Source organism: Leptidea sinapis, chromosome 21 (assembly GCF_905404315.1).
Source record: "Leptidea sinapis chromosome 21, ilLepSina1.1, whole genome shotgun sequence".
In the NCBI taxonomy this organism is placed as follows: domain Eukaryota; kingdom Metazoa; phylum Arthropoda; class Insecta; order Lepidoptera; family Pieridae; genus Leptidea; species Leptidea sinapis.
The window spans coordinates 9057071-9201249 of NC_066285.1; the positions used below are offsets into that span (position 1 = coordinate 9057071).

The following is a 144179-nucleotide window of genomic DNA, read 5'->3' on the forward strand; positions in this document are numbered from 1 at the left end:
AATATGTAGACGGACAGTATTTTATTGAAAATTTATTCAAGAAATTGCGGAAATCCATAATTATTCAAAAACCACACACAGTTTGGCGAGTTAAAATCTCCTGAGGATGCCTCGTATAGAGGCGAAACACGTGTCGAATTGTTTAAGCGGTATTGGCGGAGTTAACACTAAAGAAGGCTCAAAACATTTGGATAGTTAAAGTCACTGCGAATTGGACTTCAAATTTAAACTTTTTGAAAAATGTAAGAGAAAAATCTTAAGCTGTTATTACTAAGTATTTTGAGTGAACTCTAAACAAGCAAATTAACTTCGACTTCCGGATTGATTATTCGATATAAGCTTTAACTTTAAAACAATTCCAAATCTTCTTCTTTGCAATGCATCTTTGTACAATGACGAAGCTGTAAGTATTGATCAAAAATGAGTTTCTTGCCACTTCTTCTCAATGATAAATGTATAGGTTTAACTTTCATAAGTGTAATCTTTGATTTGCAATACGCAATATTAATTTTAGAAATCATATTACTTTAAAAAAATCTATCTAGTCCACCCCATTTGTCATATTTTGTTCATCGTTTTCAAACCTACTAAGTTGATTCAAAAAAAAAATCAACATATAATGCGCAATTAAATAAATTACAACGTAATCCGTCGTAAAGTTCTTAGATCTATGGTAGGGTATGGGGCACCCCGCCAAATGCTTTGTCGGCCGGCCAAAATCTTTACAAATGTACGGCGTTATCGTGCCGCCCGATTGACCGTTCCTTCGGCCGCACATTTCTCAGCCTGAAAAATAACGGATTTATTTAATTTTATGGCCTCGCCGCGTGCTGAATGGACGATTGGTCTTAGTTGATGCAGGGGTTACCTTATGTTCACTATTCTATTACCTACTTATATATCTGGTTGTCATTATATTTTTTTATTAAATGGACTATTTAATTCAATAAAAATCTAACAAAAAATAGACAAATAGGTTTATTTACAATCACTTACAATAATACACAGAAATATCAAAATTAGAACTAAGGACTAGGAACTAAATGTAGTGATTACTTACAAATAAACACAGCATGCACAGAAATTATTTATTTAAAGTATTATACAAAATAAATTAAGAATTAAACAGTTTCTTTAATTGATAAATGAGTAGGTTATACAGCTATACACAGTAACATTAATTTACCGATTATAACATTAGTAAAGATTACCAATGTTGGTGCAAATGGTCTTGCGGAATTTGGCCAGGGGAACAGCAAATATGTCAGTATCAGCTGCGCTTTATTCTATTATCAACTTAATACTTATTAAAATAAAAGTAAATATCAGTTAGCGATCGTAAGATATGGTGCTTATGAATCTGGCAACGTTATCTTTATGGATGGCCAAACATATTCTCTGACAGAGGTACGTGTCAGGTTTCGGGCCACCTGTCAAATCTGTCAGGCTCTTGGACAACTATCTCCAACCCAAACGGAATAAATGTTTCCAACATCAAGGGATCCATATTAGCCCCGCTTTTTAAATTTAAAAATAAAAGGCATAAAGGCATTTATTTTCTTTATATACAAATGGCGCTCTGAGTGAAAAGAAGAGGAGCAGGAAACTCTCCCAGCATTCTTTTGTAAAATACTGTATTGTACTGTCTTTGTTGCTATGTTATTGCTATAAAATAATCATTATCTAGTCCCAGGCTGTCCGATCACTTAGATATTCAGCTGTGGAGTAGTAGGATTTACGACAGAGCCATTTTTAATCATTGCTGGATAAAGGCCTCCCCCAAAGATTTCTTCGACGATGTGTGTGTGGTGTCGCTCCAGAATAGCACCACCCCATCTCCTCCAGTGGGTGTCGTGAGAGGCGACTAAGGGATACAAACAACGGAGGATGAGCAACAGCATCTTTCGTAAGAACACACCATCTACTGCACAGAACAGGTTAATGAGATTAGAATGGCCTTGTGGGCGGGGCAGGCGCGCCGAGAATATGATCGACGGATCATATGTCACCGAAATAAGCTTCACCAGCTGACAATCGCTCTCTTACTGTAATAACGTACGAAACTCCGCGAAAACAATGAATTGTGCCGTCTTGCACTATAAGAACGTGTCAAAAATGAAGAGCAATTTACAGATGCGTTAGTGGATCTGTATGTGTGCGAATGATTGTGTTTATTTGACTAGGGCGTGTAGTAATAACATCAACCATCAAGTGGTGACAGTGGTTCCCAAACAAATAACGCGTGATGGCCATTCTAATGTCTTTTACCTGTTCAGTGGTCTACTGCGATCGCCAATCCGCCTGCCAAACTTGATAGACTTTTAATAAAACAATTCAATTTATAATTTGAACCTTCAAAAATCCGAATGACTGTCAATATTGTTATTTTTATGGTGCCTCCGTGCTTAATACGGGCACATTTTTATTTCCCTATAATTTAGAAATTCAGTGAGACAAAATTGCAGGCAGAAGCTAGTCCAGTATAAAATTGCAATAATATCAACCTTACAATATGGAACTATGTCAAGTCGCATTTAGTTTTATCGCTAGTACACGTTTACATCATTAATATAATTTTATGTAACCCAATGCCAAATTCAATTACCTTGAATATTATGTTTCAGTTTATTTAATTTTATCGGTAAGTTAGCTATAGTCCTGTTAACCCGACGGGTGTTAACCGCGACGCCAATCATCGGATAGCCGGTCGATCTTATCCCGGTATATTCAGTTCTCAAGTTGGATGCCGGCTAGATTATGGGTACCACAACGGCACCTATTTGCAGCAGCAGTCGTGAAGCATTACTGTTTCACGGCATAAGTAGACGGCTATCATTAGACAAAAAAACTATCGCAGAGGCTATGGCAGAGGCAATGGCAGAGCCATCGTCAAAAGATTTGCAAAAGTGTTCCGATAAGCTGTTTCACCTGATTCCTGCGGCAGACTTACACCTTCGCATGACACGCCACAAATTAGGATATCATTCCCACCATCTGGATGTGTGGCGGTCCTCCACAGTGCGGTTTTCAAACGTACTACAAAGCTGTGGAATGAGCTTAATTGTGCGCTGTTTCCGGGACAATACGACATGGGTACCTTCAGAAAAAGGGCGTTCACCTTCCTTAAAGGCCGGCAACGCTCCTGTGATTCCTTTGGTGTTGTGTGACCCTGTGTTGTACGCCTGATTGTCCTCCTCTTTCAATAAAAAAAATTCATTTCGGAAACTTTAATTGCAAAATTTTAACTACTTTTTTTTATCTTTCTCATAGATGTTGTATAAAACACTATTATAGTATTTCTCAGGACGATTCCGATTTCAAAGAAGGTAAGAAGTACGAGTAGATTAGAATATTTGAATATAAAAAAAAAACAAAATGATATTGAAAGTTTTACCTCGATGTTTGTTAGTTAATTGTGGATCAGTAATCAGTCAACATCATATCCTGTTCTCCCCGTGTTTACTTTTCCCATGCCATGCCTCGGTAGGGTTCAGATCTCATTATTTTAATCCCCGTAGATAATTTTATACCGATTTGTCACGTTCGAGCGAATTTGGTTTGCACGAATTCAGAAGTAACCGTTACAATTATTATTCGAGTTTAATTTAGAATAATTCTAATTTGGAACACTTTTCAAAATAATAGAGTTAGTTAATTGGTTTCTGGTTGTTTTTGTCGGACTTAGTTTTTACTGCTTTTGACTAATGAAACAATCTCTTATTTGGTGTGTTACAAATTAAACAGATTTTTTTTGGATAAACAAAATTGATTAAGTTATTGATAAACCTTAACCTTAGATAATTTATACGCCTATAATATATATATGACAGGTGTTATTTTAAGCAATTCACGCACACTAGCACAAAGTGTCATACAAATCGCGCGTGTAAGACATAGCGTGTCACGCACACTAAACAAATATTCCTGGCCTGTTTTTATCGGTTGTCTAACAGCGACTCTTTCTAGACGTTTAAATTATTTAAGACCTTAACCTGTAAGTTGCCGTTATATAATAATAGCTATAATCAATACTTAAATAAGTGGCACAGAATGTTAACTCTCAGATCACATTCAAATTATTGTTTCATACTATGCTAGGTCGAATAAAATGATTTGCGAAGCGGCACTTTTATTTTTCTTTACGGTTTGATAAATTGGGTCCTCTTCAGAAGATAAGACGATAAAACCACTACCAGTGGGAGGCTCCCCTGATGCCTGCTAGATTATGGGTACCACCACGGCGCCTATTTCTGCCGTGAAGCAGTAATGTGTTTTGGTCTGAAGGGCGCTGTAGCTAGTGAAATTACTGGGCAAATGAGACTCGACAACTTATGTTTCAAGGTGACGAGCGCAGTTGTAGTGCCGCTCAGAATTTTTAGATATTTCGAGAATCCTGAGCGGCACTGCATTGTAATGGGCAGGGCGTATCAAATACCATCAGCTGAACCTCCTGCTCGTCTCGTGCCTTATTTTCATAAAGAAACTGATGTCGCTTCTTAGTTCAAGTGTTGTTGCAATATGTTATGTTATTGTCACTCCCTATGATAAATAAATATATTTCTATTTCTATTTATTAAAGATTTTCATTTAAATATAACTCAAATAACAAACAACTAATTTATTACTATAACATAATTAGTAAAACCACGTTTTTGTATTGTCGCTCGATTCTTCTAACAAAAAACGGATCAATTCGAGAGTTACTTTTTGTTTATATCGCAATCAGAAATCAGTTTTATTCGGCGATTAAGGTGACCGTATTATCACCTTAAGGCTATTTCTGTTCGAATTATTGCTGACCTTATTTTTTAAAACACTTTGTGTTTTATAAACTTGATTATCTATCCTACAAAACTTATAAATAGCAAAAAATCTGTGCTGTTGTTAAAACGAGCATTTGAGGTATAATTTCGAAAGAGCGAAATTTATTCAACGAATTAAAATCAGTTTAATTTTCACTTGGGCGGAATGTTATTAAAACAAGTGGAGTAAACAAAATTTAAATAAGTTAAACTTGGCAACACAGACTGCTTTACATGCCATCGTTTGGATATTACGTTCTCCCTGAGCGATCTACATTAAGACTAATTATTTGTATCGCGGTGAAAAGCATCAGCTGTTGCATCTTTGTAACTTTGCATGAAATAGAAAAGTAAACTCTACGAGACTCATATAATCTATATTATTATATAAATAATAATATATAAAATATAAAATGTTCCCTTGTCTGTAATTTCTTTTTGTGTGTCATAATTGAAAGTTTTACGACTAAATGACGACCTATATAGCCCAGTGTTTAGTGACTCTGCCTACTGCGCTAGAGGTCCCGGGTTCGAATCTTTATATGATGAATATAATATTAATAATAATAATATTGACATACTTTTTACACAAATTATCTTGCCCCAAGTTAAGCATATATAGCCTGTGTTATGGGTTACAAGACAATGATATATTTAATACAATATACTTACTTAAACATACATAAATTCATATAAACATACATAAATACATTTAAACATCCATGACTCGGAAACAAACAACCATATTCATCATATAAATGCTTGCACCTACCGGGATTCGAACCCGGGACCTCTAGCTTAGTAGGTAGGATCGCTAACCACTCGGCTATACAGAATATAGATGATGTTTTTGAGTCATGGATGTTTATATGTATTTATGTACGTTTAAGTAAGTATATTGTATTCAATATATCGTTGTCTTGTTCCCATAGTACAGGCTATGTCTAGTTTAGGGCAAGGTAATTTGTCTGTCTGTCTACTTTTGATAACTCAAGAACGGCTTGTAGGATCTTGATGTAAATAGGCGTGTAGTAAGATCATGTGTGAGCCTAATAGATAGTATATATAATTACGATACCTAACTATATTCTGCAAGCGACTTTGTGCGCACGCGCATCTTTAGGAAATCAGTAAAATTTGGTTATAATAATATAGGGTTTTATTTATACCAAAATTCCATTTATGAATGCAAGAGGTCGCGTGTTCGAGTACCGTATTGTTCATAAATTTTGTTTTAAAAAAAATTTCAAATTCAAATTCAAATATTTTTATTCAAAATAGGATGTGAAATCACTTATTGAAAGTCAAAAAACTACCACCCATTCCAAAATGAATGCCTCAGGCCTGAGAAGAATGGGCGCAACAAACTCAGCGGGCTTTTTTTTTCAAGAAAAATATGTTTTACAATTAAAGTAACATTTACAAAATAACATTGTACAATTAAACTTATTATTTAATAGCCTGAGGGCGGTCGCTCCATTCCCAATCTGTGGTATCATTAAGAAAGTCATTTATGTTATAGTAACCTTTACCACACAAACGTTTTTTAACAATTCTTTTGAATAACGTAATACTTTTGCTTTGAACGTTTTCTGGGATCCTGTTGTAAAAGCATATACATCACCCCACAATTTTATTGTGTCATTCATCCGAGAAGTGAGGGTTATCACTTTGAAAACTAACAAAATGTTTAAAATATTTTTAATTAGAGTCTAGAAAGAAGGCTTTTAAATGTGCAAGCTAACGTCACGTGATACGCAGGTTCGCGTGAGAGCCTCCTAAGCTGTCATTAACACACTTTGTAAACTGACGAAAGGTTTAAGCTCCGTTTAATTTATGTAAAATTCGAATACGTTTTCTTAGCGACGACTTTATAAAAGCGTCAACGAATTTCGCGGATTATACAAATTGTTCATTTACGCTTATTACAATTACTAATTAAATAAAAATATTTGCAGTGGCTTTTCACTAAATTCTACTCATTAAAAGATATTCTTGAGGATAAAACAGTAAATAATAAAAATTAACTTCGACTGAACTCAATATCCTTGTGATGCTAATAAAATAAAATAAAATAGCCTTTATTGCTGCTTTTCCTTACAATTATTAGTATATACATGCCTACTTTCTAAACACTTAATTGATTTAATCTATTCTATTATTTGAACTATCGGCAACTGGATGTTTGTGTAGGACAGCTTGTCTGTCGACAAAGGCCTCCCTTTAGGGGAGGAGGGATTTCCACGTATTCCTCTATTTCGCTAAACGGGTCCATATCGGACCAGCCACTTTCTTGAAGTCATCTTCCCATCTTTTTCTTTGTCTGCCTCTATTTCTTTTGCCATCTCTTGGGTACCATTCTGTTATTAACTTAGTCCATTTTTCTTTACTCTCTTGTAACATATGTCCCGTCCAACGCCATTTTACAGACTGTATGCAGTGTGTTTTATTACCACACTGCATTGTGAAGCTAATGACATTATATTATAAATTAAAATGAAAGCCTATGAAATAATAACTATTGTATCATTGACGTTAATTCAAGTTTGCTTGGGATTTATATATTTTTTAGTATATTATAATTGTTACAGAAATAAAAACGTGAACTGACTTTTGTATTCCACTGTAAGTTTGCATGCCTTATGGGTTAGGATAAGAGCACCTGTTAACTATAAACCAACAACACCTTATTATTATCTTATCTTGCAAATAAAAATGATTTGATTTGATTTGAAAAAAATATAAAACTTTGTTTAATTTCATTACATTATTTTAATTAAACTAAAATTTTAAAACGAATGATGAAAATTAATGCTATTTCTTTATTGAAGTTCTTCTACGGCTTAAGGGAAAAAGTATCAGAGTGAATTTTTAAGATGGACGCGCACCGTCACGTAATTTCGACAACCTGACGTTAGCGGGTCAACTAGACTATTTATTGTATCATAGTTTAACAACCAAGCATATTGTTACTAATATGTCTACTGAACCCCAACCAATGGACGAGAATTAAATAAATTTCAATTTATATACAAGTTTTAAATTACAAATATTATTTCTCTCGACTTGTAGAAAAATAATTTTATGATATTTAATTACATGTTATTTAACTAAATTATGCCTTACTATCTTTATTACAATATTGTTTTTTCTACAAACGTAAAATAGCTCAAGGAATACAATTTTCTAAGGATTTTTTTTTATTACGCCAAAGATATCTTGCGTGCGTACAAAACACACAAACTTTTTTTTTATTAAATCAAATCAAAATTACTTTATTCATGTAGGCCATGGAAATAATACTTATGAATGTAATAAAATTATTTCTTTTAACTTTCTCGCCAAAGAAGAATAACTTCAGGCCAGCGTACTTTTTTTTTCTGTTGTTGTATGTTTAAAATAAGTCCATGACCGTCATAATATAAGATACTTGATTCATCATCATCTTCATCATTATCAGCCAGAAGACGTCCACTGCAGGACAAAGGCCTCAAAGGCCAAAGGACAAAGTGTTTAGACAATTTTGTAACATATTTTGCATGTCAATTGACGAAACATATTGGATTATCCATTACATTGTTAACACCTTAAGTACAATGTTTCCTGCAAATAAAATTTCATTTCATTTCATTTCATTTCATTTCATTTCATTTCATTTCATTTCATTTCATTTCATTTCATTTCATTTCATTTCATTTCATTTCATTTCATTTCATTTCATTTCATTTCATTTCATTTCATTTCATTTCATTTCAAAGATTTACACGGTGATCGGTCCTGCGCTGCCCTCATCCAACGTATTCCGGCGATTTTGACCAGATCGTCGGTCCATCTTGTGGGGGGCCTACCAACATTGCGTCTTGCGTTACGTCGTCGACATTCGAGGACTTTTCTGCCCCAACAGCCATCTGTCCGTCGAACTATGTGCCTTGCCCACTGCCACTTCAGTTTCGCACACTTGATCAACAGAAGATAATTCAATAGAAGAAACTACTTTATCTTTATATACATAATTCTTGTGTGCGTGTGTATGTCACTGTACTCCTCCTAGACGGCTGGACCGATTCTAATGAAACTTTCTGTGTGTATTCAGGTGGATTCGAGAATGGTTTAGATTGAACAATTGAACTACCTCCTAAACGGCTGGACCGATTTTGATGATATTTTTGTGTGTTCCAGTGGATTTGAGATTGGTGTGTGTCTTCAGGTGGATTCGAAAATGGTTTAGATTCACAATTAAACTACCTCCTAAACGGCTGGACTGATTTTGATGACTTTTTTGTTTGTTTCAGTGAATTTGAGATTGGTTTAGATTCTCAATTCCGCCCATATAATATAATTCTCCTGCTCATGTGTAGGTTAGTGAACTGCTCCTAACGGCTGGACCGATTTTTCAAATTTAAAACATGTGTACAGGACGTCTGTTGGGTCCACTAGTTCTTTATAAATATCAAAAAATACATTTAAAAGTGCAGACGTTTCACGGTTATTACATAGCGAAGAGGAACCTAAAATCCGTAACGCAAAGTTAGAAAGTTGGTAACTATGCACAGACAGCATCATTTTCGTGATTGTTCAGCATAAGGCTTCAATATTTAAAGAAATACTCAAACGGTTCGACTTACTAAAGTAAATTAATAAAAAAAAAACACCTAAAAATCGATCCATGGTGAGATTCTAAGGTGTGTGTTTATTTGGATTTTTTATTAATTATCTTAACGCCTCCTCAATTGTCTTTTATATATATCGATAACCTGCTCAACCCCTTAAACCTCAACTGTAAAGTAGATCCTGTAGATCAAGCCACAACCTGAGAGTTGAACGAAGCATACAAGATTTTATGACGATACGTCACTCGAACGGTTAGCTCAGTTGGCAGAGCACTGGCACGGAACGCCAGAGGTCGTGGGTTTGAGTCCCGCATCGTTCATAAAATTTTATTTTCAAATTTTATTTCTTTATTAATCCTAGAAGTGAGGATTTTTTTAAATATAACAATTTGTTTAAATTGAATTGTATAAATTTTGTTAATATATTCTATGATCATTTATATTACATCTAGATAGACTATGACGGTTGTGAAAAATTATGCTTGTCACGCACACTAAACTAATATTCCTGGCCTGTTTTTATCGGTTGTCTAACAGCAAGAGACTCTATCTAGACGCATAAATTATCTAAGAATAAATTATATTGTATTAATCATGAAAACTCTAGGTTTGTCTGTGCTTTTGTTTTTTTTTTATTAATTTGAAATACACACGCGAATTCCCTTAATCAAAGAATATAAAACGTTACTCCTTGAGCGTTTTCGAAGACAAATCGTGAAGTTAATCCCCGCGGTCGACGCCTCCATCAGTTTCCGACACAATGCTCGACCACAATGGGCCAAACGTCTCACAATGCTGCCATTTACCCCTACAATACAGCCGACGGTCAGCCGTCGATCCCGCAGACGAAAAACTCGAGGAAACAACCAGATAAGAGTGATTAATTGGTTTAAGTCGAATTCAATGAAAGCGGACGGCGCTGTTGAGCCAATTTTTCACAGAGGGATAAGCTTATTAACTTACCCTTTTAAACTTGACTTTTTTCTTTTGCAATATTTAATGCAATATTTATACATAGTTATATTTATACATGGATGATGATTAGCGATTTAAGCGCATCGAATTTTTTTTTAAATCTCTGTCTTCGAAGTAAAAGAAACGCTGATAACAGTCTAACAACTGCTGTTTGCAGTCTTTGAATTCAATTTGGAGTTAAATGATTTAAATAAAACACTTTTACAAGATTAAAACGCGTGTAATTGTAACGGTTTTACATTAGATGTTTGCGTTAAAGTTACATTTTTATTTTAGTTAACCCGACGTTTCAAGACCTTCCCCTGCCCAAGTCCCCTGAAAACGAAATCTGGTTAACTAAAATAAAAATGTAACTTTAACGCAAACATCTAATGTAAAAACAGTTATCACACACGCGTTATAATCCTTTTAAAGTGTTTTATTTAAATGTGTTAAGTTTAATTTTTAATTATTTATAATTAACAAATGTTTTAATAAATAAAAAAAATTAAATAAATTTAAACACTCGCTTTAATTAAAGAAAATACTATGAGTTAAATGAATAAACACTTATTTATATCTCTTTATAATTATGTTGCTGATACTCGCGATTTCGTCCGAGTACACACATAACGGAACACGTAATTAATGCTTATAAAAATAGTTGTCTCTTAAAACCTTAATAACTTTATATTAAATGAAAAAAACTCAGAAGATTTAATTGAAATCTGTCCAGTAGATTTCCTTGATGCGCACAGAAATGAAAACCTCTATCATTTTATCTATATAGATTTTGATTAAAATTATTGAAACATATTTTGATGTAATACTCTGTTATGTGAAACTTTAACTTAAGATACATAATAGCTTTAAGGGTAAATGTACACATTTCTACAATAAAGTCCCAGCCACTGTTCAGGCATTATCTATAAATAAATTTAAATGTTTTATAAAAAAAATCTCTGTCGTAAATCCTATTACTCCACTGCTGAATATCTAAATGATCGGACAGCCTGGGACTAGATTGTGATTATTTTATAGCGATAGAAATGACTGTACAATATTGTATATTTTTATTGAAAAGAGCGCAAAAAAAAGAATGCTGGGAGAGTTGCTTGGGCCGCTTCTTCTCTCTCAGAGCGCCATTTGTTTCCGAAGCTTTAGTAGTATCTAGTAGTATAAGAAATGACATCAAAAAGAATTCTAAAGGAATCAATTTTGAGAAAATAAATGCCTTTTATGCCTTTATGCCTTTTTAAAGCAAATAATATATTGTACGGTATTTGATGCTCATGTCTGCTGCATACGGGATGGTCAGCAAAAGATATGCAAACATTTAATATTAATAAAATACTTGTATTTTTGTATGTGCTACCTATTGATTTGTTTGACGTCGGTGCCAAGCCAAATGTAATAGCAGGTACCTACACCCGCCACGCGTGATTTAAGCGGGAGAGCTTCCTCAAGATTCTAGACACAGCTATACCGCTTGGGTTGCTTTGTTCTAGAGTTAGAACAAAATATCCCAAGGCAGGCGTCGTTGATAGTTACAGTAAGTAAGCTGTTTATAATATTAAGTTTTATTTTGTTTAAGGTTTGGTACCGACTTAAACCCTATCACTAGGTTTGCATAAGAGGTGTATTAAATTAAATCTTTATTAAGTTATTTTAAACTTTTTAGTTTTTAAGGTCGGTTTTTTTAACTTAATTAAATATATATATCTACTGTCAAAAGCGTCTCTTATTTCATATTTGGAATAGACAGTCTAATCTTTATAATAAAAGTCTTCAGCCTTTTGCAGTAAAAATACTTCCTCTATTATACTTATAAAATGGTAACTTTGAATACTTTAAAATAAAGTGCCAGTTTCAAAATGTATACGATAAAAAGACGATAACAGTGATTGCTAATACTCTCGTTAGAAAACGTACATGTTTCTTGTTGCGAACTTACACGGCAATAAATTAAACGAATGTATAAGAAATAAATGTGTCAATGTGAGCTGTCGTGCCCCCAGAGTGGGTTGACGACTTTCTAGTGATGGACTAATGTCGCTATCGATAATTCTTCAAATATTCAACAATCAAGATAATAATTTTTAACACCTATTTATCACCCTATCTAGGTCTGTGAGGAACACATGTTAAATTCTTATAATCATGTCCTTTCAATTCCAATCTATTTAAAAATTTGAAGGACCAAGATGACGATAATATTTTGTTTAATTTGCAATTTATTGCAAGAACCATAATTATCACACTTTCAGAAATAATATATTGTGAAACCGATTTAATATTAAATCGATAAAACAAAATTAAACAAAAAAGCCTTACATTATAGTTAAGCAAATATAATTGCATATGCAAATGAAAACCAATCAAAGCCGCTCTTTAAAAGTTATTTTCACAATTATGCATTAGTATAATCTTTTATGGACAAAAAAATGTATTAGTAAATATTACGTCGCTCTGACGTAATATTTACTAATACATTTTTCTAACATAAAACATAAAATATTATTTATTACAATGACATTATTTGTTGTAAGATTATTAAGTGCAATATATACATTAATCACAGAACAAAATTAGAGCATGTCATCAATTATTTTGCTATTCAACTGTATTGCTGTTATATTTATCTTTCAAAACTGCTTCTGTCTGATTTTATTTGCATTAGGAAATATTGAAATAGATATATAAATAATTTATAATAGTAACAATATCAAGCACAATATAATATTGGTAACTATTTATACAAAAGAAGATAAAAGAGCTTATAGGTCATTTGTCGGTAGGTGGTCACACACGGTAGGTATCACAAAAATATTGAAGGCTTTGGTGTGTCTAAATGTGAACAATTATGTATTATTTTGAGTGCATAGGGTACCTATGGACTCAAAATAATATAAAATTACCCCATAATATCACTACCGATATTTCGAACCAGGTACATCATATGCTGTTTTAAGTAGCAAAATGAATTTAATGTTAAATGGACATACTAATACATCATTAGTATCAAGTATGTAATGTAAAGAGTTCTCTGCCACTACAGTTCTGTAATAACATATACATAATATTCAGTCGTTTATACCACATGTTACAGATCGTTAGTAAAGTTAAAAATATTATATACTAAAATATTTGTATCGATATGTACCTACGCACATCACTATTGATGGGGTTGTGCGTTGAATGGATCACAAATTGATACAGAAACGAAAGCATTTCCCTTCGATTTATTTAGCGATTTGGAAATTCATGTCACATTTATGTAAATATTGATGACAAATTTATATTTCATTGTTTGCTCATTTTTTTTGCAAATATACCACTGAACGTTAAGCATCGAGATTTATTATTTGTTTTTTGTATTTTTTCAACTTTTTATCATATCTGTTTTTTTTATTACATTGCTGTGTATTTTGCAAATTATATTAAATTAATTCCATATACTTTACATCAATTAACTCTGATCAATTTGCTCCAAGAAGGGTTAGAACATTAAACAAAAACGTAGAATCTGCACTTGACAATATTGGATGTAGGTATAATGCACCTCCAAATTTGGGTCTTGGAAACACTCCATTTTTAATTAAGCAAAAAATATTATTCTTTCTACATTGGGACTTCTACCAGTGGGAGGCTCCTTTGCACAGGATGCCGGCTAGATTACGGGTACCACAACGGCGCCTACTTCTGCAGTAATGTATAAGCATTACTGTGTTTCGGTCTGAAGGGCGCCGTAGCTAGTGAAATTACTGGGCCAATGAGACTTAACCTCTTATGTCTCAAGGGGGTCTGTTTTTTGGGGTTTTTCAGTTATCCTGAGCGGCACTGCATTGTAATGGGCAGGGCGTATCTATTACCTTGAAAAAAAATTTGATTATTTTAGTCATGTACAATACACTTATATCCTACTTATAATTAGCCGGCAACGCTCATGTGATTTCTATGGTGTTTTAAGATAATGGGGCGGATTTATCAAATGTCAATAAAGTGTTTTCTTTTATTGACGCGAGTGTTACACATTTAAATAATCCACTTTTTACTTTGTTTTTACATTAAATATTGTCCCCCTGTCTCCAGTCCCCCTGAAAACAAGATCTTAAAAGGTCTTGAAACGTCGGGATAACTAAAATAATAATTTCTTTCTTTATTTTGTGAAAATAAGGGACGAGACGAACAGGACGTTCAGCTGATGGTAATTGATACGCCCTACCTATTACAATGCAGTGCCGCTCAGTATTCTTGAAAAACCGAAAAATTCTGAGCAACACCACAATTGCGCTCGTCACCTTGAGACAAAAGATGTTAATTCTCATATGCCCAGTAATTTTACTAGCTACGGCGCCCTCCAGATCGAAACACAGTAATGTTTACATATTACTGCTTCACGGCAGAAATAGGCGCCGTTGTGGTACCCATAATCTAGCCGGCTTCCTGTGCAAAGGAGGTAATAAAAATTTAACTTTTAAACAAAATCTTACGTAAAAACACAGTTACAATTACACGGGTTTTAATCCTTTAAAAAATGTTATATTTAAACGTAAATATATCAGTTATATTCGTAAAACTATAACTATTTTCTCAAATAGGTACCGGTTATATCCAATTTTTTGCTATATTGTTTATTGTAAATCCAGGTTATTGCAATTAAAATCCTTTCTGGAATGAATTCTTTCAACTCCATCACAGTATACACTTGGAATACCAGTCCAACCTTAGAATTATGAATTAAAAATGATTACGGCGTAGTGAAGTATAAATCATTCTGCCTTGTCACCCCTCCTCGGTAACTTAATTGATTTAATACAGGACTGCTTGTGTGAAGACGGATAACAACTTGGACAAAGGGGTTATCCATTACTTGTACTTATTCAAGTATTCCATTTCTTGTACTTATTGTAAACGTATTATGTAGTACGCATGACTAATTGTTATTTTGAATAGGTCCTATTGTAGTTTATAACTTTTAATATTTCAAAGGTTTATTGATAAATATTTTAGCTGTGAGCTTGTTACACGTCTTTGCATAACTAGAATCAGTGTGAAGTCAAAAATAAGCACCAATAAAGATTTAAAGATTGATAGACATACATATTTTCAAAAAGTGAGATCGTAAGTAGCTGCATATCTTTAAACCATAGTTTCTCAACCTTATTTTGCTCACCGTCCACTTTGAGAATATATTTTTTTCTAGAGTATTTTCGTGTATTTTTTTGCCTTTTTAGACTATATTTTTTAATCTACCCACGCCCCATCTGCGCCATCTCAATGCCCCCTTATTTTCTCTGGGTCTTTTACTTTCTTTTTATCGCCCACGTTGAGAACCTATGCTTTAAACTGTGTCGGTGTGTCTGTGTCACCATAAATACAAGGCTATATTAGTAGAATTAAGGGTCTTCACACAGAGCAGCTATAATATAAAGATGTAGAATTATAGCACGATATATCTCATTACATCTTTCCATAGAAATCAACAGAAGACCACACACGACAGCTATAATGTACATTTTCACAAATTCAAATATTTATATTCAAAATCACTTATTGAACGTCAAAAACTACCACCCATTCAAAATAGACTGCCTCAGACCTGAGAAGAACGGGCGCTAGATACTCAGCGGGCTTTTTTATATAAATATGGATAACAATGTAATATCGTACAATAATTATTTATAATTAAAGAGCTTGAGGGTGTTCGCTTCATTCCCAGTCTGTGGTATCATTAACTGTGGTCGTCATTTTGACGACCTGTAATAGCCGAGTGGTTAGCGATCCTACCTACTAAGCTAGAGGTCCCGGATTCGAATCCCGTAAGGTGCAATCATTTATAAGATGAATATGGATATTTGTTTCCAAGTCATGGATGTTTATATGTATTTATGTATCTTTAAGTAAGTATATTGTATTAAATATATCGTTGTCTTGCATCCCATAACACAGGCTATATATGTCTAATTTGGGACAGGATAATTTGTGTCAAAAGTGTTTCAATATTATTATTATTAAGAAAATCGTTTATGCTATAGTAACCTTTCCCACACAAACGTTTTTTAACAATTCTTTTAAATTTCGTAACACATTTGTTTTATACATTTTTTGGGATCATATTGTAGAAGCATACACATCGCCCAATCGATATAATCATCTTTAAAAATCTCAATACAAAGTCGGGTCGGATACCAATGTAATGAAGGGAAAGATTCTTTATGTTACCTGTTGTGTGTGTGATACATTAAGCTAATTGAAACCTATACATCCCGGAATGTAATATACAATATAGCTGCTGTGTGTGAAGCCCTTATTTACTAATTTATAATGAATCTAGGATTGACTGCTCTGAGAAGAATCGGGAAACTCTGCTAAAATGAAAGATTTAATGAGCGGACCTTTTCGATCGAATGCATGACACCGGAGTAGTTAAAATAAGTTCAAGTAGATTCTTAAACAAATATTCTTGGAGGTATTACAGGTTTTTAATATCTGATAAGGGAATTGAGACTGTCATAAAAATGACCGACGGTTCCATACTCACTTTGTGTATAGCAATTAATTATATAAATCATCTCAATTCTGTTTTCTTTAACATTTCTTTCCATTAAAGGCATTAAAAGGCATTTATTTTCTCAAAATTGATTCCTTTAGCATTCTTTTTGATGTCATTTCTAATAAATACTAGATACTACTGCCGCTTTGGAAACAAATGGCGCTCTGAGAGAGAGGAAGCGGCGCAAGAAACTCTCCCAGCATTCTTTTTTTGCGCTCTTTTCAATAAAAATATACAATATTGTACAGTCATTTCTATCGCTATAAAATAAACACAATTTATATATTCAGCAGTGGAGTAATAGGATTTACGGCAGAGCCATTTTTTTTATAAAACATTTAAATTTATTTATAGATAATGCCTGAACAGTGGCTGGGACTTTATTATAGAAGTGTATACATTTACCCTTAAAGCTATTATGTATGTTATGAAGCCTACTAGAATTACAGTTACAAGCAATCCGTTATTTCTAGTGTTATAATAATGACAATCACTGTTAAGAGCAAAAATAACAAAAAGGTATTATGGCATTATTGTAATTTAATATCAATCTCAAAACAAATATTGGAAATGGCGTGCAATTATCGATGTTTCTAAATGTGAATTGAATAAAAAAAAATAAAAGTTTTAAATTGTAACAATATGACATATGTTAGTATTCAAATATATAATATGTCAAAAAATCAGCTGTCTAACTATTGCGGTATATCGCGTTGACAGACGGAATGACAAATGGACGAACAGATGGACAAAGAGCGCTGTTAGTAACCCTAAAGTAACTGTATATCCGGTTAAATTAAGGATATATCCACTACATTCATATAGTTGGCAATGTGACACTAAATTAAATAGAATAACAAAATACCTATTACCATATAAGCAAGGTAGTGTAAACAAGAAAGTAAGCGTTTTTTTATGAAAATAAGGGACGAGACGAGCAGGAAGTTCAGCTGATGGCAATTGATGCGGCCTGCTCATTACAATGCACTGCATTGTAATGAGCAGGATTATTGAAAAACCCTAATGTCTGAGCGGCACTACAACTGCGCTCGTCACCTTGAGACATAAGATGTCAAGTCTCATTTGCCCAGTAATTTCACTAGCTACGACGCCCTTTTTGACCGAAATACAGTAATGCTTACATATTACTGTTTCAAGGCAGAAATAGGCGCTGTTGTGGTACCCATAATCTAGCCGTCATCTAAAGGAGCCTCCCACTGGCGTGTATAATATATTGAATTATGAGTGCAGTAGCGATGCATTAGGATACAATTACGAGCAAATGTCATGTAATTATTTTACGAAACAAGCAACCCATCATCATCATCATATCAGCCGGAAGTCGTCCACTTTTGGATAAAGGCCTCATCCAACGTATACCGGCTATCTTGACCAGATCATCGGTCCATCTTACCAGAAGACTTAATGTTGGTAAATCCCCCACATCCCTATCCAGAACCGTCTTATTTTAAAACACATATGAGAAATGCAGTAAATAATAATAAAAAATAATCTCTAAACAGAAACCCGCGGACATTCGTTTTTTCTTCAGTTTCAATCCACCAAATTAATTTATCAAAATATAAGCTTAAATTATCAGCTTTTGAATTGTCATTGTAAATATTTATTTTATATAACTGACTCTACAATATGTGGAGAGGAGTGGCAGGCTCCTTTGCACAGGATGCCGGCTACATTATGGGTACCACAACGGCGCCTATTTCGGTCTGAAGGGCGCCGTAGCTAGTGAAATTACTGGGCAAATGAGACAGAAGAGACATAAAATACATTAAATTACTGTAGTTGATCTCATAACCATTATTGTTATATAAAATCTCGTGTTAAACTTTGAACTCCTTCGAAACGGCTTGACCGATTCTCATGAAATTTTGAGTGCATATTGGGTAGATCTGAGAATCGGACAACATCTATTTTTCATACTCCTAAATGTTAAGGGAGGTCCACATGAATTTTTTTGAAATTTTTTTTTAATATGTTTGATTATGAGTCAGCATTAAAAAATACATACAACTTCAAATTTTCACCCATCTACGATCAACAGTTACTTTTGTATCGCGATTTTAATATCGGCAATACAACGTTTGCTGGGTCAGCTAGTTTCGTTATATGTTTTCGGAATTAAATTATACTATTAAACCAAACTCAGTGATGAGTACATCTATTATAGTTATGTGTAACAGTGTTTGTTTTTCTATTAAGTAAGACTTTTGATGTTGAGATGTTGATTTTTTTTTATTTATTTTACACACAAAAAAATTATTTTACAATTTACTTAAATTTAAGTACAAATATAAACCCATTCGGATTTTACCGTGTACTACACTCGTCGCACGTTATAAATAACTAAGAGAAAACTAAGAATATACTATAGGACATAATATCAGTACTTCAAACTAATTACAATATGACTTCAAAGCATTTTATTACAATTAATAACATTAAACACTTATTCTAATATTTATTTTTATTCATTTATAATACATAAATAAATAAATAGACCCTATGCTTATCCATTATGGGTTCACTGACATAAAAGTAACTTCAAAGCCTAGTTCCTGTCGCGAATGGTGCGCGGTGGTGGCAACTTGTTTTATCTGTGATGAATGGATTGTCATTTACAATCTTCAATCTTTGCATAATATTTGCACTTGAGTTACATTGTTATATGGATTTAATAATAATTCCTATTCACTTGTTAACTGTTATTGTCAGGTAATAGAAGATGGTAATACTTCTACTGCTAAAAATCTACCGAGGATCTATTTGACTTGAATTTGCTACCTAATACCATAAAAAAAAAAGCGCGTTCACCTTCCTTAAAGGCCGGAAACGCTCCTGTCATTCTTTTGGTGTTGCAAGAGAATGTGGGCGGCGGTGATCACTTAACACCAGGTGATCCGTTTGTCCTCCTTTTCCATAAAAAAAAACTTACAATGAAGCTATAATGATAATGATGAGCAGCTATAATATAAAGATGTAGAATTATAGCACGATATATCTCATTACATCTTTCCATAGAAATCAACAGAAGACCACACACGACAGCTATAATGTACATTTTCACAAATTCAAATATTTATATTCAAAATCACTTATTGAACGTCAAAAACTACCACCCATTCAAAATAGACTGCCTCAGACCTGAGAAGAACGGGCGCTAGATACTCAGCGGGCTTTTTTATATAAATATGGATAACAATGTAATATCGTACAATAATTATTTATAATTAAAGAGCTTGAGGGTGTTCGCTTCATTCCCAGTCTGTGGTATCATTAACTGTGGTCGTCATTTTGACGACCTGTAATAGCCGAGTGGTTAGCGATCCTACCTACTAAGCTAGAGGTCCCGGATTCGAATCCCGTAAGGTGCAATCATTTATAAGATGAATATGGATATTTGTTTCCAAGTCATGGATGTTTATATGTATTTATGTATCTTTAAGTAAGTATATTGTATTAAATATATCGTTGTCTTGCAACCCATAACACAGGCTATATATGTCTAATTTGGGACAGGATAATTTGTGTCAAAAGTGTTTCAATATTATTATTATTAAGAAAATCGTTTATGCTATAGTAACCTTTCCCACACAAACGTTTTTTAACAATTCTTTTAAATTTCGTAACACATTTGTTTTATGCTTTTTTTGGGATCATATTGTAGAAGCATACACATCGCCCAATCGATATAATCATCTTTAAAAATCTCAATACAAAGTCGGGTCGGATACCAATGTAATGAAGGGAAAGATTCTTTATGTTACCTGTTGTGTGTGTGATACATTAAGCTAATTGAAACCTATACATCCCGGAATGTAATATACAATATAGCTGCTGTGTGTGAAGCCCTTATTTACTAATTTATAATGAATCTAGGATTGACTGCTCTGAGAAGAATCGGGAAACTCTGCTAAAATGAAAGATTTAATGAGCGGACCTTTTCGATCGAATGCATGACACCGGAGTAGTTAAAATAAGTTCAAGTAGATTCTTAAACAAATATTCTTGGAGGTATTACAGGTTTTTAATATCTGATAAGGGAATCGAGACTGTCATAAAAATGACCGACGGTTGCATACTCACTTTGTGTATAGCAATTAATTATATAAATCATCTCAATTCTGTTTTCTTTAACATTTCTTTCCATTAAAGGCATTAAAAGGCATTTATTTTCTCAAAATTGATTCCTTTAGCATTCTTTTTGATGTCATTTCTAATAAATACTAGATACTACTGCCGCTTTGGAAACAAATGGCGCTCTGAGAGAGAAGAAGCGGCGCAAGAAACTCTCCCAGCATTCTTTTTTTGCGCTCTTTTCAATAAAAATATACAATATTGTACAGTCATTTCTATCGCTATAAAATAATCACAATCTAGTCCCAGGCTGTCCGATCATTTAGATATTCAGCAGTGGAGTAATAGGATTTACGGCAGAGCCATTTTTTTTATAAAACATTTAAATTTATTTATAGATAATGCCTGAACAGTGGCTGGGACTTTATTATAGAAGTGTATACATTTACTCTTAAAGCTATTATGTATGTTATGAAGCCTACTAGAATTAGTTACAAGCAATCCCTTATTTCTAGTGTTATAATAATGAAAATCACTATTAAGAGCAAAAAGAACAAAAAGGTATTATGGCATTATTGTAATTTAATATCAATCTCAAAACAAATATTGGAAATGGCGTGCAATTATCGATGTTTCTAAATGTGAATTGAATAAAAAAAAATAAAAGTTTTAAATTGTAACAATATGACATATGTTAGTATTCAAATATACAATATGTCAAAAAATCAGCTGTCTAACTATTGCGGTATATCGCGTTGACAGACGGAATGACAAATGGACGAACAGATGGACAAAGAGCGATGGTAGTAACCCTAAAGTAACTGTATATCCGGTTAAATTAAGGATATATCCGCTACATTTATATAGTTTGCAATGAGACACTAAATTAAATAGAATAACAAAACATCTATTGCCATATAAGCGGTGTAATGTAAACTAGAAAGTACGCGTTTTTTTTTATGAAAATAAGGGACGAGACGAGCAGGAAGTTCAGCTGATGGCAATTGATGCGGCCTGCTCATTACAATGCAGTGCCGCTCAAGATTATTGAAAAACCCTAATGTCTGAGCGGCACTACAACTGCGCTCGTCACCTTGAGACATAAGATGTCAAGTCTCATTTGCCCAGTAATTTCACTAGCTACGACGCCCTTTTTGACCGAAATACAGTAATGCTTACATATTACTGTTTCAAGGCAGAAATAGGCGCTGTTGTGGTACCCATAATCTAGCCGTCATCTAAAGGAGCCTCCCACTGGCGTGTATAATATATTGAATTATGAGTGCAGTAGCGATGCATTAGGATACAATTACGAGCAAATGTCATGTAATTATTTTACGAAACAAGCAACCCATCATCATCATCATATCAGCCGGAAGTCGTCCACTTTTGGATAAAGGCCTCATCCAACGTATACCGGCTATCTTGACCAGATCATCGGTCCATCTTACCAGAAGACTTAATGTTGGTAAATCCCCCACATCCCTATCCAGAACCGTCTTATTTTAAAACACATATGAGAAATGCAGTAAATAATAATAAAAAATAATCTCTAAACAGAAACCCGCGGACATTCGTTTTTTCTTCAGTTTCAATCCACCAAATTAATTTATCAAAATATAAGCTTAAATTATCAGCTTTTGAATTGTCATTGTAAATATTTATTTTATATAACTGACTCTACAATATGTGGAGAGGAGTGGCAGGCTCCTTTGCACAGGATGCCGGCTACATTATGGGTACCACAACGGCGCCTATTTCGGTCTGAAGGGCGCCGTAGCTAGTGAAATTACTGGGCAAATGAGACAGAAGAGACATAAAATACATTAAATTACTGTAGTTGATCTCATAACCATTATTGTTATATAAAATCTCGTGTTAAACTTTGAACTCCTTCGAAACGGCTTGACCGATTCTCATGAAATTTTGAGTGCATATTGGGTAGATCTGAGAATCGGACAACATCTATTTTTCATACTCCTAAATGTTAAGGGAGGTCCACATGAATTTTTTTGAAATTTTTTTTTAATATGTTTGATTATGAGTCAGCATTAAAAAATACATACAACTTCAAATTTTCACCCATCTACGATCAACAGTTACTTTTGTATCGCGATTTTAATATCGGCAATACAACGTTTGCTGGGTCAGCTAGTTTCGTTATATGTTTTCGGAATTAAATTATACTATTAAACCAAACTCAGTGATGAGTACATCTATTATAGTTATGTGTAACAGTGTTTGTTTTTCTATTAAGTAAGACTTTTGATGTTGAGATGTTGATTTTTTTTTATTTATTTTACACACAAAAAAATTATTTTACAATTTACTTAAATTTAAGTACAAATATAAACCCATTCGGATTTTACCGTGTACTACACTCGTCGCACGTTATAAATAACTAAGAGAAAACTATGAATATACTATAGGACATAATATCAGTACTTCAAACTAATTACAATATGACTTCAAAGCATTTATTACAATTAATAACATTAAACACTCATTCTAATTTTTATTTTTATTCATTTATTATACATAAATAAATAAATAGACCCTATGCTTATCCATTATGGGTTCACTGACATAAAAGTAACTTCAAAGCCTAGTTCCTGTCGCGAATGGTGCGCGGTGGTGGCAACTTGTTTTATCTGTGATGAATGGATTGTCATTTACAATCTTCAATCTTTGCATAATATTTGCATTTGAGTTACATTGTTATATGGATTTAATAATAATTCCTATTCACTTGTTAACTGTTATTGTCAGGTAATAGAAGATGGTAATACTTCTACTGCTAAAAGTCTACCGAGGATCTATTTGACTTGAATTCTGACACAGAATAGCAGAATTTGCTACCTAATACCATAGCGCGTAAAAAAAGCGCGTTCAGCTTCCTTAAAGGCCGGAAACGCTCCTGTCATTAATCTGGTGTTGCAAGAGAATGTGGGCGGCGGTGATCACTTAACATCAGGTGATACGTTTGTCCTCCTTTTCCATAAAAAAAACTTACAATAAACAACCGTTTTATTTTTCTTCTTCATGAATATATTTTTTCAACCTCTTTTAATCCCCGAACATACAGTTTTAACTAGTTTCGGGGTCACAGGTCAACCTCTTTTTATATCACTGCAAAACCGTTTTTCAATGTTAGTATTATTACAATTAGTGATAAAAAGATGTAAATAATTGGTATTATGTAATAAATATTGTACATTTAATAATTTAAGTTATTTGCAGTGAGTGTAAAAGAAAATGAAATGAAATAAAGTATTATTTCGTCAATGTACCGCTCATATTCTGTATATAGATAAAATTTTAATTAACTTAAAGATATGCAAGTTTAGTTCCATAATTGAGTTGTGTCTGGAAAATTCCACCGATTATTATTTAATTAATTGCTTTTTTATTTAATAGAAAACCATAATGGCTTACATGCGGGCCTTATCGCCGTAATGACTAATAAAACTATCTTTATTAGCTAATTTCTAAGTACTATCCACTAATCGCACCAGTATATGTAATGTACTTGTTGTTTCCATACAGTCTACATATATAGGACTTTGAATCTAAAGCCACATTGATGCGTACCGCTTAAAATAGTTAAAAGCTATCAACCGGTCGTAATTCAATTGAGTATCGTTTTTATTTAGGCCTAAATGCAATACCGCACAATCTGCCCACTTACGGCGCTAAGCGGTACCACAAATGAATAAAGCAGTAAGTGCCATCATAAGCTTCGAGCGAAAAGCTCCGCAATAGAGCTTTCGCGTAGAAAAGGATAGGAACACCCCCGGTAAGGGTAATATAGCTAGCTCATTCGCTTCCCGGCGCTCGTAGCGAACGCACGTCTCGCGGTTCGATCTAACTGTACGTGACCGATCGCGGAAAACTTTTCAGTGCAGTGTCGACTTCGCGACAGTTCTTGAATATGAACACGATTGTATTACTGTGTACTGAGTGAATAGACTCATAGACGACTTGAGTGTTTTGAAGAGGCTAATTAAGAGCTAGGCTAATTGGCGGGCCGGCGTTTCATGAAGGTGAGCCGACTTTTATTTCCGTTTAGCAATCCCTCTAATTGCCTCAATTAGTGTATTGCGGCGACAGCTTTGAAGAGTGCGACTAATGATCTCTGTGTGTTGTAGCCTTTGAAACGCTGTTTGCAGGGTTTTTGACTTTTAAACTTAATTTAAATTAAACGTTAAACATAACAAACTTAGAATACAATTGCGCATATCAATGCAATTTAAGTTATTTACATACTTGTACATGAGTTACTTACATTTAGATAATAAGACATAAAATTTTGATATACGCAATTAATGATAACAGATAATACTGACCTAAGTAAATGAACTAATATTATTTGAAATATATGTTAAGTTGGTATAGTTTAATATAATATATATATGATGTTTAAATACGTATTTAAACTGAATAAATATTTAAATTAAGAAATAACAAGTAATTAAATTAAGAAGTAACTATTTTTTGAAATTTTCGTATTCAAATCAATACAGTTACCGTTTTTTATGATCCATTTATTATATTAGCAAAATAATAAATATTTATTATAGATATGATTACTCAATAATAATAATATTGACTTACTTTTACACAAATTATCTTACATTGAGCTAGGCTATGGGTGCAGCAGATATGCATGCGTAAACACACATAAATACATATAAACGCCCATAACTAAGAAACATATATCCATATTCATGATATTATAAATGTTTTCACTTCCCGGGATCGAACTGGGAACCTCTAGTTAGTGTCACGACCCACTGAACTAAATGAGTCGATAAATCAAGACAATTTAAGGAAAATACATTGAATGTCTACGCAGTAATGTATTTAATATAATTACCGGGAAACACGCATATAAACAAGAGAATAAATAGTGCGTTAAGTTGTCAGTGAGTTTCTGAATAAGCGGCAGTAAATTATTCTTCTGAGAAATGTCCATTTCAACAAGATCAGATGTATGTGATCTAAAATTAAACCTATAACTATGTATGTGACAATATAAGTTACAGAACTGGTCGAAACTAGTTAAAATTACACAGACTCTCAACAAAAATTTTGTAGACTAAAATTATAATTATTCAACATGCGGTAAATATTGGGGTAACATCTTGCAATTTAATGTAACTAAAATGATTAAAAAAATATGGCAGAAAATGTATCTTCTTCAAAAAAACCGGATTTTGTTTGTTGTGTCAAAATAACTTTCATTGATTAAATACAGCAAACTGAGTACGAGATAAAATAAAAAGAATTAATGAAAATGATGTTAACTATCAATATTTATCTCTCCATCTACAATCAAATATTTAAGAAACAAACATGGTATCTATGGTATGGCATAAACTTTAGTTAAAGCAACAAAGAAATTCAAATAAGAATATTTAAAATATCAAAATTCACATTAAATATCTTTCTTAGTATTTTCAGTTACCGAATTTATTTCGTCTGGTGTTATTACAAGAATGTTTAGGCCACGTTGATCAAATAATATCAGATAATCTATATATTTTACCATAAAACGACTATGAATTTAACAAATGGCCTGAAAGGTTTCTGGTCTTATTACAAGATTTTTTAATATCAGATGAACTATATAGTCATCATCATCAGCCGCAAGACGTCCACTGCTGGACAAAGGCCTCCCCCAAAGATTTCCACGATGATCGGTCCTGCGCTACCCTCATAATACGTATTCCGACGATCTTGACCAGTTCGATGGTACATCTTGTGGGGGGCCTACCAAAACTTCGTCTTTCGGTACGTGGTCGCCATTCGAGGACTTTACTGTCCCAACGGCCATCCGTCCGTCGATCTATGTGCCTTTCCCACTGCCACTATAGTTTCGCAATCAATTGGCCTATGTCGGTCACTTTGGTTCTCCTACGGATCTCCTCAATTCTATATATTTTTCCATAAAAAGACTATGAATTTAACAAATCGCCTTAAAGGTCTTCGGTCTTATTACAATATTCTTTAGGCCGCGGAGATTAAATAACATCAGATGATCTATATATTTTTCTATAAAAAGAATCTAATAATGAATTAAACGAAGCAAAAACATATAAAAACGCGAGCTTCATTTGTTAAATTCTCCTAAAATCGTAGAAGTCCGACTTTGTCGAGTCGAGAGTAGGTAGGTAACTGGTAACACGACTGTTCCAAGCCAATTAGAATAGCGTATCCTGTTTGTTTATTCTCTAATTAGCGAGCAGCTCATTAGAGGTACATCAGTAGACCGAACAGTGTTACGTCGCTTCATTCGTTTTAATTATAAACAATGTTTCTTATGCTCGTGTAATTACTGGGCACAATTAAGGGTCCCCATTTTATTGCTTATCTTGGAAATAATGGATGTTTATAAAGTTGGCTCGTATGACTGATTTTATTGGTGCGCTTAATTAGTTTATGAACGTTTCATATTATTTTATTACCTATGCATTATAAAGGAAATTTAATACTTTACTATAATATAGAGTGTCAGGTCAATGTATCGATGATGTGAGTTGTCATTGGTATTCTTTATTTGAAAATTTATGGGCGTTACGTTGCGGAAATTCATAGTTCTGAAATAATGTTAACATTTTTTTTTATTATTTATCAGTAAAAGCAAACATCTACTACTTGCAGAGGACAATATAAAGAAATTACTTAGAAGTCTAATAAAATTGTAGTCAGATACGCTATCCACAACATACTATGTATTACTTCGAGGTATACAATGTTAAGTACCTACATAGAAAAAGTGTTCATACAAAACTATAACACACAACAACAATTAATAAACAATTATTAAAACACAAAAAAAGGAAAAGAAATTATTAACTACACAAATGCACACTAAATTATGAATCTATTTACAATGATATTAGTCTAAAGTACTTATGATATTTAGTAATATAATAGGTACCCATTTGAAAGTATGTATACAATCTAAATTCCCCGATAAAATCAAAATCCCGGCTTCTATGTTAGGTACCAGCATTTTGCTAAGTGCAGAGCCACCACTCAGTACAAATAACCTACAATGTACTCAAATATTCACATTAAATGTGTCATATAAATTTTAATTAACTTGTATGTATCTTAGTTTTGGTAATAAATTTATTATAATTATTATAATATGGTCCGCTACCTGACCGCGCTCGATTGTTCCGCCGTATCATGTCCGATTATGTGTTTAGGTTATTACCGAATAACCGGTCCTCCAGTGAAGCGTTCACCGGGAGCCGATTCTTCCGTGAAGGACGAGTATAAACCCTAACCCCCTTATTCATAATGGTCCGCTAACTTTAAACAGCCGCTTAGGAGTGTTTTTTCTCATTCTGATTTAGGTCAATAGAAGAAGACAGTGTGAGAATTAGCAATGCTTTAAGTTAGCAGACTATTATGAATAAGGGAGTAAGTGTATAATGTAAATTTTAATTAACTTGTATGTATTTTAGTTTTGGTAATAAATTTATTATAATTATTATTGTAATATGGTTCGCTACCTGACCGCGCTCGATTGTTCCGCCGTATCATATACGATCATGTGTTTAGGTTATTACCGAATAACCGGTCCTCCAGTGAAGCGTTCACCGGGAGCCGATTCTTCGGTGAAGGACGAGTATAAACCCTAAATCTAGGCCTAGGCAGGCGGAAACTTAGCAGAATTAACACTTTAGGCCTAAATTTACTTTCTCTTAATAAATATTAGTAGAAGTATTAAAAAATAAAATATTATTTTGTAGACACAATACATCGGATGGTTGTTGTACTTTTTATTTTATCAAATCACACGTTATAACTTTTTTTTTATGATAATAAGGGGCAAGATAAGCAGGACGTTAGCTAGTTCGCATATCTCTGTTTTGTCTCTGTCCACTTGAGCGGAGAGGCTTTTTTTTTGTGAAAATAAGGGACGAGACGAGCAGGACGGTCAGCTGATGGTAATTGATATGCCCCACCCAGTACAATGCAGTGCCGCTCAGGATTCTTTGAAAAACCCTAAAAATTCTGAGCGGCACTACAACTGCGCTCGTCACCTTGAGACATAAGATGTCAAGTCTCATTTGCCCAGTAATTTCGCTAGCTACGGCGCCCTTCAGACCGAAACACAGTAATGCTTACACATTACTGATTCACGGCAGAAATAGGCGCCGTTGTGGTACCGGTAATCTAGACGGCATCCTGTGCAAAGGAGCCTCCCACTGGTTCAAGTGCTTGGCAGCTTGGCAGCGTGTACTTTATACCTGTGATCACATACCATCAGGCTATATGCCAAAGTTCAATCGTCTCCCTGCTAGTGAATTAAATTAAATATTAAACTAAGTACTACTAATTCATCTTGGCACAAATTTATATCTGAGAATAAACCAAGAATAAGCAAAATGTTTACAAATAGGTGTTTTTAACCGATTTCAAAGAGGAGGAGGTTCTCAATTCGTCGGTATGTTTTTTTTATGTTTGTTAACTCAAAACTTTCGACTGGGTGAACCGATTTTGACAATTATTATATTTTATTTGAAAGCTGGTGTTTTCCGTGTGGTCCCATTGTAATTTGGACCAGATCTAACAATGACATCCATTAGAAAACGATGTCTTAAATTTGCTATACGACGACAAATTTACGAATAACTCAATATCGCGCCAACCGATGTCGATGATTCTTTTTTTATTGGAAAGGATATACTTCAAAGGTAGTTTGGTGAGAGTTTGATTGGGTTCTGATTATGGAATCCATGACAAAGTAACGGAACTCTTCAATTCTTAGGAGCAAATGAACGATACTCGGCCGAATCTTTTTCATGCTATTAGGATGTTTAAGTCATCTACCGTAACGTTGTTATGGTCAAGTAATTGTCGTAGTCGAATATGATGATCAATGATATCATAATGGAACTCATTAATGACTTACAGTAAGGGTGCGATTTGTGGCAGAATTTCTGTCTGTAATCAAATTGCAAAGCGCTTATGTTCATTGCTGCATTGAAAATTTTAGAATATCTACACATATTTAGACAAATTGTTAGTAAGTTGTACTTCAAATTAACTAAAAATCAAAAAATTAACAAAAAAACAACCGACTTCAAAAACAATAGATATAATATGCACTAAAAAGTATAAAAAAATATTGCGTATTTTTATACAATCTAATTAATTAATCTAATTCTAGTTATGATCATTGTAATTTTTGCAGTTGGTGTCATCCAAGATAGGTTAGTATACATACATAGTTACTATAGGTGAGATGTGGTGAGTCGTGAGGAGGCGAGAGAGATACCGTAAATAACAATAATCGTAACTAGAATTAGATTAATTAATTAGATTGTATAAAAATACGCAATTATTTCTATTCTTTTTTGGTGCATATTATATCTATTGTTTTGGAATAGTGTTTTTGAAGCCGGCTGTTTTTTTGTAATTTTTTATTATAATTGGTTTATTTGAACGTAAGTATAACGTATCCTGCGTTTATTTGCAAGGCTGCTTGAAAACTTCAGGATTCTCATTCTCTTGACAGTATTGTCAACGATATAGACAAAATTTAGCACATTGTTGGTTAAATCTCAGGTGTAAAATTATACCAAGTTTATTTGTAAGGCCATTAAAGTCTTGTAAAATATGTTCTAAGTACTTTTTTTCTTAAAATTGCAATGGATTCTATATTCTACAATGTTTTTCCATTATCAATGTTTATATTACTGCCAATTTTAATTACCAAGAGTTATGGCCAGAATTAAAATTAAAAATGAAATCAATAAAACTAATTACAACTTCTCTGTAACATAACTATCTTGTGAAGTAAATAATTATCACTGATATGATCCAATTTTGTGCACAGAAATTAATTTCAGTCAATTAATAAACCCGTTTTAATTAACGAGGCTGTTAGGGCAAATTAATCAGTAGTGATTGGTTGGTTTGTGATGACCGCGTTTCTAATATTAATTACAGAATATGTCATTCACCTATACCGTGGCTTGCTTAATTATTTACTAGCTGATACCCCGCGACGTCGTTCGCGTACGTAATTTTACACCTTGGGTTACATTACTGGACTTTTAGTAGGAATCCCAAATTTTTTGAAAATGCTATAACACCCGGGGATAATGTAGCTTCCCAACAGTGAAAGAATTATTCAAATCGGTTCAGTAGTTTCGGAGCCAATTCAATGCAAACAAACTAACAATCGAATCTTTCCTCTTTATAATATTAGTATAGATTAGATTTCATTTTAGTGGAAATCTGACAGTAACATTGGATTTAAATTTTTATGCACTTAAACCTACCTTACTGTTGTGAATTACTACTTCTTGAATCATAATCTATGTGTAAAGAAAAATTAATTATAATAATAATAACATTGACTAACTTTAACACAATATAATATTATCTTGCCCCAAACTAGACAACGACACAAGATAACGATATATTTAATACAATATACTTACTTACCTATAGGAATAAAAAGAAAAGTCTATAACACGTGTATACTCCCATGTCTAACATATGGATGTCAAACTTGGGCTCTAACAGACCATCTCTCGGAAAAATAAAAGTGTGCCAAAACTCCATAGAAAGAAGCGTAATTGGAGTTCGGAGACAAGACAAAGTTACGTTAGAAAACATAAAGAGTCAGACAAAATTCAAAAACGCACACAAGCTCTGTCAAAAGCAAAAGTGGAAATGGACTGGACGCATTCTGAGGGAAGAGAAAGAGAAATGGACAAAAACCGTTACAGAATGGTATCCAAGAGACGGGAAACGAAGGAAAGGTAGACAGATTAGAAGGTGGGAGGACGATTTTAAAAGAATAGCAGGACCGGACTGGATGAGAGTAGCCAGAGACCGAATAAGGTGGAAGTCTTTGGAGGAGGCCTTTGTCGAGAGACAAATTACTAGTTAAGATAATTTAAGTTTTATTTATAAGAAAAAAAAAATAAGTCACTAGTAATAATAAAGGCTATTTTATTTATTTATTTTACTTACTTAAACATACATAAACATCCAAGACTCGGAAAAAAACATCTATAATGATCATATAAATTATTGCACCGACCGGGATTCGAAACCGGGACCTTTAGCTTAGTAGTCAGGGTCACCAACCATTCGGCTATATCGGTCGTCATAAAAATAATACAATTATTATAATAATATATTTACAATTCAATTATAAACACACATAAATAAATACAAGTTTAAAAAACAACTGTTGCAGCTAATTCAACTCAATCGCGTCTATATGTAGTGTGAACCATGTAGCTTACTATAATTCACAAACGATATATGTTTTTTTTTTATGAAAATTAGGGGCGAGACGAGCAGGACACTCAGCTGATGGTAATTGATATGCCCCACCCAGTACAATGCAGTGCCGCTCAGGATTCTTGAAAAACCCTTATATTGTGAGCGGCACTACAATTGCGGTCGTCACCTTGAGACATAAGATGTTAAGTCTCATTTGCCCAGTAATTTCACTAGCTTTGGCGCCCTTCAGACCGAAACACAGTAATGTTTACACATTACACCTTCACGGCAGAAATAGGCGCCGTCGTGGTACCCATAATCCAGCCGGCTTCCCGTGCAAAGGAGCCTCCAACTGCCTTATGGTTGTATCATAATATGATGTACTAGCTGATGCCCGCGACTTCGTCTGTGTAGATCTTGGTTCTTAAAAATAATAACCAAGTTTGGTATTGAAGATTATGTCATGTTCTATTCCAGTTCGGGTTCCCGTTTTCGCTTCCGATCCAAACATTTTATATGAATCTGATTTCAAGGAAGATTGCTATGGCAAACTATACCTACAATTGCTATAGTTATAGCTAATCCCGCGGAACCATGGAATTTTCCGAGATAAAATGTATCCTATGTCCTTTCGCAAGCTCTAGTCTATCGCTGTACCAAATTTCATCAAGATCGGTTTACCAGCTCCGGCGTAAAAGCGTAAAAAACAAACTTACATTCACATTTATAAAATTACTAGCCTTTCCCGCCAGCTTCGCTGGGTTAATTTTAAAAGGAAGGAACGTTGGAATTCGAAAAATAAGTAGCCATAAACCATCTAGGATAAATTTCGCATCGAATGCTGGTAGTTATATTTCGATACGATCAGTGGTTTAGGCGTGAAAGAGCCTCAAACAAAGACTATTTTCATTATATATATATAGCAGGCATAAATGTTACTTTAATCAATAGGCAGCCCGATAATCCGTGTCCAATTTTTATTGTTGTCAACGCGTGCGCTAGATATTGGTTGGCTAGTTTACTATTCAAAATAAGCGTGGCTGACCGCTTACGACTTGTCAATAAAAACTGGATACAGTAACTGTAGATTCGGTTTCCTTTTGCATCTTCATGCATTTTCGTTATAGATATTCTTCTCTTTAATATAATAATATATTCAGAGTATGTGGTTATAAGAAACAATATTACTTATCTGATTTATTTGTTATTTTATTTATTTATTTGTCCCACTTGTGGTGGCCTCGGTAGCAGCCACATAAGCGACAGAGCAGGGGGCGCTAAGAATCCCCTAGTTTGGCATGGCTACCATAAACGAAGACCACGCAGTGTTGGTAGGCCCCCCACAAGATGGACCGACAATCTGGTCAAGAACGCCGGAATATGTTGGATGAGGGCAGCGCAGGACCAATCGTCGTGGAGATCTTAATGATACCACAGATTGGGAATGGAGCGACCCTCAGGCTTTTAAATAATAAGTATAATTATACAATATTACATCGTAAACATACTTTTTCGATGAAAGAAAGCCCGCTGAATTTGTTGCGCCCATTCTTCTCAGGTCTGAGGCATTCGTTTTGGAATGGGTGGTAGTTTTTGACTTTCAATAAGTGATGTCACATCCTATTTTGAATAAAAATATTTGAATTTGAATCTTTGGGGCAGTTCTTTGTTTTTTTTGTTTGCCATCATCAGTTGGACGTCTTCCGGCTGATAATGATGATTGTTAATCTGAATAAAAGGCTTTTATTGACAACCACACCTACAGCAACGGAGAAACTTTCAATAATTTAGATTAAAAACTAAACACATGATTAAATTAAACCCTGCCCACTTTCTCCATTATAATACATTAAACTAATCACGCAAACGTAATTATAGAAGCCATTATAACTGAAATAATAGAAGTGGGTCCGCGAACATTAATGTCATTAGATCCAATTAAAATGTATTGTTCATATTGATTATAATGTTTATTTTTAAGTCTTGCAACATTGGGAAGGTGTATGTCTTTGTGAGACAAAGGCGCCGTAGCTAGTGAAATTACTGGGCAAATGAGACTTAACATCTCATGTCTCAAGGTGCCGAGCGCAATTGTCGTGCAGCTCAGAATTTTTGGGTTTCTGAAGGAGATTAAAGGGCAAGGCATATCAATTACCATCAGCTGTACGTCTTTCTCGTCTCGTCCCTTATTTTCTTAAAAAAAAGAATACTTGTTAGAGGGTAATTAATATCTTGTAAGAATTTATGTCGAACTTAGAGAATATATGCAAGAGTTGGGTTCTATTTGGAATAGGTGTCGGAAAAAAACAATATTATAATAGTATTTTCTTTGATTAAAGCATTACTTTTAGATTTATTTTGTTGTTACACGTATGTTTAAATAAAATACTTTTTAAATGATTAAAACGCGTGTAATTGTGCCTGATTTCAACACTATCCTTTTGCGTAGAAAGTTAGATTTTTATTATTATTTCTTTAACCTGACTTTTGTACGCTCATTTTAATCCTATAAAAAGTATATTATATAAATAAATTCAATATTTAACTATACTATGTAAGTATGAGAAAGCTGGATTTAAATCGAGTATTAGTTCGTTGACTATAAAGTCTGATAGGCATCTAATGATTCTAACTATAAAATCATTATTTATTCGCAGTAAATTACAACATAACACAAAAAAATGCTTAAATCTATAAATATGTATTTCTATTAGCGTTTTTTTTATCCTCTTCGACTTTTTATGTCATGATATGTATATTAGTGGAAATTTTATTGGTGTGCGCACAATTTTTAAGTACATATAGGTATGCATATATTTGTAATTTGTAAATGTTTTTAAATACTGTTTGTTTCCACATATAAATAAATTTTAAACTCACTGTATAGCATTCTTAAAATAACAGTTTTTAATAATAATAATAAATCATTTATTTCAGGCATTTTACCCATAAATATACAAATTACAATCTTATCTTAAATGACATTATACTTTGATTAAATTTCATTTTAATTAAATTACAAATAAAAAAAAATAATGTATGTCATAATTACAATTAAAAAGAAAATAATTAAATTATAGTAATAACAAATTATAAAAAATAATAATGCCATATTATGCTTAAAAACAAACCTGAAAAGGAAAATATTTATTAAAATTTTGTCAGTCTTCTGTTGCTCAGGCTTATTTCCGCAATGGCTAGACTGATGACGAAATTTTAACTAGCCGGCTCAAGTTTAGGCAACATTTTTATTAGTTTACGAATATGGCTTTTGCGTAAGTAAATAAAATCATGCATAGTGGAACATAATTTCAAGATAATTTTTGGCGTGATGTTTTATTTCTAAGGTAATGTTTTGGTTTAGTATTTAATGGGTTTTTTATGAAAATAAGGGACGAGAAGAGCAAGACGTTCAGCTGATGGTAATTGATACGCCCGGCCCATTACAATGCAGTGCCTCTCAGGATTCTTAAAAAACTTAAAAATTTTGACACATAGTTGTCAAGTCTCATTTGCCCAGTAATTTCACTAGCTACGCCGCCCTTCAGACCGAACACAGTAATGCTTACACATTACTGCTTCACAACAGAAATAGACGCCGTTGTGGTACCCATAATCAAAGGAGCCTATTGGTAAATTCTATTGTATGATTACTTTTAGATTGATTTGTTTGTTATTTGCATATATTTTTATTGTTTGTTTGTAACTGTCGGATCAGATCTCCTGTAATGGCAGTTGCTATGTGTGGAAATTAAATAAATAAATAAAATCAAATTAAATTAAATTTAATATTAAAAGTTGTAACGACATTCAGGGCTGACTACATGAAGCTTTTGACTCCGCAGACCTCAGCATCTACAGCAAAGCACCCAGAGTCATTAGTGATAGCAGGCACAAGACACGCTTACATCGTCCTTACTAATTGGTCCGCTTCACTACTCTTTCCTGTGCTACAAACAAATTAGCTACAGAAACACTGACCGCATTAGGGTTGCCACGAGCATTATTTACAATATTTAATATAAAGTGTCAAAAATAATATATTTATTAGTATATTATATATATTATGTGTGAGTATATTTTTGACACTTTTCTTACCATTTTACGGCCGTTCCCAATATACTATCTACAGATAGAGATAAATTACTACCTTCTACTGTCAGTAATATTATTAATATTAGTAGTATTCTTATCGCCTTATATTGGGACCCGTGAATTGCCATTTCCATACAAACTTTATCTCGCTGGTAAGCTATACGACGTCCCATTGACAGACAGCGCGCACGGATAAGGTGAGTTACTATCGATAAGTTTATTGGGACAGAAAAGTCAACGATTGTTACGATTTTAATCTCAAGTAAGGGATCTATCCCTGAATATTGGGAACGGCAGTTAATGTACTGTCTTTCTCTTTTATTGTATTACAGATGGTTGCCTGGAAGAGATCACTATATAGGGCGCCATTTGCACCATATGATATTATTGCAAAAAATTGGTAAAATATAAATAAAAATAAAACTATTTTGACTATTAGAAATACTCATATGGTATTGCGGTGGTCATTTGTATAAAGTTTTATATAAAGAAAAGAAAAGTTTCAGTTCCATCCAACTAACTTCACAAAATCAATAATATAGGATAGCTGGAAGGTTTCTTGTGAATCTGGATATGAAACACAAAAAAATATTTAGTCTTAAGTATACTCTGGTAGATCCAGATATTTACGTCCACACAAAAATCTCTTCATAGGTTTATATGAATATAGATTAACTAATTTGGTAACGATAGTTCCGTTTCAAAATAGAACCTACGTATTAAATTAATCAAATAAATAATTTTAATCCTTGCGTTGCTTTTATGGAAATTAAATTTGTAATTCGAATGGAGGTTGTTTTACAAACTTATCAATTATATAGTAAAAGTACATATATATGTTATTCATCATATGAGCTTGTTATTCTTAGATCAAGGAGTTCAACAGCAACCAGCTAACTAGTGTGCATCGTGCTCATTAATTGGTCTGCTCAACTGCTCTTTTCAGTGCTAGGGCTGTCACCAACACTAAATAAAAAAACCAACAAATAATCTCAATGTTATCGTGTCAAAATCAATCACTGATTTAAAGAATTTTAAGAACTTTGATGCAAATCATTTTGCTTATACATATTTCAAATATTAATTTATGCATAAAATTTAAAATATAGGTATATAAAACAATACTCATTCCAATTTACTTATTTGTATGTAAACAGTTGATGTATTTTATTGATTTCATACATATAAAAATCACGTACAAAAATATCTAATTTATATTTGCTAAACTACTTTGATTATAGCATGTCTTAAATAAGACTTAGAATATTTAAAATATATATTATGTTTGAAGATTACCTAATAGCTTATTTTAATCGTATGTGTCTGTTAAACAACAATCGAACTGTGTATACCTTTTTATCAAGTGAATACTGGTTCTACCTTGCAATACCAATGGAATCAAATGTGCCTATGACGTCATTGTCACAGTCCAATCAATTAAAAAATCAATCTAATACAAAGGAAGTCATTTAAACAAAACCCTTATCTGCTTCACTTATCCATACTTAAAATTGTAAAAAAACATTGACAATTATTACACAATTTAAAACAAAGACATCGCTATCGGTGGACATTTAATTAAAGTGTTATCAAGAATAGGCCTAAAGAATAATGTAATATTTATCGGTGTTGGCAGCCCTGAAGGTCATGAGTAATTAGGTTGGCAAGCTTGTTTTTCAGCCACGCCGTACTTCCTCTCGTTACTTATTTAATTACAAACCAGCACTGTCTTGCATTTTATTACTTTTTAATATGTACCAACGTTTCTTAGTTACAATGCATTTTTATTTTTTTAATGACAGCAGGACGTTCAGCTGATGGTAATTAATACGCCCTGCCTTACAATGCAATGCCGCTTAGGATTCTTGAAAAACCCAAAAATTCTGAGCCGAACTACATTTGCGCTCGTCACCTTGAGATATAAGATGCTAAGTCTCATTTGTCCAGTAATTTCACTAGCTACGGTTGCCCTTAGACCGAAATACAGTAATGCTTACACATTACTTGCTTTACAGCAGATATAGGCGCCGTTGTGGTACCCATAATGAACCTCCCACTGGTAAAGTGTTTGTGATAACTAACATAAGAAAAATCTATAATTATGTTTTCATAGTGTTTAATGTTGACGGATCAGCCTAACCTAAAAGCCCTACAAAAAAATGTTTGTAAGGTGCGCCGAAAGAAGTTTTCATTTCAAAAAAAGCAAAACATATAATGGTACTTACATACTTTTGGCCATTTGTTAAAAACCGCGTATCATAAAGTTATTCTACGAAAGTAATGCACAATTGAATGTTCATTAATGTAATGACAAGCGTTCGCATCGATTGATTTCTTGGAAGACCTAATTGATATTTCATATTGGCTTCAATGCAAATACTGTGTTATTAGGCAGGTTAATTAAAGAGTTATAGTCGTAATTAACCGGTTTCGGTACAGTACATGTGTTCGCTCATACAAATACCACTAATTAAGAAATTCCTCTTCATTAACTCAATTAGATTTATTTACGTCGATATACAACGTTGCTGGAATACTTCATAATTATGTATGTTCGTTTTGGTGGAGAAATTAATGATTTTCTTTAGTGATGATTTGTATAGATTTTTCAATTCTATAAATAATTAACCAGTGGAAGGCTCCTTTGCGCAGGATGCCGGCTATTTCTGCCGTGAAGTAATAATGTGTAAACATTACTGTATTATGGTCTGGGGTGCCATAGCTAGTTAAATTACTGGGCAAATGAGACTTAACATATCTTATGTCTCAAGGTGACGAGCGCAATTGCAGGCTCGTTCAGTATTTTAGGGTTTTTCGAGAATCCTGAGCGGCACTGCATGGCGTATCAATTAACATCAGCTGAACGTCATGCTCGTCTCGTCCCTCATTTTCACAAGAAAAAAAATCATTGCTAAACAACCGACTTCAAAAAAAAATATTCCAAAACCATAGATATAATATGGACTCAAATGTAAAAAAAATTATTGTGTATTTTTGAACAAATTAATCAATCTAATTCTTGTTACAGTTATTGTTTCTTTGGAATCGGTGTCAGCTATCGGATTCTGTTTTTTTGTATACTTTACATAGAAGAATTATCAAAATCTTTTCACCCAGTCGAAAGTTCTGAGGTAACAAACATAAAAAATACCGACGAATTAACGATCAAAAATGGAGAAGATTCCCATCTTCTCCATTTTTGAAGTCGGTTAATAAATCGATTCACTTTTATTACAACTTTTTTATTGTTGTCCGTGGTCTATATATTTTTCTATAACTTAAAAAGAGCTTGACCGATCCTGATTATGACATGACATAATATCATTAAATGTTATATTTGAAACTTATTACTATAATATAATCCATAAGCTAAAATAGTCGCTTGACTACTAAAATACTTTTAATGTAGGGAGTGATAGCCGCTAGCATGTTGGCCTCACGTTCGTCTCTCAATGGATAAAAAAAAAATAAGCCTTTATTGCTGTTTTTTTGAACTTAATGAACAAACCTATTAAAAGTTTAATAGAGGTAAGAAAGTATCATTCACTTAATCTATCTAACTATTGTTGGCATTCGGTTGTTCTCTTCTTGTAACAGCTTGTCTTTCGACAAAGGCCTCCTCTAAGGCTTTCCACTTGTCTCTATCTTTTGCTATACGTAACCATTCTGGGCCCGCTGCTTTTCTCTTTTCTCTCTTTGTCTGTCTTCTTCTGCTTTGTGTGCTTTCTCTAGGGTACCATTCGGTTATAATTTTGGTCCATTTCTCTTTCTTTTCTCTCAACATATGTCCTGTCCAGCGCCATCTCAATGGATATCATATATTTAATAATTCTCTTGAAATGTTGCACGTTGAGGGGTTTATTGCTAGTGGGATTTACATAGTTTGTGTAAAGTAGTAATAAATTTGCTGAGATTTTAAAATATCATGAAACGGATTGATTACGTGGTACGAGGCGCACAGCTGTTGTCAAGCGCAGGCCGCTATGATTAGGTAAGTAAGGGCGCTCTGTAGTTTATATACCTATATAATACTAGCTGACCCAGCAAACGTTGTATTGCCAATATTAAAATCGCGATACAAAAGTAACTGTTGATCGTAGATGGGTGAAAATTGGAAGTTATTTGTATTTTTTAATGCTGGCTCATAATCGAACAAATAAAAAAAAAATCAAAAAATATTTAAAAAAAGATTCGTGTGATGAAAAATAGATGTTGTCCGATTCTTAGACCTGCATATGCACTTAAAATTTCATAAGAACCGGTCAAGCCGTTTCGGAGGAGTTCAAAGTTTAACAACATGACACGAGAATTTTATATATTAGATATGACGTATCTTTGACGTCTTTGCCCGACAAAAATCATGAGATAGATAACAGTAAAAACTTATCCAACCCATACCAGAGTTAACTAGAAATGTAATAACTTTAATGGCTCCAACAATAAACATATCAGAACTTATTATCTAAGTAAAGTATTTAGCTTTGTTTATAATCAATATTGACGTCTTAACAACGTCACTATATTTATTGAGAGTTACTAAAACAATGTAAGGAATTTCCAAAAACGTCATCTACGTAAGTACTTACTAAAGTTAGGTACAAACATTTTTGAGGAGGGCACGACTAAGACCATAATTTTTTTCAATACTCCTCGAAGTACTTTTTTAGAAAGCACTAATCCAGTCACTTTTAGTACATTTTTTATCAGTTTATTGAAACAGTATTGCATCAGATCAATGAATTTTATAAGGGACTCGAGCTTTTATCGATTATGAACAAAGTTACGTTCAGGCCTATATTAGCTAGATTTAATCTAGGCAGATCCGCCCCCTTGTGTAGAATAGTTATCACCTACAACAATTTTGTTAAAAGAGCTGGCATAGATATTTTTCGGCACTCTGCCTCATATTTCAAAAAAGAAGTGCAATAATTATGAAAGTACTGCAAGAGGAGTCATTTTTTTGTGGCTTTATTTTGGTTATATTTTTCAAAATTGTCTATAGCTTCAAGTAACACAAAGTAATAAGTTTTAGTTTAACAAATAATATATATTATACCTATTAAGCATGTCGAGTCTGCCTACAAGTGAAGTGTACAACACTATAAAAGAATTTTTAAATAAAAGGCATTTATTCTCTCAAAATTGATTCTTTTGGAATTCTTTTTGATGTCATTTCTAATATACTAGATACTACTAATATGTCCGTAGATTAAGATAGTTGTATGCACGAAGGCTTCCTAAAAAAATCTTTAACGCAAACGATCGAGCTGTCCTGTCAATTTATGTATCAATACTTTATTTTTCTACAACTGTTTCTGAGATATAACGAATCTTAAAGTTGTAAATTTTATAGTCATAATATGATGACATCTCCACGCTACCTCTGTACAATTGAGATAGTGTTCTTTGCGCGTTTTTAACCGACTTCAAAAAAAGAGGAGCTTCTGTTTTCTTCGGTATGTTTTTTTTTATGTTTGTTACCTCAGAACTTTCGACTGGGTGAACCAACGTTTATAATTCTTTTTTTATTTGAAGCCTGGTCCTTCCCCTGTGGACTAATTGTAACTTGGTCCAGATCTGACAGTGGTATCCATGAGAAAACAGTATAAGTCATAAAGGTATATTACATAATAACAACAATCGTAACTAGAATTAGATTAATTAATTAGATTGCACAAAATACGCAATTATATTTATACTTTTTAGTGCATATTATATCTATTGTTTTAGAATAGTGTTTTTTTGTTAATTTTATCGTTTTTCAATTTGCAAAATAAGATTTTTGTTTATTTATATAATTTTCATCAATCATCTATAAGGCAGAAATTGATGTTCATTTTAAATTTCAAAATAAATTTTGTCTTGTGCAAAGCGTGTTTTTTAATTTTTTTTAACAACTATTTTTTATTTATAATTAAGTATGTTTTGAACAATTTTGCTGTTTTACAGTTGTTGTGATTTTATGCTCCTTCAGTGTCATTGTTTGGACTAGATTGACTATTAAGAATGAAATATATTTGTCTAAAATTCTCAAGCTTAGTTTTAACAAAACGTCTTAGCAGGAAGTTTCGACCTGCCTTCAGGGTTATCTATAATAATTAAGAATGAACTATTGACGTACAGAGCGTTGTCATATATTTAGATAATTTTACTCGCTTTTTTATATTTGGACCAACCTCAGATAACCTCCTTGTTGACAGAAGCCTTGATATAACTATCTGTTTTGGTGTAGCAGTCGATTATATTATGATAGTACACAGATCTTATAAACACACAATTAAGATACTTTTAGTATGAAATGGCAAGATTACAGTTAAAGATAATATTAATTATGATATTGATGGTAAAAATAACAATAATTAAGTTTTATTAATAATTTTTAATGTACATAAAGTTCTTTAATGTATAATATTAGCACGATAAACCACTAACTACATACATTAACCTCACAATGGAAATTGTAAACCAAATAATTATTAAAATAATAATTATTAAGTACCAATAATATCTATTAATAATGGCAAAAATACATATTAATTAAATATATTTCTTTCCGAAGTGGTAAAAGTATCTAGTATTCATATACTAGATACTTTGAAATGACATCAAAAAGAATTCTAAAGGAATCAATTTTGAGAAAATAAAAAGCGACATAACAGCGAAGAGCAGCTGACTGTATCTTTCTCGCTCGGGTGCACTCGGCTGTCCCGAGTTTACCCGATGGAGCCTTTCACCTCAGAGCGTGACAGATCAGCCTAACTTACTACCTACGAAACAATGTGTGTGTGGTGCGCAAAAAGAAATTTTCACTTCAAAAACATTTTGTGTGTCGGACTACAGTTTACCAGTGCGAGGCTTCTTTGCACAGGATGCCGGCTAGATTATGGTTGCGAGGCTCCTATTGACCTATGCTAGGCCACAACGGCGCCTATTTCTGCCGTGAAGCAGTAATGTGTAAACATTACTGTCTTTCGGTTTGAAGGGCGCCGTAGCTGTAAATGAGACTTAATGTCTTATGTCTCAAGGGAACGAGCGCAATTGTAGTGAATTTTTGGGGTTTTCAAGAATCTTGAGGCACTGCATTGTAATGGGCAGGCATTGTAATTCCTTATTTTAATAAAAAAAAGTCAAAGACTGCCGGTAAAAATAGGACAAGTATTAAAATTATACGGCGGAAACCCGAAGCATGGTCTATCAATTAAACTGAATAATTTATGGAAAAAGCTCCATAAAAATCAGCGTCACGGTAAAAAAATTACTTCAGGCATTTAGCCATCGTCCCTTTTTAGTACTTTTTAAGTATAGTCCGAACTTTGTTATGAGGCCTAGCTTCGAATGATTTTATGCAAATTTGAATAACTTACTGACACGGGGAAAATTGCTCTTGTTCGATTTTATTACTATGACTTCGTTCACTTCGATTTTATGCTTTTTTAATATTATATCAAAACTGCTTAGTCTGTTGTTATAGAATTATTGAAGTATGACTTTGTATTAACGTGTATACTTGTTATTAATTTCAATTTCAATTGCAAATTCTTGCAATTCCATAAATACATTCCTTAAATATAATATTTGGAGTAAATGATGGTACAAAGTAGTGTTAGGATACCCACTTTTTTTTAGAAAATCGCTGATAGCATAGTAGCACTTTTCTAATAGATTTTTTTTAGTAAGTATTTTATTAAATTCATTTTCGTTATCTATGCTTCGAATTGTGTCTGGCAGATTATTAATATTTTTCTAGACATTAAGTATTACATAACCTATATTTAATAATAGTTCAAGTTGGAAAAAAATATTGTGTTAGTCTTTAATTTTATAATTATACAAGTTTATATTTACTTTGTGCTTGTGATCATAGTACAGTTTGTGGGATTTTAGGTTAGACAGTCAAACACACACTTGCACTTAAGTGTACGCAACGCTTGAAACATTATCAACAATAGCTATTCTCCTTTTCGGGAAGTGCATTCGTATCTCATATAGATCTGCCGAAATAGCATCTTTCTTACGTCATCGAAATGTCAGTGGCCACAGAACACAGAGTAGAAAAAACAGCGCTGTTGAATGGCATTGAATTACTCTCACTGAATGTTGTTCAATGTTATTCAACAATGCTAAATGCTAATTTAGTATATAGATTTGGCAAATCTTTTCTTTTGTCTAATATTAGTAATTCTTATAATGTTTAGTTGAAAGTCCTAATAGTTTAGTTTAAAGTAAGCAGTAGTTAAGTATGTACACATAATTAAATGTTTTTTAAGCGCATTAACTTGCCAAAAAACTGTTTAAGTTTGGCAAGATATATCAATAAGTTAAAAGTGTACTTATTTGATTTAAAATAAAATTAAAAAAAAAAGTTGGCTCCCACCACAATGCCTCCGGTTAGATCGTCACATGCACAAGTACCAATGTTTGTTTATGGTTGTCGAATTGTGTTTGTAATTCTTCTGGTGTTATTTGGAGACTGGAGTATGATCCGCGGCGATAACATATAAAAAAAATAAGTATAGACACGAACGCATTGTTGTATTATAATCCAAGCTCAATCGCCAGAGTAATTATATGAAGAGCCATTTCTCACACGTTCTGCATTTGTTTTTTTTTTCTACAATTATTACAATAATTTACGTACAAATTATGTGTCATTCTTAATCTTTTTTTAAAATGGCTGCCTTTGACAAATGTTTAATTGATTTTTGCAATGTGTTTGTTAAATTATTAAAATTTGATGTTAATTTCTTCGTAGGTGTAATATAATGTACTATAGATAGCGATACATTACTCGAGGGAGGGTATGGTTTTGTTACTCACGTGTGTTGAGACAATCGCCTTCGTTTCGTAGCTACAAAATGCGCACTTGTAAGGATCGCTCACTCTCCCCTTGGTTTTTCTCTATGAAGAAAATAGGGGATGAGACGAGCAGGACGTTCAGCTGATAGTAATTGATACGCCCTGCCCATTACAATGCAGTGCCGCTCAGGATTCTTGAAAACTCAAAAATTCTGTGCGGCACTACAATTGCGCTAGTCACCTTTAGACATAGTTGTCAAGTCTCATTTGCCCAGTAGTTGCACTAGCTACGCCGCCCTTCAGACCGAACACAGTAATGCTTACACATTACTGCTTCACAACAGAAATAGACGCCGTTTTGGTACGCATAATCTAGCCGGTTGAGATATAAGTAATAAGATGTTAAGTCTCATTTGCCCAGTAATTTCACTTGCTACGGCGCAAAATTGTAGTGTTTCTGCGCAGGCGTCACTTATTAAATTGTTTGTTACAACTGGATCGAAGCAAACCAATTATAATTTCAATATGCGGATTTGATGTTAATTCCCGCAATAATTGCTTCGTTGCCCGCGCACTCCTTGCAGTCGAGACCGCGGGAGTTAGCCGATCAACAATGAAACTCACAATGGGGTTAATACTCTCGTGATAGAAAGCGCTCATTTCCTCTGTTGGTACTTCTCGTGGAGTAGCAAACATGCCCGTAATGAACGGCCGGTAATGTCCGTCGCTACGGCAATTTGAACGTGCAGTGAGCCAGCCAGTACTGACCAACACTCCTCGAAATTGCTAACGAAACGCACGGCTTTGTTCTAATCCATATTTTAATAAACTACATTTTTGTTTGTACTTGTAGTTACGAAATGTGTATAACATTATTAAATCACCTACCTCTAGAAATAAAAAACTTGCCACCGAAACGATTTACTGGATTCCTGTTTAAATGGTTAATCGAGCATATACATGGCCCAATAAATAACAGTTTATACTTTTCAGTTTGAATATACATATATACCTTTTTACTTTTCCTAATTTGAATCTAATGCTATTTAATTTTTTACGAATATACTTATGTGTATATTAGAAAGCTCGATTTATAATTATGAAAAATATTGTACCTTTAATATAAAATAAATATATAGTAATACTAGCTGACCCAGCAAACGTTGTACTGCCGATATTAAAATCGCGATACAAAAGTAACTGTTGATCGTAGGTGGGTGAAAATTCGAAGTTGTATGTATTTTTAATGCTGACTCATAATCAAACAAATTAAAAAAAAAATGTCAAAAAAATGAAATAAAAAAATTTCGTGTGGACCACCCTTAACATTTAAGGGGATGAAAAATAGATGCTGTCCGATTCTCAGACCTACCCAATATGCATTCAAAATTTCATGAGAATCGGTCAAGCCGTTTCGGAGGAGTTCAAAGTTTAACACCATGACACGAGAATTTTATATATTAGAGAAGATTTGTTATATTTATGTCATGTGCTCACATATAAAAATATTATATACATATAATTGAGTTGTATTTTATATTCATTGACTGCGACGTTTATTGGAATATCTAATAATTATTTCATGTAATAACTCTAACGGCCTTACAAATAAAATTGGCATAAAGTTATAACCAAGCATAAACCAAGAATATGTAATATGTTAAAAATAGACAGTTTGCTTACGAATGGTTTATTCGGACGTATAACGTTTCCCGCGTTTATTTGCAAGTCTGCTTGTCATTCGGAAAACTTCAGAATTATCATTGTTTTGACAGTGTTGTCAACGATATTGTAAACATTGTGCATATTCTTCGTTTATCATCAGTTATAACTTTATACCAAGTTTATTTGTAAGGCCGTTAGATTATACAATAGCACAACATAATTACAAGGATTAGTTTACATGTTTCGTTTTAGGTATTGTTTATTCCAACAATTTGAATTTGATCCGATGAATAAACAATATTGTTAGTAAGTGATTGTAAGTGATATGCTCAACATATTATTTCTTAACTTTAGTTAAGAAAATAAATAAAATATAAATATATAGTTGAAGTTTATAAATAAAATTGAAAATGAAAGCCATATTCAAAATTACTTAAATTGCTTTGAGAATGGGAAGAATATCTTAAAGGCTGCGGTGATCAACTACATGTTATGTTTATATCTATATACATAAAAATGAATTGCTGTTCGTTAGTCTCGCTAAAACTCGAGAGCGGCTGGACCGATTTGGCTAATTTTGGTCTTGAATTATTTGTGGAAGTCCATAGAAGGTTGAAAAGGTGAATAAATAGGAAAATGCTGCTAAATTAAATAAAAACAACAAATCTGTTTTTCCTTTGATGTGTCCATACATAATTTCTATGAGAGAATTTATTGACGCACGGTTTGACAGTTCTGCTGTGAAACAATTTCATTACGACAGCAGGGTGCATATTTTACGAAGTAATTTTTGATGTTATTATTATTAACAAATTCGTATAAAAACATTATTTTGTTTATTATATACAGAACAAAGTCTGTCGGGTCAGCTAGTATATCTATATATATTGCCATCAATGTATATATTACTAGCTGACACAGCAAACTTTGTATTGCCATATACAGCAATTTAAAAAAATCTGGAGTTAAAAAAATAGATGCAATACTACAATTATTGTATTCGATTCGCACAAAAATTTTCATACAAATCGTTTCAGCTGTTTCGGTGGAGTTTCGTAACAATACCGGGATACGAGAACTTTATCTAATATATAAAATTCTCGTGTCACAATGTTCATTCCCGTACTCCTCCGAAACGGCTTGACCGATTCTCATGAAATTTTGTGAGCATATTGAGTAGGTCTGAGAATCGGCCAACATCTATTTTTCATCCCCCTACATATTAAGGGTGGTCCACACGAATATTTAATTTTTAATTTTTTTGACATTTTTTTTTAAATTTGTTTGATTATGAGTCAGCATTAAAAAATACATACAAGTTTAAATTTTCACCCATCTACGATCAACAGTTACTTTTGTATCGCGATTTTAATATCGGCAATACAACGTTTGCTGGGTCAGCTAGTATATTATGTATATATATGTGTATATTTTATTGCCCACCTATCATAAAAAGAGTATAAGCATGCAAGCAGTCATGTGTATAATATCAAGTGGCATGGAACGACCACGAAGGTGTAACATGACATCTCATATTATGGTCATCGAGCTTCTTACTAGCTTGTCGTCATTAGGGTTACCATAAATCTTAAAGTTGCCGGACTTGAGTGTTAATTTTAAGATAATATTATTTACCAACCACGATCAATGCATTGTCTATAATATGTTAGTCCACTTACTGTAGAAATTAGGAATTTTGTTGTAAAAACGGTGGTAAACGATAAATATTGTTTCAAAAATATTTTAAGACTTACAATTGCCGCAATCCAAGGCCAACATCAAAACGAATGATAACATTTATGTAGAGCCTACAAGTAAAGATAGCAAATAAGTATTTTTGCGATACTTGTAGTAGTGCCATTATAAGATTTATGTCAAAAACAGAACAAAATTATTGTATTTTATTTAATGACTATTGGGGTGATAAAAAAAACGACATTTATGTCTTTCCTTAATTACTGGCCCATATTAAAATTTGGAAATATATCTAGATATCTCGGGACGAGGTCCAAATTTCTGTTATATTTGCTATTTTTATCCAGTAAGTACTGTTTTACATTTAATTTTCTAAAGTCCATTTCTAAAAAGTAATAATTATATCCACTAAATTTCAGCATAATTCTGAATTAATGGTTACCCTAGTCACGGCTCGATCGCGGTGTGGTCAGCAAAGATTCCAGAAACACTTGGATATTAATTCTGCTGAAATGAAAGACAACTCCCAAGTTGTTTATTCACTTGTATACTAATTAGTTACTTGTGTTTCAATTTCTAGCAATTATTTTGCAGTTTCAAGATCAGTTTGTAAAATTATTATTTGCAATTTAATTTATTAAATTGAAAAACAATTTGTTATGTTTTAAAAGTGATAACCCTCACTTTTACGACACATATAGAATTTGCAAAACAAAATTTTATGAACGATGCGGATTCGAACCTACGACCTCCGGCGTTCCGTGCCGGTGGTCTAACCAACTGAGCTAACCGTTCGAGTGACGAATCGTTATAAAATCTTGTATGCTTTGTTCAACTCTCAGGTTGTGGCTTCATCTACAGGATCTACTTTACAGTTGATAACCTGCTCAACCCCAATATTTGCATATTAGGAAATTGACTTGAGAGGTCGCTCTTGTAAAAATAAACAATTTGTTATGTTTTTAAAGTGTTAACACTCACATTTAGGATTAATACACAAATAAAATTTGAAATTTCAAACAATTTCCTGAATCCTTTCAATTTGACATCTCAAGTCAATTTGATCCACTCTAGTTGATTTGATCAACATGAATGTACTATTGTGTCACTTCTGTCTTAGAGCTATAGCCAGAGGCAAACTACCCAGTACCTACTACTACCTACCTACCTACTAAACCAGGCACGCGCCTAGGGGCTTAGGATTAAATTATTTATATAATTTTCATCAATCATCTATAAGGCAGAAATTGATGTTCATTTTAAATTTCAAAATAATTTTGTTTTGTGCAAAGCGTGTTTTTTAATTTTTTTTAACAACTATTTTTTATTTATAATTAAGTATGTTTTGAACAATTTTGCTGTTTTATAGTTGTTGTGATTTTATGCTCCTTCAGTGTCATTGTTTGGACTAGATTGACTATTAAGAATGAAATATATTTGTCTAAAATTCTCAAGCTTAGTTTTAACAAAACGTCTTAGCAGGAAGTTTCGACCCGCCTTCAGGGTTATCTATAATAATTAAGAATGAACTATTGACGTACAGAGCGTTGTCATATATTTAGATAATTTTACTCGCTTTTTTATATTTGGACCAACCTCAGATAACCTCCTTGTTGACAGAAGCCTTGATATAACTATCTGTTTTGGTGTAGCAGTCGATTATATTATGATAGTACACAGATCTTATAAACACACAATTAAGATACTTTTAGTATGAAATGGCAAGATTACAGTTAAAGATAATATTAATAATGATAATATTGGTAAAAAAAACAATAATTATGTTTTTTTAATAATTTTTAATGTACATAAAGTTCTTTAATGTATAATATTAGCACGATAAACCACTAACTACATACATTAACCTCACAATGGAAATTGTAAACCAAATAATTATTAAAATAATAATTATTAAGTACCAATAATATCTATTAATAATGGCAAAAATACATATTAATTAAATATATTTCTTTCCGAAGTAGTAAAAGTATCTAGTATTCATATACTAGATACTTTGAAATGACATCAAAAAGAATTCTAAAGGAATCAATTTTGAGAAAATAAAAAGCGACATAACAGCGAAGAGCAGCTGACTGTATCTTTCTCGCTCGGGTGCACTCGGCTGTCCCGAGTTTACTCGATGGAGCCTTACACCTCAGAGCGTGACAGATCAGCCTAACTTACTACCTACGAAACAATGTGTGTGTGGTGCGCAAAAAGAAATTTTCACTTCAAAAACATTTTGTGTGTCGGACTACAGTTTACCAGTGCGAGGCTTCTTTGCATAGAATGCCGGCTAGATTATGGGTACCACAACGGCGCCTATTTCTGCCGTGAAGCAGTAATGTGTAAACATTACTGTCTTTCGGTTTGAAGGGCGCCGTAGCTAGTGAAATTACTGGTCAAATAAGACTTAACGTCTTATGTCTAAAGGGGACGAGCGCAATTGTAGTGAATTTTTGGGGTTTTCAAGAATCTTGAGAGGCACTGCATTGTAATTCCTTATTTTCATAAAAAAAAGTCAAAGACGGCCGGTAATAATAGGACAAGTATTAAAATTATACGGCGGAAACCCGAAGCATGGTCTATCAATCAAACTGAATAATTTATGGAAAAAGCTCCATAAAAATCAGCGTTACGGTAAAAAAATGACTTCAGGCATTTAGCCATCGTCCCTTTTTAGTACTTTTTAAGTATAGTCCGAACTTTGTTACGAGGCCTAGCTTCGAATGATTTTATGCAAATTTGAATAACTTACTGACACGGGGAAAATTGCTCTTGTTCGATTTTATTACTTTGACTTCGCTCCCTATGATTTTGTGCTTTTTTAATATTATATCAAAACTGCTTAGTCTGTTGTTATAGAATTATTGAAGTATGACTTTGTATTAACGTATATACTTGTTATTAATTTCAATTTCAATTGCAAATTCTTGCAATTCCATACAAAGTAGTGTTAGGATACCCACTTTTTTTTAGAAATTCGTTGATAGCATAGTAGCACTTTTCTAATAGATTTTTTTTTAGAAAGTATTTTATTAAATTCATTTTCGTTATCTATGCTTCGAATTGTGTCTGGCAGATTATTAATATTTTTCTAGACATTAAGTATTACATAACCTATATTTAATAATAGTTCAAGTTGGAAAAAAATATTGTGTTAGTCTTTAATTTTATAATTATACAAGTTTATATTTACTTTGTATAGATCTGCCGAAATACCATCTTTCTTACGTCATCGAAATGTCAGCGGCCACAGAACACAGAGTAGAAAAAACAGCGCTGTTGAATGGCATTGAATTACTCTCACTGAATGTTGTTCAATGTTATTCAACAATGCTAAATGCTAATTTAGTATATAGATTTGGCAAATCTTTTCTTTTGTCTAATATTAGTAATTCTTATAATGTTTAGTTGAAAGTCCTAATAGTTTAGTTTAAAGTAAGCAGTAGTTAAGTATGTACACATAATTAAATGTTTTTTAAGCGCATTAACTTGCCAAAAAACTGTTTAAGTTTGGCAAGATATATCAATAAGTTAAAAGTGTACTTATTTGATTTAAAATAAAATTAAAAAAAAAAAAAGTTGGCTCCCACCACAATGCCTCCGGTTAGATCGTCACATGCACAAGTACCAATGTTTGTTTATGGTTGTCGAATTGTGTTTGTAATTCTTCTGGTGTTATTTGGAGACTGGAGTATGATCCGCGGCGATAACATATAAAAAAAATAAGTATAGACACGAACGCATTGTTGTATTATAATCCAAGCTCAATCGCCAGAGTAATTATATGAAGAGCCATTTCTCACACGTTCTGCATTTGTTTTTTTTTTCTACAATTATTACAATAATTTACGTACAAATTATGTGTCATTCTTAATCTTTTTTTTTAAAATGGCTGCCTTTGATAAATGTTTAATTGATTTTTGCAATGTGTTTGTTAAATTATTAAAATTTGATGTTAATTTCTTCGTAGGTGTAATATAATGTACTATAGATAGTGATACATTACTCGAGGGAGGGTATGGTTTTGTTACTCAAGCGTGTTGAGACAATCGCCTTCGTTTCGTAGCTACAAAATGCGCACTTGTAAGAATCGCTCACTCTCCCCTTGGTTTTTCTCTATGAAGAAAATAGGGGATGAGACGAGCAGGACGTTCAGCTGATAGTAATTGATACGCCCTGCCCATTACAATGCAGTGCCGCTCAGGATTCTTGAAAACTCAAAAATTCTGTGCGGCACTACAATTGCGCTAGTCACCTTTAGACATAGTTGTCAAGTCTCATTTGCCCAGTAGTTGCACTAGCTACGCCGCCCTTCAGACCGAACACAGTAATGCTTGCACATTACTGCTTCACAACAGAAATAGACGCCGTTTTGGTACCCATAATCTAGCCGGTTGAGATATAAGTAATAAGATGTTAAGTCTCATTTGCCCAGTAATTTCACTTGCTACTGCGCAAAATTGTAGTGTTTCTGCGCAGGCGTCACTTATTAAATTGTTTGTTACAACTGGATCGAAGCAAACCAATTATAATTTCAATATGCGGATTTGATGTTAATTCCCGCAATAATTGCTTCGTTGCCCGTGCACTCCTTGCAGTCGAGACCGCGGGAGTTAGCCGATCAACAATGAAACTCACAATGGGGTTAATACTCTCGTGATAGAAAGCGCTCATTTCCTCTGTTGGTACTTCTCGTGGAGTAGCAAACATGCCCGTAATGAACGGCCGGTAATGTCCGTCGCTACGGCAATTTGAACGTGCAGTGAGCCAGCCAGTACTGACCAACACTCCTCGAAATTGCTAACGAAACGCACGGCTTTGTTCTAATGCATATTTTAATAAACTGCATTTTTGTTTGTACTTGTAGTTACGAAATGTGTATAACATTATTAAATCACCTACCTCTAGAAATAAAAAACTTGCCACCGAAACGATTTACTGGATTCCTGTTTAAATGGTTAATCGAGCATATACATGGCCCAATAAATAACAGTTTATACTTTTCAGTTTGAATATACATATATACCTTTTTACTTATCCTAATTTGAATCTAATGCTATTTAATTTTTTACGAATATACTTATGTGTATATTAGAAAGCTCGATTTATAATTATGAAAAATATTGTACCTTTAATATAAAATAAATATATAGTAATACTAGCTGACCCAGCAAACGTTGTACTGCCGATATTAAAATCGCGATACAAAAGTAACTGTTGATCGTAGGTGGGTGAAAATTCGAAGTTGTATGTATTTTTAATGCTGACTCATAATCAAACAAATTAAAAAAAAAATGTCAAAAAAATGAAATAAAAAAATTTCGTGTGGACCACCCTTAACATTTAAGGGGATGAAAAATAGATGCTGTCCGATTCTCAGACCTACCCAATATGCATTCAAAATTTCATGAGAATCGGTCAAGCCGTTTCGGAGGAGTTCAAAGTTTAACACCATGACACGAGAATTTTATATATTAGAGAAGATTTGTTATATTTATGTCATGTGCTCACATATAAAAATATTATATACATATAATTGAGTTGTATTTTATATTCATTGACTGCGACGTTTATTGGAATATCTAATAATTATTTCATGTAATAACTCTAACGGCCTTACAAATAAAATTGGCATAAAGTTATAACCAAGCATGAACCAAGAATATGTAAAATGTTTACAAATAAACAGTTTGCTTACGAATGGTTTATTCGGACGTATAACGTTTCCCGCGTTTATTTGCAAGGCTGCTTGTCATTCGGAAAACTTCAGAATTATCATTGTTTTGACAGTGTTGTCAACGATATTGTAAACATTGTGCATATTCTTCGTTTATCATCAGTTATAACTTTATACCAAGTTTATTTGTAAGGCCGTTAGATTATACAATAGCACAACATAATTACAAGGATTAGTTTACATGTTTCGTTTTAGGTATTGTTTATTCCAACAATTTGAATTTGATCCGATGAATAAACAATATTGTTAGTAAGTGATTGTAAGTGATATGCTCAACATATTATTTCTTAACTTTAGTTAAGAAAATAAATAAAATATAAATATATAGTTGAAGTTTATAAATAAAATTGAAAATGAAAGCCATATTCAAAATTACTTAAATTGCTTTGAGAATGGGAAGAATATCTTAAAGGCTGCGGTGATCAACTACATGTTATGTTTATATCTATATACATAAAAATGAATTGCTGTTCGTTAGTCTCGCTAAAACTCGAGAACGGCTGGACCGATTTGGCTAATTTTGGTCTTGAACTATTTGTGGAAGTCCAGAGAAGGTTTAAAAGGTGAATAAATAGGAAAATACTGCTAAATTAATAAAACCAACAAATCTGTTTTTCCTTTGATGTGTCCATACATAATTTCTATGAGAGAATTTATTGACGCACGGTTTGACAGTTCTGCTGTCAAACAATTTCATTACGACAGCAGGGTGCATATTTTACGAAGTAATTTTTGATGTTATTATTATTGACAAATTCGTATAAAAACATTATTTTGTTTATTATATACAGAACAAAGTCTGTCGGGTCAGCTAGTATATCTATATATATTGCCATCAATGTATATATTACTAGCTGACACAGCAAACTTTGTATTGCCATATACAGCAATTTAAAAAAATCTGGAGTTAAAAAAATAGATGCAATACTACAATTATTGTATTCGATTCGCACAAAAATTTTCATACAAATCGTTTCAGCTGTTTCGGTGGAGTTTCGTAACAATACCGGGACACGAGAATTTTATCTAATATATAAAATTCTCGTGTCACAATGTTCGTTCCCATACTCCTCCGAAACGGCTTGACCGATTCTCATGAAATTTTGTGGGCATATTGAGTAGGTCTGAGAATCGGCCAACATCTATTTTTCATCCCCCTAAATGTTAAGGGTGGTCCACACGAATATTTTTTTTATAATTTTTTTTACATTTTTTTTTCAGCATTAAAAAATACATACAAGTTCAAATTTTCACCCATCTACGATCAACTGTTACTTTTGTATCGCGATTTTGATATCGGCAATACAACGTTTGCTGGGTCAGCTGGTATATTATGTATATATATGTGTATATTTTATTGCCCACCTATCATAAAAAGAGTGTAAGCATGCAAGCAGTCATGTGTATAATATCAAGTGGCATGGAACGACCACGAAGGTGTAACATGACATCTCATATTATGGTCATCGAGCTTCTTACTAGCTTGTCGTCATTAGGGTTACCATAAATCTTAAAGTTGCCGGACTTGAGTGTTAATTTTAAGATAATATTATTTACCAACCATGATCAATGCATTGTCCATAATATGTTAGTCCACTTACTGTAGAAATTAGGAATTTTGTTGTAAAAGCGGTGGTAAACGATAAATATTGTTTTGAAAAAATATTTTAAGACTTACAATTGCCGCAATCCAAGGCCAACATCAAAACGAATGATAACATTTATGTAGAGCCTACAAGTAAAGATAGCAAATAAGTATTTTTGCGATACTTGTAGTAGTGCCATTATAAGATTTATGTCAAAAACAGAACAAAATTATTGTATTTTATTTAATGACTATTGGTGTGATAAAATAAACGACATTTATGTCTTCCCTTAATTACTGACCCATATTAAAATTTGGAAATATATCTAGATATCTCGGGACGAGGTCCAAATTTCTGTTATATTTGCTATTTTTATCCAGTAAGTACTGTTTTACATTTAATTTTCTAAAGTCCATTTCTAAAAAGTAATAATTATATCCACTAAATTTCAGCATAATTCTGAATTAATGGTTACCCTAGTCACGGCTCGATCGCGGTGTGGTCAGCAAAGATTCCAGAAACACTTAGATATTAATTCCGCTGAAATGAAAGACAACTCCCAAGTTGTTTATTCACTTGTATACTAATTAGTTACTTGTGTTTCAATTTCTAGCAATTATTTTGCAGTTTGAAGATCAGTTTGTAAAATTATTATTTGCAATTTAATTTATTAAATTGAAAAACAATTTGTTATGTTTTTAAAGTGATAACCCTCACTTTTACGACACAAATAGAATTTGAAAAACAAAATTTAACGAACGATGCGGGACTCGAACCCACGACCTCCGGCGTTCCGTGCCGGTGCTCTTACCAACTGAGCTAACCGTTCGAGTGACGAATCGTTATAAAATCTTGTATGCTTTGTTCAACTCTCAGGTTGTGGCTTCATCTACAGGATCTACTTTACAGTTGATAACCTGCTCAACCCCAATATTTGCATATTAGGAAATTGACTTGAGATGTCGCTCTTGTAAAAATAAACAATTTGTTATGTTTTTAAAGTGTTAACACTCACATTTAGGATTAATACACAAATAAAATTTGAAATTTCAAACAATTTCCTGAATCCTTTCAATTTGACATCTCAAGTCAATTTGATCCACTCTAGTTGATTTGATCAACATGAATGTACTATTGTGTCACTTCTGTCTTAGAGCTATAGCCAGAGGCAAACTACCCAGTACCTACTACTACCTACCTACCTACTAAACCAGGCACGCGCCTAGGGGCTTAGGATTAAATTTTAATTTGAGAAAAAATGTAAAAATAAATATGCAACATTTTACACAAAATCAAAGATTCTTGAATTCTACAGAGTTGTATAGCAAAAAGTACTAAAGTGTGAACTCTACTAAATCGTGATTTCCAGCCATTAATCATCATATGATGACCCATATAGCCTAGTGGTTAGTGACACTGCCTACTGAGCTAGAGGTCCCGGGTTCGAATCCAAACATTGCCCGAATGCAACCATTTATGTGATTGATGTGGATGTTTGTTTCCAAGTCATGGTTGTTAATATGTATTTAGGTATGCTTAAGTATATTAATTTATTTATATGTATAAAGAAACTTCTTCTCAATCGTTCACTCTTGTCAGAGTGGTCGTGGTTGCCAAGATGATGCAACATTAGTCGCCGTTGGTCTCCACAGTTATGGGTCGCACTGCCTCCCTCGCGATGCTCCTCCACTTTTGACGGTTTGCAGCATTGCGGGAGCACTCCACAACAGGTGTCTGGGTCACTGTTTTGATAAGGTCCGTCCGTCCGCTCAATCGATCCTTCATTTCTGGAGATGTGACCAAAGAACTTCAGAATTCGTAGTTGCACAGTCGACGATAGCCTTTCTTTTATCTTCAGTTCTTTTAAGATGGAATTGTTGGTTCGGAAAGCCGTCCAAGGGATCTTCAGGAGTCGTCTCCAACACCACATCTCTAAGGCATCAGGTTAGACCAGGTTTCAGCCCCGTAGAGGAAGATTGGAAACACAAGACAAAAGACAAAAGAAACAACACAAGAACAAAGAACACGAGACAAAAGAAACTTACAGCTATTTATATACATAAAGGTAAACAATAAATATTACACTAGCCAGTACAGTTCCTAACGATGCTTATTACATTATTAAATATATAGTTTTGGGGCAAGTTAATTTGTGTAAAAGTGTGTCAATTATATCTATAAAGGTTGGAATTTACACATTTTATCCCACATTAGTTACTGTATAAGTAGCCTTTGAAATTTATAATATATAGTCCGTAGAGGGGCGCCGATGAGGTCTTGGGAGGATTGCCTAGGGCGCACACGACATTAAATCCATGGCTATGCCATTTTAAATATTTCTACTTCTTATTCAATAAGTATGACGTCATTCTCTCATTGATTCTTAAACCTTTAGGGAAATTAACGTTTTGATCAAACACAAACGTAAATATAAATATCAAAAGTGTATGGACGAAATGCAATGTCGCGCACGAACCAACTCCCCGATTCAATAACAAGGGTGCATTTATCATCGAAGCTGACAAACGATGTCGACTTGTTATTTCCACGACAAATGTTTGAGAACTATTGCGTACCCACTGTTCAATACTCGCTGCTGGACCCTAATTCCGCTATTTTTCTTCGTACAGCTGATGACATCTCATTCTACTATATACCACTGGACTGGCGGCTGTCAAAGTGCTTTTGTGCCTGTTTGATATTCGCCATTTTGGCGCTGTTGGCCATGTAGCGAGAGTCTGCTGTACTAAAACTAGTGATGACAACTTCAGCAGTGAGAGATTATTTATAAACAGAAATGATGTCCTTTATTACGTTGATTCTTGAAGTATAAATAACACCGAAAACGAATGAAATTAATTCAAATGCAAAAATACTTCAGAGTAATTGTGCGTTCCTTCGCAGCCATTTGTATTACACGTCAAAATTAGTTCTCTGGACGCTCGCGAGTGGCGCTACAAATAGGCACAATAAATTTGCTGTCAAACATATAGAACAGCCTGTCCAGAGATATTTATACGGGTCAGTGTGACCGGTATTTACCTGGTTACATTTTATATGGATCTGACGTCGATGACGTCACAACATCGCTTTGTTACGGTGTGCATAACAAGCATCACTAGGATATTATTTATATTAATGAATAAGTAACGATTTATTTTTTCAGTATCATAGATTGTGTTGAGTTGTGATGCTGATTATTATAATTATAATGACGAAAAATCAATGAAACAATCTGGGTTGAGTAGCAATAGTATATATATTTATTACAACAGAAACTACAGAACTATTAACAACAAAAATAAAAACGTAACAATAAAAAATTCAAAAACAAAGCAGTGATAGCAAGAAAATAACACAACATGTACCGAACGGTCATGAAACTGCAAACCGTAGTGACTTAACAGGACGAGCGCGAGGGGGTGAAACGGAACGGGAGGGAGTTTCACATTCCAGCGAGGTCAAGAGATAATGTGACAGTATTAGTATCTATAATAAGAATATCTAATAATATAACTAACACAGGCTTTTGAATTTGAAATCTTGTAGAACAAATTCTAACATTTTATCACAAATATGTGGTTCCCGTGCAAGTTAATTGGTTTAGCAATTTAAATACGTAGATAATATAAGCTTGCTGGAACTAAAATCTTACCTTTTTTTCTATTTATTGTTTACTATACTTTTTATCTGATTTACAATCCACTTTTTTAGCATAAGTTTTTTAAGTCAAAGTCAAAGTTCTTTATTTGCCAGAAACATTGACAAGTAAAGTTGTTACAAATTCAAGAGTTATATGTTTCGACTTGAGAGACATGCAAATATTTTTGTGGTTTCACTTCACAATATTATTAACCTAACACAATCAATAATTACTGCTACATTCAATTTAATCAACGTAAAGCCTACTAAAAGACCCTACAATACATATTTACAATAATAAATGAAATGCTAAGAGATAATATAGTAAAAATAATCAAAACAAAATATAATATTCTTGGTAAAAATATTATTGGTGCCAGTTACCACTTCGTTTGATAATATTCATTTATTGAGTAAAAACAATATGTTTTTAATAGTGTTAATAATTAATAAATCAATACTTTTCTAAATGATTTAATTTTTGATTAAAATGAAAAAGTTTACAAATGATAATAAAACTCAGATATAGGTAGTAAGTGAGAAAATGTTCCAAGTACATAACAATTTTCTTTATATATACTTTCAAAATGGAATGAAGCGGCAGAGGCAGAGCTTAACCGCAAGGTAAGCCTTTTACTATAATTCAATGTAAAAGAGAAAACAATTAAAAGCAAAACCGGCTTAAGTAAAGCAATTTAGGTAAACGTTGAGCCAACCGTTCGAGTAACGTATCGTTATAAAATCCTGTTTGCTTTGTTCAACTCTCAGGTTGTCGAGGAGTTCGTGGGTTTGAGTCCCGCATCGTTCATAAAATTTTGTCTTTCATATTTTATTTGTGTATTAATCCTAGAAGTGAGGGGTATCACTTTAAAAACATAACATATTGTTTAGAACTATACATATTAAAATAAAAACTACAACGAGAACCTAAACAAGCATTCCTCTAATATAAATTCATTATAAATTAAAAAGTAAATTATAAAAAGTGTACTAGAGTTAGGGTTCCGTAATAGAACACCGCGTTCCGCTGATGTATGGGCGCTACCGACAAATTGAAAACCGTATTAAATGGTGCGTCGTAATCCAATGCAGAGGCCAACTTCACATTGGCTTCATATTCACATAGATCTTTATATTTTTGTAGACTACGTAATAGTTTAAAAAATATTGAATATTACCGTTGTGCATTTTTGAATATTTTGGAATGGTTAGCGTTACCAACATATTTATAAAAAAAAAATTATTGAACTAGGCGTTACTTTGCGGAAATCCATAATTGTACAAATGATTTAAGTTTTCTTTAGTGTTAATTCCGCCAATATTTGTTTTTAAAACAATTCGGCACGTGTTTCGCCTCTACACGAGGCATCCTCAGGACGTGTTGTCTCGCCAAAATCTGGCACGAGACTCGTGTAGAGGCGAAACACGTGTCGAATTGTTTTAAAAACAAATATTGGCGGAATTAACACTAAAGAAAACTTAAATCATTTGTATAACATATTTATACTTTTTTAACATATTTAAATTTTTATATTTGGTTGATTGTATTTAAGTATTTAATTAGCATAATTAATTAATAGTCAATTTTATTGCACGGACGAGTAAAAAAAGAAGGACTCCGCGCCGTGATATTAGCAAGTGAAGCACCTTTATGCTAGTGTGTGTGCGGTTACGGGGGATACTAGTTACACAATTTTTTCTCACTTAAATAATCATATATGGCCACAAATACTCATAAAGTATCGTTTTTACACTTTTTCACAACGCACGACGGCATTTTTAAAATATTTTATTGAGACTCAAACAGATCTATCACAGACGATGACAATTCTCATAATGGCCGCCTATGGGCCTGTAGTAGTGTAAGTGTGTGCGTGGGGCTATGTATTTACACGTTAATCGGCTTGCTTTGGTGTTACACTGTTATGTTAGGTGACACGGAACATTATTTTTTTACTAGTCCGTGTTTTATTGTTAAATTGTAATAATCTATTCAAATGTAAAATATAGACAGTCAACTGACAACACCAATATGACGTTGTCAGTTGACCACAGAGACAGGCATTTAAGTTGTAACACCTGTACTGGGTGGTCGATTAAAATGTTTTAAATTATATTGTTACAGTAATTTGTAACTAAATACGAACTTTTATAACAATAAGATTTGATCTCAAAACAGTGAACAGTGCTCATAAAATGGTTAGGGAATAATTTCGCACGAATTGCTTTATTTATCAGTATAACAGTACTAGCATTTTTGTGGTTAAATATAATATTTAATCATTGTGCTATCGTACACAAAAATGGTAATTTATATCACATAAAATATTGAACACTTCAGAACTATTACCATTATTTTACATTAAAAAGTTTATCTCTCAGAATAATCAACTTTCATCCATAATTTTATTTTAATTTTAATTAAGATAAAACATATTATTAAATTTCAAAATGATTTGAATTATACAAGAGAGAAAGAAGTTTCAGAACAAAACAGTATTTGTTAAATTTGTCGTGGAAAGGACTTTACTTTAGGAATTGTATTCAATATAAAGTTCCGCTCGGCCAGAAAATGGTTGCGAAACGCGTGAGCGGATTTGAGCGAGGTACTCGCTTTCTAAATTGAATTGCCCTTAGCCAATCGACAACTAACACTAAAACAACAAAATAATATTTTATCAAAAAGCACGACTATTGACTCGATGTTCGATGAGATTTGTGTGTTAAGTATTCTGTTATACAAGTATATTGGATTCTGTGCCTTTTTTGTACTTTACGTACACAGACAAAATTGATAGTAATGGTAGCATGAAGTAATTCGAGTTCTTGTATTTTCTATTCAACTAATCCCTTAAGCAAATTTTAGATACCTTTTTTAGAATATTGCGGGCACAATTGGTTATCTGATTTGGTATATTTATTACGAAAAAGACACGCAAAAATTTAAGTTCTTAATAAGTTTAATTTCAGCGTAAACATTTTCTTTTACAGTTTCGTTAATCTGCAGAGTTTTTAACGCGTATAATTATTTCTATTTAAACAGAGATAATAAAACAATATTTAAGCGATATAATATAACATGCTTAATATTATTAATCATCAACAACTTATAATGCAAAACAAAATGGCAGCCATTCGTTAATCTCAGTCATCTGACGGTGACTGTATACTTGTTCAAGGGAGAGTAATGCCATAAAGGGTGCTCGTCCCTTACAAATAGTTCTATTACATAAATAAGGCGCTCGAAAAAGTTCCGGCGATGCAAATCTGTGGACGACCACAGCTCTGAGTGTCTACACTCCACGAAAATTGAGTGGGACTTAGACAGACCTTGTTGTGTATATGAGATGATTTAAGGCCACGCATTACTGCGGCTTTCAAGTTACACATTAAAAGACTTTTATTATATAAAAAACAAAACCTTTTTTGCTTAAAAGTACAGGATTAAGACGTTACTCAAACGAAATACATCAATTTAAGAATTCATCATTCTCGCTTAAATGTCACTGCTTGTGGTGACGATGTGGAGCGGGTTTTGTCATTCTTTTGACATTCATAAGTGTCTTTTTCTCTCTTGATTAAAGTGATTTTGATAGGATTTTATTAATGTTGTTAATAAAGTGATAGTATTTACAATATTGTGTATCATTACAATTGTGTATAAATTATTCAGGTAATTTTGGTCTAACTGATCGCACTCTCTAAGTCGACTCGAGCCGATATTACTAGAACATTTCACAGCAAAGGGTCACCGTGCATCTTCACTCACTTCTTCACATCTTCAAATTTTCGCAAAATAAAAAACACATCTGTTATTCAATTTCAAAGAACAATGCTTTTATATATAATACAACTCCGATAAACCTTAAGGTTGTCATTTCCAAAAAACCTTTTTTACGAATGCTGACGTTACAAAAGAAGTCTTCGATACAAACAGCTTGCAGCTAAATCGTTTTGCTCACGAATTTTGCCTGTGCATTTAAATCATCATTTTAATCTGGTCGTCTTAGCTCTTAGCGTCGCCACAATATAACACACTTATGTTTAACTTTCATATCATATTCACAGCTGAATATCTAAGTGATCCGACAGCCTGGGACTAGATTATGATTATGATTATTTTATAGCAATAGCAATGACAGTACAATATTCTATATTTGATAAAAAAGAGCGAAAAAAGAAATGCTGAGAGAGTTTCTTGCGCCGCTTCTCTCTTAGAGCGCCATCTGTCTCCGAAACGTGGTAGTGTCTAGTATATTAGAAATGACATCAAAAAGAATTCTAAAGGAATCAATTTGATAAAATAAATGCATTTTATGCCTCATAAAAAATGCATTTATTTTCATTTCAATCATCAAACAGACCTATAAATAAACTCTTCAATAAACCATACACATGAAATGATAATAATTGTGGTTGGGGATAAACTATCGACGTAAGATGATAGGAGACGTCTCACTGCCCAGGGCTAAATGGTTTAGGTTACATTTCCAACCAGCTTACTGATACCTAACAAATAAAGCCGTTGTTAACACTAAATACTCCTGTGATTTTAATTAATGCATACTTTATCAACTCGAGGCGAGTTATTTGAACTCATATAAATATTTCCACTATTAATAATTGTGTGGATGCTTTTGTCGACTGTCAGGTTTGGAAAGAAGTTACAAATACAGTTTAGTTACTATTCGCTTCTGTGAATAATTTTCAAATTTTTAGTATAACTATAGTATGTAATTAAAATGATACTTACAAATGAATAGTCCAACAGCATTGCAAGTTTTAATAAAACGAAAACTTCTCTGAAAAAAAAAATTAACAAAAAAAAACAACCGACTTCAAAAATATTCCAAAATTAAAGATATAATATGCATTAAAAAGTATAAAAATAATCCCGAATTTTTTACAATCTAATTAATTAATCTAATTCTAGTTACTATTATAGTTATTTTTGGAATCGGTGTCCTTCCGCCACGACCTGCTCTCGCCTCTAGCCTCTCGCCTCCTCACGACTCAAGCACATCTCACCTATAACTATGTATGTAGTTACAAACCTATCTTGGATGATACTGACTTTCGTAATAAGTTGTATGCCAACCAAAACACAAACACTTGACTAACACTATAAAACGAATTGTTTCATCAGTGTCGGGGTCATAAGCAGACGCGTCGTTAAATAGATTTAAAAACAATTGATTGAATAATTTAATGAATTACTAAGCACCTATTCCAACAATACAATTGTTGGTTTAAATAGAATCAGTGGCCCGACTCAGCGAAATAAGAAATGCAATCTGAAAGCGAAATCAAACAAATATCTCAGTTTGCAGTGTCCGTCGTATAGCAGCAGGGTCCACGCGGGATGGAATCCAATCAACAAAACTAGTTTCACTGATGCCTATCGCTTGTTTCACATTCTAAGATTTGTTTCTTGAGATTAAATCAAAGGCGAATTACACTGGCGAGAAAGAAATATGGAGAGTACGACCATGCGGGGTGTCCTTCTGAAATTGCTTTTCAATCCCTCGGACTTTGGACTTGTAAAGAACTTATTACCTTCCTACGAGATAGCGGGGTCCGGCGATACGGATATATGTCTTTTTCATATGTAATATTCCTTTTTCGCGTTTTATTAATGGAAAATGTAACGTGGGACAGTGAGGCTCTCGCCTGCGATATTAAAAATCCCTGTAGTGCGGTTCCTTTTGTAAGGCGGTTTGTAAATTGGTTTATTGTAAATATGTATAAATGGACATTTCGTTTGGCTTATACTAGGTTTGATGTATTTTGAAATTTCTAACTGTATTTTATATTATTATGAATATTTTCTATTTGTTTGTGTTACCACTGTTTAAATTTAACTATGATTGACCACGTTTCGTTAAATTTTATGATTAGTGAACTAATTAAATGCGATTTGGCTTGGTACAAGAAGGAATAGCTACTTAAAAAATACTTAACTTAAATACGTGTTTGTTTTGTTTTTAAAGTGATAAAAATCACTTCTAGGATTAATACACAAATAAAATTTGAAAAGAAAATTTTATGATCGATGTCACACGACACGACCTCTGTCGGTGTCCACGGCGTTCCGTGCCAGTGCTCTGCCAACTGAGCTTACCGTTCGAGTGACGTATCGTCATAAAATCTTTTATGCTTTGTTTGAGCGTTTGAGAGTTGATAAAATGATGATAAAATTTATTTGTTCAATACGTATGTTTTAGAAGCATTTGCCGAAGCTATGAGATCGTTCCTGTTGATTTAAATGCAGGCAACTAATAAAATGTTATTGTTTAAATAACTACAAGTAAAGATTTAAATTACGATAATTTTTGAAAATTAATATTATATCACTTATAGAGAGTGTGTTCCTTTTTATTATGTATATTGTGTTGGTTATTATTTAAAATGTGGTTAAGAGGAAAAGTCATGAACTGACGATCTAAGTTTTTTTTGAAGTGAACACTTTTTTAGCGGCGTTGAACACTTTTCTTGCGATGGGTATAAAATGTTAAGCTCGCGTCAGGACACGTGGCCTGATCGAAAATTCGTAAGACAGTCGTTGAAATTATGGATGCAAGTTGATTTTTCTGAGAGATAAACTTTTTAATATGATATAATAGTAATAGTTCTGAACCTTTAAATTCTTAATGTCATATAAATTGTCTATTTTGTGTACGATAGCGGAATAAATGAATATTATATCTAACCACATAAATACTAGTACTTTTATACTGATAAATAAAGTAATTCGTTCTGTTAAAGCAATTATTCCTTAACCATTCCAAAATATTAAAAAATGCACAACGTTAATATTAAAGTTTTCACTTCTGCTTCTTCTGCGGCACTCCCGCAGTGCAACCCGTTATTTTTTTACAGAAGAGGAGGACAAATTAGCTCTATACAAACATGCGTTTCACTTCGCCCCATTCTCCCTTTTTAATAGAGGAATCACATGACGTCCACTGCTGGACAAAGGCCTCCCCAAAGATTTCCACGACGATCGGTCCTGCGCTGCCCTCGTCCAACGTATTCCGGCAATCTTGACCAGATCGTCGGTCCATCTTGTGAGGGGCCTGACCGGCCTAGTTACGCTGATTGTAAAAAGGTGCTATTTATGTAATTACCCACAATTTACAGTATTCTTAACATTATCGAATATCGGGAATATCCTCACAATATACGTTACTTACGGCCGTTTTCAATAATATATCTCTAGTTACGCATATATTGCTGTCACCGTTTAATGACAAGATCTTATCTATCCATAGTTATGTCCAATATAGTTATAGTCCAATGCTTTATGTCGATAGGTTATTGAAATGTAAGTAAGCGTAAAAGGATAGATTTGTCTACCTCTAGTAAGTTAAAGTAAGGATAGATAGGTTATTGAAAACGGCCGTTAAACAATATTGCATACCGAATACGGATATGTCAGAGCTAATTTGAAATTTTCAATGATATTACGGCCGCATTGTTTCGAGTATGTGTGTATTACGGGTTTAATAATGATGCCTCCTCTAATTAAGTCCACTACACCAATGTTTGGAATTAATTAGTGAATTGTTTAATTGGCATCTCTTGTTATCTGTTTGTTTGTGTTATTTATTCATTAGCGGTGTTTGTGACGGCTGTTACTTAGATAGTTGTATTTAGGTGAGCCCATAATGCATCTTATGTTTTGTTGAATCTTTGAAAGCGAATGACATAAATTTCTTGAAATATTTTTTACTTAGATATTTATGCGTCTAGATAGAGTCTCTTGCTGTTAGACAGGCGATGAAAACAGGCCAGGAATATTAGTGACGATCTACGTCTTACACTCGCGATTTGTGTGACACTTTGTGTGAGTTTGCGTGAATTTTTCAAAATAGAGGTTAGTTCTAAAGTCTATTTTTTTCCATGTTTTCACAGCTGTCATAGTATATCTAGATGTATGAATAATTTAAGTTCATATATACGTTTATTCGACACTTTACAAGCTCGGCAACGCTCCTGTGAATCCTCTGGTGTTACTGGAGAGTATGGCGAGGTGATCACTTACCATCAGACCCGTGTGCTCGTACGTCCATCTCTTCGAAATTAAAAATAAAATATTTCTGATATTAATATTCTTAGAACCTGAAATACATTCGAATAAAATTTCATAACAATACGAGAAGAAAAGTAAAATGTTCCAAGCAGGTATCGAATATGTATTGTATATTACCACATATTGTATGTTATACCAACACAAATAAAATTTGGAAACAAAATTTTTATGAACGATGCGGAACTCGAACCCACGACCTCTGGCGTTCCTTGCCAATGCTCTCTGAACTGAGGGAACCGTTCGAGTACGTCACTCGTCATAAAATCTTGTATGCTTTAGAAGTGAGGGTTATCACTTTAAAAACAAAACAAAATGTTACACCTACATAAAAACCAGTCAACCCGTTAAGGGCAAGACTTACGAACGGACACATAGAAATTTTAAAGACTTTTATATTTTTTCTAAACTTGCGCTAACGTTCGAGTTTCAGTAATTGACCTATTTCTGCTTAAGTACATTTAAAATTAAAAAAAAATCACAAATAAATAAATAATTTCACAAATGATCATATTCTGCAGAATATAATAATAATATAATTGAAATGATTTATAGAACATATCTAGAGTTGGTCCAAAATCCAAAAGCTTAGTATACTGTCCACATTTGAACATGTCACTAGCAGGGGTAACGCACCCATGGCACAGCACAATGTAACCAACAAACTCGGCGCTTGATTACACCTGTCCGTCATGATTAATAGAATATTGTGTGAATCAAATTGAATTAGTCCACTATTGTAGAGTTACCCGTGTATATTTCATATGGAGTGTTGGTTTTGAATATTTAGTAGCCAATTTAGATCATGTTGCTATTGTGATTTGGCAATTGAATTGCAATGGATATGTTTGAGGTGCTTCATTAAAATTTCAATAAAGCAATTATAATTAAAACCATTGTGTTTGATTAAGTACTAGTGGCGGCGTCGTGGGGCGGGTCGTTGCCTTCCCTTAGATGATGCGAGGGAAGCGATGGTTGGTCCATGCGTCATGCTCGTAAACGGCGCTGATTATGGTGGTGCCATATTAATAACATACCATAATATTAAGTTATTAGTTTAAATATCTTATTGCTCGCATTCTTTTGACTGATTTTCAGATTATTCACTTCTTTTTCTTTTTTACTTATACAATTAAGTCAAAACGTTACTGAAAAAAAATCAGGTTCGACAAAACTGCTTTTTTTGCCGTATCGAGAGTAGAGCATTACCTCAAACACTTCGATAATGAGGCGTGCAATAGGTACTAATCGTGTAATATTGGAAAAAGATTACTTCAATAGACAGCACTTGTGTAAAGATAAGAACTTGTATTAAGATTGTGCATAAACCTCTATGCTGCATATGAATCCCTGGTACATGTTGGTAGACATGACACATGGTTTCAACCGCAATGAAAACCATGACTATCACCTCTACAATATTTATGTTCTTCTGGTCTCTATGACTCGCGTCTTACATTAGACAATCTCTCTTCAACTATGCTCGCCTGGTACCAAAATACTGAATAATGCTTCCTATCTCATCTTAACCCATGTTAAATCTTACGAATTTGTATGTCTGTCTCTTTTTACTGTCTCGCTTTTTCGTTTCATCGACTTTCATATCACAGCGATGCTAAAGAAGTTTTCGCTTCAAAATTAAAAACATCGCAATAACTCTCCTTGTATTTTTTGTTCGAGCTCTTAAAAATAATACCAATATTTGAGGTACTAAGTGAACGCTATAGTATAATAATAATTTAATTCCAGTACAACACAAGGGAAGGTAGCGTATACCGCATGTAACAAAATACGGTTGTTAGACTAATTTAGGCAGAAGATCATCAACGTAATTAATCCACTCAGGGAGAGCAGCTTTGAAACAGGAAACTAGATGCTCAACTCCTGAACTCCTTGCGAACTCTCCACGAGGCTTCAGTTATACAACACGTGCTTCTATCAAAAGGTGGATTAGATGAAGGTTTTGTATAATTACTTGGAATTTATCCATCACTTTTCAACGACTTGTATTTTTGGATCGAACTCTTTGTTTCAGTATATTTCGATCTAGTTTTAAAAATAGTTTATTACGCATCCAGGGAGAAAAGTAGGTCATTCTGACCCGCGGAATATTAAGGTTCATAAGGTGATAATTGCGGGTGGCAATGTCCTACTTATCTCATTTGGTGCTTATACGATTTTTTTTCTGTTTTTTAGTCCCTGGTACGAGGGACAAAAGTGGCCAATTTTCCCTCGGCAAGACGACTTTTTTCCCCCGTACCAGGTGCTAAAAGACAGCTTTTCATTGAGGTGTGAAAAAAATACTTTTATAAACCAGAGCGTTTAGGAGGTGCTGAGTTAAAGTGCTTAGACTCTTTCTATGGATTAATTCTTGTGCCAAATTCAATATAAAGAAAAATTTTACAATATTGCGGGTATTTCACAAAATAGTTCAAACCATAGACTTAGTATAATGTATTAATAATATAAATGCGTATAATGTAATGTAATGCGTGACCTGACAGCCTGATGATAAAAATTTTACATTTTTATAAGCACATGGTTCCTATTCCCAATTACAATTATGTTCGGATTTGTTGTTCAAATTTCCTGTCAATCCAAACAATTATCTACATGCATTCATTGAAGGGTAACAAAAGATTTTGCCAGATTCCAATTGGCCAATACTCATTTCATTAACAAATACATACAATAACTAAAATAAAATTTATAAACGATGCGTGACTCAACACCGCGCCTCTCGTGTTCCGTCCGAGCGCTCTTACCAACTGAGCCAACCGTTCGGGTGACGTATGGTTTGTAAATCTCAGGTTATGACTTCATCTACAGGACCTACTTTCCAGTTGGTAACCTGCTCAATTCCAACAATCGCAAATTAGGAAATTCTCTTGAAATGTCTCTCTTTCAAATTTGTTACAAAAAGTGATATTCTTCACTTACTTATTTATACAAATTAAATTTGTTACCAAAATTTGTGTACGACGCTCTTACCAACTGAGCCAACCGTTTGAGTATTCACCGAACGTTAATCTTGGTATGTCTTGTTCAATCCTCATAAATTGCATACTCGCAGGATCCTCCCATCAAAGAATAAACCAAATAATATTTGTAAACTTTGCTTACAGGTATTAATGATTACATATTAAATAACTTAATTAATACTTTATATTCTACACTTTTGATTACAGGAAGCGGCTTAATAAGTTAATTTAAACAATTCGTCAAGCTGAAATATTTTGGTTATGTAGTAATTGGAAAGAGCAGTTAATTATTGAAACTATGGAATGATTACAATTTAATTTCCGGTAGCTACGAATTTATATCGAATAGAGTTGTTTTTAAAGGGATAATTCTCGGGAGTTTTCTCCTTGCTTCTTAACTCTATTTCAATAATAGGTTTTCAGATAAGATCAATATCACCACTATGTGACAACTATATATAAATGAAAACTTCTTTCGGCGCACCTCACAAACATTTTTTTTTAGGTAGTAGTAGGTTAGGCTGATCCGACAACATTAAACATTATGAAAACATAATTATAGTTATTTCTTATTTTAGTTATCACAAACACTTTACCAGTGGGAGGTTCCTTTGCACACGATGCCGGCTAGATTATGGGTACCACAACGGCGCCTATATCTGCCGTGAAGCAGTAATGTGCAAAAATTATTGTGTTTCGGTCTGAAGGGCGCCGCAGCAAGTGAAATTACTGGGCAAATGAGACTTAACATCTTATGTCTCAAGGTGACAAGCACTGCATTGTAATGAACTTGGCATATCAATTACCATCAACTGTACGTCCTGCTCGTCAAGTCCCGTATTGTCATTAAAAAAAACATTGTATCCTTTGTAGAATATGAAAATGAAAATAAATAATTTGATTTATATAGAGTTAAATAAACAATAACTTTAATATAAGTAATCGTAAGATAATAATATATTGTGTATCATAAAGTCATGTTATCTGAACTATCGCAAAGATAGAGATTATATTAATGCATTCTTGTTATTTGAAACAATCAATAATAACTTTGCAACAACTTACTTGTTAAGTTTAATTTGAAATAAAGTATTAGTACTGACTCACACACACTTACATACTTACACATACTTCTTAATAATTAGAATATACTTATGATTGTCTGGGAATAATGTTATATTAATAATCAATGGATCTTCTAACACAGGCTTATGGTTCTAACATATTGGTTTATGTACATACTTGGTAAGGAAAATAATCATTTTGTATTTTGTGAAAGCCGTTTAATTGAAATGGCTGGTCACGTAACTCGCTATAAAGACAGCAGGTGGACACAGATCACGCAGTGGTAGGAACCTATAGGAAAACGGCGAGGCAGACCGAAAAGAAGATGGGCTGATGAAGGAATAGAAATAGCCGGGAAAGACTGGCAAATAATGGGTAAACACAGAGACGCGAGGAAAAAGGTTGGAGGAGGCCTTCACGCGAGGAGGGGTTCATATCCTAAAATAACACATACAAATAAGTAACACGTACTAACATCTAGATATTAAAATAAAAATATTAACTAACACAAAATACATACATCTGAAATGTACATATAAAAGTACATATAAAGAAATTTATTCAAAGACATAAAGTAACAAGAAAAGATCTTCTTCATACAAAGCAATTTATAAAAATAATCACACGCACCAAATCTTGAAGCACAGCCAACAATAAAATAGATTATTCCGCCATCCAAAAAGTGTTTGTAACGTACAACACAATGTCAATAATTATGACAAGCCGCCATTTTGTCGTTCGCAACTCAAACATGAGAGTTCTCCCAGAAATGTCCTGTGTGTATTGAAATTTAAAAATGGTCGTTTAGGGGCCCGGTGAATGTGGCCTGATTAAATTGATTCACAGCGACTGGTTGAATGCTTGTTGATGAACTGTGCTGATGTTTCATCATTCGCAACTCTTTGTTAATCATAACATTCTATTGTCACAATATTGCTTACTCGCCAACATTTGCATCGTCCGCTTATTTGATCACTGTTGTATTGTCATTCCATACTTCATCTGAGACTTCAATAATTTCAAAATATACGATAGAGATCTTGAAAGATTGTGTAGGATTAAGATCGTATATACGTTTTTTATGACAATAAGGGACGAGACGAGCAGGACGTTCAGCTGAATCACGCCCTGCCTATGACAATGTTCTGAGCGGCAACACAATTTTCATCGGTTGTCTTGCAGCAAGAGGCTCTATCTAAACTATTTTGAAGATTAGCATGCACTCTTGAACATACAAACAGACAAAAATTATCCAAAACAATATGATTTTGGCCTCGCTTATGTAAGCACAATAACTTTTTCTCAAACTATTTCATGCACAGACACGCAAACGGTTTTGTTATATGTATAGGTTGTAAAATAGTGTACAAACTATGAATTTACTGCACGCTGTTATATACTTACATAACATGTTAATACTTTATACCGAAACGAAGCTAAATTGAATTTTAATTGTTGAAAATCAAATTAATTTTGTTACTAATTGGCACGTTCGAATCAGTTTAGTTTACATTCCTTCATGGGTCGGTGGTGGGCATCGATTTAATCAAATGTCCGAGCCTCTATATTGCAAGTGTGGTAGAGTTGCATTGTAGCTATATGTGGAAATTATAATGTGTTTGTGTCTATAAATACTTTATTGCATATTCGTGTTTTTAACAGCTTTTTTCTTTAACTCCGAATCGTAAGTACTTATGTAACAAATAGATGGTTGTTTTTATACTATGCCTTTATATTTCGAGTCCATTTTTAGAGATTAATTCAGTTCTGTATATTCGCAAAGCGGTAATACTGTTCGGTAGATATATTGAATTATAAAATAAATAATGTGTTTTAGTAGAAAGTGTTTTTACTACTGTGCTTAGTAACAATTGTTTACTTTTAATTAATATATATATATTTTTAACTTAAAGAAAATCGTCATGCTTAAGTATTTTATCACATCACTTAAGAAAGATTGCAATTAAAATATTATATAAATATTTATAAAGATTAAGAAAACCTGTATTTTTTTAACCAACCTATAGATTTCAGTTTTATTTATACTCGTTTAGATGTTAACAAATAGATGAGGTGTGTATAATATCCAATTTAACCTGTCTAAAAGATTTGTATAATATAGTATGGTTTGTACAGCACTTTTCTTGATCCTCTTAAACTGCAGGGCTTCGTGAAACCATTGAAGTTTCCTAGACATCTAATGAGTAAATGCTGTTAGGAATTACTATACTGTTGTGTCCTTAAAAGTGAATATACCAACAGTATGATGTTTTTTATGGGACACTACATGGTGGCTATGATTGTACAAGACCGTAACAAGCTATGTTTATAGTATAAGTTAAATTAATATGTACGATAACACAATAAACGTGTACAAAACGACCTTGGAGAAAAATAACATAATTTTGATAATAAACTTGCTTCGTGAGTCTGTCAAAGTGTTATCCAATGTGTTTTCTCCGATTAAATAATTTGATCCGCCGTTTTGAATTCATTGTGCGCGATATTCAACCATATTTGATGGGTATAAGTTTCAATATAGCAAATCGCAGTGTTCGCTTAAAGCTTTTCACCGTCTGTGCACGCCTTAGATCTCTTAGGATTACCGTCACTGGTAATTAATTGAGTGTGAAACATTGCGCGGCTGATCAGTGGGTAATGTCGTTTGTACTCTGCTCGCATTCATTATATGCTTCGTTTACAATTTACGTCATACGTGGATCGTTATTGACAACATGGTACCGGCATGATTTTGTATGTTCTACAACAATATAATTATCGATTTCTGTTGCTTCGTTTAGTTGCATGAAAGTAGATTAATTGAATTATAGAGCGATTGTGGATGATTCTGTTGAGGAGAGTTTAATTACAATTCACTATCAAAATGAATGTATCCACTATAAAAGTGCTTAGGTATTGTAAGAAAGGTTTGGTGCGAGTGATAGAAGTGCTCAGGTCTTGTAAGAAAGGTTTGGTGCGAGTGGAAGAAGTTCCTCTGGGAGATCAGATCCATGTCTTATTGTGAAAATGATTAAGATGTTTGAGCTGTATATGTAGTGCCTGGGTTCAATGAAGAATATCCTCAGAATTTGATACTCACCTTACAGCCTGCTCTATTAAAACAAAGATATATATATATATGACAAAAAATAGTTTAGATATGACGAAACATATATTTACTTTTTTAGCTAGGCGGTACGGAGCGGGATAACAGCACATATTTTATTACACCTAATGATTCACTGTAAATAATGAATGATTTCCATGAATGAATTAACAAGTTTGTAGTACGAATTATCCTGTTTTGCTGTACCTTTCATTCATTGCGGTTTTACAATAGAAAAAAATGTATAAATATAAATAAGTTTCCTGGTATACAGTTATCAGAGTTATTCTGTGAAATACACGATTTAAATTTTAAATACAGCGACATTTACTTGGAAATGCACAAAAGAACTGTAATAATATCACGTTTTTGCATATTGGCACGTTCGGTGATATTGTAAGTTTCGAATTGTATTTAACACCTGTATAATGCATACTGTGACATATCAAGGCAATATACAATATCACAAAACTAGTTATACATATATAGATATAACTGCACTATACTTATCAAGAGTAAAATATACTCATGAAATATAAATGCTTTGTTTGTAATTAATAAATTAGAGTTTTATTAATTCTAGCATATTTGCGAGCATAATATTTTATAACTTTGTATTAGTCGGTTCCGATTAATCTCCAATACTTTTGAACCAATTCGTATGTCGCTGTTTCTCAGGAATGCGAGAAAGAATGATATCTTAGATGATTTATACGTCTTGATAGAGTATCTTGCTGTTAGACAACCGATAAAAACAAGCCACGCTTAATACTTTTGTGTGCGTGACAAGCTATGTGTTACACTCGCGATTTTGTATGACTTTTTGTGTTAGTGTGCGTGAATTGCTCAAAATAGAGCTAAACTCGAAGCTGTGGCAGGCTCCTTTGGACAGGATGTTGGGTAGATTATGGGTACCACAACGGCGCCTATTCCTGCCGTGAAGCAGTAATAATAGTATAACTGTCTTTCGGTCTGAAGGGCGCCGTAGCTAGTAAAATTACTGGGCAAATGAGACTTAACATCTTATGGCTCAAGGTGACGATCGCAGTTGTAGTACCGCTCAGATAACTATCAGCTGAACGTCCTGCTCGTCTCGTGTCTTATTTTCATAAAAAAACCTGTCATAGTCTATCTAGACATATTAATGATCTAAAATCTCAGGCTAAGGATTGCAAAGTAAAAGTCGTTTTAGTTCACACAGATTGATGAAATAGTAATGTAGGTATAAGTAAGCTGCACTGGTCAGGCAATGCAACAGTAATACGCTCAATTAATTAGCACATTGCCTGACGCGTCCGACGTACTTACCTAATTAATGAACCAGAACCGAACCAACAATACTGTTATTATAATACCATTGGCTTGCACTGATTGAGTTACTCACAAACAAACTAATCTAATAAACATTATTCATGGTTATCGTATTGATATAATTACATTAAGACTCGATTTGCTAATGTTAATTATATTAATCCCTCATAAGGTACATCGCTTGTAATGGCTGGTTGAGTTAAATACTTCAGGTTTTATTTTTTATGACAATTAGGGAGACGAGCAGGATGGTAATTGATTCGCCCTGCCCATTACAATGCATTGCCGCTCAGGATTCTTGAAAACCCAAAAATTCTGAGTGGCACTACAATTGCGCTCGTCTCCTTGAGACATAAGATGTGAAGTCTCATTTACCCAGTAATTTCACTAGCTACGGCACCCTACAGACCGAAACACAATAATGCTTACACATTACTGCTTCGCGGCAGAAATAGGCGCCGTTGTGGTACCCAAAATGGGCATCGGTGAACACTTTTCATCTTTATTGGAAATTAAATTAATGCAATGCATTAGGTGATAATGCTCGTTTTCATTATATAAAAAGATCTTCATTTTGAATAACATTAATCTTATGTGTATAATTGAAAGCCTTTCTTCCATTAGTTTATATGAAATAAAATACATTTCTAATATATTATGCATATAAGAAAAAATATTTAATAGTGTGATGCCAATAATTCACCATCACACGAAATTCAAGGGGAGAGAGGGGAACAATTTAGCAGCAATTTTAATAATAAGTCCCTGGTATTTCTATTATAGCCGGGAGGCGATCAGGTGGGTCTCCGCGAGGGGTTTAATAACTCCCGATTAGCCTATTGGATTCGCTATGAATGTTTGCTATTTTTTCTATATTGCCTCTACGCTGGTTTAAATGAAGCGGAAATTAAAAATAGTTTGTTTACTGAATGCAAGCTTCTATGCGTTTATTAAATTGCTTACGTAATAAGTGGGACGGTTCAAAGCATTGGATAAACTTGGCGGACATGTTAATGAAGTGATGTGGTTTTGCAATATCCGTGTGTTTCATCCATAATGTTATACATTTATGTCATACACACGTAATTTATGCAAATTTTAAATGATTTAATTGAATTTAATATAAAGTGAGCAAACAATAATCAACCAGTTTAGAATTGGTAAAATAAAGTGAATTAATTGGTCTCTGTGTTATTCCATTTGATTTCATTTTTGAAATTTTAAATAGTTATTCTAGGTTTGGCTTAGTAAGACTACAATAACCTATATTGTTTTAATAAAAAAAAAAACAAACTACTTATTTTACTCGTCTCACTGGGAAAGCACAGTTAAAAAACCAAACTGATACACTTTATTTTTTAAATTATAAATTTTATTTACTTCTAACACAGTACAGGAATTATGAATATATACATTAATTTTAAGCTAGCCTCAAATAAAAAATACGTCCTCCATTATAGTTTGAATTTCTTTGAATATTATGCTTATAATGCATGGTATGTCATTTTATAACGTTCGTGACAAATTTAATTAAAATTGATAAGCTATAAGATGATTCAGTGTGTGTGTAGCACTCGCAGGGGTGATTTTTAATTATTAAATTGTACGTCAGACTTGGTTTCAAATCGTAATTATAGAACTTTAGAATGAATCGTTATGAGCTATTTAAAGAATGTGTTTCCTCTGAATGATTTGTTTCAATAGTGACTTTAATGCGGGATACAAATACTATATTTCTTTTTTACACTCACCGCATGTACCTTAACTAATTTATTTTTTTACCTTCCTGCATTACTTATATAGATTGTTATAAATTTTCATAAAATAAAATAATACTATGCAGTAAGATTGAAATGGGTGGGTCAATGACACCGATACTAGTGAAAGCTGTATGTGTGTTTAATTATTGGTAAGAAATTTACAACAGACATTTCTATTTTGAATAGGATAATTGTAGAAGCTACCTTCATCTACATTTATCATTATTTTAGACGGTTTTTTGCCTTAGTACCTCCAAATTGCTAGGATGTAGGTAAAAGTCATGCCATGGATATTATTGTAAGACGGAGTGGTATTGACGTTTCATGATAGGAATTTTACATTTTATTGCAACACATACTTGGGTACGACGTCGTGCAAGAACAGTCGTATTGAAGGCTTGGGTGATGTGTTTTCTTAAAATACTACAAGAGAGTTATATTTTCTTTCTTATAAACTCATATTTTAATGGTTTAAATCTATTTTAAACAATGTAATTGACAATTCAGTTTACTTTATAAATTTTATCGCATAATAAATAAATAACCTTACTTATTCTTCATGTCTGTATTCATTAGTCTATTAAATAAAATTAAGATCGTAGTTTAATTCTGACAGTGCCGTATTGTTTTGAAGATCGATCGCTATTACATCATTCATAATGTAGGCCCTAGGGTAATTCCAAGAGAAATTGCAAAATTGAGACTATCGTAACAGCAATATAATAGGACACAGATAAAAATATATACAACAAAACGTTTCCCAGGCGCGGGTCGTACGAATTGTAAATAATAACGGAATGTTTTAATTTCTCTGCGAGTGACGGGCCGCGTGGCCCGTTTCCCCCGCGTCTCCCCGCTCCTGTCATCGTCACTGCTGCGGACAATTAGCCTGCTCATGAGATTAAATGAGCACCCTGCGCGTGTTTGCTCATTTTTTCATCGCAGAGTGCATCGTGCCTGTCTGCCGTCTGTAATTAAAACATTGCAAATAAACGTTTCTACGGGATATTTTATTTGCCGTTACTTTTACCAGCCCTATTATTGTGGTACAAGGGTCAAATGTTTAAACTCAAACATTGCTTATTTAAAATTAGTTTTATGGGGGTTCTTGATTTTTTTTTCATGCCTTTAGGGAACATAATAATAATATTGTTATGTTTCCCCACTTGCATTACAATCAAGCCATAACTTAGACTGCCAGATTGATTAAACTATGAATGTTTCCATTAACACATTTCTTAATGTCTCTATTAAGGGGAAGACACTTTGTTCATGTGTCTTTTATAATATCACTATTTTTATATTGACTGTATTTTTTTTTGTGAGTGGCGATGAACACTGCAGTATTGGTATCGAAAACAGTAACTTTATTATTTTGTTCAATTTAAAAGATTGCGAGTGAGTTTTTTGCCACAATTTAGCACATTACTTCCTTGGGGTTAAGAACAACTTTTCAGAAATTATGATATATGTTAGTAAATACAATTAATTATTTATCTCACTGAAACAGCTAATATCTAATAAAATGAAAAAAATCCAACAGACTTACAAATAAACTTGGTTTAAAGTTAAACCTGAGAATAAACTGAGAATAGGTATGCAAAATATTGACTTTATCGCTGACAACACTGATAGTACAAAGATAAATCTGAAGTATTCCAATAGTCAAGCAGCCTTGCAAATAAACGCGGGTTCCAAAAAAACTTCCGAATAAACCAATCATAAGTAAAATGTCTGTTTGTAAACATTTTGCATATTCTTGGTTTATTCTCAGGTATAACGTTATACCAAGTTTATTTCTAAGACCGCAAATATTTAATGCGTATATGCACCATAATGCCATAATACAAAAAACGTAGATACGGTAATATGTACTTAATTAAAATAGACTTCGTTTAAACATTAACGGCGTTACAAATAAAATTGGCATAAAGTTATAACTAAGCATAAACCAAGAATATGTAAAATGTTCAGGTTTGTTCGGACGTATAACGTTTCCTGCGTTTATCTGCAAGGCAGCTTGTCATTAGGAAAACTTCAGAATTTTCATTGTATTGACAGTGTTGTCAACGATATTGTAAACATTTTGTATTTTCTTTGTTTATCATCAGTTTCAACTTTATACCAAGTTTATTTGTAAGGCCGTAAAAATATTATAATAGTTTCTGCCTGATCCCCCATTTTACCGAATTGCATTAATCTAATTCCCCATTATGTTATTTTTTAATCTGACATTGATTTCCTTACATTTGAAGTCAAGAGGCCGCGTAGATGTAGAGTTGCACGCGCGGAAAATTAATACGATTGTTGCAAGTGTTGTGGATTTATTGCGAATGGCAACCCTAGCGTGATGCTTGGATTAGACGATAAAATAATATACAGAGACATAATACGAAGCAATTGTTATATTGTAAATACAATTTAAAATAGAAGAATTCTTTTTGATTATTACTTAATATAAAGATAATGGGTCATTTAATTATAATCATTGATGGCTATGGTCTTGTGGCTATTATATTTTTTACTAGCTAACCCGGCAAACGTTGTTTTGGCATATAAATTTTTTTTAGAGTTAGACCGTTTCTTGGACATTGCTAATTTTTTTTTTCTCTAAAATAAAGGTAGCCTAAGTTACTTCTTATTACATCAGCTATCTGCCAATAAAAGTCCCGACAAAATCGGTTCAGCTTGGTGTGTGTACCGTATATTCATATAAATGGTGTTTAAAACGGTTATTTACATATTACAAACAGACACTCCAGTTTTATTTACATGTAAAGATGTATGGATTATTTTTTTGCCACATGATATTTAATATGATAAATATATGACTGCTGTAACTAACTTCGTATCAAACAATTAGATAATTTTTCTATATATAATAATTAACAGAACAATAATATTCTACATTTAATACTATATAGTAATAAATAAAATAAAATAAATTATACAGCTTGTTACAAAACTGCGCATGTAAATTATTGTGAATGTTAAACAATTTTAATTTGAACGTCATGTACATTTCACAACTACATTGTTATTTCGAAGATAGAATATGTTATGCTATGACACTAATTAAAAGCAACATTACAAGCTAAAATTACGAGTCCAAAGCTCGGGGGGTCAAAAGTCGTGCATACAATGGATGCATTGCGATCCAATTAAAATTAATTAGCTTCAGAAAACGCCACGGAGTAACAAATCAACTAAAGATACAAGCTTGGATAAGTACTAGTGGATAAGGACAGAAAATATTGCGAATCCGAATATGAAATTATAATGTAAATACATTTTATTTACGCTGCATTCTGTTAGAACAATGTACAATACCAATTTTTTGTGTTTATTAACGTATTCAATGTTGTGTTTGCTCAATGCGAGATATCATTCTATTATTTGCCTACTTCTGTATAACTTGATTACTAATAGGATTGGTTTTGATCAAAATAAAATATAATATTAGCTGGCTCTTAGTAATAACGATGCATTTCTACTGCTCTTTCGGTGATATTCTTGTATAAAGAGTGTACCGGAATTATTACAGGCACATAAGAATATTTTGTGTATTGTAAGTGGAGGTATTTAGTGAGCCCTTTTTTATGATAGTAAGGGACGAGACGAGCAGGACGTTCAGCTGATGTTAACCGATATGCCATGCCCATTACAATGGCACTACAATTGCGCTTGTCATCTTGAGACATAATATGTTAAGTCTCATTTGCCCAGTAATTTCACTAGCTACGGCGCCCTTCAGACCAAAACACAGTAATGCTTACACATTATCGCTCCACGGTAGAAAAAGGCCGATACCTATAATCTACCCGGCATCCTTTGCAAAGGAGTCTCCTACTGGTAAATTGAGTGGCATTGCGTTACATTCTGTAGTTACAAATTCTTGCTTGTTATTTGGTTAAATTCTTGTAGCAGGCCTCGTCATGCTCGCTTAAATGTTAGTGCTTGTGGCGACGTCATGGGGCGAGTCGTTTCCTTCACTAAAATATTGTTGAGTAGTTAATGGCTGGTCCACGCGTCATGTTTACAAACGAATTCTACTAGTGGTGACTGAATGATGTTTTTTATGTTTAAACTTAAAATTAATATATTTATAGTTATAATAATATAATATATTATGGTGATGTAATTCTCCCATAATGTCTTTATTTATGTATAGTGTATGTGGATTGATGCATATTACTACGAACAATAACTCTATGTTTTTTTATTAATTTACATTATTTTGATTTTTTTTATTTTTGAAGTCAATGTAATTATTATAGTTTATAATACGCTAATATATTGCTCTGAAGAGTGACAATGAGTTTCTTTCCACTTCTTCTCATATTGCTCTGCCTTTTCGGTAAGTGCTAAAATGCTTTTGACATTCATCTGTAATTTTTGACCTAATTGAATAAATCTGATTTCATTGATAGATCATGTCGTAGGGTGACCAGTCATAATAATGTAATCCGGGTCAAATCACATTAATTTACGCCTTCTGTCGTTTTGTTATGCGTGGCGACTTAGATCATGTTGATACTGATTTTGACAATCTGCTTGTTTAGTAACTTGTGCTATAAAAAAAATTTGCTTTTAGTATGCTTATTTTAATTGCGATGTTTTTGTTTCAGTTGGAAAAAACCTTAGATTATTTATACGTCCATCTAGTCACTGTCACAGCTGTGAACACGTCGAAAATAATTGAGGTTGACTGTTAACCTCTATTTTGAGCAATGTACAAAGTGACATATAAATCACGAGTGTAAGTCGTAGCTTGTCACGCACACTAAATTAATAAACCTGGCCTGTTTTCATCGGATGTCTAGCAGCAACAGGCTCTATACATCTAAGAAAAAAACTTAATGGCTTAATACCTTTGTCCATAAAACCTAGTTTTACATTTTCTAGCGTTTATTGCAGGAAATAAATAAATTTGTAGCGTCATATAATATTCAAGTTATGCAATATTCTTCAATTATGTTGTTGCCACATGCACTAATTGGCCGCCCGGGCCCCACAGACTCCGCTATCTTAACAAATAATATTAGGTTAGTATCCGGTAGCATCTTGTGAAAATACTTGTATAAAATAACAGCTATTTTCGTTTTCAATTTATCACTGGCTGGGCGGGAGACGTTAATCATAAGTGTTGTGATTGCCAAAAGTCGCAGACATTGCATGATTTATGATATAAGTATGTTAATTACGATGTACTCCGTGTCGTCCTATCCACGGTTAATTGACAATCTTTATGAGAAACGTCACGCCTTTACATTCAAAGTGACGTTAATTATTCCAAAACGTTGTTATACAGGTCGTCCCACACGAAGAGGAAGCACCTTATATATTCTATATGTAACATTTAACTGAAAGAAAACTTTGTTTTAAATGAAGAACAATTTAAACTGCATTCAAAGATTTTTGAATAATAATTATTATTGTTATAATATGTGGGTAACACTGAAAATGTTTAGAACTGGCCAGTTAGAATAATTGCAAATGAAAACTTTTTTTTGAATTTCAATTTTAGAACTCTTTGGTAACCTAATGTAGTATATTTCATCCATTTGTCATTTGTTTTTGTGTATTGGCGGCAAATCTAAAACTCTTGTTACATCAGTCGGCTTGATTCTCTAGCATTGCGTAGAGATGTGGGTTCTCTCTGCATCTTCTACCGCATTTATCACGGGTAGTGCTCAGAGGAGCTGTTCGCTGCTATTGCAGAGCTGCTGTTCGAGCTGTTGATTCCAGCGGCCGAATTCCACCACCGGACATTACGTGCAAATTACCATCCGCATCACGTAGACGTCTGGCATTCCACAACCGCGCGTTTTGTTCGAAATTTCTTGCCTCGCACAGCCACTTTGTGGAATCAACTACCAGCAGCGGTCTTCCCGAACAGATACGACTTAGGGACCTTCAAGAAAAAAGCATACCACCCACCTTAAAGGCCGGCAACGCATTTCTTGACACACCTGTTGTTGCGGATGTCCATGGGCGGTTGCATCACCTCTCCCCATCCCGTGAGCCTCTTGCCCGTTTGCCCCCTCTCATATAAAAAAAACACGTGAAAGAATAACTAACGCGAGAAAATAATTATTTATATTACCTTATTGGACCGAGAATCGAACCCGCTGCTAAATCGACGAAAAAATACTCTGTTATTTTATAATACCGATTGAAAGGCTACAGTTACTATACTTTCTAGTTTCTAATACAAGCGTGTCCGATACATTAAAATAAAACACATTTAATGCGTGTAATAAAAGAGCTAATGCGTGTAATTTTACGGACTTTTAATTTGATTTGAAATTTCTTTATAATCAAATTTTTTTTCGATTGTATGTTTCCAGTATAAATTATAACCCATAATACAAGTTATAACAGTAGGAATACATTTTTGTAACAGATATCGTATCACCTGTGTTACAAAAAAAAATACTGGAACTTAAACTTAAATACTTAAGTAACATATTAATTAATTATCTAATTATTCATACCGTTCGCCTTCTTTGCACCCTGTCTGATGAGAATGAATATATTCTTAATAAAAATTGCATCCAATCATTTCTAGTAGGTACAAAGCAAAAATTTACGTCATTTTAATATCACTTAACTGAGTTACTCTAGTGATATTAAAATGAAGTAATGTCCACGTCGACGTAAAGCATAATAAAATCTTCAGGTGTCCGTAACATATAAAAAATCTCGGCAATTCAATTAGTTGAAAGCCAGAAGGGCGCAATGGGCGGGTCGAGGCCTAATAATCATAATATAAATAATCTGTGGCGATAAATCTGCAGCGCTTTATGACAGTCCGAGTGGGTTGTCACTTTGGCTAATTAGCGCTGAGTTAATCATATATCCGTGCTTCAAGCGCTTAAAGTGCTTTAAAAGTAGATAATAGTATTAAAATGAAAGGATTCTCATGGTTATAATAAAAAATTGCTTGCGTACAAAGTACACATGTCAGTAGTGAAACCTGTATTGTGCATGAACCTCTAAACTGTATATGAAGTCCTGATACATATTGCTAGGATAAGACATGATTTCAATCGCTATGAAAGACATGACTATCACCGCTACCATATTTATGTTCTCCTGGTGTTTATGTAGTAATAGGTTGTGCGCATGACATCACTAAGAAATCTAAAATCCTTGAAGGTAAATAAGCAAACAATAATTTCAGTCTATATTTGTTAGTTTACTAAGATTTTTTCGAATGTATATTCACTTTAGTCAACTAAATGCTTGCCCACAAATACCTATAATATTGAAATAATATAATAAAATTTTATAGGATTGATATTCACCAACAATATTACCCTTTATGACAGTGTTCATATAAACACAAAAAACTTTACGTAAAATTTAACTATAGATAATTAATTATTTTAGCAAATATATTTTGTAATACAGCACTTAAAGCGCTTTAAAGCTTTAACACAGCAAAACAGTTGTCGCCCTCATCAGAGTTAGTTAATTACAGGAGCATATCAAGTTTATTATAATAATTGTTGTAACGTTGCTGCGCCTAAAGCAGGGCGGGCGTGTACGGCCATCATTTTGTGGACACGTTGCACGCGGTAATTGAATTCCTGCGAGCCATTTAGCATTTTAATTTGGAACTTTGTTTCATGTACACGTGTTGCAGTTTCCACGTCAACAATTACACTAATTATTCTAATATTCAGAGAACAATTACAATTACAGCTTCATGATTTGATTTTTTTTTAGGCTCAAGCTGAGATCTATTTACGTACGTAGACTTAACTTAAGTAAAACTTAGCTGCGTGTAAGAAAGCATAATCTTTGATTTCGTCTTTAGGGTTCTGTAGCCAAAAGGCAAAAAATGCAACCCTTATGGATTCGTCATGTCTGTCTGTCTGTCCGTGTATGTCACAGCCACTTTTTTCCGAAACTATAAGAAGTATACTAAAACTGGGTAAGTAGATGTATTCTGTGAAATTCATTAACATTTTTACATAAAAATACTAAAACAACAATAAATTTTGGGAGTCCTCCATACTTAGAAAACACTCACAATTTTTTTTTTCATCAAACCCATACTGGCGGGTATGGATACGTCAAAAATGATATCGAGGTTTTTACTTTTTAATATCATTATTTTCTAAACTGAATAGTTTGCGCGAGAGACGCTTCCAAAGTGGTAAAATGTTCCCTGTAACTTCTAAAATAAGAGAATGATAAAACTAAAAAAAATATGTGATGTACATTTCCATGCAAGCTTCCACCGAAAACTGGTTTGAACGAGATCTAGTGAGTAGTTTTTTTTTAATACGACAAAGAACATTTAAATCTCACAAAAAATTGAAACGTTATTACAAAAATTTGAAACCAAATTAAAAACGGCATGAGTAAAATGTAAAACTCTATCACAGGTGTTGTATACAGACTAGCAGAAATTCTCTCATCCGGTATCACATGCATGCACCATTACCTCCATAATTTAATTAGTTTCGAGTGATCATTTCATTAATAGAGGTGATATTTGGCGAGCGCTCTTGTACGTGGCTTTGTCAATTTTAATTAATACTGGATAGGTGGGCCGAAATGTTGAAATTCTTCGTTAATTAGTCAACCTCTAGATTTCTAATAATTTAATTAGAGTGGCAGTTAATAAGCTCTACTGGTATTCCTGTTACGCGTTGGTATTTCAATTATGCTTACTTATCTGTTAAAACTTGACGGCAAATGTTATTAGCTATTTTTGAAGTAAAAATTTATTTAGCAGCGTTGAGCACTTTTCTTGGAATGCGTATAAAATGTTAAACTCACGTTAGGACACGTGGCCTGATCGAAATTCGTAAGATATTCGTTGAAAATATAGATGAAAGATTTATACTTTTGTCATTAGACAAGTGGTTGAGTCATTGTGATTGCGAAGGCGAAACAACGCGAGGTGGAGGGATCAAATCTCAGCCGTGAAATATTCTTACAAGTTAATTATAGATGAAAGTTGATTTTTCTGAGAGATAAACTTTTTAATGTAAAATAATGGTAATAGTTCTTTAGTGTTAAATTTTTATTTAATATGAATCGCCATTTTTTGTATGATAGCGCAATAAATGAATATTGTATTTAACCACATAAATGCTAGTACTTTTATACTTATATATAATTATTATATAAAGCAATTCGTGCGAAATTATTCCCTAACCACTAGAAAATATTCAAAAATGCAAAACTTTAATGTTCAAGTTTTTACTTCTGCCGGCACTTCCGGAGTGCAACTCGTATTTTTTTATCGCAAGGTATATTTATTTATTTATTCGTATCATTATTAGTTATTGTACATTCTTGTTTCAAATTCATTACGTTAAAAGACCTGAATAATTAAAGGTATGTTGCTTATTCTCCAGTTTGGTGGGTTAATACCACAGAAATTGCTTAAAGATTGAGGCCCAAAATTGAAATAATTCTTGACTAACGCTTAAACAGATAATGTGGTTTTATTTTCCAACTTTGAAATACATTATTATTCATGTTAGTACGTGATTTATTAGATTACCAATTCACGCACACCAACACAAAGTGTCATACAAATCGCGATTGTAAGACGTAGCTTGTCACGCAGACTAAACTAATATTCCTTTCCTGTTTTTATCTGTTCTCTAATAGCACGAGACTCTATCTAGACGTATAAATTATCTAAGGGAAAATAATTTCCGGAGACAGTGTGTCAACGAGTAATATAAATATTAATAAAGCAACTCAAACTAACGTGCATATGCGAAGCTCGTATAACCGGTTGAGCGAACGGTTTTTGCTATTTTAGGTGGGCTATTCAAATGTTTTAGAGAAAGGATAAAAGTAGGGATACAAAGTATTCGTACAAGTAAATGATACAACGATGTCAACCCCATCCCTGGTAAAAAGCCGCCGGCGTCCGGAGTCCGGAGTCGATCCTCAAAGGAACCTCTAAGCAAACATAGGATAATAAAATGTGCTAATATTTTAGTTTCCTGTCGTCGACGGAGACTTTGAGGTACAATTAAGCTTTTAACGGCTTACGTAAGTCAAAGGACGTGGGAATATGTGTGGCTTAAATATAGGATTATAGTCATACAAAAATGTTTTACCTACTTAAAGATCATGATGAGACAACCATTTAACCTTTTTTGTAACCTTTATGGTAATTAGGTACAAAAAACTGAAAACACAATTGAAACAACAAACAACAACCGCGACCTCTCGCGTTCCTCGCGAGCGCTCTTTCCAGCTGAGCCAACCGTTCGAGTGACGTATCGTTTATAAAATCTTGTGTGCTTTGTTTTCAGTTTTATTTGTGTAATTAATCCCAGAAGTGAGGGTTATCACTTTAAAAACAAAAGTTGTTTATGGTATTTATGAAAAGCTGTATTTGGTGCGAATCAGAACGATACAAATCTTAGAAATCGAATCATAACTTTTTTATTCCAATGAAGTTTTCGAAATCTAAGTACGGTTTTTAAATTTAGAAGTTCATAAACCCTTGAGAACACAAAAATCGTTACATTTAAAATGTTAACCGTGCACTACGCTTGTCAACGATTACACGCGATTTTATGATTCGTTCGTCGCGGGTCATTCGTTGACGTTCGTAATATTTCGTGTCTCCAAATTAACAACGATTCGATGACATTTATTCACAGTCGCTTTTAATTCTAGATACGGAATTTCTGTCGGAATGTATCACGTAAAACTACCATTTTAAAATACTGAGTTTTTTATCAAATTTTGGAAGCTGGTTAACCCTGCTGTACGTATTATTATTATTAATAACAATAGTTAGGCTAGGTTAGCTTATTATAAAAGCATTGTTTTGTTTTGAATAAAAAAATACGTGTTGCTCTCGTGGAGTGCCGGTAGAAGTGATAACTGGAGCATTGACGTTGTGCGTTCGCAAATTGAATTTGTAACAAATCTCTAAATTTATCAATCTACATAAACATAATTTGATAGATAGTTAGCAACTGTAGTTAATCTACCTACTATAGTTACCTTAAATTAAGTTTAGTTTTACCTCCTGAGAAAGTTAGAAAGATATAAAAATTCTAATAAGTTCATTCATTTTAAATTATTATTTTAATTTGAATTCTGAACAACAGTGGACAAATCAAAAGGAAAATGAAAATTGCTGTTTTTATTTAATTCCAAGTTTTTTCATATATGTTCAAAGAAGGTTTTAAACCTTCTCTGGACTTCCACAAATAATTCAAGACCAAAATTAGCCAAATCGGTCCAGTTGTTCTCGAGTTTTAGCGAGACTAACGAACAGCAATTCATTTTTATATATATAGATTATTAATCTTTTGGAATGGTTAGGGAATAAATTCGCATAAATTGCTTTATTTTTCAGAATAAAAGTACTAGTGTAGTACATTTATGTGGTTAAATACAATATTCATTTATTGCGCTATCGTACACAAAAATTACAATGTAAATAATATAAAAAAATACACTTCAGAACTAATACAATTATTTTACATTAAAAAGTTTATCTCTCAGATACATCACTATTCATCCATAATTTCAACGACTGTCTTACGTATTTTCGATCACGTGTGCTGACGCGAGCTCAACATTTTATACCCATCACAAGAAAAGTGCTCAACGCCGCTAAAGAAGATTTCACTTCAAAAATATAGTTTATCTGCATGATAAATAAAATAATTTGCTAGATTTTGCAAAGAACAAATAATTTTATGACAAATATATTAGAAGCATTATATTATACTAAATAAAAGCCTCATAAATATATACTTACAATTAAGTTTTAACTAAATATTCGATAACAAGTAGCATAGGTACTGTATGAAGTGTTGCTATCATTACTTCTTCAAATGGTGTAGGCTGTGGCGTTGTTCTCATCCTAATCCTGCGGCTGCAGCATCGGAAAATGGCGGAAATTGAAAATAAACATTTCATCTGCGCCCCAGCAGGCCGGCACGCACTGCCCAAATTGACAATACAACCAATTTGGCGCGCGCTGCGACCACCTTTGTATGGGAATTGAAAAATAATATTACTCTTTTTTTAACAGGCACGTTCAGAATCTCGAATATCAAACACATATGCAATTGCACTAAAATAAACTATATGAGTGTTTTTGGAACATTCCATTAATTTGTACGTATAACATGAAGACTGGTATTCGATTTATATTTATAAAATCGCTCATAGTCTTCTATGGTTTTAAACGCCTTACATTGGTTTTGCAACGGTTCGACAGTAAAAATTATCTCACCGTATTACAACAGCTGATTTAGGTACTCGAAAATGTGCACTTTTTTTATGAAAATAAGGGACGAGACGAACAGGACGCTTAGCTAATGGTAATTGATACTCCCTGCCCGTTACAAATCAGTGCCGCTCAGGATTATTGAAAAACCCAAAATGAGTGGCACTACAATTGCGCTCGTCACCTTGAGACATAAGATATTAAGTCTAATTTGCCCAGTAATTTCACTAGCTACGGCGTCCTTCAGACCGAAACACAGTAATGTTTACACATTACTGCTTCACGGTAGAAATAAGCGCCGTTGTGTTACCCATAATCTAGCTGGCATCCTGTGCAAAGGAGCCTCCCACTGGCATATCTCAAGAGTCAAGAAAAAAAAGATTTTAATTATAAATAGGAAATAAATTATTGTTACAAAAACATGCTTGATTAGCAAACCGAGCTCAAATTAAAATTTTCATTCATTATATGATATACTTTTTTATATTGTGCATAGGTATGCACACACAATTGCTAAAATTGGGCGTCACCGGTCTTATGTTCTACTGAACTGCCCGGAGTTGTCAGCTATTGAGTAATTATATTATAAATATCTTAGATAATTTATGCGTCTAGATAGAGTCTCTTGCTGCTAGACAACCGATGAAAACAGGCCAGTTTTATAACATTATTGTGCGTAACAACTACGTCTTACACTCGCGATTTGTATGTCACTTTGTGTTAGCGTGCGTGCATTGCTCAAAATAGAGGTTAACAATTAGCCTGTTTTTTCAACGTTTTCACAGCTGGCACAGTCTATCTAGATATACAAATGATCCAAGTTTAATATGAATCTAACGATAAACTACTAAACGTTGATAACTTTTATGCTGTATCCGACTTTTTAAATTTGTGATTTTAATTAATTTATAATCTTGTGTTTAACTTTGACTACATAATATGTATATTTTGTGTAGATTCTAATATAATGTAACAATGAAATATTATGTCCTGTAATCTTAGAATTTTATTATTATATAATGACATGGAGGTAATGTAATTTGCATGCCCTTTTGTGTTGATTCGTATAGAATTATTTTGTTAAATTGTACACACACATTATGCAAATAAAGAATTATTATTATTATAACTGCGTTGCCAAAAATAACAACGTTTAATGAAAAAGCTGTTAATTGGAATATTTTTTTTTGTGAAATGGCAAACCTAGCAAATGGTTGTTAGGATAATTATTACACACAGCACTCTCGATTACGATAGTTTTAATGATCACAGACAATGTTGAATAGCCACGACTGTTATCACAGGAAACAAGCTGATAGCTCCCGTTCATTCATTCAGTTTTGAAAATGACCTCGACTTGTCAACACTAGTGAGGAGACGAACATTTATATACATAAATATAATGTTATTTCTGTGTTGTTTAGAAGTATAGTATCATCTGTTGGGTTTGATACAGTAAGTGTTTTATTAATTTATCTATTTTAAATACTACTAGAGAGTCGAGGTCTACTACTACTAGAGAGGTCCTACTGAGCTAGAGGTCCCGGTTTCGAACATTTATATGATGAATATGGATGTTTGTTTCTGAGTCATGGATGTTTATATGTATTTATGTATGTTTAAGTAAGTATAATGTATTAAATATATCGTTGTCTTGTACCCATAGTACAGGCTAACCCTAGTTTGGGGCAAGATAATTTGTTTAAAATTAATCAATATTATATTATTTAGTTTAGTTTTGAAAAGAAGTGTTTTATATGCAGTTTTATTGAGACGTTGCTAACATAAATGAGGCAGAATTATTTTGTCCGATAATATTACCTGGAATTTCTCTCTTATTTTATTACTTCTTGAGATGCCGTTTTCGAGACCCATCTTAGATATGAAAGACAGAACAAACGATATATTTAAAAATCTGAATTGTTGTGCATCGTGAAACGATCCATCGGACCCCAAGTGTTTTGCTCAGCACCCGTCATTCTTCGCTTAACAGTTTTGAGTTTATGCTCAAAATTGAATTTCAATAGTTTTTCCAGTGTGATTGTTAAGAAAATGGATCCACTCCTGTTTAGTGTACTATATTATATTTTAATTCAATCTTTAGTTCTATAATCTGTACACTATGCTTTACGACTCACTCAATAAATGATATAATTTGGAAATATGACTATAAATAAAATAAAAAGTCGACAGATTTTTTTCAAGAATAACTTACACAAGTAAGTAAAACCTGAGTACCTACTTTGGGTGCACCACTTTACATTATTTGTAATATAAAATAAAATTCTGAGTGAATGGCAATGAGTTTCTTGCCACTTCTTCTCATTTAAGTTCAACTTTTCCGAAGTGGCGGTAAAATCTGGGACAATCATAAGTGTCACTTTACCTTAAGTGAATAAATGATTTTCTTTCTTTTCTTTTCATCATGGCGTGGCTATAAATTAGAAATACATATTCGATATAAGATCACAATTGATATAAAACGCTGTGTATAAATTACTGTAGTAAATTTTGCTCAGCATATTCCCTTAGTCGACTCGAGCTGACTTTACCCGAATGAGCGTCACGCAAAAAGGTTCCGGGTGAAATTCTTACCCCGATACCTCATATAAAAAGTTACACTTCAAAATACCCCTTATATTTAAAAACAAATCGTATAGAAACAGATATTATCTATTACAGAAATACAAATATTATTATTAGTCGCGTTATTGTTGCAGTTAAAGTTAATTTTTAACGTAAACCGATATACGATAAATCATTTGTTATCTAAAAGATTTATTTCTGATCGGAAACTTTGATCGTTCTCCGGCAATCTTGTTACATGTTATATTATTTGCTTCAATACTGTGAAAATAGCAATCCCATAAGAGATCATAAATAAAACATCGCATCCAATACCTTCCGATGTCTGACGTCTAAGCTAATAAATGTTTAATAAGAATTAGGTAAAAGTCACACTCTTCTGTAGTATTGGGCTCTTCATGGTATTAGTAAGGGTGGATGCATAATGTCAGAATTGACACAAAGCCAAGGGAACTACACTAATATACTAATGGAAGTAAATGTTAATCGAATTCCACTCTAACTGTATTGAGTAAGCTAATGGAAAAATAATAAATAGATGGAATTTTGAAATGATACGTTATGGAAAGAGCTGTTCTAACGATACATTTGTAATTATTAATGATTCCCTCGGCTCCGAGCAACACTTATCTAAAAAAACAATTTATTAGATTACTTTCGTCTGAAATACTTGCTCTATAACAGATAGATTTACATCTCGATTGAGTTTTAATTGAGGTAACGAGCGGGTGCACTCCAATAATGGAGTAAGTTAATTATAAAAGGCAATTGATTTAAAAGGAGCCGTGCCGTGGTCGCGGTATGAGTAACAGAAAAAGTTTTCAATTTCACTAAAAGGGACTGGTTTGTGTCTCTCAAGTCTCGTCTGGTTATCGGCTTGTAATGTATGAACTTACTCGCCGCGGCTTCATTTTATAACTCACTTCACGTAATAGGCTCCCAGTTGTTTTAATTCACTTTACCCCTCGGCACGCAATTCGTTTACTAATTTAGCTTGTTCATCTTGTAAACGTGTTAATCGGAGTGGTTCCGTTTCTACTGTGGATTTAACACAAATTATAATAAAACGTGCATATATTTATCTCCATAAATTCATCCATAAACATGCTTCATAAATTATCATGTCGGCGATTTCGTTCATTTTACAACAGCTATCAAACGTTTCTTTACGATCAATGGGGATGGTGACTGTTGTAAGTTTCATAATTAATTTGAGACGTTCATTTTACAATGTAATAAAAGATCGGCAGTATTATAGGCAACATTTGGTGTTATGACATTATGTCTTCATTGAATTACGTACGCATTATTTTAACAGGCATTTTTATCTGTCAGTTATCGTTAAATGTGTATGGGACTATTTCGTTAGCTGCTATTATTTATATTGATATCAAATTACTCGATGTTATATATTATAAGGTGTTATTAAGCGTTGTTAAGAGTAATTTTAAGGTATTCAATTAGTTGGTAATAACAATATGGATCGTGGTTTCGTGTTAATAATTGACGCACTTAAAGTAATTCGAATGATTGGCTTATAATGACGTCATATATTTAAAATGATTAAAAATTTTATGGTATTAATGATGGTATTAAGATGATGATTATTTTATTACAATATACAATTTTGATTCTAAGTGTAACATTTATTAAAAGTATTCAGTATTCACAAAAAAATACGTGTAAAAAAACAACTGATTAAAAAAAAAAAGATTGCAAATAAAAGATATAACATGCATTACATGCATGCACAAAAAGTATAAAAATGCGTATTTTTTTATAATCTAATTAAATTCTAGTTACGATTATTGTTCTCACCTCCTCAGGTAGCAAGTGCGACACAAGCACATCTCACCTATAACTATGCATGTAGTTACGAACCTACCTTATCTGACACCGACTCTAAAATTAAAAATAATTGACCAGTAAACCTAGGTTCGGTTCCAGTTTGCGATGCTTACATTATGTGTTTATTCAATAAAAATTGTTGAAGTTCAAATGATTGACCTTATATCATGCGTTTATATCATACAAAGATTTCCGTTTGCATCGCTGGCTCGTCAATAAAGAAAGTATCTAATCCAAATTGAGTTCGACATCGCAAATAGATAGAGATAGCGTCGGTTATAAAGCAAACTTTATAGTTTTGTTTTGGCAGTTTTGACACTGCTTCTATTCACTTATTTGTTCTTTCAGTTGCATCTAACGGATAGCCAAGCCAAACTTTTATCTTAAAGTAAAGACACGGTATTGCTTTTTCCACATGGGGCTTTAAGAGAGTTATCCTTACGGAAGGTACTTATAATAATGTTCGGGGTTATCTTTGCAGAAATTCGGGTGATAAACATTTATGTATGCTAACACTTTACGGTTTATTGGGAGACAGGGTTGTGGGATAGCATTACGTTCCTTAAAGAGTATTACAGGAGACACCTCAAAACAATGAACATGAAATTGCGACAATAATCAGCCCCTATGATCAGGACGACGACATTCAGACAATAGGCCAGATTACCCGATAGGGGTTTAACCGAATAGCAGCTAACTTGATTATGCGGTCATCCGTGATTATGTTTGAGCGTATTAATGTTTGAAATCCGTTTTATCATTGCGCGGGCGAGGCTGCCGCTAGGTAATTCAATATGTTTGGTGATGTATTTCAGGTCCATTTGTAGAAAGCAATATCATACTTGCAATACGAACTTCATGCTATTAATTTGTATAGATACATACTCCCCGTCTTGAAAATAATGAGGATTTCAAAATTAAAATGAGATGCATGAATCAAAGAATGTGCAGATTAAATTATTAAACAATGACATAAGTAATTACTAATATACAAAAAAATCTAAATAATACTAAAGTTAAGAATATTGAGGTATAAACTATTGAGTTGGAAGAGGACACAGCTTTACGACAGGGCGTTTAAACAGCTTCCTTTGCGAACGAATAAAAACCACTCAGTAATTTCTATTACACTTTAGATTTCGAAACAAACACTCGGCTAACTTTCGCGTATCGTGATCGGGACGATGGTGTACTTCGCAGAATTAAAATGTAATAAGTGCCAAATGCATTTTACTTCAATAACTCGTTAAATGTGGAATATTCTACACTAATAATATATAACACAATAGTGATATTATAAATTATCTTATTTATGACTCCATATCATATGTTTTTGTAAAATGTTGAACGCTATTATATAAAATAAATCCATGACGAAATTCAATTTTTTTCAATGACCGCTCTTCAGAACCTGAGCAAAAATTAGAAAAAGTACAAACAATTTTTTTCGTTTCATCAGTTTAAAGATTGCTCTATTAAAAACTAACTCGTGATAATTCACGTATTCATTTAGCAACCTGTAACGATTTTTTTTTCAAATAAGTTTAAAAGCGTCCATTTTAGCAGATTAAGTAATGTGCAACTAGCAAATTTCTTACTTAAGTAATGGCTTACATTAGCCTTAAACGATTCTCAGAACTTTTCTGTGATTGTATACGTTGATATGCATGAGATGGTTTGTAACAATAGCGTAGGAGAATGGTTAAGGGATGCTGTAGGTACTCAGAAAGAGAGGGTGCGAAAGGAATGGCTCGGTTGACGCGCTCCAGCCATTGCTAGATTAAAGAACAACTCACGGAAGCAATCTGCTAAATAAGTGCCGCTTAATGCTACCACACTGGAGTATGCTCTACATAAACATTATAATTTGTTTTTTAATTTTTAATTTATTCATTTATTTGGTTCGCTAGCGAGGTTTTCATTATTATAAAGGTTTTTGTTTTAAACATTATTGAAATATAAAATATGTTTTGAAGTATGTTTTCTTTGAAACATTTTGTATTAATATATTTTTTTATATTATATTGACGAGAAACTTTGAAATATTTGTTTTTTAACTTTTACCGTTGCAGTTAGGTACTCTTTGACTATGTGTCCCAGCATTTCATTTCATCACTAGGTAATATCATCATATAATAAACCTTTAAATATTTTAAATGCAACTTTTTTTATTTATGCCATATCAAATTTATGTAAAAGTGCATAACTTAAGAATTGAAGAAAATAGTAGATACTGGTATTTTTTTTTATTTAACAACATCCTAGTTTAATTATTTTCATCTTTTAATTTCATTTACATTAGTAGTTTTCATAGTTGGTACAGTCTCCGTAACTCCGTTTCGCAGGTGCGGCCATATTGTTTTCTGCCCAGGCAAGTGACGACTCAACCCCCGTCTCATTAATTCCTTAATCTCGCTGATGAATTATGATTAGCTGAGTGCACTTAATCTAATTAGTATCCTTCTACAAAATATTTATGCACACTATAATATTAAAAGTAATATAAGTTGATGAATGAATGAATGAATGAGAATTCTTCAATAAGGATATATGAATTACGTGATATGTTGTTTATCCGCAATGGACTCCTAAACTAATGAACGGATTTTAATGGGGATTACTTCATGGAGTGCAGTTAGGTCCAACTTGAGAGATAGGATACTTTTTATTTCAATTTGGGACCCATAATTATTTTTATTTTCAATATTTGTTTTGTGTGGACATTTTTTCTATGAGAGAATTTAGTGACGCATGGTTTGACAGTTCCGCTGTGAAAGAATTTCACTATAACAACAGGAGCATCTTTTACGAAATAATTATTGATGTTTTCAAATATTATTGGCAAATTCCTATAAAACAGTATTTTTTTAATTATCTTCAGAACAACGTCTGTCAAGTCAGCAAGTAAACATATAAATTAAAGTTACAATTTGTATGTACAAAATATTAGTTACAATTCGGCGAGAGTTTGTTGTGTGTTTTTTAATTTTTTGTCGTAGATAAATCTGATAAATGTCTAGAAGTCAATTTCATTATATTGCTGATAAAGTTATTTCTATTCTATTCTATTAAAAAATAACTTGTAAGAAAATTTCTTGAAGTAGGCGTTACTTTGCGGAAATCCATAAGTATCCAAATGATTTGAGTTACGATAATTAGGCCCAGTCTCGTGGCAGAATTTGGCGAGTCAATAGAGTCCTGAGGATGCTTTGTGTAGAGGCGAAACCCGTGTCGAATTTTTTAAAGACAAATATTGGCGGAATTAACACTAAAGAAAACTAAAATCAATTGGATAAATAACTTGAATATTTTGTAATGATCGCATAAAAATAATCTAATGTTGTAATCTTTTTTAATAACAGTTTTTGTTCAACTAGCTGTTGTCCGCAATTTCGCACATGTATAAGCTATAAAGCAAAAATACTTTTTTTTTGTGGAAAAGGAGGACAAATGAGCATACGGGTCACCGAGTGTTAAGTGATCACCGCCGCCCACATTCTCTTGCAACACCAGTGGAATCACAGGAGCGTTGCCGGCCTTTCAGGAAGGTGTACGCGCTTTTTTTGAAGGAACCTATATTGTATCGTCCCGGAAGCTCTAACTTTGTCCGCATCTAGCTTGATAATATTTAACATATGTGTTGTCCGAATTCGAATTAAACTTATTCAGATACACACAAGCAGATAATCAGACACAAACACTGAAAGTACTTTTTTGAAAACCACACAGCAAGCAATATGAGCCTCCTTGCCATGTAAAAGGATATATTACACATAGCTAGATAGTAGGGGACTACCACAACTCACACTCACACAAAAAAAAAACATTTTCTTGCAAGCAACTTACGGGCAAATTACGATTACGCTTTAAATAAAAAAATTACTTTTATTTTCGGACAAATATAATCCATTGTTGTTGTAGTAATTATAACTTCGAAGAGACATATTTATTTTTAATAATATGCATTTCGATTGTATTACATGTACAGATAGTATAAAAATTTAAAGTACTGCTAACTTTTGCAAAGTGAACTAATTAGTTTTACTAAAGACATATAACTGAACTGTAATTTGGATGAAATATTAAATCTGCAACATTCTCAACGTTAACAATTGCATTTACGTATCAAAGAGGGCATTATCCATCGGAGCGTATCTCTGTGCCCTAATGCATTTAACTGCATTCGAAACGTGCATTAAAATTTCCGAAACAAAAACCTTTATGGCCAGTATGGCTGCGTAATAGCTCACAGAGGGACCACAAACTCCGATTATCCAAACACCAAGCTCCCGAAACAGCGCTGTGAAATTTTAGCGTGTAATTGATTATGAAGTTGGCCGCTAATGGGTGAAAATAGTTTCTAATTTGGAGTGGTGGTGGCTGGTAATTGGTCTCCGACCGCATCTGAGTTAATCATTAATATCAGATGCAACGGTCAGTGAGAATACCCTGGGGGGGAGCCACGGAACATCCTTCAATTAAGTTTCCACAAAACTAATCTGCTCTGCAAATAGTTGCATTATTATTGCGTGAACTGTGCTCTGTTGATGTAAAGACGCATTTATTTATAAATTGATTCGTTTCAATCATTTTTTTCTTATGAAAATACGAGACAAGACGAGCAGAACGTTCAGATGATGGTAATTGGTACGTCCTGCCCATTACAAAGCAGTGCCGCTCAGGATTCTTGAAAAGCCCAAAAATACTGAGCGGCACTACAATTGCGCTCGTCACCTTGTGACGTAAGATGTTAAGTCTGCCAATTGCCCAGTAATTTCACTAACTACGGTGCCCTTCGGACCGAAACAGTAATTTTTACACATTATTGCTTCACGGCAGAAATAGGTGCCGGTGTGGTACCCATAATCTATCCAGCATCCTGTGCATAGGAGCCTCCCACTGGCAAATCATAAACACAAAAAGGTTTCAACACAGGGCCATAAAGATAATTTTAAAGCTGCAAATCTAAGTCATCTATATATCAAATATTGATTTTCTGTTCTTTTTTTGTGATAAACATTATTTTAATAAGAGATTATACCTATTCAAATAATTCTATTTTGAAATATTTATCAAATAGTAAAGGAGACTGCAGACAAAAATGTATTACATTATACATTTCTTTCACTAACTCTAATACCCGTTAAATCGATACTCCGATCAACAAAAGTCAAGCAGAAAGCAGTGATAACTATCAAGCAGGCCCTCGTGAATAATTACGAGGCCGTGACAGCAACACGTCACTGCACTCGAAAACAATCCGTAGCGAATTCCACCATTCCAGATTAGACACAAAAAAACCTCACGCCTTCCATTAGCTGTGACTTTCGAGACTCAATACGCACGTATTAGTATTTAACTGACGCTGAAATGGAATAAACCGCGCCGGTTCGAGGATCACGTCAATGTCGTTTAATTTCACCCGCTTGGATTATACAATGGCATTTATTTTTTTTCTCAAAATTGATTCGTTTAGAATTCTTTTTGATGTCATTCCTAATGTATTAGACAGTCCTACCGATTCGGAAACAAATGGCGATCTGAGAGAAAAGAAGCGACACAAGAAACTCTCCTAGCAATTTTTTTGCGCAATTTTTAATCAAATTATTAAGCTATTTCTATAAAATAATCATAATCTAGTCCCAGGCTGTCGGATCACTTAGATATTCAGCTGTGGACTAGTAGGATCTACGACAGAGCCATTTTTTAATGAAAGATCCAAATTTATTTATAGATAATGCCTGAACAGTGGCTGGGACTTTATTATAAAAGTGTTTATATTTGCATAAAAGCAATTCAAATGTCATAATGAAATTGTTTTAACTAATGTATTTTATTGTTAAAGAAGATGTTATTGAAGTGAATTGGAGTCAAGTTAAGAGGATGCGTGAAAGCAGATTGGCTTCACTAATTTACAGAGCGTAATTAAAATCATTTTATTCAATCAGGTCAAATAAATAACACTTATGAATATCAAAAGTTATACTTTTTACCACTTACCAGCACTTTACAGAAATTTATTTCCACTCTTTAAGGACGCGTTTACGAATCCGACAAAAATAAGATATATTTCGGTAGAGTTTGTGATGAAATTAAACTAAGTCTAACAAAACTAAAAATTTACACAAATAGATTACTTCTTTATATCCAATTAGCGGGAAATGTTTGCTTTGAAATTTTGATATTTTATGTCGTAAAAACGATTATCCGTTACCTCTTCACACAAAATTGACGAAATGGGGCTTCATTCAGGATCAGTTTTCTGCTACCACTTACACAATTTTGGCTCTTAAAAATTATGTTAGGAAAGCAGATATAATATTTTCAAAAACACGGGAAATAAATTAATGAATATCTAATAAATAATCTCAGAAAAAAATAAAAAGAAGGGTCTAAAATTCATATATATTTCTGATAAGCATGTGCTTTAAAGTGTGGTATTAAGGGTTATTTTATTTTGTCACTCCGTACGCATTGTACAGAAAGATCTTTCGAAATAACCTCAGTCTGCGCTCGGCCGCCATCGTGGGTAGACTCTGTGTCGGTTGTAAGCAGCAGCTCGTACTCGGAAAGATCGCTGTACGAACATGAATATTTTTTATAAGCTATACAATACTGTCTTTGATACTTTACATATTTAGTACGCAGTCAGATTTTCAATAAATTATGTTTCTGTATTTTTTTGAAGAATTTGTGATTTATAAGTTGATCTAAGGTGGTGGATCTAAGGTCTAATCGAAATCCAAGATGGCGCAATGGTCTATGCAAATTACCAACTTCTCTTAATGGGTGTCATTTTCATGGTTTTCGGGGTCAACCATAACGAATATCGGGTCAAAATCGAAATCCAAGATGGCGCCGATGAAATTTACTAACATCTCTTCATGGGTGTCACTTTCATGGTTTTCGGGGTCAACAATAACGAATATCGGATCAAAATCGAAATCCAAGATGGCGCCGATGAAATTTACCAACTTCTCTTCATGTTTTTTTAATAATATTAATCATTAATTAAAAACTTAATTTGGTTCAAAAATACAGAAATCTTATTACTAATAACAATATAGGTTTGAATAAATACGAGATAAGTCATAACTTTGACATTTTAAACAAAATAAAAGATATCCATAAGACATCAATAAATCAGCTATAAAACCCAATGATGTTCTATACACATATACATAAATAAATTTAAATGTTTTATAAAAAAATGGCTCTGTCGTAAATCCTATTACTCCACTGCTGAATATCTAAATGATCGGACAGCCTGGGACTAGATTGTGATTATTTTATAGCGATAAAAATGACTGTACAATATTCTATATTTTTATTGAAGAGAGCGCCAAAAAAGAATGCTGGGAGAGTTTCTTGTACCGCTTCTGCTCTCTCAGAGCACCATTTGTTTCCGAAGCGCTAGTAGTATCTAGTAGTCATTAGAAATGACATCAAAAAGAATTCTAAAGGAATCAATTTTGAGAATATAATTAATGCCTTTTACATAAAAGCCTATGAAACTTACTAACTTCTTTACATGGGTGTCATTTTCATGGTTTTTGGGGTAAACAATATTGAATATCGGGTCAAAATAAAAATTCAAGATGGCGACTATGAAATTTACCAATTTCTTATCATGGGTGTCATTTTCATGGCGCCTATGAAATCTACAAAATTTTCTTCGTGGGTGTCATTTATGTCAAAATTTTATTTTGAAAGACCTATCTAATTGTTCTCTGCACCCTCGATAACCTCGGATACGATACCCATATTGTTGAAATCATAATTTACGCGGCGGCCATCTTGGATTTAAAAAAAACTGCGTTTACTGCACACGACGTTATGCGACAGAATTGCCATCTAAAATTCTAATATTTAACTACTAAACGAATACCTCAACCAATTATCAAATATACATTGGTATTAAAAATATTAAATTCAAACTTGCTAAAGTATCAAATTCATTTGATTCCCGCAATTAACTTTAAGTACGTGTATGTGTTTGAGCGGTTTCAGTGTAGTAGTGCGATTCGATACCTCTCTGTTTTGAGAACGCGTCCATAAGTCAAAATTTACAGCTTCATAGTTTTACAAATTATTTTAAATGTAATATATTTAATATTATTCAATGACACGAGTAAGTTAAAAATTAAATATAAATTATTAAAAAAAAAACTTCAACAGTTATTGAATAAAGTAGATGCATCAATGTTTTAGTTTTGAATTAAAAAAAACATTTAGAAGAGTTTCCGAGTACATTGACAATTAGATTAGAAATTAACAAATTATCAATTAATCTGCCGTTTCTTTCCGACAGCTTCACTTATAATCACTTATTAATAATATTAAATAATAGTTTTAAAATAACAGTTACACGACAATTTCACACTTAACACTCATTGTTGTACACAATTGGTTACCTAACGTTTTTCAAATTTATTCAAGCAGTATTGTAATTTTTTTTTAACGAACAAAGATCTCCTTCAACGATCGCCATGAACATCGGTCCTGCGCTGCCTTCATCCAACCTATACGTGATTGAGGCAGCCGCCCATGGACATCCGAAAAGCCAGGGGCCAGGAGACGCGTTGCCGACTTTTATATGCTCTATACTTGACGGTCCCTGACTTGTATCAGTTCGAAAAAATTGCAGTCGGTAATTGATTCAAAAAAGTGGCTATGCAAGGCACGAAAATCCTTGCAAAAAGAATTGTTGGCTCTTGGACTATTCATAAACTGTGATAATAATAAAATCTAATCTGCCTGGAACGTTTTCAATGAATCGATTCGCGCTGTTATTCATTTAAATGTACAACAAAACGGATAGGGTACATAGTACAAACAATCAGTGACACGATTCAAGTAAACGGCATACTTCCGTCCAATATCCGTGCCTATTATTTATGGCCGTCGATCCGTTCTCAAAAACATACAAAAATGGTAAGCTAGGACCATTCGTCACGCGCACAATGCTTCATATTGTGTTGGCGGCTTGTTCTTAATAGCCGTTTGAACTAGAAACGAAAGAACGCAAATACGATGACAGCTTTTCAAATATCGAATACCAAGTAGATATAGATAATAGACGAACTCTTTCATGTTCGATATTTAAACTTATGTGAGACTTATTATAATCTACTTTAAGTGTTTTGGAATAAAAAAAAATTGCTCGCGTCTAAAGTACACATGTCAGAAGTGCAACCTGCATTGTGCATGAACCTCTAAGCTGCATATGAAGTCCTGGTACATGTTGCTATGATGACACATGATTTCAACCGCTATGAAAGACATTACTATCATCGCTACTATATTTATGTTCTCCTGGTGTCTATGTAGTAATACGTCTTGCGCATGACGTTAGAATATATTAAGATACACTTGCGTCATACATAAGACAATCTCTTCTCGAACTATGATCGCCTGGTACCAAAAAACTGTATAATGCTTCCTATCACATTTTCTCCCATATCAAATATTATGAATTTTTGTGTCCGTCTCTTTTTATTGTCGTGCTTTTTTGTTTCACTTTTGTTTCACAACGATACTATAGATATTTTTACTTAAAAAAAATTAAAAAAATTATGATAGATTAAATTATTAAAAGTATTTAGACGATAATAAGAAGCGAATGTAAATCAGTAACCGATTTTATTCCTCTAACTGTCACATAGTGTTTGGACAAATTTCAAAGTTCAATAATTAAGCTAATTCATATCAGTTTTAATAATAGCATTCTGCTGCAAAAGTTAAAAACAAAATCATTAAATCTCTCTGCAAAAAGTCGTGTTAATAAATAACATTGTAGAGAAACAGCCCGTGTGTTTCAAATAATAAACAGTTGTATTAAATCATTGCAGGGGTTGATAATTAAATAAATAGTTGGTGCACCTGTGCATGGCTACTGTCGGAGAATTAATTGAAAAATGTTTGTATTTCAAGTGTTAATTAACCGAGACGGCCGCGCTGTTCGGCGATACCTCGTGCCTCACTCTATTATTACTATGGGACTGGTTTTCATTGGACTGATCTAAATTATAGTTTTTGTTAAGATTTTTTCACTATTTAAAGGCACATTTGTGGTGTTTCATTAATCGCTTGAATGGTGAGGTCGTTTTTTATTATCGAAATTAATTAAATAGAGCAGCGCAGTGTAAGCGAAAATATACTGTGTTTGGAAAATATTATAAACTATTTAGAAATTACTGTGAACCCCTTAAATTATTGTCTTGTATTTAGATAATTTAAACGTCTAGATAGTCTTTTGCTGTTAGACAATCGATAAAAACACGAATTTTAGTTTAGCGTGCGTTACAAGCTACGTCTTACACTCGCGATTTCAAACACTTTCTGTTAGGGTGCGTGAATTGCTCAAAATATAGGTTAGTTCTAAAGTAAATTTTTGAGACGTTTTCACAGCTGTCATAGTCTATCTACACGTATAAATGATCTATGGTCTTGTACAACCATTACTCCAAGCTAACTATCTAAAATACTAGAATGGGTGATAAATAGTGTTTATTGTTTGTAGTGCGAGAGGCGGACGCCGCAACAGTCAGGCGGCACATTACCAGTAGCAGGAGCCGGCAGGGGAAGTCCAGCACAGAACATGCTCGCCATGGATGTCACCAAGGAGGCGCGAGCTTCTCCTCTACCAGCGGCCGCACAGAGTAGCACCACGCCAGCTTCACAGCCTCAACCCCAGGTACAGCATCGGGTGATAATGACATACGGTATTTTACTATGGGGTCATGCTGCTGACATTGATATAGTATTTGCTGTTCGTGCTATATATCAGCTTGGTTATAGACGGACTCTCAAAGAAAAATTTAAAGAAATAAATATTATGACTGTTCATTGTCAGTACATTTATGAAAATTTAATATACGTTCACAAAAATCGTCACCTTTTTGCACTTTATAGTGATTTTCATTATTATAACACTAGAAATAAGGGATTGCTTGTAACTAATTCTAGTAGGCTTCATAAGATACATAAAAGCTTTAAGGGTAAATGTATATATACACTTCTATAATAAAGTCCCAGCCACTGTTCAGGCAATATCTATAAATAAATTTAAATGTTTTACAAAAAAATGGCTCTCTCGTAAATCCTATTATTCCACTGCTGAATATCTAAATGATCGGACAGCCTGGGACTAGATTGTGATTATTTTATAGCGATAGAAATGATTGTACAATATTGTTTATTTTTATTGAAAAGAGCGCAAAAAAAGAATGCTGGGAGAGTTTCTTGCGCCGCTTCTTCTCTCTCAGAGCCATTTGTTTCCGAAGCGGTAGTAGTATCTAGTAGTCATTAGAAATGACATCAAAAAGAATTCTAAAGGAATCAATTTTGAGAAAATAAATGCCTTTAATGTTTTACTGCCATATTATTATTAATGCTAATAAGTGTTGTCTTGGAAATCCATAAATATTTAATTGTTGACCAGAAATTGTTAATTTATTGTATTTATGTATGTAGATAAGAATAATGTCACAGTTATACGCCTTACTATCGGCCACACCATCGAAAAAGTTGTACTTGAAAGTGAATGAGTAATGGCACTAGTTACCATTTTGCCATTGACCACCACCTTAGAATAGTAATTGTACTTTAATGTGAAGAAGTGGTAAGAAACTTATTGCCATCCTTCAAATCAACACAAATAGATCATTTTTCAAACTCTTTTTAATAAAATTTACGAATAGTGATGCAAAAAATTACTAAAACATTTCAACCTAAATCATAAAAAACCCACAAGGGTTTTTGTGTAAATATATAATATAAAAATTTGATATATTTAAAAAAACGCAGGTATCTAGATAATCATACAGCAAAAACAAGTACATGATGTGAAACACTAGAACACAAATCAAAAACTTCCTTCTAAATAACACACGTGAAAGAAATTTTGCAAATTAATGAATTAATCCAATATACGGACTACCGAGCCTTGCTCGGATTTTTAAGAATAAAAAAAAAAAACTAAAAGGACATCTGGGGTCTTCCGCTGTCCGCATCACCCAATATCCTATCTGAGCTTTTATAGTCTTGTATATAGTGGCGAAATTTACCTTTCTATTCTAATGTTATTGTAGCTGTTTCTTATGAAAACAAACTCAACTACAATTTATAGAATTAACACCTAGCGAGATCGATGTATCGCCCCCGAAATCCCCTGTATACTAAATTTTATGAAAATCGTTGGAGCCGTTTCAGAGTTTCCGATTATAGAATATACAAGAATTGCTCGTTTAAAGATATAAGATATGTTCTTTAAGTGATTGTTATGTTTTTCAAACAGATTTGTGCGGGATGCAGCAAGGTGATAACAGAGCGATATCTGCTGAAGGCTCTCGATCAACTGTGGCATGAGGACTGTCTCAAGTGTGGCTGCTGTGACTGCAGGCTGGGAGAGGTCGGCCACACTCTCTATACTCGGGCCAATCTTATACTCTGCAAGAGAGATTACTTGAGGTGAGAATTACTCTTCAACTATAAGTCTTATCACGTCAATGTTTCCACACTTACCAGATAGGTGTAGGGTAGGTACTGTTGTTGAAACCAGGTTTTTGTATCCACCAGGAAGCATCACGGATAATTGTTCAAGTTCTGTTTCATCAGCTTATATAGATGCTGATTAAAATAAACATCACAAATTACTTTACTAATTTCTTTGTAGCTCGAAAGTTAAAATAGACTTGGATTCTGGATTATAAATTTTTCTACTAGAGGGAGATGATAACACACCAAATAATAATAAATAAGCCTTTGTACACATTTAAGTTAAGCCCTTTGATGACATTTGATGATGAATCCCATTGGATACTTTTTAAAGTTGAATCCGATGATGAAATTTTTAAAGTTGAGTCCGATGATGACGTTTTTAAAGTTAAGTCCGATGATGACGTTTTTAAAGTTGATTCCAATGGTGACGTTTTTAAAGTTGAGTCCGATGATGACGTTTTTAAAGTTAAGTCCGATGATGACGTTTTTAAAGTTGATTCCAATGGTGACGTTTTTAAAGTTGAGTCCGATGATGACGTTTTTAAAGTTGATTCCAATGGTGACGTTTTTAAAGTTGAGTCCGATGATGACGTTTTTAAAGTTAAGTCCGATGATGACGTTTTTAAAGTTGATTCCAATGGTGACGTTTTTAAAGTTGAGTCCGATGATGACGTTTTTAAAGCTGATTCTGATGGTGACATTTGTAAATTTGAATCCGGTGTAGATATTATTAAATCTGTCTGTTATAAAGATCAATTGAAAAATATACATCAACGTACACGGTTTTTTTCTACGGGTGGTCTCGATTGCGACGATGTTATATTATAACGAAATTCAGATATCTTTGAAGTTCAAATTGTAACTACAGAATGTGAAATAATTGGCAATAAACATATCATATAGTACTAGTACATGCATTACAACTGTACTTCAAGCCATAAATTATAGTTATACTTGATGATTTACCATAAGGATGACGTCAAATCTTATGTCTTAGACTCAATAAGCAGAAGTAAAAATTTTCTCAAAAGCGTCTTAAACGGTACTAATTTCACCAACTAGTAATATTTCTTTACAGCGGGTTCAAATACGGATATTTTAGTTGAAGTCAACTTAAAATTAGAATTGTATTCGAAGATACATGTTCAAAAGATTTTATTCAATTCGATTCAACAATATATAATGCAACAAATACATATATCAACACAATCGTGATTGGATTTCGGAGATAGAGATGCAAGTTGCATTTGCAAATTATGACGTATCTAGATATACAACGCATATACTATCCTGGTATATTCATCATATATTTAGTCACAAAATAAATGTAAATAGAAACATTGAAATTGATAAGTTTAGAGAGGGTAAGACCAGTTGACATTCAACAAGTGAATTGAAGCGAAGTTGAAGGGATTTAAAATTTTGTAGAACCCACTTTTATTGCAGTGCTTTCGTTGACAGTCTGTGCAGACATTTCGAATCGCAAGTGTTTTAGCAGTTATTGTATATACCATCTAAAAATCGATAAATGTGAACACGTTCATATAGAAACTTTTACAGTGGCATACATAAATGGCCTTACAAATAAACTTGGTATAAAGTTATACCTGAGAATAATCCAAGAATATGCAAAATGTTTACTAATAGACATTTTGCTTTACGATTGGTTTATTCGAATGTATAAAATTTCCCGCGATTATTTGCAAGTATTCTTGAAATTCGGAAAACTTCAGAATTATCATTGTATCGACAGTGATTTCAGCAAAATAATCAAAATTTTGCATATTTTTGGTTTATTCTCAGGTATAAGTTTATTTGTAAGACCGTAAGTGCTTCCATTTTTAATGGTTTAAATCAAGATATACATGGTTATACCTCTTATTGATTGTTTATCGGTTATAACTCAAAATTTCAGCAAAAATCATTACAAAGGCATATTGACTAATATTTAAATATCAGGCAGTTTTTAATAATTGTTAAAGTATCCTTGATACTTATATAGATTCGTTTTAAAAATTTTGTTATAATTTTGGAAAGTGTGTCGTGTTAAGCATTGAATTAATATTAATTGTTGGACTAATGGTTTATTTCATATTACCAGGTTATTTGGCAACACCGGATACTGCGCTGCATGCAACAAGGTGATCCCCGCATTCGAGATGGTGATGCGCGCGCGCAGTAATGTCTATCACCTGGAATGCTTCGCGTGTCAACAGTGCAATCACAGGTATATATTACAAAATACATACACCAATACAAACTATTTTGAAAGCAATGAGGTTTTGGAACCTAATGTCTCGTAACAATTTGTAAAATGTAAATTAAAAACTGATTATTTTATTTGAAATAAAGTATATAAATATTTTATAGCTAATCTCGGTTAAGTCTCAGATGACTATTTCTAAAAAGCCAAACAACTTCTCAAATTAAACAATGGTAATGCCACTCAGATTTTTTTTCAAGACTCCTGATTGGTCTTCCATTGCAATCTGCATGGTGTATTACCATTAGGTGAATATCAGCTCATCACTTCATTATAACTAAAAAAAAACTTGTGATGTTAAGGTCTGGGTGACATCTGAAGCAGTTATCAGGACAAGTAGTTTGATTGGAGATCTCTGTAAATAAAAATTAAAAACCTTATAAAATAATAAAATTTGTCTTAAAATTAATATGAGCTTACTGCAGTTACCTGAAGCGTACCTGAACAAAAAAATCTCTTCTTAACAATCTTACAAATCATTCATATTGCCATTGATATGAAACTGTTAAAAATACAGCCAGTCTTTGATTGCCAGTCAATGATTTTCCAAAAATATTTTAAAAACTATAAATATTTTTCTTAATATAGCGATATTAAAGTGTTCATCAGAGATTTTTTTTTTATGAAAATAAGGGACGAGACGAACAGGGCGTTCAGATAATGGTAATTGATACGCCCTACCCATTTCAATGCAGTGCCACTCAGGATTCTTGAAAAGCCCAAAAATTCTGAGCGGCACTAACAACTGCGCTCGTCACCTTGAGACATAAGATGGTAAGTCTCATTTGCCCAGTAATTTCACTAGCTACGGCGCCCTTCAGACCGAAACACAGTAATGTTTACACATTACTGCTTCACGGCAGAAATAGGCGCCGTTGTGGTACCCATAATCTAGCCGGCATCCTGTGCAAAGGAGCCTCCCACTGGTGATGGAGATGTTTAAAACGTGATTCTATTGTCTTAGTAATAAATAGCTCACGCGATGCACTCAGCTAATTTTCTCACCTGTCGAAAAAGATTGTCGGTGAAAATTGAACGGGGCCGTACATATTGAACAAGAGTTTATACAAGACTCCTTTTGTGAGCGAGATAAAATATTCTTAATAATGTGACGAACGAAAGAGACAGGTATATTGTGTCGGGGAACTTGTGTGGTATATTCACATCACGGACAAACAAAGAACGCGATTAAATTTTCCGCTACATAAGAAATCCTGAGAATAAAGGGAAGCTTTTAAGGTCTTTTGATTGTTTTTGTTTTCGCTGTGGTTCAGTTTGAATATTACATGTGTAGCTAATATTTTGAGGTTATAATTGTTATGGCTGGGGTTTGATTATAATTATTGTTATTATAATCCTCGTGCATTAGGATAGAGAATTGCGGCTATCTTAGTGACGACGCGTCCCAAAGAGGATGTACTCGTAAATACTACGAATTAAGAGGCGGAAATTACCAAAATATAAATTGAAATTTAGCTTAGTATTAAAAGTGAAGTGAGATTTGACATAACTCTGAAATATTAATTACAATATGGCGACGAAGTAATAACATATTTTTTTTGTTTTGTGTGTGTTTTACGTTTAACAACAGGTGTCGTATAAGCTAGTATATTTATCTATACTGAATTATTATAAAGAGGTAAAGTTTGTAAGGTTGTAGGTATAGGTGTAATCTCTGGATTTACTGAACCGATTCTGAAAATTGTGTTACCAATAGAAAGACACATTATTATTGAGTGTAATCCCTACTAGTTTTATAAATGTGAATGTAAGTTTGTTTGTTACGCTTTTACACCAGAGCTACTGAACCGATTTTGATGAACTTTAGTATAGCGATAGACTTAAGCTTGGGAAAAGACATGGGCTACATTTTATCCCGGAAAACTGCATGGTTCCCGCAGAATTTGTGAAAAACTGACATTTGCGTCGATGAGCTATACTATACCATATATATAGTAGGTTTTGTTCTACTATATATTCTACTCTATAACTATTCATATAATATGTTACGAATGGGAACAGTTTGCAAAGTAAGTCAGATAAAAACGTTTGTTATGAACGCAGCTCTAACGATGAGAGATATATGATTGTTTTGTATATTTGCATGTGACAGCATGGGAACACCAACTAAGATTACACTGGTAGGTAAATGCTGTCAAACAGCCTGTGATATATAAAGCTGCCATGAATTTGTCAGTTAACAGAATATTCATACATGTGGATACAGCCTAAATATAACAAAATAAAAAAAATAGTCTCTATTTGCGAACAGTATTTGTAGAGCAGTTATTCCCCTTTGATTTCCCGACGCGCTCAACTCGGTTATCAAACGTTGAGCGATGATCTACCCGTTCAAAGCAAACTTATTGATGAAGTTAGCGATACTCTCCCTACCGTTTGCTTTGATATAAATATAACCTTTATCAGCTACTGCTTTATGACGCAATTTCTGTAGCTTTTATTTATTAAATTTTATCGATATATGAATACTATTAGTGCCTAACAGAATGATGCAAAGAATTGAATGACAGATAAACGGAAAACCTCTAATAAGTACTAGAAGTTCGATACGAAATAATATACGTTCTTGTGAGCCTTCCTAGCCTTAATTAACAACGTTTACCGCGTTTATTTGCAAGGCTGTTTGACACTCGGAAAACTTCAGAATTATCTTTGTATTGGTAATGTTGTCAACGATATTGTCAACATTTTGCATATTCTCGGTTTAACTTTATACCAAGTTTTATACAAATAACCTCTATTTTGAGCAATTCATGCACACTAACACAAACTGTCATACAAATCGTTATTATAAGACGTAGCTTTTCTGTAGTAGTAGTAATTCCTGGCCTGTTTGCATCGGTTGTCTAACAGCAAGAGACTCTATCAAGATGTATAAATTATCTAAGCGTATGCTTATTAATGGTCTTTTGCCACAACGTTGCCATAAGGAACATCATTACAATAAAATATATCCAAAGAACCTTTTTATAACACCCATCCCATGTATATTTCTTTGAACTTGTTTAACCGGTCATTCAGTTGCAAATTCACGAACAAATATCTTCTAATACAGTTGAATGTGAGAAACAATCTGCGCCGGTCCTCGTCGGCTTAAATATTACAGAACTCGGCTAGATTGAAGCAACTCTAAATGGTTTATACGTCACTTGGGTGACACCCCAGCTCGATTCTATATTCTATTTTTATCACAACTCGCATTCACAAGTCTAACTTGTTCCTGATATTAAAGTTACATTTTAAAATAAACGCAAGTAGAATAGAATTGATCTTTCAAAGATCCAATGACCCATTTGTGTTTTTTATCAAATATGCCCTTTTCGGGCATAGAATTTTTCGAAACGAAAACACAGAAACCTTTAAAAAAAATAAGCCTTAGGCACCGGCACCATCTAATGCACCATTAACTAAATTTAAAATTAGAGGACAATAAAAATAGTTTTAAAAGTAAAACTAAACACGCTTTGGTTGATAAGATAATGGTTGAAATTTAAAATGAACATCAATTCCTGCCTAATCGACGACAGACAGACAGAAAATAAAAATGGAATAATTTTATCAAATTAATGTATTCTTATCGGTCTTCGATAAATCTACGAATTTGAACGAAATCTCGCCGTTTAAAGTGGGTCAAAATTGCGCCCAAAAGAGTCGGTTACAAACAGATACAGTTGAAGCTAATAAAAAGCGTGTAAAAATAATTGACAAATGGATATGCGTTTAGTGAAAAAGCGTTTCAATAAATTGCAGCAAGGAAACAAATAATCACTCACATAAAGCTTAATTTACTTAAGATATTTGATTATTTATTAATATTATACTTTAAACATAACATATTTATGATGTGTATGTTAGTTACCTTAGTAATTTCAATTACAAATGAACAACCAAATCAAACTCGACGTAAAACTATTTTAATTTTATCTTAACACGGTATTTCGATACGTGCATATTTGCTCAACAATATGAAGCAACGGGTATTAAATATCACGTGCAAATCAATTTCCATGCCGGCAGAAATCTGAATCCAATTTGCGGGCTGTCCGATCGGGGCGAGCGAACGGCAGATATCACGGCGAATATCGCTAAACGGCTAAATAATTTAGTAGCAATCTGACGCGGCCGCGGGCGGACAGCGGGTAGCGGAGCGGGTAGCGGGGAGCGGGGAGCCAGTGGACCAAACAGCGGCGCTAATCGTACCTTCGAGCCCTCTCGTCTGATACTTTACTTCACACTCTCGGACTATGACTGACGTTTATATAATTTAACTAGCCGTTCCCACCCGCTTCGCTGGGCGAATTTAAAAAGGAAGGGACGTTGGAATTCGAAAAATAAGTAGCCATAAACCATCTAGGATAAATTTCGCATTGAATGGTGGTAGTTTCATGTTGATACGTTCAGTGGTGGGCGTGAAAGAGCCATAAACAAAGACCATTTTCATTATATAAATAAATATATATCTCGGAAATTTATTTGGATTTAAAGTCCAGCCCAATACACCGAGTAGAATATAATCATACAGGCCATATTATATATACACACATCCAGTAGCCTTATTGAGGCGCGAAGATAGTATTTTGAACATTCTCCGCGCCTCTGGAGCCCTCGGGCCAAGTGTCTCGACACCAAACGGTACAAAGATGTAGGACTCACTGAGACCAACATATTAGCGACGCTTAAATCTTTTGGTGTTGCAAAAATAGTCTTTTGTTAGTAGACCTAAACGATCTTGACAATGTTAATTTAAAATCTAGCAGACCCCTTGACTTGCGTACTCATTGAAATTTAAAAAATATACAATATTTAATCATTTCATGTATATTATTATCTATGCAACACCCTGTCAAGAAATCTTTCGAATAGAAACTGCTATAAAATTAGATTTCATAATTAACACCCCGTAAAAAGTAATTAAAGCATGTCCGATTACACAGACTTCATACTTCGCACCAAAACCGTCGCGATACAAAAGCGGCTCGCACAAAGCCTTGCCTCAAACCAGTCATTAAATTTTCGTTCTACATCTTTTCCATTACGCGACTGCAGACAAAAAATAGCAAAATAAAAAGGACAACCCCCAAAAACAAAAGTCGGGAACGGAGAGAACAGGAAATAAAGTTAATTAAGAGCGGCGAAATCGACTGAGTTGCGGTGGAAATTGGCCCTTTAAAAAAGAGACATTTGTAGCAAGCTATTGCGCTTAATTTTTGTGACAAGTGAAACAAAAGAGTTGGAGGGCGACGCGGGAAGACGCGGGTGTGGGCAGGGTGAGAGGGGGGAGAGAGAGGAGGGTAGATAAGGTTTGGTGCTATCATCGGGTTCCGGGCAAGCAGCGACCAGTGGCGACTCCAAGATACCTTTTGTTTAGATCCATCGGGGGATGTTTGCTCGCGTGACATTATCGTGTTTCCTTGCTTCACGTTGACCTCTACCACGGTGACAGTAAATTTTATTTCCAAGACATTTTTCGGTTGTTTCTACTACCCCTGTCAGGTACTGATAACATCTTAATGGTGAGGTCAGCCCTAAATTTCCGATAGATCTTATTGAGTACTTATATTATTTTGTTTTTTATTTTACATAACATGGATGTTGTTATTATATAAATATTTAATTATACAATTTTTTTAGTTAACCTAAGTGCAAAATTCTGGCTCGAGACTCATAGTGAGTCAACTTCTCCTGAGGATGGATTCTCCTCGTATAGGGCAACACGTGTCGTATTTATTGAATTTTTTTTTAATAAACGCAACCGTAGCACCAATACTAGTTCACAAATAAAGACCGTGAAGTGCATTACACATTTTGTCGACATAATTAAATCTTCCCGGTACTCAAATTAATATTAACTATTCAGTAAATGGGAATAATTATTAATTTTTTTTAAGCTTGTCAGACACTCTAAAGTAATAAAACCGGCCTGTTTTGATTGATTGTCTAGCACCAAGAATCTAGAAGTATAAACAATCTTAGGTTTATATTTGGACGACAAAGATTGCATGAAAGTTGGTGGACTGTTACGGCAATTCCCAATATTCAATCTATCTGCAGTTGTGGCCTACTTGAGATAAAAAATCATAACTATCGTTGACTTTTCTGTCACAATAAACTTATCGATGGTAACTCATCCGTACGCGCTGTCTGTCAATGGGACGACGTATAGTTTACCAGGGATAGAAGTTTGTATGGAAATTACAACAGTGAACTGGCACTAAGAATGACTTATCGGGTATATTGGGACAGGTTCTGATTATTGACAGCTTTAGTAGATAGAAGGTAGTAATTTATCTCTATCTGTAAATAGTATATTGGGAACGGCCGTTAGTGACTAATAAAATCATAACAGATACTTAGGAAATGTATGTTCAAGCTAATTTCGACCTAATTGTTTATTATGACTGTAGGAAAATGACATCAAGGCCGCTATCCCGAGAAATCTCGCATAATTAAAACCATTTCTTAACGTTTGATATAAAGCTTTTATTTTTACAAAAAAAAAAATTATGTGTCCACAGAATATGGCAAGAAAATTCATTTTTTCTATACATTTCTATCTTTAATAGACAGTGCGAAAAAAAATTTTTTAACAAAAGAACAACCGACTTCAAAAACAATAGATATAATATGCACTAAAAAGAATAAAAATAATTGCGTATTGTTATACAATCTAATTCTAATTACGATTATTGTAATTTTTGGAACGCCTCTCACCTCCTCACGACTCAACCACATCTCACCTATAACTAGTTACAAGCCTATCTTGGACTCCAAAAACGGGGAACTTTCAAATAAAAAAAGAATTATCAAAGTCGGTTCTCCCAGTCAAAAGTTTTGAGGTAACAAAAATAAAAAAAAATACTGACGAATTGAAAACCTCCTCCTTTTTTCTTTGAAGTCGGTTAAAAAAACACCAATGTACCCCAAACTCTTATAGTTGAAGCCATGCTAATCATTCAGTCCACATAAAAATTGTATGAAAAATTATTAACTGTTGAACCAATACTATTTAACACGACATAGTTAATTTTTATTTTTGTGTTATATTATATATGTTTGTAATAAATTAAAAATACTTCTAATTCTGAATTAACATCATTGCGATGTTGGGCGAGAGAGGGAACCAAGCTCCCTTCGATTCCTCAAGGCTGTTGGCTTTGTCGCGATTTTGTCGATAGCACTAAATGTGTTTTCATGTGAAGGGCGCCGTAGCAAAAGAAACTACTGGTCTATTGTCAGAGTGTTAAGATGACAAGTACAATGGCGATATCAATGAATTATGGGTTTTTCAGGAATCCTTAGCGGTATTGTATTGTCATGTCAGGGACACTTACCATCCTTCGATTGATATAATTAAAAAAACTCGCATATACAGTCCTTTTAGACCAGTGCTAAATCCTATAAAATGATAAAAAGTGAAAAAAATAATAGTAGGATGATACCCATTGGGAAATTAAGATAATATATCATAAAAGTACGGGCGATCTGCGTTCGGGAAGTGGAAAAGGGGGGTGTTTTAGAGTAAAAAACAGGTTTATCTCGATTTCCGGCAAAAGTACAAGTCCTATGGAAAAAAGTACAACTTTTCACATTTTTTTCACATAACCTCAAAATACGTGAAAAGTGTTTATGTGAAAAGTTCAAAAACCAAGTTTTTGGTTGTTGATTTTAATCTTGTACAAAAAAAAATTTCACGAAATAAGTTTTGTCTTCTTCTTTGTTACAGATTTTGCGTGGGAGACAGATTCTATCTCTGTGAGAATAAGATTCTGTGCGAGTACGACTATGAAGAGAGGCTGGTGTTCGCCAACATGGCGTACAATCCCCCACCACTATCTCATCTGAAGCGACAGACAACCCACATACCTCCCCCACCGGTAAGAAATAAATACATGTCAAAGAGAGCTTATATATTGTTTTATGAAAATAACTGACGAGACGAGCAGGACGTTCCACTGATGGTAATTGATACGCTCTGCCCATTAAAATGAAATGCCGCTTAGGACTCTTAAAAACCCCAATAAATCTGGGCACTACAACTGTGCTCGTCACCTTGAGACATAAGATGTTAAGTCTCATTTGCCCGGTAATATCACTAGCTACGGCCCCCTTCAGATCGAAACTCAGTAATGCTTACACAATACTGATTTACGGCAGAAGTAGGCGCCGTTGTGGTACCCATAATCTAGCTGGCATCCTGTGCAAAGAAGCCTCCACTGGTAAGGAAATTTTGATTTCAAGAATGATCCTGTGGACAGTTAAAATTGCGCAGGTGTTAAACATCTTGCTAGTCACTGTTTCTCATAAAAAAAACATCGTCTACTGTAAATGGCAATATATTAAATGAATGGCTTACCATCCTTTACCTTTCTAATGGTAATTCCATAATAATATTTGAGTAATACATGAGAAGGTTAAGAGTTTATTGGGTAACGCAGAAAAATGCCCAAATAAGATCAATAAATTATTTCCTTTTTTTCTTCTAACAGACCAGCAATGCGATGGGTGGCCTGATGAACGGCTCAAGTCGTTCCGGAGACCACAACAACAACATGTCCGGTTCATCACCAGCCCAATTCAACGCTCCCCCGCACCTCAAACCCCTGGGCCTGTCTGCGAGCAGCTGAGACTACCGACTCTGAGGCCTACCCTCGTACACCAGATATTACAACTAACCAGTTCGGTGAACACTCGCCTTTACAACGGTGGTTGCTTAGTGTGTGCAAAGACTTATTCAGAACAAACTTAGCGAGCAAAATGAATGCCAAATGTTAAACTAATTCGTCATTAAATAGATAGAAATATTGGTTATAGGTATGTATGTAAGTATTCTTAAAACTGTCATTAAGTAAGCTGATCTCATAAGGCATTGTATATTAGAATATAAATATTTATAAGTATTTGAAAATGAAAAGCGGGTTGAAAGACTGTAAGAAAGAAAGGCTTTTCTTGGATTGAAAATTAATAATAGTATTCGGTGCGTTGGTATTATATTAATAATAATTATATAATTATTACTTACAACAATTGTTTTATATCCATTTTATTTAGGTATTCAAATAGCAAGCCTTAGAACGAAATATTTTATTTTATTCACATTTTAATGTAAATAGTTAAATATTTTTAATTGGCTTAGCCTTACTTTGATTTAGATAAATTTTTATTCCCATATCTTGTTATTTTTGTACATTATTATAATTAACTGTTAAGTTTTGTAAACATTGTTATAATGTATGTATTATTTATGTGAATACAGATGACTATTGTAATATAGATCGATTGATGTAATATAGAGGAATACGTGTTAATTAAACAAAATTATTAATTATTATTCCAATAGTTCAAATTATTAAACTTAGTAGTATTTATAATTAATTCATGTAATATCTACTGGTATATATATGGAGATACTACCAATTATTCCTAATTAAAAATGACTTGTCGTTGTATATTCGAATACGTAGCATATTATGAGTATTTGGAATTTCCCAACCAATGATATGACCAAAGAAGTAGTTGATTAAAACAATGTTAAAAATATACTTAATTGTTTTATTTTGATGGTGTCACATCCTTCATTTAATACGAATCTCTTTTGGGATGACACTGCGATTGAAAATTGGTAATTTGGACATAGGAAAATAGGTGTTTGGTTATTAACCAACCGGAGTGTAGCTAGTTTGATCCCCGCTCGGATCATTGCATGTTTACTTGTGAAATGTTTCTATGAACGAGCTCATCCCTGGATCCAACCTTCCTATTTTTATAAACGTTCTTGTGAATTATACCCACAAGCAAATTGAATAGTATGCTGCATATAGTATCAAAATCATGGAGAGCATAATTAGCCACCAGCTTTTGGTATACCTAGAAGGTCACCAGTTGATCAACGACCGACAGTACGGGTTTCGCCATGGACGGTCGGCAGGTGATCTTCTGGTATACCTAACACATAGATGGGCGGCGGCTATTGAAAGCAAGGGGGAAGGCCTGGCAGTTAGCCTGGATATAGCGAAGGCCTTTGATCGTGTATGGCACAAGGCGCTCCTCTCAAAACTTCCATCATTTGGGCTTCCCGAGAGCTTGTGCAAGTGGACCTCCAGCTTCCTCACTGGGCGTAGCATACAGGTCGTTGTCGACGGATATTGCTCGAACCCGAAGCCCGTGAATGCTGGAGTGCCCCAAGGCTGTGTGCTATCTCCTACGCTGTTTCTTCTGCATATCAATGATATGTTGGACACCTCCAACATGCATTGCTATGCAGATGACAGCACTGGTGATGCCGTATACACGGGCCATGCAGGTCTCTCTCCGGAAATCGTCGACCAGTGCCGGGAGAAACTTGTGTCTTCTATCGAGTCCTCTCTCGAGAAGGTCGCGGAATGGGGTAAATTGAACCTTGTCCAATTTAACCCCCAGAAGACTCAAGTTTGCGCGTTTACCACTAAAAAAACCCCATTTGTCGTATCACCGCTCTTCGAGAACACTTCTCTTAAAGCCGCGCCTAGTATCGGAATACTGGGTCTCGAAATCTCGAGCGATTGCCAATTCCGTGGCCATCTGGAGGGCAAAGCCAAATTGGCTTCGAAGAAGCTGGGCGTCATCAATAGAGCACGGCAATACTTCAAGCCGGCCCACATTCTAGCGCTCTACAAAGCGCAGGTCCGGCCACACATGGAGTATTGCTGTCATCTCTGGTCTGGTGCACCCCAGTATCTGCTCGATCCATTTGACCGCGTGCAACGTAGAGCAGCTCGAATTGTCGGGGACTCAGTGCTCTGTGAACGGCTGGATCACATGGCGTTGCGTAGACGTCGCTTCATTGTGTGTCTTCTACCGCATTTATCACGGGGAGTGTTCCGAAGAGCTGTTTAACCTGATTCCTGCCGCCGAATTTCACCATCGCACGACACGCCACAAGTTAGGATATCATCCCCACCATCTGGATGTGTGGCGGTCCTCCACAGTGCGGTTTTCAAGAAGCTTTCTCCCTCGTACTACAAAGCTGTGGAATGAGCTTCCTTGTGCGGTGTTTCGGGGACGATACGACATGGGTACCTTCAAAAAAAGCGCGTACACCTTCCTTAAAGGCCGGCAACGCTCCTGTGATTCCTCTGGTGTTGCAAGAGAATGTGGGCGGCGGTGATCACTTAATACCAGGTGACCCGTACGCTCGTTTGTCCTCCTATTCCATAAAAAAAAAAAAAATAGTATTCGTACCGGAAGACGCAGTGTTGGTATGCCCCCCACAAGATGGACCGACTATCTGGTCAAGATCACTGGAATACGTTGGATGAGGGCAGGCAGGTAGGTAGGTAGGGTAGTGCAGGACTGATCGTCGTGTTTACCAGTGGGAGGTTCCTTTGCACAGGATGCCGGCTAGATTCTGGGTACCACAACGGCGCCTATTTCTGACGTGAAGCAGTAACGTGTAAGCATTACTTTGTTTCGGTCTGAAGGGCGCCGTAGCTAGTGAAATTACTGGGCAAATAAGACTTAACACTTACGTGTCAAGGTGACGAGCGCAGTTGTAGTGCCCAGATTTATTGAGGTTTTCAAGAGTCCTGCGCGGCATTTCATTGTAATGGGCAAGGCGTATCAATTACCATCAGCTTAACGTCATGCCTCCGTCATGTCTCGTCCCTTATTTTCATAAAAAAAAATCTGTGGGGGAGAGCTCTATCCAGCATTAGACGTCTTCCGGCTGATGATGATGGTATAGTATTAGGCTACCTCTTAGATAGCCCTATAAAATTGATTTTTGTAAAGTAATATGAATTGAAAGGATTTCAGAAACTGATTTCCTATTGGCGTATGGTTTATTTAAATACTAGTTGACCGACAGACGTTGTTCTGTATATAATAAATAAAATAATGTTTTTTATTAATTTGTCAATAATATATCATAACATCAACAATTATTTCGTAAAATATGTTCCCTGTTGTTGTAATGAAATTGTTTCACAGCAGAACTGTCAAACTGGGCGTCAATAAATTCTCTCATAGAAAATGTATATACAAATATGTCCATACAAAACAAATATCGGATACAAAACGAATATCGAAAACTTTCATATTTATTCACATTTTAAACCTTCCCTGGACTTCCACAAATAATTCAAGACCAAAATTAGCCAAATCGGTCCAGCCGTTCTCGAGTTATAGCGTGACTAACGAACAGCAATTCATTTTTATATATATAGATAGATAGATTATGTCCTGCATATATATAAATACTGATTCTTAGGACATTTAAAAATATCCAGAATATTACCTGTATATTTCTTATTGGTATTTGTTACTTTCTATTACTCACTTACAACTGGTACTAAATTGAAAAGTCAAACTGTGATATATTTTTTTAATAATAATATTGAGACACTTTTTATACAAATTATCTTGCCCCAAATTAGGTATAGGATATAGCCTGTGTTATGGGTTGCAAGACAACTATATATTTAATACAATAAACTTACTTAAACATACATAAATACATTTAAACATCCATGACTCGGAAACAAACATCCATATTCATCATATAAATGCTTGCACCTACCGGGATTCGAACCCGGGAACTCTAGCTTAGTGGATAGGATCGCTAACCACTCGGCTATAGAGGTCGTCAAAACATTATTAATTATGTGATAGGCATGGTTGATAACCTACTTACTGTAAGGTAAGCTCATCCCTTGACGATTGAGATAAAATTAATGAGCTAATGGGAATACTATTCGCACCGAAAAAGTTGAGCGCGTGGCGAGAAAATAAAAATGTAACATTATTATTCTTTTGTGTTAAATAGCATTTACATAATAGACACAATTGATTACTACCTACTATCTAACCAACATAGAGTCAGATTATACGGGATGTTTCAAAACTACCCGTAAAGCCAAAAGGCGGTTCATTAACAATATTTCAGAACCGTAGTAACACTGTATAACATATCCAAAAAAAAATTATTATTTTCACTGATGTGCATATCCTATTTTAGTAAAATTAAAGAGTAAACTACGCAGAATGTACCTAACATTTCTACCTAATTCGCGGAACGACAAAAATTTTTGGTTAGGCCAAATGAAACAACCTAAACGAACACTTACTTTTAAGCTATTGCATAGCTTCTATCGCGGGCCTTGAGCGTGGAGACCGAATGCAGAAATTCCGTAACGAAAATAACCTAACACTTACTTACTAGATGTATATAGATATTTCGGCTCAGTCATTACAGTTGCCGTGGAACAGCGGATATATAACACGTATGCTTTTTGTGCAGAAGGTCCCAGGTTCGAGCCTGGGGTACATCTTGATTTTTTTTAATTTCTTAATTTTTTTCATCACGTTTTGTTAATTCTTATTATTATGACAAGCATTTTTATTTAGTTTCACCCATCCCGTTGTCTGTCTGTAATCAAATCTTGCAAGTTAAATCTTACTCACTTCCCGTTTGCTTTTATTAAAATTCATTTTATCAAAAAAAAAATACTGCATAAATAAAATAAATAAAAAACTATAATCGCATAAGTTGATAAAAAATGCTTTGCAATAGTTTTACCGCGGCAGTCCCCGAGTGCCACACGTCATTTTTCATAATAAACGTCAAAATTACAGAAACGGCTGAAAGTGTGCTGCGCCTTGCTTAATATACAATCTCGCTAGTCGGGATATGGCTTGTGTGGCAGATGCGAAGACCGATCCAACACGCTGTTCCATCTCGGCAACCATTGGGCAATCGGAGAAATACACTCTGTCCTTCATATAACCATTTTTTTCAACTAAACGTTTTTTGAATGCCAGTACTTGAGTACATGACATCCCCCAGTATTGAGGTAGCAAACATTAGTGAATGAAAAATAGATGAACTATTAAAGTAGACAATTATTAGGTAAAATAGGTACGTAGGCCTTTCTGTTTAATAATCTGGTTCCCTGACATGACAGCTTTCTAGGGTTAACAAAATTTTTGGCTTTGATAATTAATTATATTTTTTACGGGGTATTTTGTAACACGTTGTAAACATTAAATAAGAAGAAAATATGCAAAAACGGCACAACAAAACGTCAGCAGATGGTAAGTTATCTTCGCAAATCATATTCTATTGCAACACAAGAGATATATTATGCGAGAGCTATCAGTCTTTAGATAAGTACACGTGTCCTTTTTTTGAAAGGTACCCAAGATATTATTATAATAAAACTTACGTACTACTTGAATAGAATATACATTCAATTATTTCACTATATACAAGTAACACTAAATGATTTATAACAATAGGGCAGTCGGGTGACCAGCAGCCAGCACGTCCGATACTTTCGACTGCCCCAACATGAAGTGCCCAATTGCCGAGAGCAATTCGTAACAGTTACACTACTACCAACCTTAATAATACAAAACTACCAACCTTATAATAACCAAAACAATATAATATTTAATTTTAATATTCTATTAATATTATCATTACTGAATGTTGTTATTAATTGGATTGTCAAATAACCATAACATTATAGATATTATAAACTCATTCCACAGTTGGTTACATGAAGGAAGAAATTTATTTGTAATCCGCACTGTTGATGAACGCCACAAGAGGAGTCAAGATGGTGTTCTTGATGGTGGTGGTGAGATCTAAGTGTGTGAAGTGTTGTTTAAACAGAGAACAGCTCATCGAAACACTACCCATGGTAAAATAATATGTGGTGAAAATGGACTATAAAGTAATACTTATTTATGCAACTGTTGTGTAAGGGGTATTAAAACACGAATATGAATTTATTGTGTTATTAGTATCACATGAGTGTTTTAATACCTAATTATCAACAGTTGCATACAAGACTTTATCTACACCCATAATATGAATCCTCTATAAAAGATTCTGAAACAGTTAGCTTACTGCTAACATTTAAAAAGCCAGTCCTAGTAAGCATAATATCATCCAAAGGAGTGTTATTATGAAAACGGATGATATAATGTTGTACTGAATTTCATTATAACACTCGTTTGGATGATGTGATGGCTATTAGGACACCGTGTGTTTTAATGTTGGCCATAAGCTAACTGTTTTAGAATCATTAATAGGGGATTTAAAGCATGGGTGTAGATAAAAGTAAAAAAAAATATTCATAATGGGTTAGAAAAACATTTTTGACTACCTATAATTTAAAGCTGCTTAATTAGAGAAGATTTTTTTTTATTACATTCTATTTAACTAGTCTGGAAGCCTAAGTCTGTCTAAGCCTGGAGGCTTTAAAGGTTATATAACTCACTGGCAATATCTCAAGATATTGACTTGAGCTTGCCGGTTGTAAAAAAAATACAAAATTTAAACAAAATAGGATTCATTTCATTTTCACACCACTTGTTTATTTTTTCTATCTATTATTACAATATGTGTAGATTTTAATTTTTAAATTGTAAAAAATTCACTACTCTCATAAAACGTAGCTTAAAATTTGAACAAGGGTAAATTGTTATTGAATTAACTATTTATGAGTGCATATAAAGAGTATAATTTTTTATTTGCTCTAATAAATAATTAAACAATGTCCAACATAAAATATCCAAATAAAAAACAATTAATAAAATGATTGTATTACCGATAAAAGTAACGTAAACATAACACAAATAAACAACAGTAGAACCCGGGCGTACACTGATGGCTTCTTGCAATAATTTCCGTTTTCAATGAAGGCGTTTTTCTTTTTCTTATCACCGCACGAACTTAGATGGTTGGGAATAAATTGAAATACAAAATTGATTGTTGACTTTTCCCGGTCGCTTTATTACTGTCATAAATGGAAAGAGATTGAAAATTGCCTACAGACGAGGCAGATTTCATCATTTTATTATTGTTCCATTGAACCCTGTATTATTGGTATTTGATATTAGGTACAGTGCAACTTGGCTATGAAAACCTGTATAATATGTAATTTGTTTATGTATTACACTAAATTCACAGAATTAAGGTCATAATAATACTATTGTAGAACTTACTTCTAATAACGGATTTACAATATCAATGTTTATAATAAGACGTAGTATTTGTGCGAGTGTGGCAGTGTGTACCTATATATATGTCGCAGGGATTTTTTTCGTTGGTATATAAAAGGTTTATTTTGTAAGACTTAGACATAATTTGGTAAGAATTTAGTATCGTGTCGCAGGTGGAGGGGGTGAGAAGGGAAGGGGGTGATATCCTCTGTCCCCTGGCTCACTACTCCACTCCCATGAAAAGGTAACGCACCATTCTCTTGAAAATCAAATTAATATAACCTAACCTGAAAACAGATAAAAGTTTCTCTAAAGGTCAAGTAGGCCATACTATTAAAAAAAAACCTTCCACCTAACCTGTCCGGGTCGGGGTATGACTGAAGTCTGGAGCTCGCTTCGCTCGCTTTTACATCTTCTAAGTTCTTCTAGTCGCTTCAATTCTTGTCATTTCACGGAACCAACCCCGGAATTTGATCAAATCACTAGATTTGTTTAGAGAAATGATAAATTCGTGCTGTTCTTTAAACATACTCCGTGATTTGATCAAATCATTTAGGGAGTTAGCCAAATGTCTGTAATTATCATTTCCCTGCGACATAAACACAACCACACACACAAAGGTGCGAACGCACGCACTGCCACACTCGCACAAATACTACGTCTTACTATAAACATTGATATTGTAAATCCGTTATTAGAAGTAAGTTCTACAATTGTATTATTACTACTTAAGTTCTGTGATGTAATAAATTTGTGTATGTGTGTGTGTGCATTACTTGTACTTTATACTTTCCTTTAGTATTTTATTTACTGTCTTTAGAAAGCAACCTTTACTATTATAAAAAAAATCAGTAGTGTTAAGGTACTTATTATAGTTGTATAAAGTGCGATAGATTACGGAATTTTCATAATAATTGGTGTGACTCATTGGGACTTGGAATAGACACGTGTGACTACTGCTAACTGATGGTACTCGTAATTGTAAGAATAATCTTTCACTTAGATTATTATGAAGTAATTTGATTTGTAACCATAATTTATGAACACGCGACCTCTCGGGTTCCATCCGAGCGATCTTCCACTGAGCCAACCGTTCGAGTGACGTATCGTTCATAAGTCTTTGTATTGGTTGGATCATCGCTCAGGTTGTGGCTCAATGGCTTATTTGTGTTATTAATCTCAGAAGTGAGGGTTACTTTAAATAAATGACAAATTGTTTAGATTTGGAAGAAGTCAATTTCCTAATATACAAATATTGGGGTTGAGCAGGTTATCAAATGTAGAATAGATCCTGTTTGATTGTTTTGCCTTGATGGTTGGTATTATTCCACCTTCGCACGACACGCCACAAGTTAGGATATCATCCCCACCATCTGGATGTGTGGCGGTCCTCCACAGTGCGGTTTTCAAGGAGCTTTCTTCCACGTACTACAAAGCTGTGGAATGAGCTGCCTAGTGCGGTGTTTCCGGGACGATACGACATGGGTACCTTCAAAAAAGCGCGTACACCTTCCTTAAAGGCCGGCAACGCTCTTGTGATTCCTCTGGTGTTGCAAGAGCATATGGGCGGCGGTGATCACTTAGCACCAGGTGACCCGTACGCTCGTTTGTCCTCCTATTCCATAAAAAAAAAACCGCAGAGCTATTTTATATTGCAATATTTTTGGAATTATTGGACTGTATGTTAATTAGGAGCTAATTCAACTCAGATCCACACTACGGTATTTGCTTCTAATCTCAATAACACTTCTTATTTCATACGACGTTAATATACAAAAATTATACACATTGGAATATAGCTGTCCGAGCACTGCCAGGAGAATGAAAAATGGGATTGATTATATCAGGAAAATTAAGGGACTCACGTACGATGAAGCCCACTTGTCCAGGGTCCAGTTCACGCGAGCGCACTGATTTTCTTCAAGTTCACAAATAAACACAGCAGGCCTGCTAAATTACAATTGCAGTTCATTATCTGTGCTCTCACGCCAAGCCACAAATTGGTGAATATTGAATGAAAATCAACAGATCCTGTAGATGGAGCCACAAGCTGAGAGTTGAACAAGACATACCAAGATTTATGAACGATACGTCACTCGAACGATTGGCCAAGTGGAAGAGCGCTCGGTAAGACCCCAAGAGGTCGCGAGTTCGAGTCCCGCATCGTTCACAAATTTTGGGTACAAATTTAATTTGTGTTATTAATCCCAGAAGTGAGGTTTATCACTTTAAAAATAAATAAATAAATATTTATTCATCCTAACTATATTTTCAACGATAGGTACTTTTAGAAGATAGACATAATAAATGTACTCAGTGGGTTTTTGGAACTAAATTTTTCACCAGTGCGAGGCTTCTTTCTAATATAAGATGTCGTATAGTGTACACAGCGGCGCCTTAATTATTCTACCTTGTGAATTAAATTCATTCATTCATTCACACAAAAAATGGTCTGAAACAATCTAAAATAACAATAATAGATGTTATATCCTAAGACCCTTATATAACCCGTCTAGATAAACCCTCTTGCGGCTAGACAACCGATGAAAACATGCCAGGTTTATTATTTTTAAGTGCATGACAAGCTATGTCTTACACTCGCGATTAGTATATCGGTTTGTGTTAGTGTGCGTGTATTGCTCTAAATAGAAATTAACTGTGAGCCTCAATTTTGTTCGAAGTTTTCACAGCTGTCATGGTCTATGTTAAAGTATAAATGATCTAAGCTAAAAACTGTCTATTCACATATTTCATAAAAATAACAAATTTCTTGATTATATTGTCAACAGATTTGACTGTAATTTTTTAAATTTTATGTAAAATCTATTAAAACTGCCTTTGCCAATAGCGGCAAACATGAGCCTCAAAGCCTCCTCAATATTAGAACTAAATATCATATTACTTGTATAATGATAATATTGTCACACACGAATTATCTTGCCCCAAACTAGACATAGCCTGTAGGTACGGGTGCAAGACGACGATATATTTTATACAAAAACTTAAAAACGATATAAAAACTCCATGATCATCATTACAGCCGGAAGACGTCCACTGCTGGACAAAGGCCTCCCCCAAAGATCGCCATGACGATCTGTACTGCACTGCCCTCATCCAACGTATTCCGACGATATTGACCAGATAGACATCTTGTGGGGGGCCTACTAACACTACGTGGTCGCGTTTGAGGACTTTACTGCCCCAACGGCCATCTGTCCGTCGAGCTATGTGCCTTGCACTGCCCACTGCCACTTCAGTTTCACAACAATCTGAGCTACTTCAGTGACTTTGGTTCTCCTACGGGTCCCTCTGATTCGATCTCGCAGGGACAGTCCAAGCAATCCCTCTCCATTGCCATCCGAGCGACCATGAGCTTCCTCATAAGGCCCATAGTTAGCGACCACGTCTTCGTATTGGTATATAAACTTACTCATACATAATTACACATATACATCCATGGCTTGACAAAAACATCCATACTCACCATTAAAATGTTTGTATCTACCGAGATTTTAGGCCAGGACCTATAGCTCAGTAGGCAGGGTCACTACCCACTGGGCACCTTTAAGTTTGATATATATATATATATAACTAGCTGAACCAGCAAACGTTGTATTGACAATTAAGGTAATAAAAAAAATCAACAATTAAAATTTTTGGGGTGTAAAAAATAAATGACAATCGATTATCAGACCTATCAAATATATGTACGATATATGTCGTACATAAAGTTTATTGTACTACAATTATTGTATTCTATTGCCATCTTGCAACCCTATTGCGGATCTGTGGATGGAACAGAAGAAGAACTTTCGGAAATTACCAGAACGGAAGCGAGCAAACCAATAACAGGTGGTGCGTTGGTTTGTAGTGTTAGCTCCGTAAGCGTCGTTGATGTTGCGTGCCGCAAGTGTCGCGTTGCTGCCACGACGGTACTCATATTCCAAAATTACTCAAATTTTTAATGTATCCACGATGACGAAAAAGATTGAAATGCGATGAAAATGTGACACTAATCAATAAACAAATAACTACTTTTGGAAAAAGAATTCCATGTTTTTAAAATAAAATTAATTTGAAATTAGAATTCTTAGCCAAACAAAAATTATTTTTATTTGAAATGGCCAGTACCGCAGAACGGCAATTTCATAGGTAGGTAGTATAAAAATCGCAATACAAAAATAGGTGTTGATCATAGACGGGTGGAAATTTGAAATTGTATGTATGTTTTATGCTGAATCATAATAAAATAAAAAAAATTGGCAAAAAAATAAAAAATAAATATTTAGGGGTGTTACCTCTATCATTTAGGGGTATGAAAAATAGACGATGGCCGATTCTGCCGACCCGATGCGCACACAATATTTCATACAAATATATATAATACAAGTTTCGGAGGAGTTTGGTAACAAACACCGGGACAAGAGAATTTAATATAAAAGATTTAGAAGTTTTTCACTAAAAATATATTGTTTTAACAGCATTGTTATGACAGCGGAAATATTACCCACCTATTCAGATAATGGTAATGTCCAGTCTAGATGAATTAACAACAATTCACACTTTTTCACCCTCCAGTAAGGGATTGACGTAGATGACGCTCGAGTCGCAGCCAGCGTAAGAAGACCTCTAATAAAACTCAAAATCACCCTTTGTTTATTCTTTCGCGTTTAAAATAGAGAAGTGTAAGAGCTCCACAGAATTGGCCTTAGCTGTCCCGTGCTTATTTTTATTGGAGTTTTAATTATTAAAAGTTTTCATGAACTGCTTATTCGTTTTTATGAGGTTGTTAAATTAATTTCTTTTGTTTCGTAACTTAATACATTAAGATAAATGCTTTACTTTCCCGTCCTTGTTTTGAATTGTTTATTGTTTTGTATAAATAATTTTTTGCTTGAGTGAATGATATATAACATCTATGTTACGTTCACAAAAGTCGTCACCTTTTTGCGTTTTATGATGATTTCCATTATTATTACATTAGAAATAAGTGATTGCTTGTAACTAATTCTAGTAGGCTTCATAAGATACATAATAGCTTTAAGGGTTAATGTATCACCACTGTTCAGGCAATATGTATAAATAAATTTAGATGTTTTATTAAAAATGGTTCTCTCGTAAATCCTACTACTCCACAGCTGAATATCTAAATGATCAGACAACCTGGGACTAGATTATTTTATAGCTATAGCAATGACAGTACAACATTGTATATTTTATTAACCCTCTGCAACTGACGTTACGTATCTCAGACACCGCGATAACGAAAATCTGTTGCCATGTCGCCGTCTCGTGCCCTATCGTTCTGCCCCGCTCAGTACCTTCATGCGTTGACTTGGCGTCTATCACCCACCCATCGGCCATCACTCATCAGTGCGGCAAGTTCGGCCGCGGCGATTGCACGTGTGGAGCAAAGAGTATAATATATAGGGTGTGGAGTTAGAGCTGTCAGGTGTCTCACTTAAGGTCAGTAATAAGCGATGGATCTAGTAGACGTAATGTCAGTAATATAATTTTATGTCCATAGTATATCTCAGACGTAACGTCATAAAAGTTATATTCATAGTGTACCTACGTATCCTCTGTTCTAAGCGCACAGAGTGCGCTGTCCAAGTTCTCGCATACAAATACAGACTGGCCGCTTGTACTGTGCAATATTTACACGAACCATTTCGAGCCCATTTAGACCCCGATTTCTCGGAAGTTTGAATAGGTAAAAGTCTGATTATTCCTGTTCCTATACAATCTATATTGCGGCTGGCAAAACTGATTGAAAACACAAACCAGAATATAACAGCTGACAACGGGTTAGCTCAATTCCTCTGATGGAAGCCTTGAAGAACAAAGGTTTGACGTACATAGGTACACTGAAAAAGAACGGGAAATACCACCCCAATTCAAGCCGAACAAAACAAGAGAAGTGGGAAGCTCACTGTATGGCATTACGAATGACTATGGTTTCGTCATATCATCACACCCCCCGTACTTGTGAGGAAACGGGAAAACCAACCATGATCGTGGATTTTAATTCTATCAAAGGTGGCGTCGATGAGATGGTGACATAAAATGTTCCATTTATTCATGCAGTCGTCAGCCGCGCCGTTGGCCACAGGGTGTCTATTACAGAGTGCTCTAAATGGCTGGCGTCAATGCCTCTGTCCTTTACAAAGATTGTGATGGTGCTAAATTGAGAAGAGGCGACTTTATTATGAACCTCGCCAGAAGTCTAGAACTTTCTTTAAATTTTGAAAGAGCGGGTCTATAATGGAAGATTGTCAAGAGGGTTACGTATTACGCTACGCCGGGTACCAGGAAACGACGTACTCCGCCTACACAGTCAAATGAATCAGGTTCCAGGAAGCTGTGTCGTATCTGTCCTGCGAAACTGAATCGCTAAACAAGATTTTCTTGCAATTCTTGCAAAACGCCGATCTGTCTCCAGTGTGCCGTCTTCCTCTGCGAGGATTGCAAGCTTTACAACCAATAAAGAAAAATTGGTTCGATTTTTTTTAATATTTTTATATTGATTGTTATAAGCAAGGAGATTGCAAATTTTTGTTTTTTTTTTTTTTTTTTTGTTTTAATTTTTTATCTAGATATAGTAACGTTTTTTAAAAAGTGGATGTGTCTCCCAATACTCTGCCTTCACCTGTGAAGATTGCAAATTTGGGCTGATTTCTGAAAAATTGGCTCTAACATTTTTTTTATATTTTTTATATTGATAGTTCACAGATAGAAGATAGCAAATTTAAGTTTTATTTGTGTAAATGTTTCATCTAGAAAAAGTTCCTAATTTTTTAGAGGCGCAAAATCTCTAAAATGAAAGAAATAAGTGTTATTTTTGCAAATACTTATTTTATTTCCGTTTTTCACACAAAAACATATCAATAAAGCTGTGAAAATTACCCTAGAACATCTTTTCGACGAAAAGCATCACTACATAGAAAAACATCACCATTTGAAATATACGTCTGACAGGCGACACCTCAGCAGAATGTTGAAAATAATGTCACCTCAGTCGCAGAGGGTTAAAAAGAGCGCAAAAAAAGAAAGCTGGAAGAGTTTCTTCCACCGCTTCTTCTCTCTCAGAGCGCCATTTGTTTCCGTAGCTATTAGTATCTAGTATATTAGAAATGAAATCAAAAACAATTCTAAAGGAATCAATTTTCAGAAAATAAATGCCTTTTATGCCTTTATATGTGTTTCTTTTAAATTCACAATTTAAGGCTAACGTTATAAAACATTTAAGTGTACGTATTTCAAATCGAAGCTAAGTTGAAATATTATTTGGCGTGGTGAGTTCAAACTTCGAAGTAAATTTAGCTTTAAAATATGCATAACAGTTCTCTTTGCGAATCCCTTGTGGAATTTAAACACATCGAATCGTATTAAGATGCATTTCAATTCCACTGCACTTTTCACTTTGGTAAGAAAACTCACTATGAATATGATACTTATTCTAAATGCGTCGTGAGCAGTCTTATAAAGTATTAAAAAAGGTAATATCTAGTATAATTAACTCATTCGTTCTACGGTGTAAAACAACATGCAAAAATCCTATAAGTACACGCGTGAAAAGTTCTACTTCTCTACGTAGTTAAAAACATTCTGAACTTATCAAAAATATACTTAAAATAGAATACTTAATATAAATAATAATAGCAATACAAAATTTAACTAAAATATTGAAAAACAAAAGTACTACAAAACAGTGGAATGAGCTTCCTTGTGCGATGTTTCCGGGACCAATTGACATGGGTTCCTTAATGGCCAGCAACGCTCTTGTGATTCCTCTGGTGTTGCAAGAGAATATGGGTAGCGGTGATCACTTAACACCAGGTGAGCTGTACGCTCCTTTGTCCTCCTTTTCCATAAAAAAACACCATGTATTACATTTAGCACAACTTAATTACTGCAAATACTAGCACAATTTTAATTTTTATTACTTACTTATACCACTGGCATTTTGGTTGGATACTTTGGGTCTAGTTCATATATTATGAGTTAATTACTAGTGAATGACCTATTTCAACAATAAATAATTCTCTTAAATTGCATGTCAAACACAAATAAATAGAATTGTTAACTGTAGATGTATTATTTTGTTATTTCCAATTTTTTTTGTTCATTAGATAGTGAAAATCTTCGTAGTTTTTGTGTAGGAAGAATAACACAAAATTGGAAAGGCTTATAAAATTTTAAGGGCCGATAACACATCACTTGACCCCTAGTGCTGCAGATATCCATGGACCGTTGCCTTACCACTTTCAACACGCACCTCTTGCCCATTTGCCCCATCTTTAATATAAAAAAAAAGATGTAGTCACAGGAGACATAAAAAATTACGTCTGGATGTTAGCGTTCCCCCACAAAGCGGTTTTAAAAAAACTTTTTCTCCATGACTATCAAAATTATTCGTATCGTGAAGCAGTAATGTGTAAACATTACCGTGTTTCGGTCTGAAGGGCGCCGTATCTAGTGAAATTACTGGGCAAATGAGACTTAACATCTTATGTCTCAAGGTGACGAGCGCAATTGTAGGGCGGCTCAGAATTTTTGGGTTTTTCAAGATTCTTGAGTGGCACTGCATTGTAATGCAGGGCGTATCAATTACTATGAGCTGAACTTCCCACTCGTCTCGTCCCTTATCATAAAAAAATATGTGTTATTTCCTTCATCGAAATGAATCAAGTGCTTTAAACTTGATTTGATTTAAAGGTTTTATGATCACATTTTTATAGCAAATCTAATGTTATTTTCTATCATAAAACTTTGATTACTGGTAACCATTTAAATTAAATAATTATCTTCTAAAATATAATAATTATAAGTAATAAGAGATCAATAATGAAAATATAATCTTCAAATAATAAACCGGTAGTAGATACTTACAACCTTCTACATAGTATGCAAGTTAAAGATGTTCCGGTCGCGCTGATAAAGTTTTCAAATAAGTAGAATTAAGTAAGGGTGCAGGCTTAACGCCTCCGCAGTTTGCCATAATAGCATTAACAAGTTTCCAGACCGTGTTGAGGAAATTCTTGTACATATTGCAGTCATTTTATTCATTATTAAGAACAACTTTCGTCATGGCTGCTCAATTTTCCGTTAGATTTTCGTGAAACATTAAAAAATTACGAAGGAACGGATAACTTTACGAAGGATTGCAAATATATATACTAGGTATTTGTAACCGTTTTTTTTTTTTTTTATGGAATAGGAGGACAAGCATACGGGTCACCTGTTGTTAAGTGATCACCGCCGCCCACAATCTCTTGCAACACCAGAGGAATCACAGGAGCGTTGCCGGCCTTTAAGGAAGGTGTACGCGCTCTTTGTTAAGTTATTGTTGATTGCCCGAAAAGTTATAAATATGGATATTTTTTTCAAGTCGATATATTTTATTCAGTACTAGCTGACCCGACACTGTTATTGTTTAAACGAAATCTGGCCATTTAAAGTGGGTGAAAAGAAAATAGTTGTTTTTATTTAATTCCGAGCTTTTTTTGTATTAATTCATTCCTTTTAAGCCTTCTCTGGACTTCCATGAATAATTCAAGACCAAAATTTGCCAAATCGGTCCAGTCATTCTCGAGTTTTAGCGAGACTAACGAACAGCAATTAATTTTTATTTATATACTAGTGGACCCAACAGATGTTGTCCAACAGTGGACACGTCTTAAATTTGAAAAATCTGTCCAGCCGTTAGGAGTTCACTAACATACACATGAGTAGGAGAATTATATTATATGGACGTAATTGAGAATCTAAACCAATCTCAAATTCACTGAAACAAACAAAAAGTCATCAAGATACGTCCAGCCGTTTAGGAGGTAGTTTAATTGGGAATCTAAACCATTCTTGAATCCACCCGAAGACACACATCAATCTCAAATTCACTGGAACACACAAAAATCTCATCAAAATCGGTCCAGCCGTTCAGGAGGTAGTTCAATTGTAAATCTAAACCATTCTCGAATCCACCTGAAGACACACAGAAAGTTTCAATAAAATCGGTCAGCCGTCTAGGAGTTCAGTGACATACACACGCACACAAGAATTATATATATAAAGATATTAAAATAATTCGGATCTCCATTAATACAGAGATAGATCGGAAGGATTTCCGGTTGTAATGAAAATAACTCGATCTCTGAAGCAAGAGTTCACCTTCATCTAGCTTCATTGCTTTTTAACCAAAACGATAATTGAGTATGTATAAAAAACCATAAAAAACTAAAATATGAGATTAACTTTTAAGGTCTGATGCCTAACAAACTAATTTAAATATTTTATAAAATTATAATCATGATTTACGTTGGCGACATATTCTACGTAAATGTGTTTTCAACCGATAAGCTATCAATGTCTTAATCTTAGCTATCAAAGTGAAAACAAAAAGATATAAAATTAATGGAAACTTCGGTCTGGGTACAAGGCTTTCAATAGAAAAATTATTGGAAAAGAAAGAAATGTTTATTCTAAATCATAGAGTTACAACTAAAATGAAGGACGAACAATAGTAAAATCAATAAAGTAGACTAAATAAGATAACTAAAATTTTAGATATGCATGGTGTGAACACAAAAGCTCCGCTTCTAGTTTTCTTTGGGAGTTGTCGGGCTTCAGGATTAGTTCGTCGCTCAATCGTCTCAGCAACACTCGATAAACTAGTGGACTCTGATTCTTGTGCCACAATAGTCTCCGAAGTGCTACCATCTTCCATCATAGCTGTTTCCTGGGTAGTTGTAGTAGTGGATGTAGATGTTGTCACTTCTTCGACTCTAGCATTCGTCACTGTTGGTGTTTCATAACTAGTTTCCTGAGCAGCGTTGCTTTCATCAGACTCATTTCCAAAATTTGTCACTGCTGGCGTGTCCTCTTTAATTTCTTTGTGAGGATATTCCATTAACATTACTTTTGCCTGTTCAGTTGCTACTGCTGTAGACGATTCATTTGGATCTTTGTTAATGGCAGTACACACTGCGGAGCATTGATCTTCATGACATTCGTCTTGAATGGCACACTTTATGAAGTCAGTCCAACCGGAGAATATGTGGTAAAGATGAGGAACATCGCAATTGTTTATATATGTCTGTAGTCCTACTGGCTCAGTGTAGCATAATAAAGGACCTCCACTATTACCCTGCAATGAATACTAATGTAGTTACTCTGACTCATGGCTTTTGTGAATTTCATTTGGCAAAGTTCCCTTCGAATCATCTTACTTCTGGTCACCTTATACCACGTTACCAGAGGTAATGGATTTGATATATAAAAGGCATAAAAGGCATTTATTTTCTCGAAATTGATTCCTTTAGAATTATTTTTGATGTCACATGTAATCACACACACTCACGCCTTGTTCCCGTCGGGGTAGGCAGAGACAATAGAATGCCACTTGCTTCTATCCTTACAAACCTCACGCACTTCCTCTAAATTCATTACTCTTTTCAAAAATGCTCGCCGGTTGCGGGTGCTTCAGACCTTTTCTCAAAACGTCACCAATTTGGTCGATGAATGTTGTACGAAGTTTCCCGCGACCGACTTGCCACACACACACTTATATTCGATAAGTCTCTCATTCGCTCCACGTGTCCAAACCATTTCAGCATTCCTTAAATACAGTATATATTTTATCTATATATTCCTTATATATTGCACAGGTTTTATAATTGTTGGTTGTGGTTGTTTAAATTTTTATCACTTACTTATTCCATTGGTATTTTGGTTGGATACTTTGGGTCTAGTTCATATATTATGAGTTAATTACTAGTGAATGACCTATTTCAACAATAAATAATTCTCTTAAATTGCATGTCAAACACAAATAAATTGAATTGTTAACAGTAGATGTATTATTTTGCTTACCTTGCTTTTGTATGTCCTACGTACGTACGTAGGACATACAAAACGTACGTACGTACGTTGTACGTACAACATACATGCCCTTATCACATTTAACATAAAACAGAAACGGTCATGTGATATCATTTGCGTTGCAAGAGAGGGGACTTCTCATCACTGCACTTTATTGTCCTACTCTTCAATATAATACACATTCTTTATTTTGCCAAATAAGAGTTTCTTTTCTCATTTATATTGCGAAATATGACATATATAGGCAAACTGGTACTTTTTTACTTACGCTGCAAAATTTGGAATCACTAGTATCCGTTTTCTTGTCTACATCATTGGCACAAATCATTTTGCCTTCTCTGAATTTGTCACCACAGGTTTCAATAGTTGCTGGTAAGACATTAACCGCCATATGAGTTAAGAGTTTTTCAGTACTATTCTTCCTCTGAAAGAGCAAAAATTAACAGTTTATTGAGAATTTAAGCAATGATTATTTCTTTTACAATTGTATACGACATTGTATTGTATAAGACAAAATATGTTGGGAATCAGCGTAAGTGAAACTCACGAATATCACAGAAATCTGAATAAGATGTTACTAGTGTGACAATTGACATTAGCTGTGGGATGTCACCATAGTACTCTGCATCACAAGTTAAATTCAAATTCAAATATTAGGTTATTATAGTAGTTAAAGGCAGATGGTTAGTTTAACAGTTTCATTTGGGCTATTAAGGAGATAATGTTAGATGACTTATAGACCGGTAGTGAGTAAGTAATGATTAAGTACCAAATACGAGTGACATGCGGTTCGTAAAACTTGGCTCAGTGGAAGAACGCTCGGACGGAACTCGAGAGATCGCGGATTCAAGTCCCGCATCATTCATAAATATTGGTTGCAACTAAGAAATTATTATTATTTCCATATTCAAATAAAAAAATTGTCATATTTACCATGTACAGCAATATGAAGCATTTTTTATCGACTAAATCCGTTGATCTCGGTGACATTGAAGTGGTCTTCACGGCCATTGTTATGTTGAACGGCGTCAGTGTCTTCAAAAGTGATATATCGCTGTACCACCATGTTTCCACAGTAAAATTGTATGGCCGTATAACTTCAATTATCTACAAGAAAGCGAAAATCATTAAGGAAAAGGCGGATCATTTTGAAATACTACGAATTCAGTAGAAGTGAAATAAAACCTCTCGTTCTTGTTCACCATCATCGTCATTTAGCGATAAGGAGCTGTCTATAGCAACACTTCCAAGCCGAGCCATAAGGGTTTTTTGAGGGAATGCTAAGGGTACTTGGTCGCTCTCCAGAGAAGAAGATAAAAGCCATTCAGGCTTCAAAAGTATACCAGCATGCATAACGCGGTCACCGTTGCTGTCCACCAGTTTCTCGTCGGTATAATAAATAAAAGCCTGCAACGATAAATAATTATAAAACTTTGTTCATAGAACAATGATTATAAGAACCAGAATTGTATTACCATGAATGGATATGTTCCCCTTTTGATTTCATAGTCTTCTTGAGAAACGACATTTTGTGCAAATAGTCCTGTAAATTAAAAGTAAGTATAACATTTATTATATAGTCAGTCTCGTGCCACAGTTTGGCGAGTCAATATCTCCTGAAGACGCCTCGTGTAGGGGCGAAACACGTGTCGAATCATTTGAAGACAAATATTGACGGAATTAACACAAACTCAAAACATATAGATAATTATAGATTTACGCAAAGTAACGCCTACCTCTAATAAATTTAGTATATACCTAGTATATACCTACTATATAGTTAGGTATTATTATACCTAACTCATTATTTGTTTAGTAATAAGTCATTATTTGTTACTATAAACAGTTATATTATAGCCAGTATACTATATGTTCAAAGCCTTTAGCTTGGCCTAAGACTATGTATTTCATTATTATTTTTAGATTATATATTTCATTAATTAAATAAATATATTGAATATATTTATTAATTGTTAATCTTTTAGTAAATTGAGCGGATAATTCTAGCAAAAGAAATTCTTTCAAAACTATATTACCAATTTTTGGTATTAAATATATAGAAATCGGAGACTTCTGATGCATTGTTATTTAAATATTTTGCATAAAATCTTACCCGTCAGCAATATTATTAAATTTTTCTTCATATCTCTAAATTGTTTTTTCACAAAAAGGAATATTCACCATGTGCCGTTTCGACACTAACGTTCTGTCAAACTGATTTTTGAAAGAAGAATCCATTATTTTTCATAGCGTCTTGAGAGGCAACAAGGAGGTTTATTGGATTATTTTACTAAGCGGCACCATAAAAAACGAATTAGTCAAGTTACCTCCCTTTTTTGCTCTGTTATCAATGATAAACTTGCAGTGACTTGAAGACATTAATCAGAATCGCAACCAAGCTTAGATATATTATCCTCAATAAGGCAAAAAGAATGAGTTTGCAAATTTAAAACGCGTGTTTTTCAGATAAGGTGGAGAATAAATCCCTGAAACATCTAATTATTCATGTAAGGGGTGTTTAAGGGCGCGTATTAATATGCTTTGAGCGCTTTTGCGGTTGACTTTTGAAAAATATGCTGAGGATAATATTTAAATAGTCGTTTATTCTAAAAGACTGGAAACATGACTTGGGCGGGTTCAATTCTGCGATTCTCGTGTTTCGTCTTTTCTGTTTTAAATTGAATACATGCATTAAACATGGAAAGAGTTATATCTATTTATAAAGGATTTGTTGCTTAGTACGATTGAAATTTGGAATTGAGTCTTATTTTGAGTAATTTTAAGGGCAATTGAGTGTCTTTGTGTTAAGTGATAACTTCATTCCATGCACGGTACAAGTTAGAGGGTTTTGGAGTCTGCTCAGAATAGTATGGTTAAAATTCTGAATTCATATTATGTAGGTTCTAATTTTCCGAGTATAGACACTATAGGTATGGGCGACAATTGGGTATTATACTCATATCAAAATGTTTTTTAAATTCAATTTTAAAGCTAGATTTAATTAGTAATGATGAAAGAACTGATTTAATCGAATAAATAATAAAAAAAGAACAAGGATTTAATTATCTCATAAAAATAAAAACCTAGACATTAAATATGTCAAAGTTTGGCAGAATATTGTCAAAAAATAATATATTTGAAATTATATTTATAAGACATAACATTGTAATCATTTTAAATGGTCTATGTATAGTTTAATATTTTTCGTTTTTATGTTTATGCTATATTCAGATACTAAAATTGTTACCTTTGTAAAGAGCATGCTGTGCACGCTATTAGTGAACTACAATACAGATATGTAAATACATATATACTAGCTGACCCGACAGATGTTGTTCTGTTCATAATAAAAAAAGTCTTGCGAATGGAATTTTAGAAAATCCGTTCTTAGCTGACCTCTACTCGGTGTACCATACCATAATACCAAATTTCAAGTCTTTAGCTCTCATGGTTCCAAAGATATCGTGATGCGTGACTATATACATGTAAATCTCTTATATGTATAGAAGATAGAACGTCATTGCTCTCTGTTGTTAACTATAATGAAATTGCTTTACAGCAGAACTGTCAAACCATGCGTCAATAAATTCTCTCATAGTTTTGCATGGACATATAGAAAATATGTCCATACAAAACAAATATTGGAAATAAAAATAATTATGGTTCCTAAATCGAAATAAATCTATCCTATCTCTCAAGTTGGACTAAACTGCACTCCATGAAGTAATCCCCATTTAAATCCGTTCATTAGTTTAGGAGTCCATCGCGGACAAACAACGTGTCATGTGATTTATATATTTTAAGATATATATATTTTATACTATATTATTTAATTCAAAATTTATTGTAGTTTGTTTATGTGCCTAGATAAATAAATATTTCTAATTAGACAGAGAAAGCCATACTAAAATGTGACGTCACATCTTAGTTTTGCATTTGCGAGATAGAGACTGAAGAGCTTTACTCCGAACGTTTGTATTTATTGGTTTGACTTGAAGTGAAATTACTTTTTTTTTCAATTTTATTCTCACTGTACATCATTATTAATATCTCAATTTAAAATATTAAAAAAAATGATTCAAATACCCAAATAGTAAGTACCTTAGAATTCTACCTTAATTAGAACCTTCGATAATTTATACGTCTAGATAGAGTTAGAAAACCTGTTAGACAACCGTTAAAAACAGGCCAGGAATATTAGTTTAGTGTTCGTGACAAGCTACGTCTTACATTCGCAATTTGTATGACACTGTGTGTTCGTGTGCGTGAATTGCTCAAAATAGAGGTTAGTTCTAAAGTCTATTTTTTTCGGTGTTTTCACAGCTCTCATTATCTATCTAGACGTATATATGATCTATGGTAAGAACATGCAGTTGGAGCCTGACTTTTTTTTCTACTTCAAATAGATGAAAATCTACTACTATCAATGTCTAAGCAGCTACTACTGCTACTAAACTACTGGCAATCGTTAATTAGCTGTTGTTCCTCCAGGTGTACCAAGAGCTGGCAGTTGATGTTCAATAACATAACCTTGGAGAAGAGAGGTCATTGTTGCATTGGGGCGATTGATGGTCGGATCTGAGCGTACACTGAAACTGTCACGTAACAAACCCATGGGTCAGTTCAGAGGGCCTACCATCAACTTTTAATAAGCGATGCGAATTCAACGCAGTTCAGTTTAGGTACCTAAACTGAATCACTAAAATTCGTACACGTAGGACCACAGAGTACATTTTTTTAATTCATTCTTGCGAACAGGCTATAGCCCGGGCCTTTACTGCCTCGTCTTTAGTATTTTAATTTTTGGTATTTATTTTCAGTATTTTGTTTTACAAAAAAGTCCAATAAAGTATTCTCATCTCATCTTTAATCAATAAAATTTTTCTTTTCTATTATTTCACTATTTTTTAAAAGTTATTAACAACACGATTCACTTTCTTCTAAGTAAGTAGCGACTTTTTCGAATCGGTCACTTTGACAAATAAGCTATCCAGTTTAGGTTAAAATGAATCGCAATAAGAGTTCATGGTAGGCCCGCAATATGGAATATTAAAATTAGACGAGGCAAAATCGATTTATGAAAAAAATTGACTCATATAGCCCAATGTTTAGTGACTCTGCCCACTGAGCTACAAGTTAGCCACTCGGCAAATGAGACTTAACATCTTACGTCTCAAGGAGACGAGCGCAATTGTAGTGCCGCTCAGAATTTTTACGTTTTTAAGAATCCTGAGCGGCGCTGCATTGAAATGGGTAGGGCGTATCAATTATCATAAGTTGAACGTACTGTTCGTCTCGTCCCTGATTATCATAACAAAAAGTCCCAGGTTCCACAGATAGTTTATACGTATGTTTTAGTATTTGATTCCGTTAAATATATCGTTGCCTTTATACTTTTTTTTTTATGGAATAGGAGGACAAACGAGCGTACGGGTCACCTGTTGTTAATTGATCACCGCCGCCCACAATCTCTTGCAACACCAGAGGAATCACAGGAGCGTTGCCTATAATAATAATACTATAGTTCGAATTAGTTTGTGGACAAAACAATTCGTGTAAAAATGTATTAATTAAAAATTTAAATATTTTTATTCCAGCAGTATATGATATCACTAATTGAAAGTTTAAAATAACCACCAATTCGAGAATGTATGCCTCAGATCTGAGAAGAACGAGCGCAAGAAACTCAGCGGGCTCCTTTTTTTCATAAAAAGATGGATAAAAGGTAATATCCGACAGTAAAATTTGTTATTAAACAGCCTGAGCACGGTCGCTCCATTCCCAATCTGTGGTATCATTAAGAATGTCATTTATGCTATCGTAACCTTTCCCACAATTTTTTCTTTACAATTATTTTGAATTTCGTATTATGTTTGTTTTGAACATTTCCTGGGATTTGTTGTAAAAGCATATACATCACACCACAACAGACTTACTAACTTGACATAGCCGAGTAGTAGGAATTATAAGTTTATGTCTGTTCCTAAAGTTAACATGATGAATATGACAGCTTCTAGTAAATTCACTTATTATGTACATACATAACATTATCAAAAAGATATTGAAAGGCAACAGTTAAAATGTTTATTTCTTTAAATTTTGCTCTCAATAATTCTTTAGGATCTAGGTTATAAATAGCGCGACTAGCCCTCCACTGCTCTTATATTGATATAAAATACTAGCTGGCCCAGCTAACCTTGTATTGCCATATAAAGTAATTAAAAAATTCAATAATAAAAATTTTTGGGGTACAAAAAATAGTTGACGACCGATTCTCAGAACTAACAAATATATCGTAAATAAAATTTATCGTATTACAATAATTATTATATTCGATTGCCATCTTGCAACTCTATTGCGTATCTGTGGATGGAATAGAATAATATTAAAAACGCGATACAAAAATAGGTGTTGATTGTAGACGGGTGAAAATTTAAAGTTGTATGTATTTTTTAATGCTAAATTATAATATAATAAAAATAAAAATGACCCTTGTCATTTAGTGGTATGAAAAATAGATGTTGGCTGATTCTTAGACCTACCCGATATACAAACAAATTTTCAAACAAATTGGTTTAGCCGTTTCGCAGGAGTTTGGTAACAAACACCAGGACACGAGAATTTTATATATACGACTAGCTGACCCAGCAAACGTTGTATTGCCGATATTAAGATCGCGCTACTAAAGTAACTGTTGATCGGAGATGGGTGAAAATTTGAAGTTGTATGTATTATTCTGTATTATAGTATTCTGACTCATAATCAAACAAATTAAAAAAAATGGCAAAAAAATCAAAATAAAAAATTTGGCCCTTAACATTTAGGGGGATGAAAAATAGATGTTGTTCGATTGTCAGACCTACACAATATGCACTCAAAATTTCATGAGAATCGGTCAAGCCGTTTCGAAGGAGTTTAACTACAAACACCGGGACACGAGAATTTTATATATAAGATGTAAAAGCAATAACACAATGGTTCCACCAGCAATTGTACGAAAAGGATCGATTTTAAAAAGCTGATGTGTCACATTTAGAAC

The 144179-nt window shown here is 33.7% G+C and overlaps 2 protein-coding genes across 2 annotated transcripts; one reads left to right on the forward strand and one right to left on the reverse strand.

The window, feature by feature from the left end:
- Positions 1-24789: 24789 nt before the first annotated feature.
- LOC126970665 (LIM domain only protein 3) lies at positions 24790-118815 on the forward strand. The gene is made up of 6 exons (XM_050816752.1): positions 24790-25060; positions 105014-105187; positions 106790-106962; positions 109094-109219; positions 117000-117150; positions 117763-118815. Exons 1-6 carry the CDS (start codon positions 25055-25057, stop codon positions 117898-117900), a joined length of 768 nt encoding a protein of 255 aa, XP_050672709.1. The 5' UTR covers positions 24790-25054; the 3' UTR covers positions 117901-118815.
- Positions 118816-135714: 16899 nt separating this feature from the next.
- LOC126970647 (tissue-type plasminogen activator-like) lies at positions 135715-139355 on the reverse strand. The gene is made up of 6 exons (XM_050816727.1): positions 139254-139355; positions 138616-138683; positions 138326-138547; positions 138074-138247; positions 137409-137564; positions 135715-136406 (listed from the first exon to the last, which is right to left on the reverse strand). The coding sequence occupies exons 1-6, from the start codon at positions 139282-139284 to the stop codon at positions 135789-135791; spliced, it is 1269 nt and encodes a 422-aa protein (XP_050672684.1). The 5' UTR covers positions 139285-139355; the 3' UTR covers positions 135715-135788.
- Between the last annotated feature and the right edge of the window lie 4824 nt (positions 139356-144179).

What these genes read in the sequence shown, in the direction of transcription:
- LOC126970665 (XM_050816752.1), top strand. An exon ending in TGCAAGAGAGATTACTTGAG is followed by an intron (nt 106,963 to 109,093) that starts GTGAGAATTACT and finishes TCATATTACCAG; the next exon opens with GTTATTTGGCAACACCGGAT. An exon ending in CCCACATACCTCCCCCACCG is followed by an intron (nt 117,151 to 117,762) that starts GTAAGAAATAAA and finishes TTCTTCTAACAG; the next exon opens with ACCAGCAATGCGATGGGTGG.
- LOC126970647 (XM_050816727.1), bottom strand. Translation starts at nt 139,284, where the DNA reads ATGAAGAAAAATTTAATAATATTGCTGACGG. An exon ending in GCTTCATATTGCTGTACATG is followed by an intron (nt 137,565 to 138,073) that starts GTAAATATGACA and finishes TTGCTCTTTCAG; the next exon opens with AGGAAGAATAGTACTGAAAA. An exon ending in GTGATTCCAAATTTTGCAGC is followed by an intron (nt 136,407 to 137,408) that starts GTAAGTAAAAAA and finishes TATTCATTGCAG; the next exon opens with GGTAATAGTGGAGGTCCTTT.